The sequence below is a fragment of the Nothobranchius furzeri genome, chromosome 9, assembly GCF_043380555.1.
Source record: "Nothobranchius furzeri strain GRZ-AD chromosome 9, NfurGRZ-RIMD1, whole genome shotgun sequence".
Lineage (NCBI taxonomy): Eukaryota > Metazoa > Chordata > Actinopteri > Cyprinodontiformes > Nothobranchiidae > Nothobranchius > Nothobranchius furzeri.
This window is the reverse complement of record NC_091749.1, coordinates 64,868,830-65,013,008: the sequence shown is the minus strand read 5'-3', so window position 1 is coordinate 65,013,008 and position 144,179 is coordinate 64,868,830. Positions and strand designations below refer to the sequence as shown.

Below are 144,179 nucleotides of genomic sequence, written 5' to 3'. Positions count from 1 at the left end.
AGCAAACGGGAAAACGTGTTGGACTCGGACCGATATTCAGCTAAAGTCTGGTTTGCAAGAATTTGTTACAGATTAATGAGATTTTTAATGAACGTGTTTATGCAAATTATCTGCAGGATTCAGAATTATCTCGGCAGGCCCAGTCAGCTCTGTTTAAACCATTACGAGCCTCGGTTCTGTTCTCTGAACAAGAGTTTAGGACCTTCTGGTCCAGCAGAAACTTTCTTTTGATTGTTGCTGTTGCCTTTTGGGTCTGGATGTTTTTGATGACATCAAGAGTTTTTAAACAAAGACTTAATGAGTCATTCTACTCTGCTTTTTGTTTTTTGTATTGAAAGAACAAGAACACTGCTGACATCAGATAATTGGTTTCCGAGAATTAACTTAATGGCGTTCATAATGACACATTTAGTGGTTTATTTTCAAAATGTGGAATTTGTGTGAGACTTAGACGTCTTCATCTGAATGGGAAGTGAAGTTGGTGTGCACTATTCTCCATGGGGCAGGTCAATCGTCCACCAAAGACTGTGATTGCCTCCTGAGTTACCTGAACAATCAAGAGACTTTTCCTCTGAGGTGTGTCTGTGTGTCTCTGTGTGTGTGTGTGTGTGTGGGGGGGGGGGGGCTCCAAGTGAGATGGAGATGGTAGATTTCCTGTAAAAGCAGGTATATCATATCTGAGATAACAGAGAGGCTGACATTCAGCCTCAGCGGTTGTCAGTCGGACCTAGAGACTTCCTGCTGGTACAGAAAAGGACGCAGGAGAGGAAATCATCTCCATCCTCCATCTGAGTCCTGAGCGACGCGGTCCAAACACACATTTCATTCTGACTCCTCTCCAACAACGCACTTCTCTTTTCTGTCTCCAGAATGAAACACGCAAGGACACAGATGGTCCGTTTGCTGAGAGAAAACACTCTGTTTGAACGCCAGGTGAGAATCTGTGGTTATGTGGAAGAGAGAAAAGTAAGAGAGGGAATAAGAACCTTGACTTGACTGAGCTGGTGGCCTCTGATACAGAAACACACCCCTACTTCTTCTAGCTGCTGTCTGAAATAACCTCAGTCACCTTCAGAGCTTATCTTCATTATAAAATACCAGATTACGCCTGGCTCCAGCACAGACTAAATCTGGCCAATTTATAAAGAACTTTACGCCGAAAATAAAGATAAAGTCAAAACGGAGCCAATTAAATACTCAAGAACGTGTCTCAGAATCAATGTGACAAAAAAAGGGAGTAAAATGGATTGATGGGTTTGTAGAACCTGGTCTTCCCCCATTCCCAAATAAACCAGAACTTAATGATGTTCCAGAAGCAGAACATGAAGCGAAGTCCGTCTGTAGGTAAGATCGTTTGTGAGCTTAAACAGGAGTTTAAATTTACTGTTGACTAAAATTCACATCTGATTTCTGAGCGTTTGGGTTCTGATCCTGGGTTTTCTCCAAAGTTCTTCTACATATTAACTCATTCACTGCCGATGACGACAAAAATCGTCAATAATAATCGTCGTAAATAATCACAAAAAAGTCTGATGTCTCAGACATGTTAGAAGGAAGGTCTCATTTACTTCTCAGCAGGCTGGGGGGTTGCCAGTTTTTCTCCTCTCAAAAAAAAGGGACGTAGTCTTTGTTTATAATCTGTGAGTTTGCAGGTTTGCGAGTCTGCCGTAAAAGCATTTGTAAAATGACACTGACTGACAAAACGTAGCAACGTTTTATCTTAAGACAGTAAACAGGAGCTAGCCAGAAGTCATTTTTTGTACCCCTGAGAAACCATGGCACCTTTTGCTTTAATCTAATATTGGGTAAAGCAGGCTAGAGGCCAACACTGAGCTAACGTTGAGCTAACAATGCTAACAGTGAATTAAGAGCAAGTAGTTAGCTCAAAAATAAATACACAAGCTACGTTTTCAGTTAACAACTCGATGTTACAGTGAAATGTATTTATCTACTTATAAACTTACTGTGTAAGACTCATCTTTGCTCATCCTCTCTTCTGTGTCAGGTTCTGTGGTAGAGCTGAAGCGTAGCGGAGATGGTCTGTGGCCCAGACGCGGAGCCTGAGAACTCGATTCAAAGTCTGGTAGGAACGATGACTGAGTAATGAATGAATGCCGGTGCTTCCGTATATAGTGTCAGCGTGATGACGTCGGCAAGCCACGTTGGTGGCGGGAATGTTGGGAATTGGTGGCGAGAATGCTGGGAAATGTAGTTAGCTGGAGGAGTTCGTGACATTCTGGTGCTGATCCGTAACTGGCAACATCCATGAAACTCACGGAACAAGAACTAATGTCACTTGTTTTGGAAAATGGACTGCATTACCCAAATTTGACCACAGGAAGGCATTCTCACCTAGTGCACCCTTAAAACAAAGAAAGATCAGATTATTTTTAAAAAGCTCAAAGTATTTTTGGAAATTTCAAGCCGACTGGACATTAAAATCCAGCTGAATCATGTCTGCTATTTCACCTTCTATGGCAAACAAGAACCAGTTATCATCTTGGAAAGATACTATGGTATCGGCTAACTGGTTTAAAGCTGCTGACAGGGTGAAGAGTGACTGATCTGTGAAATTATAATCTGGATTAAAGTCAATTAATCTTGACCTTAGATGACCTTTTGCCCCCTTCTGTCTTCGGGTTGTGCAACGCCTTCACCACGCGTCTAAAAACAGCACAAAAGTGCAGGACGGCAACAAGGAAGCGTGGCTACATAATGAAGACATTTCACTTGGAAACACCATTCAAGTTTAATTGAATTCCACAATTATGCACACATGGCCCAGTTTCGCCCAGCGCCGTACATCAGGGGCGGCGGCGTGCACGCTGCATATTCATGAGCAACTTTACCAAACCACAGGGAGACGAAACAATCCATCGTGGACCTGAAAATTAGGTCTCAACAGCTGTATGTGATATAGGCGGGTGTTCTTTGATCGGATGTTTTATAAATAAGAGAAATTAAAGCTGATCTGAGCCGAGGAGGAACCTCCTGATCACGTGAGCTCTGCAGGATGTGAAGATCAAAGATGCTTTGTGGTGAAACAAGCATCGGAGTACGATGTTCGTGTCTGGACTCTAAAACAAATTCCAACGTTACTAATTTGGTGCAAATAACTGAACACAAGAATAAATGTATTCACTGTAACAGAGTTGGAGCAGCAGGTAAAACCAGGTTTCATGAATATAATAGGTGTGTGTGTGTGGGGGGGGGGGTAAATTTATGGATGCATCGCGATTCAAACAAAGGTGATTTTTAAAAATAATTAATTTAGTCATTAATTATTACATAAAATCAGATTTTAAAAAAGGAGTTTTTTATACCTGGTGAGAATTATCTGAGATTTTAACCCAGAAAAATGTCTGCTTATGTATTTATATCATCTACGTGTTTTATTAGTGCTCGTAATGTCATTCTCTTTTATGTTGTGCCAACACAGAGAATCTTCTCCTCTCATCTTAATAGCGCAGACTAAATTTAGACCTCATTCGGCTCGAGAAAATCAATAAATAAAACGGGATCTGTGAGATTTGGCTCCATAATGATCTCACCAGGACTTCGGTGGGAAGGTTTTCACAAACATAAAGTCAGAGATGAGCTGAACTCTGGGTTCTTCAAACAGCTGAACTCAAAAGCATCAAACCAGAAACGTAGAAGCATCTCTACGTAGATGTTCCAGGAATGCCAGAGCACACATCAGTGCTGTTACCTGGGAACGCAGGTATTTAGTATATCACACTGTAAAACAGCTAAAATAGTAATTATAAGAAAGAACAATCAGGAGAAAGTCACTTTCTTCAGGATCGACCTTCTTATTTGTTTTTGTCCCTGGTTTGGTCTGAAAACTCGTCTCTTAACTGGACGTCACTGATTAGTTTTTCTTTTGCTCTGAAATTCTAGAGATCAGGAAATGTTTCTGGTAGCAACCCCCCCCCCACCCCACCCCCTCCAACAGGAAGCAGATTTGGTCTGATTGTAGATGCAGCAGATAGGAGACAACACCAGGGATTTGGGGAATAATTTGTAATTTCTGAAAGACAATTTGCATTATGCCTGTGAAGGTCCTCAGTCGTCCAGGTCATGGTAGTCCAAAGGGCTTCAATTGAAGGCAACTGGACCTCTTTGGTTTCTTTAAAAAGTTTTGCTTCCAATTCAAGAAGCTTTGTCAATTCTGACTAGAATATAGGAGGGTCAAGCTTATAAACTGTAGCTGTCTGTTGTTGCTTAATGAGCAGAAACTACCTATGAAGACCCCTCCTTCCTACCCGCTGAGGAGCCGTTAGCCTCCATTGTGTGGGAATCGTACTGATTAGATGCAGGATTGATGCAAATGTATGGATTTTGTATTTAGAGTCCAAGTCAGCCACATGGAATTCTGTGAAACTTTATTATGATTAATAATAATAATAATAATAATAATGAACTTTTCACGAGAGGATATAACGATGTAGTTCCTACCGTGTGCGAGCAGGGAAAAAACACAAACATTCCAACCTCAACCACGACTTTGGAGTAAACGTGTACATTACTCTCTCTACAGGTATGATTGAATCATGTTGCAAAAAAGAGCTGGTTTGACCTGGAAGAATGTCATTTACAGCCCCTGGTGCAAAAAATACCAACGGTTGATTGTCAGGTTTATGTTTATGTTTATGTATTTAGCAGACGCTTTTGTCCAAAGCGACTTACAAGTGATAATCGGCATTTTGCCCTTGAGGCTAACAACAACAATAACAACAACAAATTGACATCAGTCATGGAGAGGAGGGAACAAGGAGTAGACAGTAGAGAGGGGGGACGGGTGCAGACAAGGTGCTAGTTAAGAAGATGCTCTCTGAAGAGCAGGGTCTTCAGGAGTTTCTTGAAAATTGAAAAGGAAGCCGCAGTTCTGGTAGAGTTAGGAAGGTCATTCCACATTTGTGGAACGATGCATGAGAAGAGTCTGGATTGTCCTGAGCGTGGTGTAGACACTGCTAGCCGACAATCCTGTGATGACCGGAGCGGCCGGGCCGAGACGTAAGCCTTTGCGAGAGGATTCAGGTAGATGGGAGCCGTACCATCTCGGACTTTGTATGCTAGTGTTAGCAATTTGAATTTGATGCGTGAGGTTGGCAGGAGTGGCCTAGCCGTGAGTGCTATTTAAGTAATCTGAGGAAAATTTCTGGATTTTTTAAAAATATATCGCACCGTTTACTTTGCCGGGTTGGAAAAAAAGAATTGCAATGGGAATTCTTTCCAGTGCTGTGCAGCCTTGGCGTGTAGCGCGTCTCTGTCAACTAGTTTTCTTGGCTACACGTATACAGGAATATCTGAAGTGAAATTTTCGGAAAGAGAGGATCGGGTCGTTAATCAGCATGACACTCGTGCCGTGTGATCTGGGCCTACGTATCAGCAGAGACAGCAGAGGGCCGTCAGATGGATTTTCTGAAATTATCAGACAAATGATTTTAATCAGAGTTGAGGTCTTTATTATGGTGGAACCCTGAGCTCATGTCAGCAGCCATGAGAACGAATCCCGTGTGTGTGTTTCTGCCGCTGCTTTCATCGGTCTGATTGTGGGTTTGTGTTGTTGAGCCTCACGTGCGTGGGAGAGCTCGTTTCTGCCATGGCAGCAGAATGATGTTCTATCCACTCACATAGAGCCACCTCACATGTTTCAGCTGCAGAACATCAGAGATCCTGAAGCTCAGAAGCATGAATGTGACATTCCACCCCCGCCACCAGGAACAGCCGTTTCTGCAAGATTTCATGAAAAGAATGTCCAGATTTTTTCCTGTCATCTTCAAATATATATGTAATTTAGTTACGTCAAAGAGCATTTCTGCTCATAACTCTGCATTTATGTTTATTCTGCTGATGCTTCAGATTTTTGTCACCTGCTGTCCTGCACCTTTCTCCTTAAATTGTTCATTGAAGCTACGATAAAATTGAAGAAATTATGAGCTTTGGGTGTTTTTTATTAGTTGCGTTTTACTCAGATCAGCTGTTTTCTCCTAATGGTGGGGTTATCAGCTCAGACAGCACAATTTTAAATAAATTCAGCTGTATTTATTTGCTTTTCAATCCTCTTTTCATCAAATTTCTTGCTTGATAACTTTGTCTTATAATTTCCAATTAGTGTTTGTCTAATTTCACAAATAGGGCAGCGGTAGCTCAACAGGTTGAGCGGGTTGTCCAGTCATAGGAAGGTTGCAGGTTCGATCCTGGCTCCGGACAGAGAATTCTGCTGTTGTGTCCTTGGGCAAGACACTTAACACACGTTGCCTGCTGGTGGTGGTCAGAGGGACCGGTGGCGCCTGTGCTCGGCAGCCTCTTCTCTGTCAGTGCGCCCCAGGGCAGCTGTAGCTACATCGTAGCTCATCACCATCAGTGTGTGTGAATGGATGAACGATACACTGTAGTGTAAAGCGCTTTGGAGTCCTTACTCTGAGAGGCGCTATACAAGTGCGGGTCATTTAACATTTGAATAAAATCACGAGGATGACTTTACGGCGCCTCCTGCAGGCTCGGGGGTGGGGTGTTTAAACAAAGGTGCATTCATTCATCAGGCGCCGCGCTGGATCAAGATATTTGCTCCGTAACAACTAAAGAGGGTGGAGTCAGAAGGAAAAACTGTCACAAATTCAGCTTTTCAAACAATTCAAGGACATTTTCCTGCTTCAGCATTTAGATGTTTTAAAAAGCTCCTTCAAACTTCAGCTGCACCTGTCTCACCCTTCTTAGCACGAGATTAACAAGAGTCTATGCTTGTGGATTTTGTCCTGATTTCCCCTGAACAGGTGGTCAAATCCAGAAGCTTTACATCTAATTAAAGCACAGATTGTGTTTATTATTTGCATATTTTGTGTCTGCAGATCCCGACTTTACACAAACAGAAGACGCTAACGTGTCTCTTTGATTCTGTAAATTCCTGCTCTGTTCTTCTGCTGCTGCAGCTTGAAAACCTGCTTCCTCCCACAGGATCACTGACAGGTCACAGAAACGCTGCTCAGGCTGCGTTAGAAGTGAGTTTCAGCTGAACGCCTGCAAGGTAAAGATCTGAGCAGCGAGCGCGACCAGAGCGTGGCCGAGCGGAGGCAAGCTTGAAACTCTCAGAAGAACAAGATTTTCTCTCTTGGTCACCCCGTTTTTCCTCTGTTCTGCATCAAATCCCCCTGCTTTTGTTCGTCTCTCTGCGTGTTTACTGACTGTTCAGACACGCGGCTTTCACCAGCTGCCCACTTCTTCAGCAGATCATGATGGGTAAACTCAAATAAACTCCACAGAAACGTCCCTCCTCCTCCCACAGGCCAGAAAAGCACCAATCTGCTGTAAAACTCGCTGCTCGTTCATTTTCAGGAAACTTTCACATGAAAAACCCAGAGGGACAAAATGAAGCCCTGACCATTAGTTCGATGATACCTGAAGCCATTTAGAAAAGCACAAGTAGATCATTCATCCCATCAAGTCTACTATTTAACAGCTAGAGAAGATAGCTTGTTATGAATATAATTATCCATTTAACCAGACAGCGGTGTTATGGATCTGGTTTAAAGGGCGAGGGAATCGCTATATTGTGAAGAAATTTAATGGAGGATTTACGTAAGCACACTCTAAATGCAGTTGTTTTGAGTGAAACATCTGGAAGCTGCAGATGTGAACTCACAGCAAAAGGTCAAAAACGTCACTGTTAGCAGAAAAACCCAAATGATCCAGAAAACACACCAGCATCGTCACAGATGAGAAAAGAGGCAGAAACTCTGGAATAAAACCTACAATCGGACCAAATTTCACCCACACTAAACCTAATCCTACACTAGAAATCATTTCTCTTTTAATCTGATTTATGTGCAGCAGATGCCTCCAACATGGCTGAAGCATCAACAGGAGCGACGCGTTTCAGCTACAGAAGGTTCTAGAGGCTTCAGCTATCTGCTCGGGGAGTGGACACGAGCCAGGTGCCAGCCAGCCTGGCTCAGCCGTCTGAAATGAGTCAAAACCTGCACCAGCTGTGGAGCCCCCCAGCAGGAGGGAAAGTCTCGGACCTGCAAACGAAACCTAAAACCAGCGATGGACGCCGCCATTCGTCTCAACCCGACAGTAATCGACACAAAAGGTGCAGAGATCCATCATGTGGTGACAGTTCTCTCTGCCGCTCCTTGTCCTGTCAACTTGAAAAAGTAGAAAGTGTTCAAACACGACATGACCGACACCCCCACCCACCCCCAATCACCCTGACAGATGGCTGCTGGAAAAAATAAACAACAGAGTCGCTGCTGCTGACAGAAAACGCATCTAAAATCAGTGGTGAGCGTCCCACTTCTACTAAACCTGACGGACTTTTAGAGTCTTGTTCATCAGGAAGCTCAAAAACTTCAATCGTCCCAAAAATGACGTTTAAATTGTGAAGAAACTCAAATCAAACCTGTTGGAGTTTTGATGGTTGCAACAGTCTGTTTAATGAAACCAGGAGCAGAACCACAAACGCTGTTAACCATAACAGAGACAGCGCCACCTGGTGGCTGACTTTAGTGTAAGTCCCGCCCCCTCAAGGTAAATGGATACAACATAATCCAATGCAGAGGAGGTGCTTTTCCCAGACGAGTAGGAGGAGCTTACTGCCTCACTACAGAGCACACCGACTAAATGTACAGGTGCAAAAGTTCATTTATGTCAGTATTTCAAATTAAAAGTGAAACTAATCTATGAGATGGCCTCACTACATGCAAATCCAGACATTTGTTATAATTGTGATGATTATGGCTTACAGCTTATGAAAACCTCGCATTCAAAATCTCAAGAATATCATGAAAAGTTCCAGCTAAAGAATCCTAAACACCTGCAAATGGGTCCTGGGCCTTTAGATGGTCTCTCAGTCTAAGCTGAACTACTGATCAAAATTGACTTCTATTTTTAGAGTGTCGCCGGTAAACTGGATCTCGTGGCTTCACAGACAGTGCTCATGAGCTCCTCTAAAGCAGATACGAGCAAAAGTGACACAAACGCCTTCCACTAACCACGAAGCTGATCTTCTACCCTTTTGCTCTTCCTTCTCGTTTGCTTTTATAAAACACTAGAGTCTGAATTTCCTCCTGCTTTAATCCGAGTGGTCGTGGTGAAAAACTCAGAGGGTCGACTTCAGCTGAAGAGTTTCAGCCTGCAGGCGATCAGAGAAACAGAGCAGAAAATGTTCACACAGTAAAACGTGTTCTTCTGCTCTCACGAGTCAGGAATCCGATCATAGACACGTCCCGCATTTCACACCGCATGCTTTTAAAAGCATTTGCACACTCTACTTAACTATAGTAGCAGATTCTATTTAATCATTAGGTTCACCTCCAAAGCTAAAACAACTCCAGAGCTTCTATTTAATAAATAACATATTACAAGGCAACCACCTAAAGTTTTAGTCTAGAAAGCATCTGATGACTTTGTGAGTTTTAAACACAAAGAGATGCTGTAAAACCTTCAAAGAAACTCCTGAAATCAACTTTCTGTCACGTGTGATCTGGGTGCTTCACAAATCAGAACATTTGGAGATGGAACAGAAAACATTTGAGAAATTCCGTTTTCTTAACCCCCCAATTCACATGTGAGTGGTTGGAGCTCATCCCACCGCCTGGCTCTGCAGGCAGGAGGGAAACGGAGCTGGCAGCCAATCACAGCGCTCAAACACACACTCACATCCACGGCCCGAAAGATTCTGAAGGCTCGGCTACGCTCCACCAGCTTGTTCACACGACGCAAGAAGAAACCAAATCAAGCCCGGAAACAGGAGAGAAACGCTGCAGCCTGAACCGCTTTAGCCTGATCCCACACCTCCTCCTCTGATGAGTTCAACCATCATGCATACGGACCGACCCCATCAATCACACCGCCGGTAAATAACCAATAATCAACCAGTAATAAACCAGGAATAAACCTTTCATCAACCAGGAATAAATAGTATTAAACCAGTAATAAGCCAAGAATAAATTTTATCAACCAGTAATAAATGAGTAATAAACCAAGTATAAACCTTTTATCAGCCAATAATAAACCAAGAATGAACCAATAATCAACCATTTATAGACCAATAATAAAGCATGGATAAGCCAAGAATAAACCAAGAATAAACCACTGACAACAGGTGGAGTTAATGATTGATTGTATACAAAGTTTCACATTTGCTTGAATTGAACACAACATTTTTCCTGTTATTGAAAAAATGTGGATTTATGGATAACTGGTATTTATTTGTCTCACTGAGGTTTACAAACATGAACTTTAATCAAATTATTATCTGATCAGTAATTTCTGCACCAAAATTAAAACATTATTCATAAATAAAATTTACAACTCATTACTTTTAAAATACCAAAACATTTTAGTATTGCAAACAAATTATTTTTATAATAAAGAGGAGGAATTTTTGAGTTCATGTCTGAAACAGACTTTTCTTTATGAACGTTTCTTTTCTTTTCTCATTTCTTCTAAAAGACTTTTCTTTGATGATGCCCTTAATCTCATGTCATCGTTTTAAATAAAGTAAAGTAAAAACATTATTAATGCAAAAATCTGCTAAATACCAGAGACTTGTGCAGAATTGTCTGAACTGTGTGTGTTTAGTGTTATTAGTCTGTGTTCTGATCTGGTAAAAGGAATGAGACGAAGCCATTCAGACAAACGGGACTGAGAAAACAGAGATTTGTCATAAAAGACGAGTGAGGAAGAGGAAGGATGAAGGTCCTCACAGCAACAGTAGCAGCAAATGGGAGGTTCTCCTGCTCGCTTTGTGACAAAAAGCCTCTGCAGATGAGCCCTTTCGACACATGCGTTCTTACAAATGGGCCTGCAGCCACGGACAAGCCCATATGTGTCCTCTGTGAAGCACACACACACACACACGCACGCAGGCACACACACACACACACACACACACACACACACACACACACACACACACACTTTGTGCCTATGACTCTTATCAGGTCTAACTCCGAGTAATGAGTCGGACAAATGGATTTATGATGTGAATCATGTCCTCCTGATGCATCGCTACAGTTGGAACAAACCGGACCCTGACTAATAAATTCAGATGAAATCACGTCAGTGGAGATCTATCAGAATATTAGATCCCATCCAAGAGTTGAGTACTGACAGCTGAAACTAATTCATCACTTCATCTGCCAAATGTCAGCGTCTCACTCTGTCACAGAAACCAGCTGTAAATGATCCACATGATTCCTGGGAGGTGAGGAGAGAGATAAAGGGCTCTCTGGGCTGAACTCACTCCGTCTGCAACCCAACACACAGACATTTCCCCAGAAACCTGCTTCTGTGAGCTCACAGTAGCAGATTATTATTCGTCTCAGATTTAGGAGTCACTGTTAGCTGTAACAGGTGACATTTAAGCTCCATGTCTATTCACCTCACTTAGAACAACTGATAGACATACCAATAGATTGTTTTTTAAACATTAAGCTAGAGCTTTAACATGGATCTCAGAGTTAGAAACTCTTCTAACTCAAGATCTTCTTGAGTTCGAAACTTTAGCGGTAATGCTAGCAGTTAGCTTTTTCAGTTCATTGATTGTCAATAAAAAGCACAAAAAAGAAGTTTGCTTTCTTGCTGGCATCATGGCGGAGCCTCGAAGTAAAAAATTACATCGGTATGGAATAAGAGGTGGGTTAATAGTTATTTAGACAATAGGAAACAGTTTGTTCAAATAAATGATGCCAGATCTGAATTGAAAGATATTCGTTATGGAGTGCCACAAGGGTCGGTCCTTGGACCTAAACTGTTCATATTGTTTATTAATGACCTTGTAAATGTATCTCATCTACTTAGTACAGTTTTATTTGCAGACGATAATACATTGTTTTATTCAGGATTAAATATACATGAAGTAACTCAAGTAATAAGCAGTGAACTGATTAAAGTTAAAAAAATGGTTTGATGAAAATAGGCTGTCATTGAACTTGAACAAAACAAACTATACTGTTTAACAACAAAAGAAGCAGTGATGTATCTTTAACGATAGATGGAATGGAAATTCAAAGAGTAAAAGAAACCAAATTTTTTGGGAGTCGTGTTTGATGAGGGTCTCACTTGGAAATCACATATAGGTTATATAAAGGGGAAAGTTGCCAAAGCCATGGCAGTATTATATAGAGTCAAGTTTCTACTACAATGGTCTGGGTTATTAACGTTGTATCACTCACTGATTGAACCATATTTAATTCATTGTTTAGAAATTTGGGGAGCCCAATGCAAAACTTTTACTCAACCTTTGTTCATTTTACAAAAAAGAGCATTGAGGATTATTAATAACAGTAACTATAGAGATCACTCTAATCCATTATTCATTAGATATAAAATATGGAAATGTCCTGACTTGGTAGAGTGGAATATGTTGCAAATAATGTACAGAGCGAATACAAGTAATTTACCAACTAATATTCAGAAAATGTTTCATAAGAGAGTAAGTGGGTACATGTTAAAAGGGACTGATGTCTTTGAAAAACCTAAATTCAGAACCAAAATGAAGGAATGTAATATTTCTGTAAATGGTGTTGTGGAATGCCCTTAACAGAGAAATTAAAGAATCAAACTCACTTGCTATATAAAAAATGTACAAAATCAAATGTATTAAGTAATTATGAAAAGGTAAATTAAAATGTCAATGATTATATATAAAAAGTAGAAAGGGACTGAGGTTACATTGTGTATGTTTTGCAGATTTTTTTTGTAAAAAGGGGCAGAAATTGTAAGATTTTTCTCCTATCTTCTCCTTTTCATTAAATTTTTTTTCAATATGTTTATGTGTACTTTGTGTTTATTTTTATAATTTTGAATGAAATAAAAAAAGTAAAAACAATAAAAATAAAAATTTTAAAATTTAAAAGAGAGTAATGTCTTTGGAGGTGAAACAGAGCTAAAACCAGAGTGAACATCGGCATGGCCGATACACGCTAGTTTAGCGGAGCTAAAGGAGGCTATAAAATTATGGACTGATGGTGACCTGGCTTTGTTGCTACTGGACTTTTAAGCAATAATATTTTTTGTCCAAAATGTGGATCCTTTTACTTCGTGGTTTATGTTAGTATTAGTTGACTCATGTTAGCATTAGCTTGTCGTTAGCACTAGCTATAGCAGGTTGCTGCAGGGTTGTTTATGACTGTTGTAATTCCACTTTTAACCAGTAGGGCAGAGGAGCAGGAAACTGCTCACTGTTACTTTAAATAGGAGGGATGGTGAATAAGTTTAAAATGTATTAAATTAGATTTAACAAAATCTGGGCTAAATCATTTGATCTAAATACCAATAAAACATTTAACCAAGCAGATCACTGCTCTTAATGGGGGTAAAGAGATTAAAACTCAAAGGAATTAAACTAACCCTAACCTGCAGTACTTCAGTCATCCACATGATGTCATGTTTGATCCAGATTCTTTACAGTAGGGGTCACCAACCTGGTGCTAGTGGGCCTTTAGGCCATTTCTCCAAATAGCACAAGTCTAACATAATTAACTAAATGATAAAAACATGTTGCTATTAATCACAAATGCATTCATATAGATTTTTAAACAAGACATTTCTTTAAAAATGTTTATTAAGCATGACATTTTAACTCTGATCTATTCCAGTTCAAAGGTCAGTATTGTATTAACCTGGTAGCCCTTCGTATGGCTCAGTACCCATGAAGTAGCGCTCAGCTTCTCAAAGGTTGATGACCTCTGCCTTACCCCGGTTTCACACTGGAAGCATCAGCGGCGTGAAACGGCAGCGGAACGGTTTACTCGCAAACCTCAAAGCGGTCCTTTTCACACCGAGAGAGTCTTGGCAGCGGCACGGCTTCCTCCCTGTGCCTTTATCTCCTCCCGACTAGATTACTGTAACACACTCTTCACATGTTTTAACAAAAAAGCACTCGAACGTCTTCACTTGGTCCAGAACTCTGCAGCAAGGCTCCTAACCAGAGCAAACAGAAGAGCACACATCACTCCTATTCTAATGCCTGCACTGGGTACCCGTTAACTTCAGAGTTCATTTAAGAATCCTGATTATAACTTTCAATGCTCCACATGGTTAAGCTCCTCCCTATATTACTGAACTGTTAAAGCCTTATGCTCCAACCCGAGCCCTCAGGTCCTCACACCAGAACCTTCTAGAAGTTACAGGGATCAGATATAAAAGTCGAGGTGATTGTTCCTTCCAGACTGTTGCACCCTGGAATGATCTTCATTTATCCCTACGCAGCATTGACAGTCTGGACACTTTTAAAAAACAGCTTAAGATCCTTTTATTTAAAGCTGCTTTTACCTAAATCTTTATTTTTTAACTCTATTTTTTTATCTTTCATCTGTTTATGAATTTGATCATTTTATGACTTTATTTTTTCTGATGTTAATCCATTTCTGTTTTGAGATTATTATGATTTTATGACTTCGTTTTATTTTGTTTTGATCTATGTGAAGCACTTTGTGATTCTATGTCTCTATATAAATAAAGTTTACTTACTCTTCGCTAGACTTGCGAGATTACAAGATTCAGGTCACGGTTTGTTTAAGCAACCCTCCATTAAACCAAAAAGAAGGAAATCAAGTTTGATGTTGCTGGTTGATGTCATATGTGATGTTGCTCCTCTCCACTGCCAGGATTAAAGCCATGACAAACACACTGTTGCACTTCTGGAGCGATGCTGTGAGTAAATATGCTGTTGGGTCACACGTAAGCTTCATATATATGAAATAGAATTGCTGCAGTACTTTTATTTAGAAATTTACCGGTGATTTTACACTGAAACCATGTGTGATTTCCTGTCTAGCCCTATGTTAACTGCGGATCTCCCAGAAGCGGTAGAACCCGATCCTACCTTTAGCGGCGCGGCGTGCCACTCAGACGCACCTGGAAATTGCCGCATCGCTGCTGGTTTGAAACACTCCATAGGCATCGCCTCTCCTCCATTCATTTTCAATGAGACATGCGTGACAAAGCGATAATCGCGGGTCTCCCTCCTACCAAGCGAAACGCAAAAAACGTGCGTGTGAAATTTTGCACTCGTGCACGTGTCGTGCACAGGCGACCCAGCGACGTGATCTCAGAAAGTTGAAACATTTTCAACTTTTCATCGCTGTCGCTCTGACGAGGACCAATCAACGGAGGTTTCATTCACTGACCAATGAGCGGACAGGATGCTCCGTACTCCTCCGAGCAAACATGAAGGAGAAGTTGATTATTATTATGTTTTATAGTAAAATCAGAAGTAAGATTTCCCACAACTAGCAGCACCTTGTGAAACATCATATCTACCACTTTATTAACTCTGAACCGCTTAAATAACTTTAAAGGCCCAATGTGTGATATTTCATCTTATAAGTTATCAAATTTCTTGTATCACATTCTCAAATTTGTTTTTTTTTTAATGATAATTCAAACAAGCATTTATTCTAAGCATTATTATTAGCTTTATATTTTAATATTTTAGACAAAAGAAGCAGACCGGTGCTCCATATGGCATGCGCCATCTTAAAATACAGTGACCTTTTAGGGACATACAACATATTAAGCTTCGCATTTGATGTTTGCGTTTTAAAATGATGTAACCTCAAAGAAACAGCAGGGGGCAGAAGTGCGCCTTGTAAGCATGCAGTCTGACAAAGTAACTAAGAAGAAGAAGAAACTAGCCACACCGTACTTCTAGCGATGGAGGATCACACATATTCTACAAGCAAACTTGAGAAACGGGATAGTTTGAAAGCGCTTGAAAGCGCCGATCTTCTAGACTTTATTGCAGCTCTGCCTCTTCCTCTTGTGCGTGGAACGTTGCGGCTGGTTTGAGCAAATTCGGCTCCTTCATCTTGGGATGCTTGCCCTGCTTCTGTCGCATATCTAACACCTCTGCCTCTCTGTGCGCTGGCACACGTCTGTCCTCTCCCTCTTCCTCTCCCTCTTCCTCGCCCTCTTCCTCTCCCTCGTCCTCTGTCTGTCTTCACTGATGAACCATCGGATGATATCTGACTCTGTTTACGGAGAGAAAACAATTACAGACTACACTACCTTGTATATTTCCAAAATGGCAAATAGAAATATAACATTTCTCAAATAAAATGAACAAAATATTGTCATTTTTTGTAGTCAGAAGTCATCACTAACTAGCTGCCGTTTGCTATTAGCAAACATAACTGACATTAAAAAGTTTTTCTTATTCAAAACCTATTTAGATTAAATTAATAAAATAAGTTAGATGAAAACAACTAACCTGTTCGCTGACTTGAAAGCTGGAATTAGATGATGACATGCTGCCGTTTACAGCAACACGATTTTGTATTGTATTTGTTATATTTGTTAATAAAGTTTTAAATAATGATTAAAAAAACCCTTTTTGATCCTCGGGGGCTCCAATAGCTGCAATACCGACTCTAAACTGCGTGGTGCTAAAGAGTCGGATCTTTTTACTATGATTTCTGTGAATTTCACACACGGGGCCTTTAATTCCCTCCAACCTGACACAGCCAAACAAAACAACGGAAGTTTCGATTTCGCCATGGAACAGAACGCGTAGACGGCTTTGCCGCTGGCTGCTGCCGCGGATCGCCTCCCGTGTGTCAGGTAATAAAAGTGACAGCGACAAATTTCGCTGATCACGGTCGTTTGTCGCCTCCCGTGTGTCGAGCCCATTAGAGGAAAGTACTAATCCTGGTAAGGAAGTAGAGCTCTCACTCACGTAGAAATGTGGGTGTGGTAGATGTGACATGTTTACGGTTAAAGGGTTCAGAGATTAGCTTTAATTTATAAAGTTAAGGATGTTTGTCGACTGTCATGTGATGAACAAGTTGTCTCAGGTAAAGCAGCAAAACAAAACCAAGGCAAACACAATAGACATAAACCTAAAAGTAAAAACAGATAAAGAAACTTCAGTCCTTGTGCCGTTCCGGTGTAGCTGTGTTCATCAGTGACACTTTCTGCTGTTCAGGAGGAGAAACGTAGCCCAGATATCAAAAAATTCCCTCTACGGATGTCGTGTTTCAGCCGAGACCAGAAGGTAGAAGCGTCAAAACCAGGCAAATCTCTGCAGCGGGAAGCAGCTCAGAAGTCCAAGTTTTAGGAGCAAAAGTTCAGCAGATCTTTATGCAAACATTTTAGCTGAAAGTGAAGCTTTTAAGGTGCCACTGCTGATCAGGACATATGTGGTGTGGTCTCGGTGGCTCTAGTCCAGCTGGGATGCGTGGATGACATGACTGAATCACACGTTCACGTTAATTCTCCCACGACTCGTGCTTCTGTTGCGTTTCTGATCATATCCACCAAAAGCGACGTGGCAACACCCAGACGTACCTCAGCTCAATGAATTTTCCCAGTTTGCTTCAGTGACTCATCATGAGGATGAACCACCCCACCCCCCTCACACATTGCTCATGTCTCAGCGGATGTAAGAGGGCCAACACACAGCGGAGTTCCTCCACTTTCAGAGGAGTCTAAATGGAGCGTAACAGGCCATCCTCCTCCTCCTGGTTTCATCTGCTCCGTCACTCCCGCCGTCTCCCCTGATGATCCTCACTTCTCAGCGAATGACTGAAGACTTTTATCCCCCCAGAAGCCGAAGCATGACAATTAATTAACTAAAGTCTTGAAGGCTCGGTCTACTTGTTCTACTTCTGTTTGTGGATTAGAGCTGAACGGGTTTGGAACATTTCCCGAGGCGGTTCTGACCTCTGTGACCAGAGCGTTGGCAACACGACAGACGGAGATATTAAAAGTAAATATAAACATGAGCATGATGCAGCCAGGAGGCTTCTATGTGACTGATGAATCTCACACATGGGTAACGTTCCATAAAGTCAACTCCAACATGTTCAGTTCATGTTTAATGTAAAGGCAACATATTACAGCCACTAAGGGTAGAAGCCTTTGTCAGTTGGCAGATCCTGAGGAGAGCACCAGCTCTGGTAAAGAGGAAGAGCTCTCGCAAACTCAGAAACAGCCGTAGTAGATGTGACACGTTTGGAGTTAAAGGACTGCACCTTTCAAGGTTTCAAATTACGTTTGAATCCGTTTCCTAAAGCCCCGTCAAAGATAAATCTCTCTGCTCGTTTATAAACTCAACAAAAGACGGTAAAAATAAGTTACTGTATATCACTTGGTAAATGGGAAAAATGGTAAATGGTCCATGTTTGTATAACATCTACTTAAGGTTCTACAACCCCCCAAGGCGCTTCACAACACAATCAGTCATCCACCCATTCACGCGCTGGTGGTGATGAGCTACATTGTAGCCACAGCTGCTCTGGGGTGCACTGACCGAGGCGAGGCCTGGCGAACACAGGCGCGACCGGTCCCTCCAATCCAAGGCAAGTTAAGTGTCCTTCCCGAGGACACAACATTTGCTAAATGAGACAATACAATTTAATTTGATTAATACAAAATGATGGAAACTATACAATTATCATTACGTTGCAATACAATGTACTTTAGAGACCGAGTGGAGAAATTCATCTTCCATACTAAGTGCGACTCAGAGTTAGCTAAATAGAACAGCGGTAGCTGTGTTTGTCATCATGATTGTTACAACCCCTGCTAATGGAAGAAAACAAGAACCCATCCTCTTAAGGGACTGCTGTGCCAGTGCAACCAGTTGATTGGCTTCTTCAGATGTTTCTGCCGATGCCCTTCTGCTTTATTATTAGTGTGGCTGTGTGCAGCCTGGACTTTTGATGAGTGGCTGCACCTGTGCAGCCAAAAAAGGCTGCTAAGTGCTAGTTGGAGAGACTCAGGATGATGAGAAGTTGAGGCTGATCAGAGGGAGCACCTCTGGTAGCTCTTGCCTGTGTGGCATTTTTTGGTGAGGCCTTTTAGAGGCTTGGTTTTAATAAAAAAAATACTCCTTAAATATTAACCTTGTGTCCTGACCTCCTCCTTTTGTTGCAGTCCCACGAGTCGGGTTGTAACAAATGGGGGCTCGTCCGGGATAATCTGGACTTTTTGGAGGAGGATGGACCTGGTGTTTTAATTGAGTATAAAGTTTTACATCCTGGCATGTGCTAGTCTCTTAGCAGTTTGTGAAAATGACTTGTGGTGAGCCCATTTATTTGTTTTTCACCTTCAGGAGCTCTATGCTCCAGGTGCGAGAGTGTCAGCCCTGAGACTGGGAGATCGGGGTTCAAATCCTGGTCAGGTCAACCCAAAGACTTTAACAATGGTACCCGATGCCTCCCTGTTTGACACTCAGCTTTAAGGGGTTGGATTGGGGAATTAAACCACCAAATAGTTCCCGAGCGCAGCCAAAGCTACAGCTCACCGCTCCCCACGAGGATGGGTCAGATGTGGAGATGAATTTCACTAGAGTGTGATGAATTAATGGGACTTAACTTTAACCTAAGAGGCTTCTGTGAAGCATGATGAGCTGCTGAATAGGTGAACAAGTGTAAATGGAACATGCTTGATACTGGCCCCTGGGGAAGGGAGCTGGGGATCACTGCTCTAAACCGCTGACATAGTTCATATAAATGAGGAACCTGCTTTTATGTAAATTATTGCCAGGACAAAAGCGTTGTATCCTAAACATTCTTCAGCATCAGGTAACATGTAAACAATTAGGCACAGATTTTGCTCTGTAGGTTGGTGTAGCCATACTCTACTGTAGCCTCAGAAGGTCGTTCACAGCTATACGTTTGTAAGGCAGGCGTAGCACCAGAGATGCAACAAAGAAAACTACAAAGATATGAGATGAGCTATACTTCAATGTGTTTGTAGCCGAGAGTCATTCACAGTTGGTAGGATTAGGATTTTTAAGATAATTCCAGTAATCAGAGATTAAAAATATGAGACTTTGCTGAAATCTCCTCCCTGTCCTTTAAGCAGCTCATTTCAGCTTCGAGTTTGTTGTGACTTTATTCACACAACCTGTTCTATTACCAGCATCTCCTTCTGGTTTTTGATCTAAACTTGATGCAAACACGTACAGAAATGGACAGAAATGACAGAGAAGACTTTTCAAAGCTCTAAAACCAGAAAACAAATTCTGTGTGTTGCAGAAAGAGCAGGCGAAGGCCGTAACCGGGAGGTTTTTAGAGCATAATGGAGGTATTTCTCCTCTTCCCGTGGCTGCTACACTCTGAACCTGTTTTCTGGGAGAGAAGAGTGAAAATTTTTGGTCTGAAATTAGCTGCTACATCCAACAGGAGTGTTTCCAGATAACAGAGTAGGTAGGTCCACTTATGGTGCCAATCAAACCTAAACACACACCAAAAAACAGGCTGGTTCTGTCTGCATCCATCAGATGGAAGGTTTTGATTTTAATGGAGCAGAAAAACACGCAATCACAGATTTTATTTCTTTTTTTTTGGCATGAATTCAAACCACAAAATGGCTGAGAGATCTTCAAATTTCTGCAACATCAACAGGTTTGGATTAAACGGATGAAACAGCAACTTTCCTGAATTTCCTCAAACACACAAACCCTTTTAAACAACTCCAGTCCCACAAATCAAACTCTAGAGGTTGAAACTGCAGGTGAGCTGCTGGAGCGACAGAACATCTGATAACGGAGAGAGAATCCACTCGATCTGTCTGCTGCTGCAGCTTCAGTTCGTATAAACTCATAAAGACTCAGGAGGGAACTCTACTTTTGCTGACTGAGCAGCAGTGGAGGCTGAAACAACGACAAGGACTCTTAACTAAGTTTTAAAAACACTCTGAGCTGCAGGCAGGAGGCTCTAAACAGCTGAAAAACAGCCTGGTGGGAGATGAATCCTTAAAAACCCGTGGTGCCACTGGTGTCCCAGCCCATTTCAACCTTCTGCAAAATTGCTTCTTGAATATAGGAGACAGAATAGAGCCCAATTTTTTCACTACCCAACAAATGCAACGGGGAGTGCACGTTAGTGATTGGTTGGCCCAACAACAGCAGGGGCATCAGAAAAAAGGTCCATCGATCAAGCCCACGCCCCCTAATGTCCTGGCTGAGAACTGCTTGGCAACACTGGCACACCAACGGAGAAGTATAAAGAAAAGCATCTGCATCAGTATGTGTGCGTGGGAGTGTAAAGTCGCTGATGGAATTGTAGCGACATGAATGGCCTCATTTGTGACCCAAAGGTCACACTTCCCCAGCTAGGTCGAGCTGGGTCAAGCTGTACTTCTGTCCACAGATTATCCATCACAGGAGACGTAAAGTCTGCTAAAACCATCTTTAATCTGACTGCATTTTATCTGTCTGCTGTTCTGTCCCAAGATGAAGGACACTCCAAGATTTAAAATAATCATTTTTAACAAATAATTTTCACTGTTTATTACAAGGTTCATAAATAATCATCATGGTTCATTATAAATGTATTTAATTACTGAAATGAATTATTATTCTTCAGTTAATAATAATTATTATTTATGATAATCAGTTATGTTTGATCAGTAACCAGAAGGTCATGTACACTTCTACACACTACGCAGAACTGAATTCAGGTTAAAGGTAACCGCTCTCACATGTCTTTGCTCCATAACCAAAGCTTTCTATCTCTGAGAGGGCGTGTCTTGAGTTTTAATTAAACCAAAAACTCCTCAGTTCAAGTTCAGTTTTGAACCAACCAAAGACTCTCCGTGGCACGAGAGTCCCAGAGGATAAGGGTCGGCCGCCCGAAGCCCCCACCTAAGCTGTTCTGTCACGTCGATAGAATCGCTCCGAGTAAACGCCACCTGCCACCAGCTGACGCAAAACTCCTTCAGAGTTATTGATTTTTTTTTTTTTTTGAGACGCAACCAGTTTCATCAGTCGTTGTGACCCGGAGACATCTCCGGCCCAATTTGGTCACACCAAGGTTCTTCTACCCACCTCGTGCTTGGGGTTCGTCATCCTACCTGACATCTCGGATCCAGAAGGGGTCTCCTAACTGGGTGAGGTAGACACTTTCGACAGATTGCGTCCGATGCTGTTCTCTCTAAGAAACAACTGAGTTAGCCGCAAAACAACGTTTTCACCCAGAACGCATTTCTCTCTCTGATAGGAACCTTCTGAGATGCCATCCACGCATCCAAACACGCATTTCAATTTAGTTTCCATGCAGACACAGGTTGCTTTTAATCCCAAGTTTTAATATCAAAGCTGTTATAAATTGTCATCTTTAAATTATTAGTAATAAATTCTTAACTTTTTAAACCTGACTCTTCGTTGAAATGAAACACAGAGTGGTGTATATTTGGTTATTGAACAAGCAAAGATTCCATTAAGTCTTCTGGTTTAATAAATAAACTTTTGCTATGAATCAAATTTCTTAAATTAAATATTAATCTTTGAATTAAATATAGACCAAGCCAGTTGGAGTATGAACTTCTATCGATTACATAAATATCCGTGGATATCTATGTAAATATAAGCTTCATATGCTAATTAGTTGATCTTTCTCAGAATTTAACAAAGCTGATAGCAAACAGCGTTAATTCTAGTATGTAGATTGTTTACGCTACAGAATAGTATAAGGTAGGTGTGGCAGTGAAATGTCTGGAATGAGCAGTGAGGGCAGTCTGAAAAGGGGTGGAGCTAGAAATATTCCCTACAAGTTGCCTGGGGGTGGGTGGAGTTTAATCAAGTTTATTTTTAGATTTTATTTTATATATTTTGGTTATTTGACTGAATAATTTATATAAATTAGAAAGAAGGGCTGAATCTCTTGATGAAGTAGCAAACCTGTTTTCTGTCTTTGGTGAGATTCCTGATCCAAAAGAAGAAACAATTGTATTAATTGTTTGTGGATTTGATTCCCATCTCTGCACATTTGAATTCTTTTGCAGGTGTGACAACATCTAGCCCTCATCTCAGGAAGAAAATACAGCGTGAATCCTACTTTTCCTGACATGCCTGACCTCTTTTTGTGAAGAAAACAGGGCAGCAGGTTTGCCTTTTTTCCCGCATTCTCCCCTCAAGACACAAACACCACAGGGTCTGGAGAATCAGCGGCTTTTACACGAGTAGTCATTTCCACACACGTGATTTGGTTTTCCTATAAACATCCATAGTGTCTGTTTTAAATGTGAGCAAACCAAATCAGTGCAGAGACTCTAACGTCCTTTTATGAGGGCTCCTTTGTTTAGATGGAGACACAAAAGCTTAAAGTGCTCAATCATTTTGTGAAATCAGGCCTGAGGTTTGTTTTTCCTCGAAGAAGTCGCATCACAGGGCAGGACCGCTCAATTCAAACAGGACATGGATAGTCTATAAATAGATTCTTTAGAATCTATTTCTCCGTTATGTTGTTTTTAAGCTGCCGGTGTCTTCAGGGAGGATTTTCCCAGCCACCGACCCTGCAGTCATTATCCGAGTGGTTCTCCACGCAGAGATTCTTGTTGTGAGTCAGGAAACAAACCCGTGCACATAGCTGTGTTTTCAGGTCGCAGAGGCACCAAGAAAACACAAGAAGAGGCTTCAATAACGGCCGCAGAAAGTAAACCTTTTTGTTTTTATGTGTGAATCTTCCTCTGAGCTGCAATTCAGCAGGTAAGAGAGAATCTGGGAGCAAATCTTCGTCTGGTGGTTATTAAGGAACTGGAATGCCTCGTCTCTGTGTTTGACTGGCGAGGGAGACTCACCTCAGGTTTATAATGTTTATCTCGTCTGCTTCAGAGGATGAATGAAACTCACAGTAAACGGTCCTGTTTCGCACGTCTGATAAGTACTTTACTTATCTGAAAAGATTAAAAGGATAATTTTACAAGTTTTTGTCAACAGTTTTGTCTGATCCAATATGAAACAAGAAATTTAAAAGCAAAAACAACAGATGTGACAGCAGAGCAGATAAAATAAAGTTGTCTAACGTTTAAAATTAATATAACATTTAAAATTAATGAAACCTTTTGTTTGCAGCATTGTAATTGTGAAGAATAGTGCATAATTTTTGAGATTATTCAAATTAGTGTTTGCTTTTTAATCAACACTGATTAAAAAGTTTGTCCTGCTGTGGCTGGCTGTATTCCCGCCTCTCTCACACACACACACACACACACACACACACACACACACACACACACACACACACAGTTTAAACCGTGACGCTACTCTTCCCATGAGGCCGAAGACTCGGTGGATAAAATATGAGGAAGAGCAGAGTTAAATGTTCCATTCTAGTCTAAAAGGCAGAACACGGATGGCGTGTTTGCACATTGTACTGCATCTGCTCATCTGTGCAGGAACCACAACTCCTGACGCGATCTGACGCTAATAATCTGCAGATCTGTGGCTCGGTTTTAACAAAGGGTTAAAAATAGAACTGAATAAGTTATCACACTTTATGCATGCTGCAATTTCAGCCTGTGCTACATCACAAAGGCTTTTATTACATGTGTCCTCACAACACTCTATACAACCCTGATTCCACGTACGTATACCTAAAACCATGCACCCCTGGGAAAATATCTGGAGCTGGGTTCACACCCGACTCTGGACAACATGGCCACCACAGCTAATGGACAGATGTAGTAGAAAAAGGTTTTTGTTACACTTCTACATGAAACTGTGTTGGGGCTAACAATGGCCCTGGAGACCTGATAATTGTCAAATACGACTCATTAATAAAGCCCTACACTGGATAGACCCCCCCCCCCCACCACCACCACCCACACACACACACACACACACACACACACACACACACACACACACACACACACACACACACACACACACACACACACACACACTTAACCGGGACAAGGATATTAAATGAGCTGCGTGCTAATTGGCCGGTAAACCCCAAAGGCTCTAAGACGTAACCTGAAGTCGTTTCCAGTATGAGATGACTCAGTAGGCAAGCCATGGATCTATCTGGCATTCATTCAAAGTCTGGACTTTCCCCTTATCCTGGAACGTTATATGTGTGCTCCAACCTTCTTCGTTGTTGTTTTCCTCTCATCCAACAAAGTCATTAGCGGTAGCCCGGGCTAGCTGTAACAGTACCTCAGGCTAGCCTTAGCTCTAGCTCAGGCTAGCATTAGCACTAGCTTAGGCTAGCATTGCTTTGCAGTCCCGTGGCCAACATTTATAAAATGCTGACGCTAAGGTGGGTTAGGACATCCACATCTACGGAGATGTGTCTAAACTTGTGATGTGTGAAACCAGCCTTTCTCAGAACGAACCGTTTCTCTGTGGCCATTATTACATCAACAGCCACCATAGGACAGCAAGTCAAAGGTGGCCTACATTTTAAATAGGGCCACTTCAATAAACGCAAAAAAAGTTTAGCTCATGGATGCAAAGCAGAGAAATACTGAAACATGCCTTGGAGGAACCTGGACGGGAAAGACAGCTGACCACCAACGTCTCACCTCTCAGAGTTAATTATGAACACAAAGTTTGACTTCATTTGACTTTAGAAACGGATGTTTTTCCCCAAAGTGTCACAAATAAATTCAAACAAATGATTCTGTGCCAAGTTCTCCTTCCCTTTTCCAGCTCCCGAGTAAATTTGGGTGTGAAATTGCTTTTCTTTGGCTCCACAAACCCAGTCTGCAAGTTAACCAGCAGAAAAATCATCAGCTTATTAAACGAAAGCGATCAGGAGCCTTATCTCTCTGGATGTTTTGTTCCCACAACCGGCACCTGCACATCTATTAACCCTCTGGTCCAATCAGATTCCAGCAAGGAAAAAAACACCGATAGCATTTTTAATTATGAAGAGTGGAGAAGACCACTTAATACAATCTGTTAGATTCAAACTCTCATTTCTGACTGAATGCATTAAAACACACCAGAGAACTGCTTCCAGCATGTTTCCAGATGTGAGGACACAATATTCCCATCTGATTCCCTCTCAACATGATTAACACATTCAGCCTGAAAGTCTTGGCTACAAAAAAAACTCAATGACTGTTTTCAACCTCCCAAAATCAGAGATTCTTATCATCATGAGGCTCTAAGAGTGGCTTACCCAACAAAAGCCACATTAAGATGCATCTCAGCACTCAGAACGGGACCGATGGTGACTAATGCAAAAAGCAAACACTAATTAAACGATCTTATCTGACAGTCGGAGCATGTGTAGAGTACAGAGTTCATCTGCATAAATATAGAAATATCAACCCAATGATCTGGAATAAAAACCTGATCTCTGTCTGTCACTCACTCGTCTCCCTGTTAAACCCTGTCAGGAAAGCTCCTTCCTTCACTTTGTTAAACATCTGCACGGGCAGAAAACTCACAAAACTTATTTCCATCACTTCTGTCATGCTTCCCCATCGGAGACGCGTCAGCAGTAATTTCCCTCAGGTTCTTTTACCCTTAAAGGAGTCTGACCTTTCTGCTCCGTGACATTTATCTGCTGTAATCTCCAGCTAAAGGATATAGATGTTGATAAAAACACAAATAGGTCAAAGTTCAGAGTATCAAAGCACCCACAACAAAATATAAAGTAATAAAAGAGAAGCTCGGATGCTACCAACAAAAGCGGCTCCACTGGGACTCCTACAGGGAACAAACACACCGGTTTGTATCTGTTTCAACAGCTTTCAGCCCCAAAGTCGCAGAAAAAAAACCTGCAGCATGAATTTGTTAATGCCTATAAATATACTTTTAAAAGAAAAGGCTCAGTTCAGCTCTTTTATAATGCATGTGTAATACATTCCTGTGAATTCTGACACATAAACCAAAAGGAGGAGCAGATTGGGCTGATAAATATACCACAAATGTACACAGATGACTATTTCAGCAGCCAGAGGTTGGAGCATTGATACACTGATTTCGATTTTGTGAGCCAATATGAATTTCAGATGTTTAAGTCACTCTGTGGTACAGCAACATTCCTCCATATGCTTCTATTTGCAAGCATTTGTGTTCTGACTGACCTCTTGTTTGGACTTCCAGGATCCCACAGCAGCTCTTCTCTGCTTTTACAGCAGCCCTGTCTGTGGAGTAGGGAGGGGTGATATCTTGTCGTTTGCCATATACCGTTGAAAATTCTCCTCACAATAAAACTTTGACTTCTCGCGATAATAACGATAGGTTCCATTGAGGATGCAGTTTTGCGCGCGCCTGGTTCACGAGCAGAGTGAAAACAAGCACGGCGGAAGGCGGAGGCGAAGCTGAGGAGGAGCTTGTTAAACAGCGAGGTGCTACATCAGCAATTTGGAACTCTTTTGGTTACCTAAAAGCAGATGAGGAGCAGACAATGGTGTTATGCAAAGTTTTCAGAAAAACTGTGGCTACGAAGGATGGAAACACATCCAACTTGTTCCACCACCTCAAACATAAACACAAACCAGAGTACGAGGAAAGTCTCAAGACAGAGGCAAAGGAGGCATCAACTACGAGTGGACCGAGGCGGAGTAAGACAACCCCCACGCAGATGAAAATTACCAGCACTTTTGCTAATGCCGCCTCTTACGATAAGAAAAGTAAACGATGGAACGAACTGACGGACGCAGTGGCGTTTTGTTTGACGAAAGATATGTTGCCGTTCCAAACGGTGAAAAAAGAAGGATTCGAGCGAATGATTCGTAAACTGGACCGAAGATACAACATGCCCTTGCGGAAATACTTTTCCAAAACAGCCCTGCCAGCGTTGTACGAAGAGTGCCGCGATAAGATAAAAACATTGCCGTCTACAGTGGATTGTTAGGCTTCAACTGCAGATATGTGGAGTAGCAGAGCGACTGAGCCATCAGCCTTACGGTCCACTTCACTGCAAGTGACTGGAGTTTGAACAGCTGTTGCCTCCAGACAAGTTTCTTTCCAGAGGATCACACCGGGGAAAACATCGCGAGTGGCTCGAAGCAGTTTCTTCAAAAATGGAATTTAAATGCTGGGAACCAAGTGTGCCTAACAATGGACAGTGGGGCCAATATAGTAAAGGCAGTGTAATGAAGTCAATAGAGGGTAAATTGGATTTAATAAATTGCTTAAGAGCCATTTATGTCTATTCTCATTACTTTGTGAACAATAGCTGTAATACTCTATTATTATAGAATATCACCTTGCTTGGTCTTAGGATGATTAATTAGAAGGTTCTAGGACTCTTTTAATTATTAAGGGATCGTCACACTTTGCTTATGATTCAAGAAACAGTCAAGTTTGCAAGCAAAACAAGAATTTATTTTACAAACAATTAAGAATAGACAAATGGTTTAGACTACTGCACTTGTGAGTGGATGGAACTAAAAGATGGGTGTTTGGCATGGACGTAATTTTGGGGGGGGGGGGGGGACAGGGGGGACATGTCCCCCCCACTTTTTCCAAAGTCAAGTTACGACCCCTGCACTTTTTACCATCCAAAAACAATATTACGCTATATTAAATTGACACAGGTTGAGCTCTTGGACCAAGTGGAAAACAACCGTTTGTGTTGAAGTCTGTTTCCCATTAGAACATACTGTAAAGATACAACACCACCCACCCCCACCACCCCCCACCCCCACCCGTCCCCTCCACTTCTAAAGTGAAAATTACATCCATGGTGTCTGGAAACTGTGTGTGTATGAGATGATGAATCAGAATCTCTGTATCTTCAGAGGTGAGTTCTGGATATAAATAATTTTGTATGCAGCTAAGCTATGAGCTATTATTACCAAACTGCATACAGACGCTATCACTGTGTTCTACGTACCCAAGTGAAGACGCCCTTGCGGATCCGAGATGTCAGGGGGTTGGAGACCCCGGGTACAGAAGTCCGTAGACTAACTCCTAGTACAACCAGGTCAGTCCTGGATCGCTCCAGGTAACACAGGACTACATGAACACCAAGTATGGTGACCAAGAAGTTCAGGAACTGATCAACATGGCAACGATTGTTGATCCACACTTCCGCACTCAGTATATGAGCCAAGAAGAGATCCTGGTCATCAAAGCCAGAGTGGTCAGAGAGGTGGAATCCCCTTCTGTCCTGTCAAGGAAAGTTGGCCCTGCCACCCAGGTATTGTCACCTGAATCATCAAAAGAAGCTGAGAATGCATGTAAAAGACAGAAGAAGCGTCTTAGAGGTGTTTTCAAGAAACCAGCTGAGGAGCTGAACACGCTTTCTGAAGCAGAGAAAACTGAGGCTGAATTAAACAGCTACCTGCATGGGCCACTTGCAGATGGTGAAAGCAATCCCCTTGCGTGGTGGAAGGTACATGAGGTGAACTTCCCTAACATCAGTCGTTTAGCCAAAAAGTACTTGTGCATCCCTGCCACTAGTACACCCTCAGAGAGGGTGTTCATCGCTGCTGGAAATGTAGTGACATGCCAAAGGTCTCTTCTGAACCCAGTTACTGTGAATATGCTGGTCTTCTTGACCAGAAATCTTAAGGTGTGAGCCCTGTTCTCTCTTCAAAGCTACCAAATCACACTAGTATGTGTGTTGTACAAGTTGCACTTCAGACGTGTTCGTGTCTGCCTCATTTCTACATTTTACAAGAGTGTATCAGTGTTTACAGTTTAATACATTGTTATTTTTTGTTGATTCATTTGTTATTATTTATTGACATATTTTGCACTATTTTGTAAACTGTCTGAAGACAGCTGGGATATTTACTTTTCAATACAGTGCACTATCTTTATGTATTGTTCCATGGGAAAAGGTGTTGACAACTTAGCTACCTAAGTATTATATTTGCATTCCAACAGTATGTCATTAACATTGTTTCACACTAAAGTTTATACTTTATCAGGTAACATTAACAAGGATATTATGTTATCAGGTTTCACTTACAGTGGTACTCTGTTGTAATTTTGAAACAACTGAAGGCAAGGTTGGAGAAATGCTTTTCTTTTGCTTTTTGTACTATTTTTGCTACTGTTTATGCACAGAGAAAGTACAAATAAATACAAAGGCTGTTTACATTTTAAACTTGTCATTATTTGAACCATTGTGTTATCATCACTGTGTAATATAAATATGTATATATATATTTATTTATTTATACAACAAATCTAGGAAGATGTGTTTTTATATTTATGTATATGTATTATATATAAAAATATATAATATTTATATAAATATATATTATATATAAATATATATATAATATATATTTATATATATATATATATATATATATATATATATATATATGCATACATATACATACATATATATAAAATATATATATATATATAAAATATATATATACATATATATACATATATATATATATATATATATATATATATATATACACATATATATACATATACATATATATACATATATATATATATATATATATATATATATATATATATATATATATATATATATCGTCATTTATCGTTATCTTAATAAATACCTAAAATTGTCATGATAAAAATTTTGGACCATATTGCCCATCCCTACTGTGGAGTGTTCCAATTCAGTGCACTGTTCCTTTAAGAGGATGGTGCAGAGTGCGCTGTTAGCAGTTTGTGGTTTTATGAGACTCTTGGACCCAGCAACAAACATCTCTCGGTTCCTTCAGCACTAAGGACCCACGAGGGATCCGATATAAACATTAGCTCCTCTTGACAGCGGATGGAAGGAGATGTGAAGCCTGTCTCCTCCTCTGTTGTTCAGAGCACCAGCAGCAGAATAATGAGTCCTTCTGATCAGACCGAAGCAGCGACCACCTCCTGATCAATAACCGTCACCGAGCACACCTGAGGGACCGAACAACTGGGTCCCACAGGCCGAAATCCGAGAAGTGTTTATGTTCAATTGTCTGTGTGACACACATTCATAGAAACAGGGATAAAAATGAGTGACAGTGGATGTGTGAGTGTGTGTGTGTGTGTGTGTGTGTGTGTGTGTGTGTGTGTGTGTGTGTGTGTGTGTGTGTGTTTGTGTGGTACTGTATAAACACTCCAGGCTCAGCTCTGGGTGGCCAGAAAATGTGGCTTATTAGAGCTAATTGGATTCTTTAAGGACCTTCGGCTCATTAGGAGGACACTTTCAGAAACCTCAGCTTCTGCAGCCTCTAATCCATCGTCTGAATAAAGCTCACACGTCGGAGTTGTGATGAAATTCTCAGAATCCAGCTGATGGGAATCTCACATTTTTCTATAAATTCTAACTACAATTTTACAAGATTTGTTTTCCAGCTGAGTAGCAGACTTCAGCCTTTATAAATATCTACTCATTTCCCTTTTTCCATAGTTTCTGGTAATCCTCCCGACTGCAACAGCTGGCAGCACAAGCGGAGGATTTAAATCACTCCTAAACGCCCTCGCACAACAGCTTCGCAGGAATATGAAACACTTTTTGTCCATCTTTGTATTTTAACAGAAGCTTTATTATTTCTTTTTACAGAAGCAGCTTTGGTCGATATGACCATTTCCCACCCAGATTAGCCCTGATTGGCCACACCTGGGGATATTTTTGGACTGGAACATTCATCACGGGAAAAATAAAGAGATTAAACTGAATTGAGTGATTTGGACTCAGAGTGAGACCCAGCGTTTGAAGGTGATGCTGCTCCCAGTATAGACCATAATGACTTTTACTCTCTAAACCCTTTTAATGAAACCCCGTATGTTAAATCATTACATAACTAACCTGTTAAGTGTTTTTATTTTATTTCTGCTTTGATTCTGTAATTTTAGAGCTGCTTTGATTATTGTGTTCCACACAAACATTCTTTTATTTGCATCATTATGTTGTATGTTTTAGAATAATAATATAGTTGGTTTCACCTGCAACACAGTAAAGGCACCAGTAGCATCAGAACACACCGAACTACGAATAAAGAGCAAACAGAAGCTGAATTTTAAACCAAATCATTTCTTAAGACTCAAACTGCAACCAAAATGTGTTTTTGTTGTTTCTGAAATATTATTCATAAATAATAAACATTAAATGAGTTAAAGGGATCATCTTGATTTTGATTTTGATATTTTTGTCTTTGTCTTGAGGGTTGGGCATCGTTTGACTTTGAACGATTCCGATTCCTCGTTTCGATTCCGGTTCCCATCGATTCCGATTCTTTCAAGACATGACATGTTTTACATGAGCCAGCTAATCACAGGTCCTGCTTGATGAAATAGTCTTAACTTCAACATGAATTTTAATTCTATGACCAACAACATCACCTTCATTTAGACAAAAACATGTTTTGGAGAAAAAAAGAAAAAGACTTGCAGCACAACCAGTGTGTTTGTTTCTGACCACAACCTAAGTGTGGAAGAAGCCTCTGGGATGAGAGGCTAAATGTCTCCAACATGTCCAGAAACGTCCAGCTGTTTTCAGCTAAAACTCTCAGGTGATCACGTCCAGGATGACCGAGAACTACACCTCCACGCTGCAGCAGCATTCAGTCAGAACAGGAAGTGAAACTTAAGCGTAGCTGCTGTCAGTAACAATCTAACAGATTTTAAACATTAAAACTCTCAAGAGAAATAGTTCAGAAAGGGAATTAAAATGTTCACAACTTTGTGTGTGATTTATTATTATTATTATTATTATTATTATTATTTATTGTGGCAGAAGCTGGTGTGGTCCACCACAGAGAAGCTGCTCTAGCATGATGACTTTAATTACTCTACAGGTTATTGTTCAGCCTTCTGATACACACACACACACACACACACACACACACACACACACACGAGTGTTGGTGAGCAGCTGCGTCTAACTGCTGACGCTCTGTGTGTGTTTTTATTTCTGCAGTGAGACAAACTCACCTCACACCGTCCAGAGTTTGTTCTTTAAAGCTTCTATTAAATCCATCGTGTTGACGTGTTTTAACAAGTTTCCTCTACGCTGAAGGAGCTGATGTTTACATCACGGAGTAAAAGTTCGGCAGACGTGTTTGTTTATATCTGGGTGGGGGGAGGGGGGACGCGTTGCTGCACACAGACAGCTGGTGAGATCAGCTCTGAAAAGTGTTGATCACAATTTGCAGATCACGTTTATTTTTTTACAGAGATCGGCCGCGGATTCCTTTCGGTTGGCATTCCAGGAATCTAAATAAAAAACTTTGAATGAGTCTGGGAAAAACTAACAGTTGGAACAGTCCCAATCGATGCTCAATGCCCAACCCTAGTCTTGATAAGAGCTGTTAGGTCCCTGTATGACCGGTGTCAGAGCTCAGTCCGCATAGCCGGCAGTAAGTCGGACTCGTTCCGGTGAGAGTTGGACTTTACCAAGGCTGCCTTTGTCACAGATTCAATTCATAGGTTTTATGGACAGGATTTCTGCCAAAGTGGCGAGGGGATCCGTTTTAGTGGCCTTAGGATCGCGTCTCTGCTTTTTGCAGATGATGCGGTCCTGTTGGAGTCACCAGGCTGGCTTTTGCTGGAGTGGTTTGCAGCAGAGTGTGAAACAGCTGGGATGAGAATCAGCTCCTATAAATCTGAGACCATGGCCAGAAAAGGGTAGAACGCCTTCTCCGGCTCAGGGATGAGGTCTTGTCTCAAGTCTCTGTTTACAAGCGAGGGAAAGATGGAGCGGGAGGTTGATTTGTGGATTGGTGGAGAGAGCAGAGCACATCTCGGCTAGTAGAAGCTAACAGTTAGTCTGTCCTTACAGGTCTGACTAAAATAACAAAGCAGATCATCCAAAAGTGACCAGTCACCCACATAAGGCTCGGCCCTACTAAATAACAAGGAAAACTGTCCTGATGAAGCACTGTTCACTGGACGAGAACGTATAATAGGAGCTGCAGAGCTAACAACACTACCACGCACAGTAATGCCAAATAGTACAGGCTTGTGGTCTGAAAAGACAGCATCCTGAATACACACGTTGGACACCGTGCATCCAAGAGACAACACAAGCTCCAAAGTGTGACCGCACTCCTGAGTGGCCCCATTTACCCACTGGGTAAAACCAAAAGAGTTCACAAGATCAGTAAAATGAGGATCGATCTGTCATTAGCAACTCTACAACATGGCAGAACTTCACGCTTGTGTCATTTGTGGAAATAAAACATCAACATTGCAAAGCAAATTAAGTCAGTGGTAGAGTCACGTTGCTGCTGGCCAATCAGAGGTGAGATGTCCAAATATCAGGACATCTGGCGCTAAATCCTGCCGTCCTTTGCTCCCCTGTCTCCAGACTAACTTCTACTTGCTGAACCAGGAGCGCCAGAGATTTTTCCTCAAAGCGATCGACTCATAAAACATTTGTTTATCCTAGAGACGGCTACAAATATATTGAAAAACTGTGTGAACTTGGTCATTAAATTCCAGATGTTCTATGGTTCAGAGGCCAGATTAAAGGCGACTGGTCGGCTCAGTTTGTTTTTGCAGCTTTATTCCTGTGTAACTTGTAAAATTTTACAACTTCAAATGGACAATAATTCAATTGACGGTTCAGATCACAACATCAGAGCCATAATTTCCTTGTTTATTTCTTTTTACGTCTTAAAGCAGCTTAAATATTCAGCTTCAACAATAAAGCCTACAGTCAGCATCTCTGGACCTGGGCAGCACCAAAGAACAGACGAACCGCTCTTCCATAAGAAAAAGATGTTCCCTCAGAGTGATGCTATGAATCTTTGATCTTTTTCTAAAATAAAGAGAAGTCCCTCGCAGAGACACAACTGGAACATATAGGAAATTATTAATTCATCCTGTATGAGCTGGAAGTGGGTCAACATTCTCTGTCTCTACTAATGCCCACTAAAGGGTTAAAGATGCAACAGAACCAGCAGTTCCAACTAACTTCAGCTAAAAATGCACTCATTCATTATTGCTGTTATTATTTTAATGAGGCTGTTACTTTTATGTGAAAAGAGCGCGACTCAAACTGACGTTCTTTTGGACCGTAAGCAGCTGAGAGACTTTAAGAAATGTCCTAAAAACCTCTTGTTGCCTCGTTAAAGAAGCAAATCTGTTTGAATTCAGTTATTCAATCACTTGTGAAGCTTAAACATCTGGAAACAACTGGATGCTCAGATGAGTCTTAGTGAAATTCTGCAGCTCTATTAAGTTATGAAAATTAAAGCATTCTACTCGGCTATGAAAGCAATCAAAGGTGTTTTAATGTTGGCTCCAGTTTATGACAGTTAGATTATTTTGATTTACGTTTTATTTTTCAACTTTTATTTCATTTAAAAACATAGTAGCTTTACAAAATAATGAAAAAGAACGAATACAACTTGCAATACTTAAATGAAATGGAGCAGATAGAAGAAAATCTTCTATGTAATCTGCCCGACTCACACCATTAGCAAAAAATTGAAATATTCTCACTAAATCACAAGGATCGTTGCCAAGCAGCTTGCCACTAATTAACCAACAATGCAGTTTCAACACATTAGTTATAAATCATTGCTGATCAATACAGAAAAAAACAAAATTAAATTTAAAAAATACACCCAAGATTACTTTATATGAATCTTTAGCATATAGTTTTTTTTTACATTCTGTTTAAACATTATAATTGATTTGATCTCTTTCATTACGTATTCCAGACTGTTCCATATCCCGACTCCATGGGTGTTTCTCAATGCCAAGGAACCTAGCCTTGATGTCTTGGCCCCGCCCCGGTTGCCTAGGAGATATGTCCTCATGAGCAAGACGTGTTTCAGTGTTCATGTTCTACCGAGGCATGTGTTCTCCGTTTGTTAGCCGTTTAGCTAGCTGAGCAAGGATACACGGAGGTGTCTTGTATCCTAGCCTTGGTCAAAAATTACCCAGAACACATCGCGGTATTTTCAAAAGGATGGCAGATCAGAAGTCAGCAGCTACTTCGGGGGCAAATTTCAACTAAGCCAACTAATTTAAAATGTTTTTTTTTTTATGGTTGGTTAGTTGCTTATTAGTTGCAGCTTCAGTGGCTAGCGGGTAGTAACTCGCTTATATATTTAATTCAATGAATATATACACAATTTAAAAAGTAAAAGGCTCGTTATACATTTATGTTGAAACTAATACGTACAAAATATAATGTTATCTCCCGTGGCACGCAACGTTATGTGACCGCTGTGGAAGCTGCGGTCACGTGATGCAAGTCTGTTCCATTTAACCGCTTTCTTTGACCAAGGAAGGACAGCGTCCTCGCAAGCAAGGCACCTTGCCTCGCAAGACATCGCCTCGCAAGGCCAGGCGCCTTGACATTGAGAAACACCCCAAATACTGAAACACAGCGCTCCAAATTTTTAGTCCTAAATCTAGGTTTTATAAATATCTCATATGCTTTTAAACTGTAGCAACTTTGTCTTTTTTCTAATTTATTTTGAACATTTATTAGTAATGATTTTTTGTGAGCTTTATACGTCAATTTTATAATGCCATGGTCCACTAAATCTGGAAATTTTTAAGCTCTCAACTCAGCAAACAATGGACTGAATGGTGCTCTATAACTACTCTGAGTAATGATTCTTATGGCTCTTTTTTGTTGTAACAAAAGTGATTGTGTATGAGTTTTATATACAGTTCCCCAAAGTTCAATACAATAAGTCATATATGAAGGAATCACATTTTTATTCAGTAGTCAAAGACGTCAAAGACGCTCACTTCCACTTCTTCCTGTTTGCTAAACTCAGCTTGCATTTTTAAATCCAGCACACAAATATGACAGAACAAAGGCAAAACACACAGGTGCGGAATCACACATCAAAACTGTTCCTCCATTAGTCAGTGATGAGCTGCTGTCGGCCATGTTTTTCTTCACGTGATCAAATAGAATCAAGTTTAATCGGTTTGTGTCCACATCGCTAAATGTTAATATAAAAACACATTTATGCTTCTTTACTGCATAAGAGTGATGTCAGCTGCGTTTATGGTGGAAAACTTTGGAAAGTTGATCACAGAACATGCAACACGTTATAGAGGGCCCTGCAGATTGACTTTTCTGTAGGTTTCTGGTCGTCAGCTTAAGCTCTTATTTTGATGAGTCATGCTATAGTATTCCAGGTGTGTTTTCACCTGAAGAGGAGCAACAAATGCAATGTTGATGATGGCTTCAATAGTGATAACAAATGTTGAAAATGTTTAAATGCTGACCTGTTTTTCTCTTTAAAATGTTTTACTAGCTCTTCTTCTGCACTTTTATCTTCTTGTTTGCCATTTAAACCAAAGCGCTCAGCTTGTTCAGCACTTCCCGGCTCTGCCTTCTTGTATTAACATATTTTAAAGGCGTCGTACTTTCATTTAAACAATATATTAGCAGTAGTCTCTAGTAGGAATGAATGCCTTGTAAATTGTACTCAGGGGAACAAAGTGCATTAGTGCTTATTTTCTAGGAGCTACCAGTGACCCACGTCACAGCTGAGTTCAGACGGCAGGGTTTGGCATAGACATGGACACGTAGATGGGTGCTGGAGAACATAGCAGCATTGCCGCCATATTGGATGGGCCTCCTCACTATCCAAGAGTGGGCAACTATGCCTGTTTTTGTACAGCCCACCGTTGCAACAAGCAGCCTGCTGTTGAAAACAGATCATGTGGGATTACTACTGACTTTTCTAGCCTACCTGATGGGATTTTATATTTTAATTTATTTTGTTTAATTATATTTAAATTATAACTATCATCCCATACCATGTGTCCGATTTAGTGAAAAAGCTTGATGTGATTTGTAGTTAGACAAGCGCCTTCCTCAGTAGAAATGAATCCACTGGGGTGAACAGAGACCCATCGGGGAGTCTACATATTTATGTCTGTGGATTTTGGATTCTTGTTTCCCGATATTTGGACATCTCACCTCTGATTGGAGGACAGCAACGTGACTACTACTGACTACCACAAATAACACACCAGGACGAGCTCCTGTCATGTGGTTTTGGTTTTTGCTTCATCAGATTCTAGTCATGACAACAGTCACTTTGGTTTAAACCACTTTTTCTGTTTAATCTTCAGAAGAATTTAGCTAATATTCACTCCTCAACTTCAGCAGGTTTCAGTGCTCAGACTTTGTCTAAGTATATTTTTGTTTCCCTAATTGAGCAGAATAATTCTGCTTTAACATCATCGGCCAGTTGCATAAGGTCAACGTTCTTCTGCAAGGTTCTCAAACTGGGTTTTCTAATGAGGAGGCAGGAAACGTTCCATTTATTGCCTCTTTCCTGGTTTGTTTCCACGTAGATGAGATCGGCTCCACTCCACGGTTTGGTGCACATTCCGAAAGATCCTCTGCAGGCAAACAGTCAACAACTTCATTCAAGCAGCACGAGAGAGCCGTATATTTGAGATTAGATGGATCGAGTTTGACCTAAAACATGGAAATCCTTGTATAGAGAAGAGAATTTATATGTAAAGAAACAGAAAGATCTTGTCTTCTCATTGCATACAACCGTCCATCCGTCAGGTTAAAAAATTCAAGGTCTCTAGTGTGAATTAATGCTCTGAGAGTGGATTTCAGTGGGGGAAAAGCTCTGGCGCTCCTGTTTCTGGGGTTGAAGTTTGTCCCGGAATCTTCTGCTGCCTTTATTAACAAAACTGATAGTAAAAAAACAACAATGATGTGTTCTCTCCACAAACAACGCAGGACCAAATGTGTTCCGCTGTGTTGTGGGGTTGCTATTGGTTAGCTGCGACGATCGACGAAGCCCTCTGCTCGCTCCTTTCCATGAGGAGGGGGTCTCAAACTAAGGGTGACCCTCAGACCCTGGAGGAGGTTCGTTAGCAGGTCCGATTCCAATTCTTATCTGTTACATTTAGATTGCTGCTGGTGACACATTTACATTAGCAGGTTGGTCTTTAGTAGCAGCATGTGTTAGCCTTTAGCTTTGATTACAGCACACTTTACCTGTAGCATCGCTTCAATGAGCCGTGGTAGAATTTGTCTCCATCTAGAACTGCATTAACAGTCGAAGCACTCGAGAATCATTCTAAAGATTCTCAACTGAATTCAGGTCTGGGTTCTGTGGAGGATCCTCCATCATGTCTCATACTCCCTGAGCCTCTGCCATGTTGGACTATACCAGCTGGTTTTGCTAAATCCAGGTGGGAACTTGTCTTTGGACACCGTGTATTATAGTTATCACAATGCATGAAACCGTTGAAGTGGAATAAAGGCTTCTAAAATGATGACGGACGCCAGCGTCTTTATCTTGAACATTTAATGCTAATTTCAGAACGTGAGCAACATCCAAGATCAGCAGTTTCTGAAATACTCAGACCAGCCCGTCGGGCACCAACAATCATGCCACGTTCAAAGTCCCATAAATCATCTTTCTTCAGGATTCTGAAGCTCAGTTTGAACTGCAGCGGATCGTCTTGACCATGTCAACATGCCTAAATGCATTGAGTTGCTACCATGTAATTGGCTGATCAATAATTTGTGTTAACGAGCAGTTGGACAGGTGTACCCAATAAAGTAGTAGTAGTAGTTTTTTAATTTCAAACAAACATGCATTATTTGAAATTTTCATCCTTCTTCTCTGCTTGAAAAGGAGTAGGCTGAAGACGACTTAATGTCCCTACCCCTCTTATACATATCATCCCTTATTTATACTTAATATTAGTATACCAAACTTAACACAAAACCACATTAAAACAACAAATAGTACAGATCACCCACACAACCAAACCATAAAGGAAAAAACAAAAAAACACATATCTTTTGACAATTCATACACAAACTAATTTTTCTTTAGAATAAAGGACAAACAAAATAAATCATCTATTTTCTTCTCTATACTTATTTAGAAAATGCCTTTTAATTTGTTTTAAACAGGTTTATATTTGTACTTACTTTACTTTCTTTTTCTAAGCTGTTCCATAATTTAACCTATTATTGTGATACACATAATTTTTATAGTTGTTCTAACATTATGTATCGTGTGTGTGTGTGTGTGTGTGTGTGTGTGTGTGTGTGTGTGTGTGTGTGTGTGTGTGTGTGTGTGTGTGTGTGTGTGTGTGTGTGTGTGTGTGTGTAATAATATATTTGATATTTTGATACGCTTCAAAATACATATTTTCAGGAGAGGCAACAATGCATTATGGGTACGCCCCCCTCGCACCCTCTGGATGGGACTGAACTGGCCAAGAAGTTTCCTCTGCGGGGCGGCCAGGTTTATCCTCAGAGAGGGGGAGGAGCTAAACATCCAGGAGGAGCTGCTGCCCCTCCACATCAGATGGAACCAGGTGAGGTGGTTCTGGATTTTTCTACTGGAAGTTTTCTCGTACTGCATCAGATCATTCTTCATTGTTTTGCATAATCTTGTGTGATATTTTTCTGTACCTTAGTGTACCATATTCTGTTATGATGTCAAGTATAATTTTATCATTTCAAATTGCAGACGGTTGTTGACTAAAGCAGCAAATATGATTTTCAAAGATCGCTCCTTTCATATTGATCCAGCATAAGGATCCGTGTCGTACGACGGTGGAGCGTTTGGCTCTCACTAAGAAGGTTTTTGGTCCCTCTGAGCAGTTTGCCTCTGAGTGACTGTGTGGGATTTCTCAGAATACTCCGACTTTCTCTAAAAGGAAGAGAGTTCCTTTCGAGGTGGATCCTAAACCTTCCGTCTTAGTAGTGGAACGGGGAAATGGGTTCGGATCTTTCTCAGAGCATCTTTACTTTCTATCCTTTCTGTTAATCTCATAACTGTATTCTCTGTATTCTTTGCCAGATTTGTTCACTTGACACACACACACACACACACACACCTCAGAGTTTTTTCATGTCTGAATTTTATTCTGAAATCAGTCAAACTGTCATCCTCCTAACAGACTTTGCACACTCGTGTCACCCGTGCAAGCAGCCATCTGTGTGGACTAAATGAGTCCAGTTTTAACAGAAACACTGATTGTGTTTATCACACATCCAATGGTTACGACTCGAGAACAGAGAGCCAAATATTAAACAGAAACGGAGGACAACAGGGTGTCCGCGGCGCTGGCGAATCTGTTTCAGCGCCGTCTTTTAGCTGCTGATGAAAACAGTAGGAAGACGAGACAAGTGGAAAAAGTGTCCAATCAATGTCATTCAGAGCGGCAGGGGGACAATCAATGGAGCTGCATGAGATGAACGACACAAATCTACAGAACGCAATATGAACAGATAGAATAAACACTATTCAGCAAATACACGTTCAATCAGGGGCAATCACACGGTTGGTGAGTGGTCGGATGATGCGGCAGAGCGACCGTAACACGAGGCTGGAGCCAGAATAATTCCCATTTATACCAATTTGTTCTGATGGAAGAGAAAATACAAAAGGATCAAACCTCGGCTTCCACTCCGATTCTAAAACCTGATGTTTGACTTTAATCTTCCAGCATCTGTGAGTCACAAGTTAAACCTTTATTAAAGCTCCTGCAGCTGCCAAGAAAACATCAATGTTTTCACACAAACTGAGAAACCTTTGGAGGATCTTTCCATCCTCCCTGAAGCACATGAAGCATCGCAGCAGCCGAACATTCAGCATCAACTCGGATTCCTTCCTCCGGTTCGTCGGGCGCTGCCTTTCTGCTTCAGGGTTACCATTCAGAAATGACTCGCCTGATTCACCAAAGAGGCTGCAGGGACTTCTGCCTATTCACACATCAGATCCAGGTGTTACTGTGGCGAGCACGCTGAGGCCCGGTTCACACAAAGGTGTGGATTTATTGACCTGTTATTGACCCGTCAGCAAGAAAGCTGAATGTCAGTAAAAGAGAGATCCTGCTGAGAGAAATCTTCACTCCTCTCGATGAGCTTTTATTGGATAAAGTGATGAAACCAGATGCAGATGCAATAAAGTAGAGCTTGGAAAATCTTTAAGAATAACTACAAATAATTCATGTTATTGCAATTAGAATGTTTGCATGACAATCTCAAAAAAAATGTCCATGCAGTGAGCTCTGAAGTTGAGTTTTTCTGCAGAGCTCATCCAGAACCAGACCGACAGGAGTCTTAAAGATGACCAGGTCATGTGGGGACCAGGTCTCATCGGGACCAGGTTACATGAGACCAGGTCACATGGGGACCAGGTCTCATGGAGATCAAGTCACATGGCAAGTCACATGGGACCAGGTCTCATGGGGATCAGGTCACATGGGGATCAAGTCACATGGGAATCAAGTTGCATGGGGACCAGTTGGCAGGGGGACCAGGTCGTATCGGAATAAAGTCACATAGAAATCAAGTCACATGGGGACCAGGTCTCGGGATCAAGTCACATGGCCAGTCACATGGGGACCAAGTTGCATGGGGATTAAGTCACATGGGGATCAGGTCACATGGGGATCATGTTGCATTGGAATCAAGTCACATGGGGACCAGTTCACATGGGACCAGTTTGCATTGGGATCAATTCACATGGGAATCAGGTCACATGGGGATTAAGTTATATGGGAATCAAGTTGCATGGGGACCAGGTTGCATGGAGACCAGATCACATGGGGACCAGGTTGTATGGAGACCAGGTCACATGGGACCAGGTCGCATAGGGACCAGGTCGTATGGGGACTAGGCCACATGGGGATCATGTTGCATTGGAATCAAGTCACATGGGGACCAGTTTGCATTGGGATCAATTCACATGGGGACCAGGTCACATGGGGATCAAGTCACATGGGAATCAAGTTGCATGGAGACCAGATCACATGGGGACCAGGTTGCATGGAGACCAGGTCACATGGGACCAGGTCGCATAGGAACCAGGTCACATGGGCACCAGGTTGTACGGGGGACCAGGTCACATGGGACCAGGTCGTATGGGGACTAGGCCACATGGGGATCATGTTGCATTGGAATCAAGTCACATGGGAACCAGTTTGCATTGGGATCAATTCACATGGGAATCAGGTCACATGGGGATCAAGTCACATGGGAATCAAGTTGCATGGGGACCAGTTGGCATGGGGACCAGGTCGTATTGGAATAAAGTCACATTGAAATCAAGTCACATGGGGACCAGGTCTCATGGGGATGAAGTCACATGGGGAGCAAGTTACATGGGAATCAAGTCACATGGGGACCAGGTTGCATGGATACCAGATCACATGGAGACCAGGTCACATAGGAACCAGGTCACATGGGCACCAGGTTGTATGGGGGCCAGGTCACATGGGACCAGGTCGTATGGGGACTAGGCCACATGGGGATCAGGTTGCATTGGGATCAATTCACACGGGAATTAGGTCACATGGGGACCAGTTTGCATTGGGATCAAGTCACATGGGGAACAGGTTGCATGGGGAAGAGAACTTTGAGATTTGCTTGTTTCGTTTTACTCTCGACCCCAACAAGGCCGTCTTACACTTCCCACTTTGATTCAGAAGCAAAACTACGAGGCGTTCCAGACTCCAGCAACAACTCTGCAACTACTTCGACAGGAAATTTCATTAAACATGTTTAAAGATCCAGCAATTTTAGAGGGAAGCCCAGAGACTCAAATTGAGAACATTTCCTATTGAAAAATGTTTTTCTGCAACCCAGAGATACCAGCTTCAGTGCAAGAGTCTTTATGTTTCAGTTGACTGATAACAAGTCCCACAGAGACTTGTGACAACCCGAAAAGCTAAAAGCTAAATGCTAAATGCTAACAGCAGAAAACCTGCTGCTGCCTCTAAATATAAAAACCAAAACAAAATTTTTTTCTTTCAGTTCACAGCAGCAAGAAGAGGAGTTTCCAACATGATGCGTTCAAGTTCCTCCATCAAAAACAGAATCTTTAACACCATGGACCAGGAAAAAAATCTTGGCTTAGTTCTGACTCATACCTTATCTCTGGATGTCTTTTAACTTTCAGACTCATGAATTTAAAGTTAATCAGAAAAGTTCATTATAGGTTTTGAGATGAACCGGTACCGGCGGGTCAGATCTGTGCAAGAATCAGAAACCGGTATCGGCACCCAGAATCAGAATCATGCATCTCAACTGAAAGACCTTTTCTACAAAGCTGTCAGGTTTATGTTATTTTATGTTTTCAGCAGGCGATTTTACATATTTGTTACATTTAGGTGTTTATGAAGTGTTTTTATTTGTTCAAGCCCACTGAGTTTATTCATCTTGTATTAAACTAGTTATGAACATAAACCGGTTTCCAGCTCAGCAGAAGCCACCACTCCCAAAACATTCATCCATTTCTCTCCACCTGCTCAGTTTCAGCAGCACTTTTAGCCATTAAGGGAGCCTACGTACCATTTCAGCCATAACATCCAGAGGAGCAAAGCTCTGAGAAGGAGGAGGTCCCACAGTTTCAGCCCAGCTCCCTGAGAGGGGAGGAAGGAAACAGAAATGTCTACAGTAAATCCACTCTTCTGCATGCTTCTGTGGTGAAATATTAACAACTTAAATATTTTATTCGTACAGTGAAAAGTGCAGCCGGCAAATAAAAAGTATCTCAGCCAAAAGGCTTGTTTTATTCTGCTAAACTTGTTTTATTAACCATTTAAGCAGGTTTTTATCTAACTAGCTTAAACTGCTGACTTATTCATGCATTAAGCTTATGATTATAAAACTAGTTAAACACAAAGCATCAGTATTTACTATCATTACACACACACACACACACACACACACACACACACACACACACACACACACACACACGCACGCACACACACATATACACACACCCCAAGTCTGTGACAGGAAATCTATGAAAGATCTCTGATTCCAGGATCTTGTGGTTGTAATTGTTCTGAGACAAGCACTGTGACTGATTCTCTCCAGAGAGGAAGAACCTCAGAATCTGGATTCGTTTCGAACTTCTAAAAAAAACAAACAAACAAAAAAAAAAGCAGGTCCATAAAAGCTGAATCATTCACAGCAGCGACGATTTAACCAAGAATCTGAGTGAATCCACGATGAGCTTCCTGTACAGTTACAATGTTCAACGCAACCCGATTACATGGTGATCCTGCTGCGTGAGCCACTGCCTGCTCACACAGTCAGACCTTTTAGGAGGAGGAGGAGGAGGAAGAGGCGGAGGAAGAGGAGGAGGAAGGACAAACAAGCAAGCTGCTGAAGATTAAAGATGGAATAAAAATCTGTCAGCTGTTCTGCTCCCCATCTCAAAGCACTGCAGCTGTATTCATACATGAGGTTCAGAGGACGAGTTAAAACAAAAACAAGTACAAGGTGTGTGTGTGTGTGCGTGTGCATGCGTGTGCGTGTGTGTGTGTGTGTGTGTGTGTGTGTGTGTATGGGGGGGTAAACAAAAAATTTGAATACTTCTGCATACTGGGTTGGAAGTAAAACACATCATATCATTTTGTTTAAACTGAAGTGAATACAACAAACCATAGTACTCCCTATCTGTGAAAGGTTAAAGGTCATCCTTCCACATGTCTAAAGCCACAGAGGCACCAGGTTACATGCAGGTCCAGAAGAGAACCGAAGGCATGTCGAATGTCCTCCAGAGCGGAGCAGGACGATATCATGAATGTTTTTAAATATCGATGATGTCCATACAAATCACAAGATGAAAACTAAAGTTTATGTTGATATTAATTTACATCCAGACTTTCTAGTTAGGCGCTGCTCCTGCTATCTGCTGCTTCCCTGATGAGTGTGAGTGTAAGCGATCATCATGTGTATTCTTACACTTCAGGTCGACGTGTTAGCACAGCCTAAACAAACGCTGTTTCACAAAATCCACTGGACTAGTGTTCCACCCTTACCTTCCCACTCAGCTGGGGGTCAGGGTCAAAGGTCATTATTAGATTTTTGGAGTGAGGTTTACTCAGACTGCATCAGCAAGCTAAAAATGATATTTCTGAATGGCTCAGCATCAATCTCAGCTCCAGGATTATGTGGCCATATTTAGAAAACGGAAAAGGGTAGAAGGCCTTCTCCGGGTCAGGGATGAGGTCCTGCCCCAAGTGGAGGAGTTTAAGTATCTCGGGGTCTTGTTCACGAGTGAGGGAAAACTGGAGCGTGAGATCGATAGGCAGATTGGTGCTGCATCTGCAGTGATGCGGGCATTATACCGATCTGTCGTGGTGAAGAGAGAGCTGAGTCAGAAGGTGAAGCTCTCGATTTACCGGTCGATCTACGATCCTACCTTCACCTATGGTCATGAGCTTTGGGTAGTGACAGAAAGAACGAGATCGCGGATACAAGCGGCCGAAATGAGTTTTCTCCGAAGAGTGGCTGGGCTCTCCTTTAGAGATAGGGTGAGAAGCTCGGTCATCCGGGAGGGGCTCGGAGTAGATTCGCTGCTCCTCCACATCGAGAGGAGCCAGTTGAGGTGGCTCGGGCATCTGGTCAGGATGCCTCCTGGACGCCTCCCTGGTGACGTTTTCCGAGCACGTCCAACCGGGAGGAGGCCTAAAGGAAGACCCAGGACACGCTGGAGGGACTATGTGTCTCGGCTGGCCAGGGAACGCCTTGGGATTTCCCCGGAGGAGCTGGCCCAAGTGGCTGGGAAGAGGGAAGTCTGCCCCTGCAACCTGACTCCGGAGAAGCGGATGAAATTGGATGGATGGATGGATGGAAGGATGGAGAAAACAACGTTTTAACAGAAATACACTTTACCAGAACTTCCCAGCATGCAAGTGTCCGACTTCACCGGGCTGGCTGAACAGGCCGTCCTCCGGGCCATTTTCAGGAACTGAACTCCTAACACCCAAAAACATGGCGGAATCCCCCAAAACAACGTAATTTGTGAGGCTTTGTTGTCTCACAGAGCGCTGTAAAAAACCGATGATTGAACGCCCGTTTTACATCAGGCAGCTCCTCTCATCCTCCGAATGGATTAAACTATGTTGTACTTGGACAAAAGAAAACTTTTACTGTTATTAATGTTACACTGGGTACTTTTGGTGCTGATCAGTAACATCGCTCACTGCCGAGGCAGTAGCTATAAGCTGACGTCTGTGTAAAGTCCTCAAAGGGCTGAATTTGTATGGAGACAACCGCTGAGAGGATCCAGGACGTCTTATCTCCCAGTCAATTTCTACTCCTGACAAAGGAAGCATGCCTCTTGACTGAGGGTCTCTTCTGGGCCATTTTCCAATCACTGACACCATTTTGCTCTGAAAACACTGAGCCTTAGAAACGATGCACAGCTTTGCCCTGATCTCTGTCTGACAGTGTTTTTATCAGAAGCTCCAGAAACTTCTCTGCTGCCTTTGGCCCGATCAAAGTCTCAGGTGTGAAGAAAACCAAAAAAAAAAAAGCTGAAAACAAAGTTTTATCTACTTTCTGTTAAAACACGTTTTACTTGTAACTCTATCCAACGATCAAAGCGTCCATTAGAGAACAGAAAACCTCCTGAAGGCTTTTCAAAGTCACGCACCAGGAAACCACCTTTAACAGGTTTAACTGTAAAATGTTAATTCCATCTAATTCTGGCAGCGATGCAGAACATCAAACATCATTTGCATGCTTTCCCACTAATTGGTGTTAAGAACCCTTGTACTGCTAATGAATTGTCTAAAGCATTATTATAGATGGCCATCTACAGCTGAGACCACAGCCTGGATACCGTTGATGAATGGCTTTATCCAATCTTTACCGTGGCAAATCTGCAAAACAAGCAAGCTTTAGTGGATATAAAAAAAATGAAGTGGTTCTCTTGCATTTGTCCAAAAACCTCAGCCATTAGCACAGCTCTGTCCAGAACCAAGGATTGGACCATCCGGTTGTCTGTCTTACTAGACCACCGAACTTCCGTATATACCATGTCCTCCACTCATTACACGCGTGTGCATTTTGCAACAGAACACCACTGGTGTGTGAGGTTCTCCACTCAGTAATGTCAGAGAAGTCCTGCGCTTTGCTAGCAAATTTTTGGTGCAAAACATTTGACTGGTACTCTAAGGCCTATAAGAAACCTCTTCATCCGGATGTGGGACCTGCCATTTTTGGCATCTCAAAGACAGTCAAGAACCTCCCTGCATCTATGCTGGGACCTCTGGAACTGGAAATGGCTGCCGCCAAACGCTTAATTTTTAAAGAATGGAAGTCTTCTACTGCTGCCAGCTTTCAAGGATGGATCGCCGATATGCTGTCCCTGATACAAATGGACAGACTCAGATCCCTGAGAAAGTGTTCAATGAGAATGTTTACCAACACTTGGACTCCATTCCTCACATATTTAGAAGAGATTAAATCTCTGTAGTCTGATGTATTAATTCCTGCATCAATGACCTCTCTCTCCGTCTCTGCTCAGCAGCTTATTATTTGACTGGCATGTGTCTGAGCCACTGTTTGTTTGCTTGTTCACTGGTTTTTTTTGTATGTTATAAGGAAATCCTAAGTAAATAAAATATTTTAAAAAATAATGAATAAAAATACAAATAATGTCAGAGAAGGAGAAACAGCCGGCTGCTACCGCTTCAACTTTAGGACAAACTACCAGAGTCCTAAAAAGAAAAGTGCATTTGAAGTTGTGGGAAACAAAAGATGGTTGGACATAGAAAATGGCGACTGGTGTTTAGTGCTCTCTCGCTTACTCTGGCAATGCTGGTTCCGGAATCAGGTTGCCAGTTTGCTTTGCAGATTTGCATGAAGTAAGAATGACATCCTGTGGTCAAATGTGGGTACTGCAGCCCATGTCTCACAACAAACGAGTGGTTCTCTCTTTCCCGTTCCATGAGTTTCATTGCCACTGCCAGTTATGGGTCAGCGCCAGAAGATTCTAGATGACAAGTGAAGACCAGTCATACACAGAAAGTTGATTAATACATGTCACTGTTATATTGAGTTATTGGTAATTGAAAAATGTTCTTTAGAGCAAACCATTTGTTGCTAATTCACCATTAGCATTGTTAGCTCGATGTTAGCCTCTAGCCTTCCATTCCCTGCTATTAAAGTAAAACAAAAAGATGCCGTGGCTTAATAGGGGTACGAGAAATATCAGGGCTGAACGTTTTACAGGCTAACATTCTGTCCACAACGCTGGAGCTTTTTGACAGCCGTTGTCAAATTACAAATGCCGGTGCTGCAGCGCTAGCTGGAGCAGACTCAACGACCCTGCAGGCTCACGAATTGTTAACAATAACTACATCCCGGCTCAGCTTTTCTAAAAACAGAAAAACTGGCCACCACCCAGCCAGCTGACAAGGAAATCTGTTTGAATGGAACTTTCCTTGCAACATGATTGAGACATTAGACTGTTATGCGATTACTTCACAGTAAAATGATTACATATTGCTCCTTCAATTGTATTCTGCAGAAGAACTGCCATCAAGACCAGAATCATTGCATCTCTATTTAAAAGCAAACAATTAACCCTAAAACGAACAAGCAGTGGGTAAAGGGGAGGCTACAGCAGGGGAAATGTGCTTCTATTCCAGTTCAATTGTTCCTTAATTTACAGCTAAACCTGAACTTGTTTCACTTAAAAACACTGAAGATGTCACAGTTAGACGTTAAAAGATCTGATTGTTAAATTGATGGTTGGAAGCATCCAGATGTGGAGATCAAAGCTGATCTTCCTGGTTCGGTTGTGAGCAGGTTTGTTCTGTTGAATAAGACAGAAACTGTGTAATTACATCACAACTGTTAGCTACAGGAAACAAAGTTTAAAGGTGCAGTGTGTAAGAATATAGTGAGAATTTTACAGTGAGAAAATCTCTAAAGAGTCCAATGTTTCAGTCATTTTGGAAGGAAGGTTATACTGAAACACATTTCACATCCAGCTGGCTGCTGGGTTGTCAGTTTTCTCCTTTCAAAACAAAGGAAGGAGGGACGTACAGTTGTGGTCAGAAGTTTACATACACTTGTAAAAAATATAATATAATGGCTCTACTGAGTGTCCCGTTATTTCTAAAACTCTGATTTTTCTCTGATAGAGTGATTGGAACAGATACTTCTTTGTCACAAAAAACATTCATGAAGTTTGGTTCTTTAATGTCTTTATTATGGTTAACAGAGAAAAGTGATCACATTTGCTGGGTCACAAATATACATACAGCAACATGAACTAGCAATTTTGGTGACTTAGAAACGTGTCAGTGAACTGAGCTTCATAGCATGGCCTCTTAACTTCTTGTGAGTGATTATGAGTGACTACAGCTGTTGACTTCTCTTAGGCCAGGTAAAAAGGGCTCATTGGATACAAACGCCCACAAACGCTACAATGGGAAAGTCAAAGGAGCTCAGCATGGATCTGAAAAAGCGAATTATTGACTTGAACAAGTCAGGAAAGTCACTTGGGGCCATTTCAAAGCAGCTGCAGGTCCCAAGAGCAACAGTGCAAACAATTGTTTGTAAGTATAAGGTGCATGGCACTGTTTCATCACTGCCAAGATCAGGAAGAAAACGCAAGCTATCACCTGCTGCTGAGAGAAAATTGGTCAGGAGGGTAAAGAGTGAACCAAGAATCACCAAAAAGCAGATCTGCCAAGAATTAGAAGCTGCTGGAACACAGGTGTCATTGTCCACAGTCAAACGTGTTTTGCATCTCCATGGACTGAGAGGCTGCCGTGCAAGAAGGAAGCCCTTGCTCCAAAAGCGGCACCTTAAGGCTCGACTGAAGTTTGCTGCTGATCACATGGACAAAGATAAGACCTTCTGGAGGAAAGTTCTGTGGTCAGACGAAACAAAAATCAAGCTTTCTGGCCACAATGCCCAGCAATATGTTTGGAGGAGAAAAGGTGAGGCCTTTAACCCCAAGAACACCATGCCTACAGTCAAGCATGGAGGTGGGAATATTATGCTGTAGGGCTGTTGTGCTGCCAATGGAACTGGTGCTTTACAGAGAGTAAATGGGATAATGAAGAAGGAGGATTACCTTCACATTCTTCAACATAACCTCAAATCATCAGCACGAAGGTTGGGTCTTGGGCGCAGTTGGGTGTTCCAACAGGACAATGACCCCAAACACACATCAAAAGTGGTAAAGGAATGGCTAAATCAGGCTAGAATAAGGGTTTTAGAATGGCCTTCCCAAAGTCCTGACTTAAACCCCATTGAAAACATGTGGACAGTGCTGAAGAAACAAGTCCATGTCAGAAAGCCATCAAATTTAACTGAACTTCACCAATTCTGTCAAGAGGAGTGGTCAAAGATTCAACCAGAAGCTTGCCAGAAGCTTGTGGATGGCTACCAAAAGTGCCTAATTGAAGTGAAACTGGCTAAGGGACATGTAACCAAATATTAGCACTGCTGTATGTATATTTGTGACCCAGCAAATGTGATCACTTTTCTCTGTTAACCCATAATAAAGACATTAAAGAACCAAACTTCATGAATGTTTTTTGTGACAAAGAAGTATCTGTTCCAATCACTCTATCAGAGAAAAATCAGAGTTTTATAAATGACGGGACACTCAGTAGAGCCATTATATTATATTTTTTACAAGTGTATGTAAACTTCTGACCACAACTGTAGCTACTGTTTACCATCAGTGAGTGTGGCGGATGGGGGGGGGGGGGTCTCCTGCGAGCTAATACTGCAGCACCCACAACTGTAATTTGATGACGGCTGGCATAACGCTCCAGTGTTGTTTAAAGTGGTTGCAGTAACCAAGTTTTACCACAGGATTTCTTTTTTTTTACTTCATTTCTACATAATGCACCTTTAACATTTACATAGCGGCCTGAAATAATTAGGGATGCATGCTTTGTTTTTGCAGACATTCTTTTCATGCTAATTTTGATTTCCACAAAACTTCAAGCTTCAGGTGTGGATCAATTTCTGCTCATTTGCTCCCAAAGTTTGAGTCAAAAGTGGAAAAAAAAACTATTTTATGATAAAAACATGAACATGAAATTTATTCAGCAACAATCTGGAAATTTTCCACATCCAGGACTTCAGCAACATTTTCCTTCAGGTCAGAAACTCAAATCCATCAACAAGCTTCGTGTTCCTGGGAGACGTTTAGGGAAACAAAAGAAGCTGATGAAGTCGTCATCATTGTTCCCGTCCTCACCAAAGATGCCACAGATCCCAGTCAGCAGAGCCTATGGGCATGCGGAGAAGTCTCTGCCGAGATTAAAGATCGGCGTTTTCCCTCAACAGACGCCAGTCGCAGCAGGAGGTGACCGGGGAGAGGCTGGGGTGGCAGCTTGTCGTTAACCTCCTTCCTCTCGTCTTCATCTCTTCTTTCTCTCCTCCTCGTTTACTTGCTCTCCTCTTACTGAGCATCGGGGACAACTGGATAAATTAGATCCGGTTTTCCTCAAGTTGGACATTGATTATTTCAGATGACTGACCTCAAGGCTGCGTCCTGCTCAAACACTTCCTGTCTCTTCCTTCCCTGGTTCTCCATCAGAGTGGGGGAAAACCCGGAGCAGGAAAACAACCACTTTCCCGAGGCATCAGCAGGCCTCCTAAATACATCTTTATCCTCATCAGGAAGCGGCAGGATTCACCATCTTCTATCTTAGAAAGCTGCACCCGAGGATGGAAACAGAACCAGCTGATCGGGTCTGAAACAGCTGACCTCTGACCTCGTTCCACATGACCAAACTGATCCTGAATCAGGAGGAAATTGATGCAACCTGAGTGAATATTTCTGATAAGCGACAGCAAGATTGGTCCTCCGGCAGCAGCTGCGCTTCGTTAAACCCTTAAGTATTAATTAAACCGAGTTGGTGAAGGAGTCGGCCCGCCCACGTGTCAGCTTACACCTGACATTTAGGTAAATGTCAGTCCACCAACCCTCATGTCACGGATGAGAGATGCAGCGTCTGAAATTACACAGTTCCATCAAATCCTGGCACCGCCTCGGCCACCAGATCTCACCTGAAATCATTCCTGAAAAGACTCCCATCCTTCCTGGGACCCCGCGCTGTTTCTGTCCTCAGCAGCGCCACAAATTATGATTCCTGGTGGAACATTTTATCATATTGGCTCTAATTCAGGAACTACACACACGAAGTCGCTAAATGAAACATTTTCTGTGGTTTCACAGTAAAATCACTTTGGAAACTAGGAATGCAAGAATCGTGCAGGAAGACTAAAAGGCATTCAGATACACAGAGAACCATTAACGAAGCTGCACTATTTCTGTAACTGAATAATGATTTATTGGAAATGAAACTACAAATTCTTCTAAAGAAAAAGGCACCAGTTTCCTCTGAGTTTTTAAACGAGTGAAGGACAACAAAGGCTGAAGGATCTGATTAACCTCTTTGGTATAAAAAGGCTTACGCTTGATTCTGATGGCGATAAAATGCAAAGTCTCTGCAGCTTCTTTTGTATTTTCATTTATTCTGTCATCATTTTAAAATGATTGATGAGGGGTAATGATTGAATCGTCTCATTTAACTCATAACTTCATGACTTTGGGACAAAACTATTTTAAAGTGTTTTATTTAAATCCTAGCACTATGCCTGCCTAGGTACAGCTCTAAGCAGTTAGTTAGCATCATCGGTATAAATGATAGGTTTAAATGTGAAGCTGAAATGTTTTACTGAACTTTGCTGAAGAAGACAAACTGCCGTCGTGTTGTTTGCTCAGAAAATATGTTTTTGTGAAAAGTCTCTAAAAATCAAAGTAAAAATAACTCGACAAGCCACCAATTATGCTGACAGACGAGCGGCACCAGGTGCTGAGCTCCGGCTGTGACTCACAGTCAGTTTTAGACACAATAAAAATCATTTTACAAACAGAAATCTACAGCTGATCTCTGACTGGAGCTTAAATTCTGCCTCAACAGGCAGAAAGGCGCGAACCGGAGGCCGTCGGGTAAGAGCACCGTCTGCTGAAGGAAGGTGATGAAATGAAGGGGCGACTCCAAACGTGATTTCATAACGAGTCGAATCAAATTTCACCAACTTCAGTTTTGGGTTTGCTAAACTGACAGGTGAACGTGCACCGCTGAGCAGACATGAACAACATTTATAAAGTTCCAGATCCAGAACAGAGTATCTGATCGGATCTGATCCAGGTGTTTGTGATTACCGTGATCAAGTCTGTTCTATCTAACCTCTAATTAACGTTTCCTCTCTGTAATAAAGATGTTAGAGAACAGAGAAGGTCAAAGTTCATGTAGCAGAGGAACCTCCTCATAGAACATTTAAACTTAAATAAAAAGGCGAGAAAGAAGCAATTTTCTTGGGGTGCCCTTGATGGCCTTGTTGCTATACAATGCTTTATTATGTTCAGCTTGGACTTGTTTTTTTTTTTTTAGATGACTTGATTTTAGTTTAAAATCTTTCTTTTACATATTCATTTTAGAGGATCAGCACCTCTAAGTCTGAGACCATGGTTCTCGACCGGAAAAGGGTGGCTTGCCAACTCCGGGTCGGGAGAGAGGTCCTACCTCAAGTGGAGGAGTTTAAGTATCTCGGGGTCTTGTTCACGAGTGAGGGTAGGAGGGATCGGGAGATCGACAGGCGGATTGGTTCAGCGTCTGCAGTGATGCGGACGCTGAGCCGATCTGTCGTGGTGAAGAGGGAGGGTCCGGGTCGCGGGGGCAGCATCCCAACTAGGGAGCTCCAGACCGTCCTCTCCCCGGCCACCTCCACCAGCTCCTCCGGCAGGACCCCAAGGCGTTCCCGGACCAGATTGGAGATGTAACCTCTCCAACGTGTCCTGGGTCGACCCGGGGGCCTCCTGCTGGCAGGACATGCCCGAAACACCTCCCCAGGGAGGCGTCTAGGAGGCATCCTGACCAGATGCCCAAACCACCTCAACTGACTCCTTTCGATCCGGAGGAGCAGCGGTTCTACTCCGAGTCCCTCCCGAATGTCCGAGCTCCTCACCCTATCTCTAAGGCTGAGCCCGGCCACCCTATGGAGGAAACTCATTTCGGCCGCTTGTATCCGCGATCTCATTCTTTCGGTCATTACCCAAAGCTCATGACCATAGGTGAGGATTGGGACGTAGATGGACCGGTAAATCGAGAGCCTGGCTTTCTGGCTCAGCTCCCTCTTCACCACGACAGATCGGCTCAGCGTCTGAACCAATCCTCCTGTCGATCTCCCGATCCCTCCTACCCTCACTCGTGAACAAGACCCCGGGATACTTAAACTCCTCCACTTGAGGTAGGACCTCTCTCCCGACCCGGAGTTGGCAAGCCATCCTTTTCCGGTTGAGAACCAGATTTGGAGGTGCTGATCCTCATCCCAGCCGTTTCACACTCGGCCGCAAACCTTTTTTCTTAAAAAGATTTTTGTCTAAATAAAAATATGTGTAATATGTAAAGGCCAGAGGTCACTACAATACTCAACGTTGAACAGTTACAAATGTGAATCCCTGAGGACATTGTCCTACTTGGTTCAAAATTGTCCTGTGCGAGACGCTCCCACGTCTGCCAGTTTGGCAGGCGTGGCTCAAATATTTTCGCAAACACTGGCTCTGAAATAGAAAGTATGGAGCCGGGACAGATGGTAAAGCAAGACTACGTCCCTCTTTGGCCTTTTTAAAAAGAGGAAACTGGCAACCCCCCAGCCAACTGAGAAGGAAATCTGTTTTATTGTAACCTTCCTTCGAACATGATAGAGATATCAGACAGAATAATTAATACTTATTGTACCTTTAAAGGGGACGTATTTTGTTAAACTCAACTTTTGCATCCGTTTGTGTTGCCATGAAGGTCCCTCTTAACAGTCCAAAACGCAATCCGTTTTATGTCAGTGTTGATCCTGAAACCAACCACTAAACCACTCATTCTGGAGGGTACTGAAACTGTCAAACAGCTGAAATCGCTTAATGTGAGAGGAACTTCATGAACATGTTTGTATAGACCATAAAACTATTACAATTAGAAAAAGTAACAAGATGTCTCATTTAATGTACAATAATAAGAAAGTGTGGGGTAGGGGTAAGTCACGCCTATCTACGACCAGACCATGGGTCCCCAGAAATTAAAAAATGAATGAAAGTCAATGGGGCTATAAAACATATTTTCTAATCCCGTTTGTGAAATTGAAAGAAACATTTTGAGCTAGTGTTCAAATGGCAGCAAAAGCTATTTTAGGTTTTGTGTGAAAAGACTTACCCCCAAATTCCACTACCTCCGCTCCGGCACGAACTCCGCAGCAAAATCGGTCCCGTTGTAGTCAGAGCTGTTCCACTACTGCGGCCGTACTGCGGCTGTGCTGCGGCAGTGCGCCGCCCTCTGTTCCGGCGTCCGGCAAAAATAGAATCAATCCTATTTTTGCCGGACGCCGGAGCACCTCCACAGTCAATGGACAGGAATCACAACCGCCCAACAGGAAAGGGGGCAAGAACAACTTCCGTTATTTCACAATAAATCGATAAACAAAAAGCGTTTTTTGTTTCATATGCACAGGTTTAACAACTTTTAACAACTATCAATGGCGGCTGAACTTTAAATGCACAAAAGTAAGCCATAAATACAGTTTCCACTATCAAAGTAGTCACACTTTGCTGATCCAAACACTGCTGATCTCTCAACACAAATGATGGGCAGATTAAACAGCTCATTTCGATGCTTCTCCCACACAACGGGTGTTTGGATCTAACTTCTGCGTTTATTGCTCGGACTGTATCGCAAGATCTCGAAAATCCCGCGCATGCTTGTTTGCGCACCTCAGGTCTCCGCACCGGAGCGGAGCCGTTGTAGAGCGGGTACCAGTAAAAATTGAGTTCGGAAGCGAGCGGCTGCGGAAGGCGGGGGCGGAGCGGAGGTAGTGGAATTTGGGGGTCATAGACTACAAATGTTCATCTCACCAAATAGACCTCATTTAACCAGACGTTAGTTTAGCGAGCTTCAAATTGTTATTCCAGGATGAGAAAAGGAGCATTAAATGGAGGTTTTAATTACAAATTTATACAAGCTAACAAATCTCAAAGGACGTCATTTATTTTCATTTAAATTAAAAAAACAACACGTGTGATTCAGGGCGTTAAGCTAAGCCACATATGTCAGAGTCAAGGCCAGATGCGGCCCGCGGAGCATTTTTATGTGGCCCGTGAGATAAATATCAAAAATATATTAAAACTGGCCCGCTGGCCGATTTTACTGCAAAGACTTCAACTCCCATGATGCTTTGCGGCGTCAGCACGGAGCTGACGCGCCCCCTCCTTTGTTTTTTCAGCACCTGCTGCCGGTGTCAGCAGCTCCGCTGTCTCGGACAAACTACACTCCTCTCACTCAGTGCCGAGTTCACTCAGCTATTTTCTGACGTTGAAGCCCAGAAACGGAGATTCTAGCCGCTCAGAATGTGTTCACGACTGAAAGAGAACATTTTCCAACTAATGTCCAGACAGAGCTGATATATAACTCCAGTGAGCAGCGACACGCTCAAACCAGCACGGCTCTGTGGTTGTGTTTCCATCCCGACACACAACAACGTGGTCAAGCTGCTCAGACATGTTCAGCAGCACAAACCTATGTGAGCACCTGTTGTCATCTAATGTTGTCGTTATTATGATGAAGATGAACAAAACAACAGGAGTCTCCTCCTCAGCTCAGATCAACCCCATGATGCAGGTATCTGGCTGGAACAGGTGAGCATCACAGAAAACCAGTGGAGCAAACTGAGCTTTAAATATGTTGGTTTTATGCTCTTTTTCTGCTCCAAAACATGAAAGTTAACAGGTGAGATGTTGCATTTTCATTTAAGATAAAATTATATTTTTATTTTGTTGTCGGCCCGTGAGAAAAGATTTAACCTACAGTAAACAGGAAGTGGAAAGGCTACAGATAGATGAATAGAATAGAAAATCCCTTTATTGTTCCTCAGTGGGGAAAGCTATATATGTTGATAAAGAAAATGTGCAAATTTGCCGTCACTTTTTCAAAAATATTAAGTTTGGCCCTCGACTCCGTCCCAGAGTTTCATTTCGGCCCTGTGTGAGTTTGAGTTTGACACCCCTGAGCTAAGCGGTTTAGAAATTTGCTTTTATAGCCCCGTTCACTTGCATTCATTTTTTCATTGTTGGGGACCCATGAGCCTTCTCTTATGCAGCCCCAAAAACTCTGGAACTCTCTGCCCCTCCTTGTGCATCTGGCTCCCTCTGTTATCAGTTTCAAGTCGGCCCTGAAAACGCACTTCTTTAGTATTGCCTTCCCTCCGTGACACTTTTCATGAAAATCTAGCACCGGATTTGATTTTTTAATTGCGTTTTTATGATTCAGTAGCTCACTTTTGGCACCTCGCACCCTCTGGTAGCTTATTTGGTTTTATTTGTTCCATTTGAAATGTTTTTATCATTCGTCGCATTATTTTATTTTTTGATAGTACTGTTAACTGTTCTCCTATTTTATTATTTTTAGTAGGAATTTTTATCTCCGACTATTTATGCTTTGTTCTTATGTATTTTGCCTGTTCTTATTGTGTTTCTTGTTCAAGCATTTGGCTATTTTATGTACAGCACTTTGGTAACAGCATGGCGCTTTATAATGAATAAATATGGTATGGTATGGTATGGTATGGTATGGTATGGCATGGCATGGCATGGTATGGTATGGTATGGTATGGTATGGTATGGCATGGCATGGCATGGTATGGTATGGTATGGTATGGTATGATATGGTATGGTATGGTATGGTATGGTATGGCATGGCATGGCATGGCATGGTATGGTATGGTATGGTATGGTATGGCATGGTATGGTATGGTATGGTATGGTATGGTATGGCATGGTATGGTATGGCATGGTATGGTATGGTATGGTATGGTATGATATGGTATGATATGGTATGGCATGGTATGGAAAGGGAGGAGACTTAGGGTGATTCTCAATGCCAAGGAACCTGGCCTTGATGTCTTGGCCCCGCCCCGGTTGCCTCGGAGATACGTCATAGGGAGCCGCCAAGACGTGTTCCAATGTTCATGTTCTACAGAGGAGTGTGTTCTCCGTTTGTTAGCCGTTTAGCTAGCTGAGCGAGGATACACGGGAGGTGTCTTGTAGCCTAGCCTTGGTCAAAAGTTACCCAGAATACACCGCAGTATTTTTTTTTTAAAAGGATGGCGGCTCAGATGCCGGCAGCAACTTTGGGGACAATTTTCAAGTTTAAAAGTAAGTCACATAATTTTAAATGTTATTTTTAGATCCAAAGAAGTCGTCTATGGTTGGTTAGTTGCTTATTAGTTGTAGCTTCGGTGGCTAGCGGGTAGTAACTCACTTATATTTTTTATTTAATAAATATATACAAAATTTAAAAAGTAAAACGCTACTTATATATTTATACTGAAACTAACACGTACAAAATATAACGTTATCTCCCGTGTCACGTGACCGCTGTGGAAGTCGCGGTCACGTGATTCAAGTCTGTTCCATTTAACTGTTTTCTCTGACCAAGGAAGGACAGTGTCCTCGTAGGTAATTGCGCCTGACCTCGCAAGGCCAAGCGCCTTGACATTGAGAAACACCCTTGGGCTTCCAATAAATGAAGACTGCTCTGCAGGGAGAGGTGGTTATTGGGAGAGAGCAGCTGGGCTGATTAACGGCTGAGAGTTAGGGATGACTGAGGGCAAAAAAGGGGGCAAGGCCGAAACCAGACCAGATAAAACCTCAGGATCTATCTTCACACTAGCTCTGACCTCACATGGGGTCCATCCTCAGATACAAACAGATTTCTTCATTCTGCATTTAATTTTTGTCACTCACCATAAAACTCAAATTATCCCATAAAAGTGTTTAATCTGCAGAGGTTTTTGGGAGCTTTAATGAAACAGCTTTGCATGTTTTATTGTTCTGTTCAGAGATCAAATCGATGCATTTACTTTGGTTTCTGTCCAGTTTCATCTTCAGGGAAAAGAGCAAGAATTCATCATTGTTTCCACCTGCTGGACTCCTGCAGGCAAAAGCGCCTATTCAGCTTCAATCAGCTGGTTCCCTCCCCTGTGTCCCTGCTGGTTGAAACTGCTGCTTCGTTCTTAAAGAACTATCTGTCATCGTTGTTTTTCCTTAAGTCAAGAACTCGGAAATGATTCAGATCCAAACAAGTAAACACGACTTCCTTTCAGAGAGATAAGGATCTTCTGGATGCAGCAGAACACAGAAGTGCTGCAAACTCTGTAAAACAGCCAGAAAGGTGCAGAGATGTTCCACTGAGAAGATGGGTGCTTACCTTGATCGTGGTCCTGCGTCCTGTGAAGCCGGGATCTGTTCCTGCTTCGCTTTTAGGTCCAGTTTGCTCCTAACGCCGTTGCATGTCTCCACCGGTCCGGACGCTCCACGGCCGCTGGGGTTGCTCTGCCTGCCGGGAGGAAACTTCCAGGCAAAGTGCGGCTCTGCGGGGTGCAGGAAGTGAGGAGGAGCAGAGGGAGAACCGAGCAGGAGCGCTTCCAACCCGACCTCCAGGGGAGAAATCCGACCACCGCCGCGCTGAAATTCAATCCGAGGTGACAGCCACTCAGCGCGGCTCCGTCCCCGAGCGATCCGCTAGAACCGGGCCGAGCCTGGAGCTGGAGGGGGAGGTGAAGGGGGGAGGAGGTACGGGGGAAGGAGAGAGAGAGAGAAAGGGGGCGGACATTACAGGAACACCACCAGGCAGGTGGAGATGAGTGGAGATAGCGGGCATCTCTGCCTGCTGTATGGGGCTCCGATTGTAAAGTTACATTAAAACAAATAAAACCAGCTGAGACGTTTACCACTAACACATTAACACACCACTACAAAGTGTAAATGATTAAAGATAACACGGCTAAAAATCTAAGTGTTGAAATCTAAATAAAAAACAAAATGTTTTGTTAAACTGAAAATTCAAACCGGAGCTGAGCTGTGGTGGCCTCATGGAGGGGGCCATCGACTATCACACTGCTGCTAACCACTAAAAACATTCTCCCTCTCCTGATAATAACTTTTTGCTTTCCTTGAAGTTGGATGTGCTACTACTAGTTTACCCGTTTAATTATAGATCCACTAGGATAAATACAATAAAGTTTATCTTTCACCAAATAGAATATTTACTAAGAAATCACAATATAACTATAGACACATTACGTGTGTGTGTGTGTGTGTGTGTGTGTGTGTGTGTGTGTGTGTGTGTGTGTGTGTGTGTGTGTGTGTGTGTGTGTGTCTGCTCTGTCTTCTCGATCCCCAGTGAGTCGTGGAGGATGGCTGCTTATACTGAGCCAGGATCCTCTGGAGGTTTCTTCCTGTTAAAAGGGAGTTTTCCTCTCCACTGTCGCTTTATACTTGCTTAGTATGAGGATTGCATCAAGTCACTGACACTAGTCAGTGACTTGATGCAATTTGCTGGGTTCCTTATATAAGAAACATTATTTCTGATTGGCTTAATGAACTGACCTGAATTGGAATGTTTATTATGTGAAGTGCCTTGAGACGATTCTTGTCGTGATTTGGCGCTATATAAATAAACTTGAATCGAATTGAACTGAATTGAGTTGAGAAAGGCGGCACAGTAAGATAAAAGCGCGGTTAAGATTTCCTGTTTGAGGTCTCAAACCCGATGCTGCATCGCCTCAGAAATCTGTTTAAATTTGAATCATTTATCATTTTACCAACGACCTTCTTCATGTACATTATGAAAAATGTATATTATTAATGATCCTAGGTAATTTGGTGGGTTACCTGTTATTTATAGCAGTTTGATTAGACATAATTATTTAGTTTACAACCTCCATATCTTTACTGGCTGTTAGGTCCTTATATAGAGTCAGAGCTTGGTCTGCCCTTGTTCACAGATTCTGTTCCTAACTTTTATGGAAGCACTTCTAGATGCAGCCAAATTGTTGGTAGGATCCATTTTGATGGCCTGAGGATTGGGTCTGCTTTTTGCAGATGATGTGGTCCTGTTGTCTTCATCAGAACGTGATCAGAATGGGATTTGTCCAGCAATCAGAAGGTTGCATGTTGGATCCCGGCTCTAGACAGAGAATTCTGCTGTTGTGTCTTTGGGCAAGACACTTAACCCAGCTTGCCTGCCTGCTGGTTGTGGTTGGAGGAACTGCTGGTGCCAGTCCAACGAGGAGACCTAAAGGAAGACCCTGGACACGCTGGAGGGACTACGTCTCTCGGCTGGCCTGGGAACGCCTTCGAAGAGCCTCTAGAAAAGCTGGCCCAAGTGGCTGGGGAGAGGGAAGTCTGGGCCTCTCTGCTTAGGCTGCTGCCCCCGAGACCCCGACTCCAGATAAGCCGATGACAATGGATGGATGGAATCTCCACATTAATATTTAGGATACATATTCACATTTAATCAGGGATGCCACTTTTTTCCAAACCGATACCGATACTTGGACCGATACTCGCCGACACCGATTACCAAAACCGGTACTTCTATCACACACAAAAATGCTATGAAATGGAATACAGGTTTTATTTTCTTCTCTGAGGTGGATAAAAAGTAAAATATATGAATAGAAATGATCACAAAACTAAAAGAATTAATGAACAGAAATGACAAGTTACAGTGAAGCCACTTTCAAGCAACTGAATTGGTATCGGTGCATACCTACATTTAACTTTTTATATTTAATTATTTCTCTCTAAATATGTTTAATTCATTTAAAAAATTGGGGATCTCATCCACCCACTTTTTTCACTTTAGAATGTTAGCAAAATAGTTAGAAAGTGGCACACATAGGCTATATTTAGATTTCCAACTTTATATTTATATTTATAGATTTATAATTTGCCACCTCCGGGTCGGGGGAGAGGTCCTACCTCAAGTGGAGGAGTTTAAGTATCTCGGGGTCTTGTTCACGAGTGAGGGTAGGAGGGATCGGGAGATCGACAGGCAGATCGGCTCAGCGTCTGCAGTGATGCGGACGCTGAGCCGATCTGTCGTGGTGAAGAGGGAGCTGAGCCAGAAAGCCAGGCTCTCGATTTACCGGTCGATCTACGTCCCAATCCTCACCTATGGTCATGAGCTTTGGGTAATCACCGAAAGAACGAGATCGCAGATACAAGCGGCCGATATGAGTTTCCTCCGTAGGGTGGCCGGGCTCAGCCTTAGAGATAGGGTGAGGAGCTCAGACATTCGGGAGGGACTCGGAGTAGAACCACTGCTCCTCCGGATCGAAAGGAGTCAGTTGAGGTGGTTTGGGCATCTGGTCAGGATGCCTCCTGGACGCCTCCCTGGGGAGGTGTTTCGGGCATGTCCTGCCAGCAGGAGGCCCCCGGGTCGACCCAGGACACGTTGGAGAGGTTACATCTCCAATCTGGTCCGGGAACACCTTGCGGTCCTACCGGAGGAACTGGTGGAGGTGGCCGGGGAGAGGACGGTCTGGAGCTCCCTAGTTGGGATGCTGCCCCCGCAACCCGGATAAGCGGAGGAAGAAGACGACGACGATTTATAATTTGATTCTAAATATTTAGATGTGACTTTTTTAAACTTGATTCACGGTATCATGTTCTAGAGTGGTGTTAAACATTTGATGATAAACAAGATGAAACAGCTTCTAATCTTTTCATCATGACTTTAGTATCAGTGTTTTATCCTCTCATGCAGCAGCAACCGCAAACATGCAGAAACATCATTTTACACCCGATTTAAAACCTTCTGCATCAGCAGCTGGTTTAAATATTAATACACAACTTCAAGCCAACAAAACTTCATAAATCACTTTGAATCCTAAGTTTATAATAAACTTTTTCAAGTCAGTCACAAACATTTTAAACTTCTCGTCTCTAAAAAAAAACATTCAAAGTTCGTATAGTCACTTTATTTAATAAATGTTGCTTTTTGCTGCTTATTTTACAGAATTGGATGTTTCCCACAATTAATGTTTCCCATCTTGCTGTTCACTATTATCCAAAACTTTATATATGTAATTCTTTGCATTATGAAATTTCCAGAACATTGTTTGATTGTTTTACTAAAAAAACAATAAAGTTTCATTCTGAGTTAATATGCAGCAGCTGAGGATGTCTCCGTCCTTCCCCGAAGTATTTAGTAAAAGTTCTGATTGGTTTTTTTTCTGCTACACTTTGGATGTCTTCTCTCTCCATCCTCAGCTTCTCTTCTCTTATCCTCAGTGTCTCTTCTCTCTCCAACCCCAGTTACTTCTCTCTACATTCCTGCTTTGGGCGATTTCATGGTGCTGTGATTAATAGTCTTTCCACAGAGTTTTAGACCTTCTGATTTTGTCCTTCCAGAGGATTTGGCAGCAAACTTCAGCTGGATCACAGAGCGGAGGTCCTACTCCTACTTTATTGTTTATTCTGGTCTGTATGCTTTAGAGGTCATTGTTAGATCTGAAAATAAACACGTGTTTCAGCTGATTTTCCTATTTCCACTGCAGGAAATTCAGACTTCCGAGTTCAGCCGAAATGGATTTGTACATTTATAAAAGTAAGAGTTAATTGTGGAAAGCCTGAAGCTGCTTTGCTTTTCCCTCTGAACAGTTTGCTTTTCTTTAGTTTCGTTTTCATTTTCCTAAATTCTCTTAATGTTTCACATTTTTTCTAAGAATATTTTCTGCTTCAAAGAGTTTCCGATCACACACACTTCAAACCAGAAATGTAAATGTTTGACAGTGAGTCAGTGGGTCAGCTGCTTATGATGTAACAAATGTGACACAAATAAAAGATACTCAACAGTTTCCTGCTTCTCTGCCCTACTGGTTGAAATGGAATTACAACTTTGGTGAACATTTCTGCTGCAGCCTGCTGTAGCTAGTGCTAACAATGAGCTAAAGCTAACATGAGCCAACTGCTGTTAAAATAAACCACAAGGTAAAAAGATCCACACTGTTGGAAAAAAACATTATTACAAGCCCAGTAGCAACAAAGCCAGGTCACCATTAATCCCTGATTTTGTAGCCTACTTTTGCTCCCTCAAGCTAGTGTAGACCGCACTGATGTTTACTCTGGTTTTAGCTCTTTGCTTTGCCTTAAAGGACATTACTCTCTTACTTTTACTCCCAGGCTCGATGCCAACAAAAACAGCAAACTTCTTTTTCTTGCTGTTGTGCTTTTTGTTGACGATTGGCACACTGAAAATGCTAGCTGCTAGCACTACAGCTAACAGCCAAAACACAGGCTCCACAAAACCATCTTGTGTGGATTTGGTCAGCAGAGAGCTGTAGAGTGGTGTCAAATATGAAACTGGTCAAGTTTCTAATCCAATATTCACTGAGGTCAATGTTAAAGTTCTAGCTTAAAGTTTACTTAACTATCTAGTGTTTTGGGCTAAAGCAGAATCAACACATGGAATAAAGACTCAGAAATGTTCGAGAACAGTAACAAGATGAAGGTGAAGGGTCTGGGTGAATCTCTGCCTCCCCTGAATAATGTTTCTGTGTAATGTAGAGTATGATTCAGTTTACAGAACTGGAGAGAGACTGTTGTTCAGACATGATTTTATTGTGTTTTAATCAGCATAAATAGCATAAACTGAATATATTTTATAAGGTGGTGTTTATTTTCATGTTTAAATCCAGTAAACAGCCGAAAAGACTCAAGCCTACACCAAATCGATGCCATGTGGGGGACAAAGCCAGCTGATATTTGTGTCCCGACCTGCAAACGGAGTACGATAGGCTGACTTATCTACCTGCCCTTTCAGCATCTCCCCTCCCCTCCTCTCATTTCAACTTCACTTCCTCCCGCTGTCCGCGAGTGTCCCAGAAACACTGGAGACGATCGTGCCCCCTGCAAATAAATGGTCATTACCATGACAACGATGATGGAAGCTCGAGCAGGATGATGTTGATCATAGCAACAGTGGCGGGCAGCCAGGCCAACAGCCTGGTTCTACCCAAGGGGTGAGCCGACACGCCGACTCCAGGGTCTCACGTTAGAGTCTGCCTCTTCAGACGTTCACTTCTGGTGTAGACACGAAGACAGCTGCTCAATAAAAAACACATCCTGAGTTACAAATCACAGGAATAAAAGCTGCTGAAATATTCACACTTCAGTTAAACAAGAGGATTTATCTACATCATCTGAAGCCAAACACCTCGTCACTCTGCAGCATCAGAAAGCATCAGAAAGCTTCTCTGTAAGAATGGGGCATGGGTTGTAAAATATCACTTTCAAAGATGAACTGCTATTTATGATACATTTAGCTTTAAAAACATAACTTTTTTACCATCTTAAGCCCAAATATATGAAGTTAAACGTTTTCATCTAAAGAAAGGTTAAATATTAATTATTTCATTTGTAAGAAAGTCCAAATCCTGTTAAATTTAATGATTCAATATTTTCCTAAAAAATGCTTTTCAAACAATATTGGTCGACTCTGACTCTGATTTCATGGAGAAAGATCTATTGTTTTTGTGCATCATCTGGTTCATTTTCCTGAAACATTCATAAACAACTTTTATGAATATTTGATGAGACTTTCCTGTTTTTAGTCCTGCACTTCGGCCAGTTTTTGATGTTTCCTTATGTAATTCAGGTTTTAAAGGGGCGTTATGGAAGTTTGACAGCCAAAACATGTATAGTAAGAATAAATTTCTTCTTCATACATTCTCCTGCAATGTCCTGGTCCTGTAGAATGAGCCCTGGCATTTTTACTGTGATTGCCTGTTTTTCTGTAAAATCACAGAAAAAGAGAGATGCTCGGGTCGAGCAGGCTGCTTCATGCGCGTTCACGCTCAGGCATCGCCCGTAGCGTTTGCTATCAGTAGCTTTAGCAGCAGAGAGTGAGGCAGTGCCACTTTGTCGCTGTTCCTAACGCCTACTAGTGACAAAGCTAGCTACATTTCTGAGGACCCTTAGCTACTTTCTGTAGAACTTTCTTCTAGATATTTCCTGCAAATTAGCAACAAAATAGCCATTTTTGCTCCGAACCATTCTTTGAACGTTGTTTCAGCTGTTATCAAGGATATAAATGTTCCAGATACAAAAGAAGTCACTGGCGCTTTAACTCACCTAGTAAGACGTTGGACTCTTGTGCAGAAGGTCTGGGTTTGATTCTGGGTGTGAAAATAGTTTATTTAGAGTTTATTTTTTACATTAATGGTATATTTTTTTACAGTAAGATGCCTAAATTTTTATTTGAGACTCGCCGAACGGCGTTGAATTCACAGATAAAAAAGATGTGGGTTCAACTTTCATTTTGGAACAATTTTTCAAGCAAGGGAAGGGAATGATCTGAGCATGCAGGAGGGCTGACCCATCTTAAACCTTAGTCGGCTGTGCTGAAGAGAAAGGTACAGAACCACATTATTTAATTAATTAGCTGCGCGTTCTCCTGTCCTCTGTCCTCCGGGCCACACACACACACACACACACACACATACACAAGGGACTGTCTCAGCTGTTATTTTCGTTAAGGAGTGTGCACGTACAGCATGCGCGCCTCATGCACGAGCCTACTATTGAAGCTGCCGTTACGCTTTTGGCCTGAGGGGTCAATCGCGAGCATAAAAATTCAAAACTCCGTAAAGTCCCTTTAAAATAAATTCCCTAGTTTGTTTTTAGGTTGTCTTTGTAAAAGTTCCTCTATGTTAACTGAGTTTTTATAAACACAATCTGCTTCGTGGCTCATTTTATTATCACCCTTTTCTGCAGCTCCAGACGTGAAGTTTTCTGTTGTTTTAGCAGGTTTGATCTTTTCCGCAGAGGAGTCGTTGAACCTTTACTGTCAGATGTCTCAGCCTGTCTTCTGAAAGCTGCAGACTGATGGAAACTTTAAAGAAACTCAGCTAGTTTTCTCTTTGAAGCTCTTTGAAGCCCTCTTGATCTTTATCAACCATCAATCCCTCACCTCCCGGACCGGTAGGGTCACAGGGTGCTGGTGTCCACCTCCAGCAGACATCTGGCAAAAGGTGGGGACACCCTGGACAGGTCACACACTCCCTTACACCTTGGGGGCAATTTAGAGCATTCAATTATCCTAAAATGCATGTTTTTGGTCTGTGCCAGGAAACCGGAGTACCCAGATAAAACCCACGCATGCATGAGGAGAACACGCCAACTCCAAGTAGAATTACTGCAGCTTGGATTTGAACCTGCAACCTTCATGCTGTGCAACAACAGAGCTCCACTGTGCAGCCCTTCCCTTGAGTCAGCAACACTCTCCTCAGGTTCTGGCTTTATGCTAATGAGTGAGATGCTGCAGAGTTGCATGTTTTCAACACCTCTGGTTGAAAATAAAAATAATCCCATAAAAACATCCTGATTATAATAAAAATGCAGATGTGAGCTGATTTGAATGTTTTAATGAGGTTGCTCTATTTGTCTCCTCACCGTTTAATTAAACCATCTTCCACTGAAATCAGCTGAGCTTGTTTATGAAACCTTTAAACCTCCAGAGTGAACTTCGCTCTAAAGGCTGAGGTAGAGATGTTTTATTGAACTTTGTTGGGTGTGTTTTGTTTGAGGGTTTTGGTTGTTTTTTGGGTTTTAAAACCTGCTTTCAAAGCCACAAATATATGAGCGGACATTGTGACACAGCATTAGACCAGAAACTCAGCAGGTTGATTCACTTAACGTTGAGTTTTACAGTGAAATTATCACAAAGCAGTGAAGTCTCAGCCATGTTAGAAGGAAGGTCACACTGAAACAGATTTCCTTCTCAGCCGGCTGGAGGTCGTCAGGTTTTCTCCTTCAAAACAAACCAAAGAGGGACTCCGTTTTGTTTACAATCTGTGAGCCTGTGGGGTTGCCAAGTCTGTGCCAACCAACGCTGCTAAACCAGTATTGGGTTTTTGAAAATAGACTGCAGTACCCAAATTAGACCACAAACCCCTTCTGACCTTAAAGCACCCAGATGGAGTATCAGTGTTAGTACCTTCATCAGAAACCTGCCGTATTGAGCCCTTACCTTGTCTACTGCCCCCTGGTGGAGGATCTACTGTTTTGTTACATAAGCAAGTAAAACGGATGGCTACACAACAGAAATAAGCAATAAGACAATATTTAATTCGGTTTTTAAACTGGATAGTTCCTTTTTATTTAATATTTCTGGTTTTAAAGCTTTAAAATCTTCCTCTGCTCTAAAACTCCCTCACTTGTTTTCTAGTTAGTTGTTACTGGAACCAACTTCTCAGTTTCTGACCTCAAACCCTGAAAGTTGGACCTTCTCGCCCCACATTAGAACTGGATCTCATTAATGGTTTCATTCAGCAGAAGTCTCTGTGGTGGAGCTGCAGAATCAGCTGAAACGTCTCATTAGTGGATGTGTGATTAGACTCCGAGGTTCTCGCACCGTGTTACCAACATCGCTGGTACTCATCATGAGATCGGGTCAGAATTACAAACAGAACCAGATCAGAGGCTAGAGGGAATATTATGAATATTAAAAATCCTTTTTCAGTTCCTGAGAGTGTGCTCTTCCCATAAACTCCCTGATGCTCCTTTTCACTTTGTTTGATCACAGTTTCATCACTCCTGCTGATCAGATCAAAATGATCCAGCTCTCGCGGGTTGTCCTCCAACCAGCTTCACATCCTGCTGCTAAGATCAGCTGGCTTTGGATTTCAGAGCAAAAATGCTTTTCAAAAAGTTTTACAACACTTTTTTAGCTTTTTCCTCAGTTTTTACACCAACAAGCACAGAAATGTATCATTTGTGAGATTTTTGCAAGAAGTTTTTGGATCATTCACAAATCAGCAGCTTTATTCCCCCAGACCTATCTCAGTTCTCATCATGGACCCAACAGGCTGCGGTAAACGCTCCTCAAAGGTTCTGACATCATGGAACAAAAATTTAGAACGTCAGAACCGAGACGGAGAGCGTCTCTACCCACGTGAGCTCCTACTGCGATCCACTGAGCCTGAATGAATAAAACGTTTACCGTTAGTCAGAAAGATGTCGATGCTCCCAGGAAAAGGTCACAACCTGTTGAGATCCTACCAGAACCATCAGTAGAGATGTTCCTCTGCAGCAGAACCATTCAGAACGCTAACTAACCGGTTCTGCAGCGTTTCTCTCCTCGGAACAAAATAGTTCTTTTATCTGAAGGAGAAAGTTCTCCTCCCAGAACGGTCCGGCCCAGTTTGTGATTGTAGGAATGTAAACAAACAGCCATGATCTGGGCGAGAGATGTGAGCAGCTGCTTCTCTCTGAACCAGTTTGTTTACATGTTTATTTGTTTACCTGTGTATGCAGGCAGGAGGTTCTGCTGTGAAGTTTTTGTGTTTGTTGATATTTCTAAGTCTGGATTTTAACCTGTCTCAGCATCATGTGCATCACAGCCTGTCGTTCATTCGTTTTCCTGTAGTTTTGTCAGAATAGACTTAGATGAGTGGAAAATCGTTTCTGAAGGGAAGTCCCATTCAAGCATCATTTCCTGTCTTCATAAGCTGACAGACAGGAAGCTGCTGGATCTTAAATCTGCTGGTTTGTTAAAATAATTTAGAGTTTCAATTCTTTCACATCAAACCCAGACACATCAGAGCTCCAGTAACGACTTTAGTTTGTCTTCTCAGATCTCTACTCTGACCAGATTAACACAGATTGTTGCTGGAGCTCATCCTGATTTCTCTGCAGATGAAAAGCTGTTTGAAATGCATCCCGTCGGCCCAGTTTCCAGCCGCTGATGGGAACCTTTGGGCTTTCGGGGTCAGTCGCAGCGCTGCAGACATTCTGAGTGTTTAAATGAGATAAGTGGTAAATGGCCTGTTCTGTATTTGATCTACTGCCTTCTAGAGTCCTGGAACCCTCCCAAGGTGCTTTACAACACAATCAGTCAAATCACCCATTCAGCCCTGGTGGTGATGAGCTACACTGTAGCCACAGCTGCCCTGGGACGCACTGACAGAGACGAGTCTGCCGTACACAAGCGCCACCGGTCTATCCAACCACCACCAGCAGGTAAAGTGGGTCAAGTGTCTTACCCAAGAACACAACGATAGCGACAGACTGTGTGGGGCTCAAACCGGCAACCTTCCCATTACGGGACGAGCACTTAACTCCTGCGCCACCGTCGCCCACAGAAGAAGATCGTTGGCTTACGACTAAAAATCTGTAAAAATTGATTTTCTATTCATCAGCTGTGAAAATGAGCAGCATTCAAGTTACTTTAGTGTCTCTGACTGGTTGAATAGATTCAATCAAGTTTTCTTACTCAGTGGGAGTCTCACTAAACCGGACCAGAACCCCTGGGGTGAAGGTAGGAGTGCTGATACAGAACCTGTTCTGATCTTAAAGATCATTGGTACCTGTAGCCACATGGATGTAATTTGGGGGTGGGGTGGGGTGGGTGGGTGGGTGGGGGGTGGGCCTCATTTTCCAAAGTCAAGTTTTGACCCTGCACCTTTTACCATCCAAAAACAATATGTAATGATTTAATTACATGTTATTTAATAAGCCATAAGATGTAGGATTCCAATATGAAATCTACCTTATGGATCTGTCTGTAATATTTAAACCAGAAGATTGGAACTTTTTAATGCAGGGATTAGATAACAGCTTCATGTTCACTCAGAGACAACAGAAGAGAGTCAAGTTTAAAAGTTTAAAGATTTATTAAAAACAAATTAAACTAGACTGACTTTAAACACTAAATGTATGGTGTAACTAAGGTGGATGAGACGGAGAATGGTGTGAGGTGTAATGTTGCCCAGAACCAGCAAATCCGAAGAAACGATTAGTTCTGATGGGAACTGAAGGTGATGTCTTCATGTTAAGCTTTGGTTAGGAGATTCATAAACACATTCGACGCCATTTGTCGGTCTACATACCCTGAGCGGAATCTCCGTCTAGATCTGGAGGTGTAAAGGTCCAGCTTGACCTTGTGGAGCCAGAGCCTGTAGAAGCAGCCGCGGCAGCCGACCACCCGTCTTGAGATACTCCCGGGTCAAGTCAATTTTGTTGGCATCTAGTGAGACCCAAACCTGGGTCGTGATGGTTCAGCTTTTATTCTGAAAGGAACCGTTGCAGCGGTTGTTACAGCAACAGATTTTTTCCAGCTCGTCGTTGGTTCTTTCGGTTGAAGAGGAGAGTTATGGATTGGCCACTCCGACACTTCTCTAGAACGCTTTGAACTGGCGTTAAAGATGACATGGGCATAGTTTTATACTTTGGATGTTTTGGTTTATGGTCGAATGAAAAGTTGACAGAGTTACCAAACACCACCAAAACCACGCCTCCGTCAGATCTGGCAGATTCTGATTGGATCAGTAAAGCAATGTGTCGTCTCTTAATGCTTCGTGAGATCAGTCCTGTTGGAACATTTAAAGTCATATTACTCTTCATATTCTCTAGGATTATAATAAAGTAATTAATATTTTGATTTCAGATTGGTCACATCTTATTTATTGACAAACACTTTGTTTGATTAGCTTTATTAAAATAGAGTTCTTTGATTTATTAAAAGGAGAGAGAGTCCATTCTTCATTCTTCTCTTGGAAAGAAGCAGTTTATAACAAATGAATGAGATCTTGAGGCCATATCTCATAAAGACTAGCTCTGTGTCAGAGGAGAGGGGGGAAATGACTTTTGGTGGAAAACAGTCATTTCATTCCGTTACAAATATTACGCTATATTAAATAGACACTGGTTGAGCTCTAGGTTCAAGCGAAAAACAACCGTTTGTGTTTAAGCGCATTTCCCATTAGAACATACTGTATAGATACACCCCCCACCCCCCTGGTTCCTCATGCTGGTTGTGTCCCCCCCACTTCTAAAGTGAAAACTACGTCCATGTGCAGCACAGTCTGGTCCCATGATCATACGTGAACAAAATTCCAGTTTGACAGAAAAACAGGAATTAAGCTCCAAAAATTCACTTTTTTGGTCACAGATTAACGTGGGAACGCCACAGGATCATCGGGTCGCTCTGACAAGTCGTACAGCGGTCGTCTCAAGGCACTTCACACAGTAAACATTCCAATAGAGTTCAGTTCATTCAGCCAATCAGTAAAACGTAAATAAGAGTTTACTCCCCTTTAGGTTCTCGTGTCATCTGGGTTTTAGAAAACTTTGTAGAAATGGAATTAAATGCTGGTTTAGAGTTAGAGGGACTTTACGGAGTTTTGAATTTTATGCTCGCGATTGCCCCCTCAGGCCAAAAGCGTAATGGCAGCTTCAATAGTAGGCTCGTGCACGAGGCGTGCATGCTGTACGTGCACACTCCTTAACGAAAATAACAGCTGAGACAGTCCCTTGTGTGTGTGTGTGTGCGTGCGTGCGTGCGTGCGTGCGTGCGTGCGTGCGTGTGTGTGTGTGTGTGTGTGTGTGTCCCGGAGGACAGAGGGGAGGAGAACGCACAGCTAATTAATTAAATAATTTGGTTCTGTACCTTTCTCTTCAGCACAGCTGACAAAGGTTTATGATGGGTCAGCCCTCCTGCATGCTCAGATCATTCCCTTCCCTTGCTTGAAAAATTGTTCCAAAATGAAAGTTGAACTCACATCATTTTTATCTGTGAATTCAATGCCGTTCGGCGAGTCTCAAATAAAAATTTGGGCATCTTACTGTAAAAAAATATACCATTAATGTAAAAAGAAACTCTAAATAAACTATGTTTGCATCCAGAATCGAACCCGGATCTTCTGCACGTAAGTCTGACGTCTAACTAGGCGAGCTGAAGTGCCAGTGACATCTATTGTATCTGTAACATTTATATCCTTGATGACAGCTGAAACAACGTTCAAAGAACGGTTCGGAGGGCTATGCCTGAGCGTGAACGCGCATGAAGCAGCCTGCTCGACCCGAGCATCTCTCTTTTTCTGTGATTTTACAGAAAAACAGGCAATCACAGTAAAAATGCCAGGGCTCATTCTACAAGAAAAGGGCATTGCAGGAGAATGTATGAAGAAGAAATTTATTCTTTCCATACATGATTTGGCTGTCAAACTTCCATAATGCCCCTTTAAAGTTGACTCAGATATTCAGAACTTGCATTTTATTTAGACTAAAATAGGTTTTTAAAGAAAATAAACTAATTTATTGCTGAATAAGTTTGTGCAACCCATTAAAATTTGCAGCATATTGGAGCTTTTCTTGTTGCAAAACGATGCTTTGACACATGAAAAATATGTGATATAATCAAAGAGGAGGCTGTTGATCCAGAGCTGCTGCACAGATCCGCACACGTCTGTATTTGTTCTCTTTACATTTTGCTTCCAAAATCTTTTTCCTAAATATTCCCTCCGTGGATTTCAGATCCGAGTCCTTCGGTTTAAAAATATCCTGAAGCCTCTGCTGAACACAGACAACAGCAGGAGAAGTCATCTGGGCGAGCTTTATCATGTTAGGTGGAAGGAGATGGGGGGGTCTGGTAGTCAGGGAGGACCTTGTTGCCATGGTAACTAATGAGCTACACAGAGAGATGGGTCATACATGTAGCAGACGATGCAATGATGCAGGGCCGTTTCTGAGCAGAACACAGATTCTCAGCGTTTTCTCAGATTGATGCCGGTGTGTTGACACAACCGGATGTCAGGTGAGCTGACTCACCTGGGTCAACAGCTTTTAATCAAAAAGGAGGTGAAGAAGCCATAGGAAGGAGAAAAAGACAGAGATGGAGAGTCAGGGGAACTCTGACCAGCTATCAAAAGAGTGACGAGCGAGGTGTCTGTCAGGACACGTCTGTGGAAACCCAATTCCAGAGGCGACGAAAGGCAGTCGAAAAGCTGAGAACGGAGCAAAGCCGGGTCACACACCCAGGATGGATCTACCCCTAGTCTCGTCCTACACTCACAACCGCCGCCGCAGCACCATCAGCACAGGAGCCACAGACCTAATTGAAAAGTGGGACATTTTTTAGGCCACAGTGAAAAAAACTGGAGGCTAAAACAGGAAGAGGAGGCGAGAGCAGCGATGCAGTAAAGTCCTGCAGAGTCCAAACAAAAACACCTATTCAGGTGTGAAGTGAGGGTACACGATAGGGTCTGTAGCTTCATCATCTAAATCATCTGCAGATTTAAATTTAATTTGACTGAAAAACGGAAAAATGTATCGAGAAACTAGACGAAACCAGAGGACATTTAAAGGGTGATAATGCAGCTGCCCAAAGCGAAACATCTGAACTGAAACTGAATCTCAACATTTGATAAACAGGGTAAGAAGTGTGGAAAAAAGATGAAGGGAAATGTTAAACCTGCTGCCGGTGTCTCATCAGTGTCACGTGGAAACCACCAGCATCTTTTCAAAGGCTCCTCCCCTAAGCCACACCTCCAGGATAAAAGAGACTGCGCGTAACGGATGTCGTCAAATAAATAAATAAAGACATAACGTTACCTTACGCTTTGTTGGCCCCGTTTTCTGGTATAATTCCTAATGTAACACACCTACATAACTAGGGTCGGGAATAGAAAACAGGTTCTTAGTGAGAGCCAGAGTTCAAGTTCAATTCCTAGGAATCGTTCGCCACTTTTCCAAATGATTCCGCTCATTAATTCCAGTCGGTGCGAATGACGTCACCACGCACGTTGCGTAGCTTACGGAACCAGGAAAAATGGCGTCTAAGTGGCACAAACGCTTAAAAGTTTGATATATTTTACAAGAAAGCACGACAACAGGGTAACTTGCAATAATTGCAAAGTAGATATTACATCAAATGAGGAAGCATGAATATACAAAAGTCTTTGGGCACAAAAAACGTGCTAATTGTAAGTTATTGCCGCGTTTGGACCCGCTCCGGACGAGTGAATATCAGCACACCATCAGTGGTGACGTTCACACGTCCTCTCCTGTTAATACTGCAGTTAACTAATCAACTAACACTGCCCATCATGTTAGCGTCATGTACCTTATATATGAACCTCCACACTAGCAGACTCCAGCGACAAAGGTCTGACCTGTGCTGAGATTCTACCCACTCTACAAAAGCTACAGCAACACAGCACCAAACAAGAAGATGACTCCGCCTTCACAGGGAGCACAAAGCAGAACATTTGGAAACATAACTCCAACTGATACAGGTACATTTGGTTATTTATCATAAAGAAACTGACAGTTATTTTGCAGGAGCCGTGTGCTGTTAGATTTTGGCCACTGGTTTAACTACTCTGGAATGGACAAGAAATTGGATCTGTAACAGAATGAAATGACTGTTTTTTCCCCTCCTCTGCACAGGACTAGTCTGCATGAGATATGGCCTCAAGGTCTCATGCATTTGCTTCTAACCTGCTTATTTTCAGCTCAACAGAAGAACGAAGAATGAACTCTTTTCTTTTAATTAATCAAAGAACTCTATTTTAATAAAGCTAATCCATCAAAGTGTTAGTCAATGAATAAGATGTGATCGATCTGTGAAATCAAAATATTAATTACTTTATTATAATCCTATGGAATATATTAAGTAATATGACTTTAAATGTTCCAACAGGACTAATTTCACGTAGCGTTAAAAGACATGACACATTACTTTCACTGATCCAATCAGAATCTGAATGATCTGACGGAGGCGTGGTTTTGATGGTGTTTGGTAAAACCTGTTAACTTTTCATTCGACCATAAACCAAAACATCCGAAGGATAAAACTATGCCCACATCATCTCTAACGCCAGTTCAAAGCGTTCCAGAGAAAGCTTCAGAGTGGCCAATCCGTAACTCTCCTCTTTAGCCACGAGAACAACGACAAGCTGGAAAATTTGTTTTTGTTCCAACTGCTGCAACGGTTCCTTTCAGAATAAAAGCTGAACCATCAAGACCCAGGTTCAGGTCTCACCAGATGCCAACAAATTGTCGTGACCTGGACTGGTCTGGTCGGAAACCGCTGCTTTTCCTACCGGCTCGGTTCCAAGAAAGGTCAAGCTGGACCTCGACATTCCTGATCTAACGAGGACTTCCACCAAGGGTAGGTAGACCGGCAAATGGTGTCTCATGTGTTTATGAACCTCCTAATCAAAGCTTAACACGAAGACATCACCTTCAGTTCCTGTCAGAACTAATCACTTCTTCGTATTTGCTGGTTCTGATTAACATCACACGTCATCCATTCACCGTCTCATTCGCCTTAGTTACACCAAACATTTGGTGTTTAAAGTCAGTCTAGTTTAATTTGTTAGTAATAAAATTCTTAACTTTTAAACTTGACTCTCTCTCTTCTGTGTCTCTGAGTGAATACGAAGTGGTTATCTAATCCCTGCATTAAAAAGTTCCAATCTTCTGGTTTAAATCATTTCACAGATCCATAAGCTTGATTTCATATTTCCTATGGAATCAAACACCTTATGGCTTATTAAATAACCTGTAATTTAAATAATTACAGATCGATAGACAGAATCAACAATGCCACTGGTACTGATAAAAACTTATCAATGCCCACCCCTATACGTAACAGGCTTGGCCTCCTCAGGGTCCGGTTCCGGTTCCCTGGACTCTGGGACCTAGATCAGAGATCCGGGGGGGGGGGGGGGGGTTTTACCACACTGGAAAACCCTTTCACTTTTTCTGCTAAGTCTACATTACTGCTTAATAATTTAGTATGCTAGCTAATATTGCTAGCCTGATTCTGACTTTGCTTCCTGTTCGGTTGCTGGGGTATGAAGGGGGGTGGGGTCAGAGGACAGCCTGACAGATGGAACAGGACAGGGTTCAACAGAATGAGACGTTTACAACAGTTTGATTAGGTTTTCCCAAGATTGTATGTTTCAGAGGTCATTCCAATTATTCCTTTTCTTATTAAGGCATTTAATGAAATGGTTACCAGGTGAAGAGCATTTCAAGCAATATAGGAACAAATTCTCTGGGAAAAATACCTTTAAAGACTTACTGAAGACGTTAACTTATTTATTTTACAGAAAAGAGCTCTGACAGTCATCAATTATAGTGGCTGTAGAGATCCATCGAACCCATTGTTTAGTAAATATAAATTACTGAAATTTTGTGATTTAAAAGACTGGAAAATCTTACAAACCATGTATAAAACCAATTTAGGTACTCTGCCAACAAACATTCAGGGGATATTTGAAAAGAGAACTAGTAATGACATGCTAAAAGAAACTGATGTGTTTTCAAAACCTAGATTTAGAACTAAACTTAAGGAGTGGAATACATCTGTAAATGGTGTTAAATTATGGAAAAACCTTAAAAGGGAAATCGAAAAAAACTGTCATTTAATATATTCAAAAAATGTACCAAATTGTGTACTAATTATGAAAATGTAAATTAAATCAATGATCATGATCGCATTGGAATTTAGCACAGGAAAAAGTTTAAAATGAATCTGTATGTCTGACAAATGGTAATTGTATGTAAATTGATTATTTCTACTGGAAAAGGGGGCAGAAATTATGAGATGTTTTTCTTCATTCTGCTCCTTTTCGTTCAAATTAGATTTTTTGTTATGTATTTCTTGTTTATATGTTTTATTTGTTTTTATTCTGAATGAAATAAACGAAAACAAAAAATAAATAAATAAAAATAATGTCTTAATAAAATACAAATTGAAAACATTAAGTTAAATATTGTTTGACCCATTTATTTTTAACAGTTTTCATCGCCTTGAACACTGCTGCTTACCACTTAAACATTCTCCCTCTCCCGAAAATAACACTTTACTTTCTTTGACATTGAATGTGCTACTACTAGTTTACCCGTTTAATTATAGATTCAATAGGATAAATACAATAAAGTTTATCTCTCACCAAATAGAATATTTACTAACAAATCACAATGTAACCATAGAAATATTACTTGGTATATGTTTGTTTGTGTGTGTGTGTGTGTGCGTGCGCTCTGTCTCCTCGATCCCCAGTGAGTCATGGCGGATGGCTGCTTATACTGAGCCAGGATCCTCTGGAGGTTTCTTCCTGTTAAAAGGGAGTTTTCCTCTCCACTGTCGCTACATGCTTGCTTTATATGAGGACTGCTGTAAAGACTCTGACACTAGTCAGTGACTTGATGCAACCTGCTGGGTTCCATACGTAGGAAACTTTTTACTGATTGGCTGAACTGCATTGGAATTTTGACTATGTGAAGAGCCTTGAGACGACTCTTGTCGTGATTTGGTGCTATATACTGTAAATAAACTGAATTGATCATGAAATTCTAAAAGTACTATCCAAATTTGTCACATTTGTTCAATGTTTCAGCCTTGTTTTTAAGCAGCAGCAGCCTTTATAAATGAAACAATGGAGGACTAAATACACATCCTTGTGCATCACCACAGAAAAGCAAAGTGCTGTTTTTCAAATCAAATAATTGATGCACGTGTATAATCTGATCTTTTTCTCCATCCATCAGAGCTCCAGGATCAAACGCCTGCCTCCTCGTGGCGAGGACTACTGAGGTTATAATGAGACGACAGATAATGTGATCTCATTTGACTCCCTGGACCGCTCCAGACCCGTTAGTGATGATTTAACAGCTTCCAAAGAAGAATCAGCCTGAAATGTTTCTGCAGACTCAGAAGCAGCAGGTTTATCTTGTGCTCTCCTTCCTAACTCAAACCCTGTGGTGTTATTTTTACAGATGTGTAAAGACGATCATTTGCAAGTCAAGCACATCTTGTAAGTGTGGCCTTGTTTTCTGTTCTTCATCTTTTCCACCTCAGAGTGTGTTTGAATCCAAGCCGTTTCCCACGCTCTCCTCCTCTGGAGCTGAAAACAAGTGGGTCACCTCCACCAACGATCAGAGAACTGATCCCAGATGTAGATTCCCGAGCCACAATCCAGGGAATCCAAACCGAGCGGACTTCAGGTCAGTGTGAAATGCTGCCGCTTGGGTTTTTAAATGTGGATGATTCATCTCCATCAGCAGTGAAAGTCCTGGGCTGTGTGGTCATCTTACATAAAGACTCTTACAGAACTGAGGTAACAGGAGCCATCGGCCTTCAGCATGAAGACAAAGACAGGGAATTATCCTCTGCTGTCCATGTGAGATGGTTTAGAACATTAAAGCAAATTTCCAACTCTCATCACATAGCCTTCATCTCCAACAGGACTTCATGCAGTCTCAGAAAACTACAGTCTTCATGAATATTCACGATTCTGAAGACTAGAAATTATAAACAACTAAATAAAACCGAATGGGTTAAATTTATCAGCAGGAGTAGAGAATCCAGCTCTCATTCAATCATCTCACAGGTCACATCAGAAAGCAGAGCCACTGGATTTACTCCTGAGTCAATGCCGCCCTCTAGTGGCCACATGCGCACATTACTTCTAAACAACATCCTGTCAGACGGGCTCCCACTACTCATGTTCTTATTTATGCTCATTTTTCCTGTTTCTTGGTCTTAAACTATAAAAGAAAAACATAAACCAGCTCAGACGAGCAGGAGTGAAATCATTTGAATTATTTTGGCCTAAAAGTGCTTCTTGTTGTGAACAGAAGTGGAAACTCTGGTCTCAAAAAGGCCCGGTTGGGACCCCTTACGAGGTGGGGCCCTGACCCTGCTGTTGTGACTTAAACCCTGTTTTCACTTTATAAACAAACTAATACATGTAATGGTAAATAAATATGACGCATGCAGTGAAGAAGACTCCCGTTTATTTGATTCACCTGTCTGAGACCTCCACCCCCGACTCAGTATTGCACAGTTTAACCTCGTGTCATCGATCAAAAACAGAGGCTATGGAGAAAACATTTTTTTCAGTAGTTTGACTTCTTTCATAAATACATTTGGTTCTTCATTTCCAATCATCGTTTGTACAACTGATGACAGCAGCGAAAAGGAAACGCAGCTTTTCAAAATAAAACTGGATCAGTTAACGAGATGGGAAGCCTCAGACGTACGCTGATACCGTTACTATTACCATCTTAAAAACAAACAAAAAACTCATTAACTGATACGGTTTTATAAAACTGTTGCTTCGTATTTTACATTTTACATTAGTGGACAATCCAGGAGGAAATGTACAGTCGTCCAACATCAGAAAGGCTTATTTACATACAGACATCATGTACAGCTGATCCACATAAATAATCATAAATACGGTTTGTGCTGAAATAGCACTCTGATACAGTTAGGGTCACGTCATCATCGTCTCCTCCCTCTGGGGGGGAGTTGGAGCCAAAGACCGAGCAGCTTTGGTGTTAAAGGGAGCGGGGTGGTGCCTCCTGACTTCAGCCACGTTTCAGTGCATAGTTTGAACTCAGCATTATGATTATGTGCAACTCATGACTTCAGGCAGGTGAGTGAAGCAGCAGGTGTTCCGGATGCTCGTGAAGGCAGCGCAGACGGAACCCTGAGTTGTTTATGGCTCTCTGCGCTTTCGGGTTCCGCCCAGGGTTCTGGTCTCATCTTACGACATAAAGCTGATCTGGAGCCAGCAGAGGAGTCCTCCGTGTTCTCCTCTAAACCGAAAGGTGCTTTAAGGCTTGTTTTACAGATAGCAGGAACGGAACGAAACGCCGTTCCTCCTCACAGGTAGTGTTCGCGTCCAGCTGCTGCTGGTTCTAGTGTTTCGTCAAACTACAAATAAAAACATTTCTAACTGTCGGTCGGACTGAAGGAGTCCGCTACAGCGCACCGGTGAGGCACATGAGCACGAGCACGTGGATCATTAGCAGGTATGCCAGGAAGATGTATCGAGAGCGAGCGCGACTTGTCAGAAGTCTAGAGAAGTAGAGGCTCCGCCCCCTGAGCCACCGACGACATGCCACCATGCCACCTTTCACCTGGAGGAGAGGCAGACAAACTGCATGTGAGGTGGAGGTGGAAGCGCCCCCCCGGTGGCCGGCTCCCGTACGCGGTTCTGCTTACCTTCCGGGTGATCAGCGGCTGATTTGGGTTCAGACTCAGAGCCTCCCACTCCTCCTCCGTCTCCATCTGGACGCTGAAATCCTTCTGAACATCTTTGGATTTGATGCTGAATCACAGAAACACATTTTAAGAGCTCAGAACCGAGTTTCTCGGCGCCGAGGTTTCGGTAAACTTCTCACCTCTTGGATCTGTCCTCGGAGAGACGAAGCGCCTCCTCTGCCGTTTCTCTCCTCGTTCTTTCGTCGGCTAGAATCAGCTCCACCTCGAGCAACCTTCAACACAAAACATGCTTCGGTCATTTCACCATTTCCTCTCAGAGAGCGTGTCGAGGCGGGCCAACAGAACCATCGGGTCACCTTTCTCTGAGCTGAGTGGCTTCAGAAGGTTCACTCATCATGGATTCGTTGCTCCTCTCCTGAGGAGCTCCTGGAGCGACTTCAGTGAACGTCGAGCCCTGATGGGATAGACGGGTGTTTAATGCTCAGCAGGTGGTTTGGAAGAATCAGCATCTGCTTTGGATCCACTACCTGAACCTGGCCTTGGACCTGACTTTCCAGCCAGTGGCAGCGGTTCTGAGTGTCTCTGAGTGTTTGAGAAACGGCTCTGAGCTGAGACGTAACAGCTGACTTCTCCTCCACCGCCTGCTGCAGCTGGAGAGAAGAGCAGGACATCAGATGCCTGGGTTCTTTACACCAACTCTCACTCGGCTGTTTCCTACTTTGGTGTCGAGCTGCTGGAAGTACCGGTCCCGTTGTTGGATCTCATAAATGCAGCGCTGCAGATCTCTGTGAAGCTGCATCCTCTCAGCCTGCAACTGACTCACCACCTCCTCATGTGAACTCCGACCTGCCAAAGCAGCAGCTTCCAGCTGGAATAAACAATAAACGATGTCACTTAGTTTCAGCTCAAACGTGGTTTTAGTACTGGCTTTAAACTGGATTAGAGGGGTAAACCCGACCGGATCAGGGGTGTAAACCAAAATGGATTAGGGGTTTAACCCTCTTATTACCAACCTGTCGCCGCAGATGGGATTGGACATGCACACTTCTCATTACCATAATTCCTGAACCCTTCACGATATCATTAAAATTCTAAAAGTGCTGAAAAGATTTTAAATGGGGCTTTTCGTGCATTTACAATACATTACGGTAGCCACCGGGATTCCCGGTCTTGAGCTCAACAAATCACAAGACAGATTCAGAAAATACCAACGGTTCCTAAAAGTACATAAAAGCAGCTTTCCATCTATAGCATGAAGCAATCAGTTATGGAAAATATTGTTACGAGGGGAGATCCTGCTGTACAGCGCAGCGCCGCAGTGAAGGCGGATAACGGAACAGGGAAGCTAATTAGCATAAAAAGCCGGCATGAAATTATGGAAATGCCTCAAAGAAAATCAACACGATCTATTAGGTGTCCCAGAAGGCTTATATCTGAAGACAGTGACCACGAAGAAGGACAGGTCTCCGGTGAACCAGGGTATGAATGTTTGTTCGGTCTTTTTATTTTTTTATTTGAACAACCCTCAACTATTTGCTAAAATAAATAAAAACATCTGAAAGTTTACAAAAATAAATGGTCTTAAAAACTGCTAAAAAAAGATACCAAGGTTCAAACTTTTTAAAGAATAGATGCATTACGGTTCAAAGTTTTAATTGTTTGCCCAGTAATTTAGAAGTTCCTGTTCAGTAATAAATATAAAAAATTTCAAATCCGTTTTTTAAAGGCTTTAATAGAAATAAATTCTAAATACAAACCACACACTGAAAGCTGAAGTTGTTCTGAAAAAAGGAGAAGAGTTACACACACTTTGCACTTTCAGGTTATTAAACCGGATTAGATCAGGTTATTAAACTGGATCGGGTCAGGTTATTAAACCGGACCTAGTTATTAAACCGGACCGGATCAGGTTATTAAACTGGATCGGGTCAGGTTATTAAACCGGACCTAGTTATTAAACCGGACCAGGTTATTAAACTGGATCGGGTCAGGTTATTAAACCGGACCGGATCTGGTTATTAAACCGAACCGGACCGGATCAGGTTAGTAAACTGGATCGGGTCAGGTTATTAAACCGAACCGGACCGGATCAGGTTATTAAACTGGATCGGGTCAGGTTATTAAACCGAACCGGACCGGATCAGGTTATTAAACTGGATCGGGTCAGGTTATTAAACCGGACTGGATCAGGTTATTAAACTGGACCGGATCTGGTTATTAAACTGGACTAGATCAGGTTATTGAACCAGATTAGATCTGGTTATTAAACCGAACCGGCCCGGATCAGGTTATTAAACTGGATCGGGTCAGGTTATTAAACCGAACCGGACCGGATCAGGTTATTAAACTGGATCGGGTCAGGTTATTAAACCAGACTGGATCAGGTTATTAAGCTGGACCGGATCTGGTTATTAAACTGGACTAGATCAGGTAATTAAACTGGACTAGATATCTGGTTATTAAACTGGACTAGATCAGGTTATTAAACCAGATTAGATCAGGTTATTAAACCAGATTAGATCAGGTTAAACCGGATTAGATCAGGTTATTAAACCGGACTAGATCAGGTTATTAAACCAGAACCTGGCAATGATGTTCAGATGAAAGCCAACTCACTTTAACTGGCAGCAGCTCCTTCCTGTCAGCTTCAGACCTAGAGAAATTATAAGCATCATTATGACATCACAATCATACATCATTACTGTTACACAATGATGAGAAACATAAAAGGTGGAACTCTAAAAAGACGAGGTGAAGCACCCAGACCGTTTATAAGAAGCACCTCACAGGAAGTTCTACCTGTTGAACCCATGGTCCAGTTTGTTTTACCTCTGATCTGTGGATCCATCCTGAGTTTCACCGCCTGCCTGCTGCAGCTCAGTGGCTGTTTCTCTCTTAACCTGCAGCCATAAAAACAAACTCAGATTATGTATTTATTTATTTATTTATTTATTACCTAGGTAAACAACGGAACATGAAGTCAGACACCAGAACATTCCAAGCAAACGAAGCAGCATGCAGCCATGCTTTTTGCAGAAACAATCACCATCAGACCCAAACAAAGCCCAGGACTCACCGACTCGTCTGCCGGACTCTCCGGGGTTCTGACGGACCCTCGGTTTGGGTTTAGGTCTGGGCCGGACGCCCGTCTGGCTCCAGCCAGCTTGTCCATCAGCCGGTCGCGGTCGTTCTGCAGGCTAGCCATGGATCTGGAGAATGCTGACAGTTGCCGGCTGAAGGTGTCGTTTTCCAGAACCACCTGCTTCAGGTTCCGCTCTTTCTCTGACAGCTCCTTCGACACCTCATCTAGCAGCTTGCTCAGCTCCGTTTCTGGATCTTTGCTCTCCACAGCCTTTAGTCTTTGGACGAGGACGTCTCTGTCCTTGGCCACCATGGCCAGGTCTGAAGACGTGTCCTGCAGACTGCGCTCCACCTTGTTCAGGGCCGCCCGGGACCGCTGGAGGTCCTCGTCATACCTGCTCCTGAGGACCTTGAAGTCCTCGATGAGCTGGTCCCGGTCGTCCTGCAGGGCTGCCATGGCTTTGCAGAGTGACTCGTTCTGAGCTCTGAGGTCTTTAGTCTGTGACCTGGTCTCTGACAGCTGCTGCTCCAGGTCCAGCAGCTCCTTGGCGAGCTCCGCCACCCTCCGCTCCGCCGTTTCTTTCTCATTTCTCATCAGCGCTGCCTCTCGCTCAAACGCATCCAGCTCACTGTTGTACCGGTCATCAGCTTCTGACAGCTTTTTATCGGTTTCACCTTCCAGCAGCTTCATCTTGTCCTGGAGCTCGTTGATGGAGGCTTTCTGGGAGAGGAGCTTCTGCTGGAGGAGGTTAGATTCAGACGCTTTGGCCTGAACGGCTTCCTGTAGGTCAGCGATGACCCTGCTCTCATTCGTTGAGGCTCTTTGCTCCTTCTGGGTTAAAACTTCTGCTTCCAGTTTGGACTTCTGAGCTTTCAGTTGGGAATTCTCTGCTTTCATTTGATCGGATGATTCTTCCTTCTCCTGGAGCTCCATCTGAAACCTTCTGATCTGCCTCTCAGCTGCAGCCTTCTGGTTTTCCAGGGTTCTGATGGTGTCCTGCTGCTTCTGAAGCAGAACCTTCAGCTGGTTGTCTTTAAGGGACAGCACCTGATTTAAATCCTCCCTGTAGCGCACCAGCTGAGCCCGGAGCATGGCGTTCTCAGAGTTCAGGTCATCCATCTGATGCAGCAGCTTTCTGATCTCCTGTTTGAAGCCTTTACTTCCACCTCCTTCTCCGCCAGCGGAGCCATCTTTGTGATTCAGCCGTAACTGGCTCTTTGCTTCCAGGATCCTGTTTTCGGATGTCAGACGCTCCCGTTCGCTCTGCAGAGACGCCATAGAATTCTTGAACGACTCCATCTTCGCCTCCATCTGCTCCTTCTCCTGGACGGACCTGCTCAGCTGATGCTGCAGATTTTTGACCTTAGCCTCCAGCGCCCTCGTCTCTTTGTCTGCCTTTTCCCGTTGGTGGCGTGAAGACGTCAGCCTGTCCTCGTAAACAGACGCTTGGCTTCTATAATTTGCCTGGAGCTGCTCCAGATACCCCGACATCTGGCCGTCCTTACAGGAGAGCAAGGATGAGATCTCGGCGTCTTTGTTCTGAAGGAGTGTTTTCAGCTGGAGGGAGATTCCCTCCTGCTTCTGGAAGTCAGCCTGGATCGCATCACGTTGACTCTGTAAGAGATGCAGCTGAGCTTCTGCGTCCGCGTTGATCTTCTCTGCCTGCTGGAGGTCAAGCTGCAGCTGAGAGATCCGGTCCTCCGAGTCAGCGAGCTGACGATTCAGAGCATTTTTTTCCTGGTCAACTCTCTCCACTCGAGCACTAAGTTCCTTCACCTGGACCGACAGAAGCTCCGTGTTCTCACTCAGCTCGGCGTTGGTGGCGCTCATGATGAACGTCTGCCTCTGATGGGCGGCAGCAGCGACAGAGTACTCGTTTAGCGTCCTCTCTAGTCTCGATTTGGCCACTCGCAGCTCGTTGACCTCCTGATCTTTTCTCCTCATGTCGTCCAGGAACCTGGTGATCCTTGAGCCTTGTTCTAGCAGCTGCTTGTCCTTCTCGTTAAGGCTCCGTTGGTACAGCTCATCCCACAGTCTGGAGGCATCGGCTCCGTGAGGAGTTGAAGACAACGCAGACAGCTTGGCTTCGGACGTCTCAGCTGATCTTCTCAGAGCGTTAATCTGAAGGTTTTTAGAGTCCAGCTGCTGCGTCAGCTCGTCCAGTTTCTGATGTTCTCTCTGGTTTAGACTCTTCAGCTCCTCCAGTTGTTGCTGTAGCTGATTCTGCGTGTAGGAGATGGTTTCAGGAACTCTTTCAGGAACTCTTTCAGAAGATTCCGATTTCCCCATTTGTTTGTTGCGCTGCGACACTCGAGAAGCCAGCTGGTCTCGCTCTGACTCGACACTCGTCATCTTCTCTGCGGCCTCCTGGAGGAGCTTCCTGAGCCTGATCAACTCCTCCACCACCTGTTCATGCCTCTCCTCTGACACAAACATCTTCTGAGAGCTCCTCTTCAGCTCCTTGTCCAGATGTTCACATGCCGACTGCGAGCGCTTCAACCCGCCCTCCAGATCTAGAATCACCTCCTGGTACCTGATGCAGTTCTGCTGCAGCTGGTTGATCTCCTGGTGTTTCTCCTTCAGAAGCTCCTGCAGCTCTCTCTTTGCATTCTTTGAGCCTTCGTTTCCTCTCTGGACGCTCTTGAGTTTGTCCTCAAACTCCCTCACCAACTTCAGCTGCTCCTGCTCCTTCTCTCTGCAGATCCGGTTGCTCGTCTCTTTACCCGCTTCGAGCTGCGCCGCCAGCTGAGCGTTCTGAGTCTGGAGAACGCTCACGGACTCGGTCAACTCATCAATTGTTTCTGAATTCTTCAGGATGAGCGTTTCTAAATATTCCTTTTCATTTTTCACCTTGTCTGAGGCCTCCTGGGTGTTCTCCAGCTCCTCCTGGAGGAGGGACTTGTCGTCCTCCAGGATTCTGACCTTCTCGTTCAGGTTGATGGCCTCCTGGCTGTGCTTGTTGATGATGTCCTTTAGCTCTCTGATGGCGGCGTCCTTCGATCCCAGCTGCAGCTCGTGATCATTGTGAATCTGGTTGATCCTCTCACACAGATCCGACTTGTCCTTCTGTAACAAGCCGTTTATTTCCAGCTGGGAGCTCAGTTCTGTTTTCTGGGCTTGGATCTGAGCAGTCAGCGAGTTGTTCAAACTGAGAGCTTCATCCAGCTTCAGCTGCATGTTGTTTGAATATTGGTTTGACTCCGAGTGTTTCTCTTCCAAAGCACAGCGAGCTGATTCCAGTTCTCCAAACAGCCGTCCGTTTTCTGCACGGATTTCGGCAAGTTTTCCTCTCAGATCCTCTAAGGAGTCTCCTAGACGGGAAATCTCCTCCTCCAGCTGCAGGTTTTTAGTTCTTATTTCACTCGTTTGCGTTTTGTGGTTTCCCTCCAGCTCTACGAGGTCTCCCCTGAGTTTCTGATTCTCTTCCTCCAGCTCTTCCACCTTCTGTCGTTTCTCTTTGGTAAATTTGTGCATCCTCTCTTTGACCCTTGCGTTTTCCTCCTCTGCCTCCCGGGCTCGCTGCTCCAGAACCTCCGCCTGGTTCTCATGGTCGTGTATTTTGTGGAGGAGCTCCTGCCGCTCCCGTTTGGCTCCTTCTAACAGCTGCCTCATCTTGTCCATTTCACTGCTGACGTTTTCGTAGGCCTGCAGCAGACACTCGTACTCCTGTTTCAGTTCGGCGTGTTTGGACTTCCACTTGGACAGCTCCTCGGCCTGAGAGTCTTTGAGGGACTCGAGTTGACAGGAGAAGGCCTGCTTCTGCTGAGTGATGCTCTCTATGGTCAGCTTCAGGCTGTCGCAGGCGGCAGACAAGCTGCGGTTCTCGCTCAGGATCCGATCAGCCTCCGAGCTCAGCCCGTCTCTCTCTCTGATGGCGGAGGACACAGAACTTTCCAGGTCCAGATTCTGCTGTTTCAACTTCACCACAGCTGATCTCAGATCAGAACACTCCGCTTCCTTAGCTTCCTGTTTAGCGGAAAGCTTTTCCACGTCCTCCTTCAGCGAGGAATTCTCCTTCATGAGTTCTTTCCTGGAAACTAAAGAAGCCTGGAGCTTCCGGGTGAGTATTTTGGTTTGGTTTTCCTGATCTTTGGTCTTGCGGTTTTCTTCTGCTGATTTCTGCAGACCTTCAGCTTCAGTTCTCATCTTCTCAACAGTCATTTGATGCGTTTTCATTTGCTGCTGTAGCTGAACCTCAAGTGAAGTGATTAGTTGATCTTTTTCAGAAACTTGAGCCTGAGAAACTAACAAAGCTTCATTTTTCTCCCTCAGCTCCACCTCTAGAACTTCAGCAGACCTGCAGGAGGCAGCGCCTTGGCTCCCGTCCGCCTGGTTGCTGAAGGTTTCGGGTTTCTGCTGTTTTAGTGAACTCATTTCATCCTGAAGCTGACCAGTGACTTCATCTTTCTCCTGTTTTGACAGATCCAGTTGATTCTGTGTTTCAGAACATTTCAGCAGAGCTTCATGTTTGTCGTCAGCACGCTGCCGCTTGGGTGAATGATCAGAAGAATTCTCTGAAACTTTCAGCAGATGACTTTGATCCAGAGCGTCTCTTTTTTGTAATAAAACTTGAAACTTTTCCTCATTCAGGTGTTTTTGTTGCTCCAGCTCCGCCTCTAGAGCAGCGTTTCTGTTCGATAAGGCCCGGTTCTCCTGCTCAGTTGACTTTATTGCTTCCTGATATTTCTCCATCTCCTCTGTTCTCCGTTCCACCTCCGTCTGAACCTTCTCCAGGTCATGCTGCGCATTCTGCAGGGCCGATTCCAAAACAGCTTTCCTCCGTTGGATAGCCCTCAAAGCCTCGTCTTTCTGGGACATTTCCAGAGAAATGCTGTGAAATCTGGACCTGCTGGCTTCCAGCTCCGTTTCCAGGCGCATCCTTGCATCCTGTAGGGATTCATCTCTCTCCACAACGAGCCGTTTTAAAGTGTTCAGCTCTTCCAGGTAAGACGTGGACGTTTTGTGGAGGTGGTCCAGCTCCTGGAGCTTCTTGTCAAGGTTCAGCTGGAGTGATTCCAGCTCCTCCTTTTGCTGACGATGTTGCTCAAAAAGCGCATTGTGCTCATCTTTGACATCAGAAAGTTCTTGAGTTAACTTCTTCTCATTCTCTTGAGCTTTCTTCATGGTTTCTTTGCGAGCGAGCAGAGCAGCCTGGGCCTTCTTCTGCAGAGCCGTTTTCTCTAACGTCATCTGCGTCAGCCGCTTTTCTAAATCCGCCAGGGCAGAAGCTTTGTCCGTCAGCTCATCTTTACACATCCTGATCTCATTCTGGAGGTCTTCTAGCTTCTGAATCAGACTGTTTCTGTCTTGTTGGAACTCCTCTTCTCTGTTTGAAGCTCTGGACTCCAGCTGCTCAATGACCAAGTCCTTCTCCTTCAAAACAGTTTGCAGGACTTCTTTGTCAGACTGTAAATGTTCTACCATCTTCTTGTGTTCTGCTTTGATCTCCAGTATCTCCTCCTCCTTGTGGATGATCCTGGTTTCTAGAAGAGAAACTGTTACTTTATACGTTTGTGCAGCAGCTTGAGCCTGACTTGTCGTTTCAACCAGCTGTTCCTGTAGATCTGGCGTGTTGTTGTTTACGTTCTCTTCTTTGTGCTTTTCATATTCCTCGATTCTTTTCAGTAGATCTTTCCTCACGACGAGAGCAGCTTGAAGCTTCTTCTTCATCACGTCCTTTTCTTTAGAAACAACGATGAGCTCCTTCTGCAGATCCTCCTTCTCTTTAATCAGCTCTGATGTCCTGCTCTTGATTTCAGAAAGTTCTTCTAGCTCCTGTGAAACTTCCTCGTGCCTCCTCTCTGAGGTCTGAAGAGCTTGTTGCGTCTCCTCCAGCTGTTGAAGAACCTCCTGGAGCCTCCTCTCTGAGGTCTGAAGAGCTTGTTGCGTCTCCTCCAGCTGCTGTGAAACTTCCTCGTGCCTCCTCTCTGAGGTCTGAAGAGCTTGTTGCATCTCCTCCAGCTGTTGAAGAACCTCCTGGAGCCTCCTCTCTGAGGTCTGAAGAGCCTGTTGCATCTCCTCCAGCTGCTGTGAAACTTCCTCGTGCCTCCCCTCTGAGGTCTGAAGAGCTTGTTGCGTCTCCTCCAGCTGTTGAAGAACCTCCTGGAGCCTCCTCTCTGAGGTCTGAAGAGTTTGTTGCGTCTCCTCCAGCTGCTGTGAAACTTCCTCGTGCCTCCCCTCTGAGGTCTGAAGAGCTTGTTGCGTCTCCTCCAGCTGTTGAAGAACCTCCTGGAGCCTCCTCTCTGAGGTCTGAAGAGCCTGTTGCGTCTCCTCCAGCTGCCCTGTCAGAGACCGATTCTCCTCGACAAGCTTCATCCTCTCGTTGGAGGCGGACTCCATGACCTGGGTGATGGATGCATCTTTGTCCTTTAACTGCTGACTGAGGCCTGACAGTAAATCCTTCTGCTGACTGATCTGAACACCCATGCAGCTCATTTGTTCCTCGTTTGCTCTCAGCTCAGACTCCAACGAGGAGAACCTGTCAGAAGCGTGTTTCACCTTCTCCACTTGTGCCTCCAGCTGAGTCTGTAACATCTGAGCCTTTTCCTCTCTGTTCCTCTCTTCCTGCAGCTGTGCGGCGGTTTGATCCAGCTCCCTTCTCAGAGCGCTGATCTCAGCCTGATGTCTGTCTTCTAGCTGCTTCAGCAGGTCCTGTAAAGAAGATTCTTCCCGGTTTGAAACAGCAGCTATATCTTTCACGACTAGTTTTCGAAGGTGATCTTCCACAGATCTAAAAGTGCGCTGAAGGCTCTTGTTCTCTTTCTCTTTATCCTGAATGGACTCTAAAACCTTCTGAAGTTGGAGTCTGGACGCCGACGCCTCTGACTCTTTGGCGCTCAGCTGATCAGAACCCCGACGGAAGTTAGCAGAAGCTTCTGCTAACTTCTCCTGCAGGCTGTCTAAGTCCTGCTTCAAAGCAATTACTTTAACATCTTTAGATTTCATTTCATTTTCAAGTCTTATTAACTGCTCTGAGAGCAGACTCTTGTCCTGCTTCTCCCTGTCCAGAACCAACAGCCACTCTCTCTCTGAATCCTGCAGAACCTGCTCTACACTTTGAACGTTTTCTTTAAAGCGAGACAGCTCTTCGTCTCTGGCACTAACCTGGGCTTGAAGGCTCTGCTTGTCGGACTCGGTTTTCTCCAGCTGACTCTGCAGCTCCGCCCAGACCTGGTGGTGTTTCTGCTCCAGCTCCTCCTTTTCAGACAGAAGCTTCCTAACTTCTGTTTGTAAGCGCGAGTTCTCCTCGCCGACAGCAGCGTGCAGCTGAAGGTTCTCCTCCTTCAGGGTTTTGTTCTGCTCCTCCACTTTCTGCAGTTCTGAGATCAGCTGCGCCGCCTGCTTGGCCTGAGCGCCGTACTGATTATTTATTGCATGAAGAGCCATTTCTCTCTGCTCCAGGTTTTCCATCAGCGCGTTCATCTGAGCTACAACCTGGAGGTGCTGGGATTTGAGTCTTTCTATCTCAAAGGTCAGCTGACTCACACTGGCCTGGTGAGAAGCTAAAGCTTCGTCTTTTTCTTTAGACAGATTAAAGTTTGAGGTTTCAGATTTTTGCAGCTGGTCTCTGATCAGGGACACCTCGCGTCTTAATGTTTCCATCGCAGTTTTTGCCTTCTGCTGTTCGTTGCCGGACTCCTCTAATCGAGCCTGGAGACCGAAGACCTCGCCGGTTTTATCAGACAGATGTTTCCTCACAGCCTGTAGCTCCTCTAAGTTACCTGTGAACTTTTCCTGCAGGTTGTTGAAGGCACTTTGCGTCTCGTCTGAGGACTTCTTCAGGTTTTGGGACTCGGAGGACAGAAGCTGGATGTGACTCTGCAGCTGGGATACCAACTCTGTGCTCTCCATGAACTGAGCCTTGAAGAGCGAAGCCTCGTCTGCTCGTCTCTGAACGTCCTCCAGAAACTTGGAGCGCTCCAGAAGAGCAGTTTCTGCTTCTCTTGATGCCGATCGGAGACTTTCTGCTTCTCGGATCTGCTCCTGGAGGGAGCTGCTTAGCTTTGTGACAGATTCTTTCAGGCTTTCGCACTCGGCCTCTTTGGTTTTCAGAAGAGAGCTGAGGTTTTCGACAGCAGCAGAAGAGTGGCTCTGATGTTCCTGGTTCTTCTCCAGACTGGTTTTCAGCTCACATGACTCTGAGGTCAGACGGTCAACCTGACCTCTGAGCTGACCGTTCGAGTCTTGGAGCTCAGAAACTTGCTTCTGTAAGCCAAGTTTGTAGTCTGTGCTCCGTTTGAGCTGCTCTTCTTGCTCAGAGACCTGACTGCTGAGCTGCTGGATCAAACCCTCCTGTGTCCGCAGGATGTCCTCTTTCTCCTGGACCCCCGACTTTAGAGTCTCTGACTCAGAACGAGTGGATCTGAGTTCTCCTTCCTTCTCAGACACTTCTGCTCTGAGACGGGTGATGAGCTCCTGGGAGTCAGAGAATTCCTTTATGGTTTTCTGAAGTTCAGATTTGAGTTTGGTGTTCTGATCCTTCAGAGCCTGGATGTTGTCTTCTAAATCAATCTTCTCTGCCTTCTTCTGCTGCTCGTCGCGAATCAGCTGCTGGTTTTCTGAGGCGAGTTTCTGCTCCAAAGCCTTCAAACGTGTGATCTCAGCCTCCATCTCTGCAGCGCTCTGATTCATGACCCCGAGCTGACCACTGAGGGAGAAAACAGACTCGTTTCGTTTATTCAGCTCATCTCTAACGCTCCGACACTCGCTGTTGACTCCCTCTAAAGCCTGTTCTTTTTCCTCCAGCTGCTGTGTTGCCTCTGAAACATATTGTCTAAGTGACTCCACCTCCTCCTGCAGCTTTGACACCAGGTTCTTCTGAAGCAGGAGCTCATTTTGATCAAATCGACTCTCTTCTGCTTTCTGTTGGAGCATGGTGTCCTTCTCCACCAGCCCTGCCTTCAGAACCGACCCCTGCTCCTGAAGCATGGATATGGTCTCCTGGAGTTGGACTATTTGGGTTTGCTGAGCCTCCAGCTGTGACTTCTGCTCCGAGACCATGTTGTCCTTGTCGTTTAGGGTCACGCTGAGCTGACCAACCTGCACTGTGAGGTTATTCATCTGCTCACTCAAACTCAGAAGGAGTTCCTCTTTCTCCCTCAGACTGCTGGACAAAAGAAAACACTCGTTTGTCTTTTCAAGCAGACGTGCAGAGTTGGACTCCAGGTTTTCCTGCAGAAGCTTCTTCAGCTCCCCCGTTGCCATTGAGAGCTCCTCTTTTTCCTTCAACAGGGCTTCGATTGTCCTCTGGTTTTCTGAAATATGGATTTGAAGCCTAGATGTTTTTTCTTGCAGTGAACATCTCTCTGCTGTGAGCTCAGAGCAGGATGTAGTTATCTGCTTCAACTCTTCCTGTAATCTTTGATTTTCCTCCGTCTGTCCGCTAATCTGGACACTTAAACTTGATTTCTGTTCAAGAGACGCTCCGAGCTGCTCCGAGAGCTCGGAGATGGTTTGTGTTTTCCGAGAAAGCTCCTTTTGTTTCTGCTCACAGGCATCCTGAAGTTGTCGGTTTTCCTCTGAGAGAGTTTGGAAGTTGCAGTTAAAATGATCCAGCTCTGCTTTTCTAACCTCAGCCTCACACTGGAGCGTCCCGATCTGCTCGTTCAGAGCCTTCAGCGCCTCGTTTCTCTCATTCAGCTGAACTTTAGATGTTTGACTCATCTCTTTAAGTTCTCGTCTCAGCTCCGAGAGCTCCTCCTGAAGCGCTTCTGCTTCACATTTGAGATCAGATTTGAGCTTTTTCTCAACTCTGATCTGTTCCTGTAAACTCTGGACTTCTTCTTTCTTCTGCTTCAGCATCTCGTCCCTTTCCACCAAACCAGATCTCAGACTGGATTCTTGCTGCCGAAGCAGCGATAATGTTTCCTCCAGCTGCGTCTGTTGATGCTGGTGACTTTTCACTAGTGTCTGAAGATCTTCAGCTGCTCGCTCCTTTTCTGCCAAGTCCAGCTGCAGCTGCTCCAGCTGAAAAGTCAGACCCTGGACTTGTTCCTGCTTTCGAACCGCCTCCTCCTCTTTATCCCTGAGCGACTGGCTAAGTCGACTACACTCGTTGGTTTTTTCCAGCAAGATCTCCGAGTTTGAGAGAGAGCTTTGCTCGATCACTCGGTTCAACTCCTCCTTTGCTCCTCGAAGCTCCTGAATAGTTTTGAGATTTTCAGAAAGTTGTGTTTCAGATGCAGATACTTTTGTTTTCAGAGATTCAACTTCAGCGGTAACCTGGGAGACGTTCTGAAGATGTTGGGTTCTTTCTAGCTGAAGATTCTCTCTCTGCTCCGTGAGAACCTGAACTTGATTCTCCAGACTGACATTCAGCTGAAGAGCAGATGCTACCTTCTCACTCAGCTCCTTCACCTGATGCTTCTGCAGCTCCAGCTCCTCATTTAGAACTATAAGCTTCTCTTCCTGCTGCTGCTTATCACTTTCTGCGCTTTTTAGGAGACTCTCCAGTTTGGAGACATTCTCTGACTTGGTTTGAAGTTCACTGGTTAACCTCTGATTTTCTGAATCTATGGTTTTCAGATTTTGATCAAACTTCTGCCTCCCATCCTCCATCTGTTCTCCGGCTACCTTTAACTGGTTTTCCAGAGATACCACAGCTTCCAGCTTCTCCTGCACGGTGTTCCTGAGCTGCTCTTCGTTCTGCGCGTGCTCCTCTAGTTTTTTGGACAAAGTCTGAACTTCCTTGCTGTATTTTTCTACTTGAGCTAAAAAAATATTTTGTTCTTCCTTGAAGGATTTAAGCTCCTTTTCATGCGTTTCTTCTCGGCCCAGCAGCCGTGCCGCAGATGCTTCAGACTCCTGCAGCTTTTGGGCCGAAAGCACCAGCTGCTCCTTCAGAGACGAGACGTGCGTTTCACACTCAGAGAGCTGCTCATGATGGCTCACAGTCTGTTTCTGGATCTCTTCTCGTAGCTGCTGGATCACTCTCTTATCGTCTCCAACTTTTTTGATCAGATGTTTCACCTCCGCGACTTTAGACTCTCGCTCCTCTTTGGTTTTCTCCACCTCCATCTCAGCTTCCTGGAGTTTCCCCACCAGTTCTGTGATCCTGCTGTTTAGGACTTGTTGGTCTGCACTCTGTGAGTCACTGATTACAGCCAACTCCCGTTCGGCTTTCCTCAGAGCCGCCTCCACCTGGATCAAGCTCTGCTCCTTCAGCTTCATCTCCTCCTTTAAAACAACAACCTGTTCGGCGTACTCCTCCAGGTTCCCCGTCAGGTTTATGATCTCTTTGTCCTTTTCTGTGACAACTTCTTTCAGAATATCAATTTGCCGCTCGCAGCTTTGAAGGTCGTGGATGAGCTGAGCCCGCTCCTCCAGGTGAGAGGTGTTTAGCTTGTCGAGCTCCTCGTTCATCTGATCCAGCTCTGATTGTAACGTTTCTATGGTAACATCCTGCTTCTGTGCCTGAAAATGAAAAGGCAACATGTAAAAATTACACCCAAGATGACTTTTTATCATCAAAAGAAAGGAATGGACGCAGGAAGGATGACGGGCGAAGCCACACCTTCTCCTTCAGCACGTTCAGCTTCTGCGTGAGATCTAAGACTTCTGCTGTCAGGTCAGAACATCGTTTCTCAGAGCTGCTGCACCTCTTAGTGACATTATCCAGCTGAAAAACCAAAGAAGCAAAACTGTAAAACCTAAAAGGTCCTGATTTATCCCTCTGGAAACAGAAAGGAGGGCATGGACTCGTACGTTGTGCTCCGTCTGAAGCAGCTTCTCAGACACGTCTTTGACCTGGATCTCCTTCTCACTCAGCATCTCTCGGAGATGACTGATGAGCTCCAACTTCTCAGATGTTTTGGCCAACGCCGTCTCCTTCTCATTTAGGGAACTTTCCAGGCTCTCCTGAGTGTCAGTCAGACTGCAGAGGAAAAAGAGACAAATAAAATTAATCCTAAAATATTAGTTTTGTTTTTATTTATAGATCACAGATAAAATTTGTGCTCAAACACAAACAAAAACAGATTGATTCAAAAATTGAAAAAAAAATTTTTCAAAAATTCTAAATTTTTGAATCAGAAAATCTTTTAAAGACAGTTTTCTACAGTTGAGCAACATCAGGATCTCCTCCAGATCTTGATGGCTGTCCCACACATATTAGATGCTTCTCTGCTCCAACACACCTGATTTGAATCACTGAGGATTCTGTAGAACTCGGAGAACAGGTAATTGAACCATTGATATGTGTGCGATAGAGGCCCTCAAGAACCGGAGTTTGACACCCCTGGTGGAGATATAGTAAAACCAGGAGGGAGCCCAAACCAGAGCCTTGCGGTACTCCACACAGCAGATCAGTGTTGTGACCTGAATCCTGGATTCTTGTTGTATTCTGTATGGAAGAATTACCCTCTGAGCTGCTCGTTGAGGCTGCTAACCAGCAGCTGGTGCTTCTCAGCATCTCTGCTCTGCTGACTCCGAACACTGGAGAGCTGACTCTGTAGCTTCTCTGTCTCGTTCTGCAGAGGATGAAAACAAGAAAAATGACGATACCTCACATGATTAAAATGACGAATGAACGTCGAGCTGCACACAAACAGCAGATCAGCCAAAAAAACTGTGTAAACATGTCTGATATTCTCAAAATTCTAACTTTTATTTAACTTAAAAGGAGACACTAATATACGAGAAAGACTCATTACATGCAAAGCCAGATCCTTAAAGTCTTTATTTGTTATAACCGTGATGATTGTGGCTTACAGCTTATGGAAACCCCAAATTCAAAACCTCAGACAATTATAATAACATCAAGAGGTTCAATATCCTAGACTCAAATGTCACACTCTAATCAGCTAATGAATCCAAAACACCTGTAAAGGGTTCCTGAGCCGGTCCCTCAGTCTAAACTGATTTACTGAAATAAATAGACTTTTGCACCATATTGTCATTTTTCCAGTCTCACCTGTACATCTCCACTAGAGCTGGGTGATATGGCCACAAATCAATATCACAATATATTGAGCAGTTCACCTCAATAATAATAATTAATTACGATAACTTAATTTGACATGATAAATTAATAAATGATAACTTCCTGTACAGCGGCAGTTGTACAGGGAGAAGTGGTGGTGGTTAGGCCTGGGACGATAACAAATTTTGCTGGACGATATATTGTCCAACAAATTATTGACGATAAACTATATTATTGTCGACATCACCGAGACCAAAATAACCACTTATGTAATGCTAATATATCATAATAAAACAAGCAAACCCTTTAAAATGCAACAATTAAACCTTTATTTAACATTGGAATGTCCAGAACCAGAACTTCTAAATAAATAAATGAAATAAACAAAAAATAAATAAGGACTTTCACTCTCTGTTAGAAAATATTGCATCAAAAACAATGAATTAGACCCCGTCTCTCCAAAGCAATAAATGCAATGGCCTATCCAGGGTCAACAACCAAAAATGCACTTCAATAATGATAATAAATCAGAATGATAGAGTCGTACATTTCTTACCTCCATGTGTTGCGGTTGGAAAAATTATTGAGTTCATTTTCATTTATCGTACGATTAATTGATTTAATGATTATCGTCCAAGCCCAAGCGGTGGTAGATTTGGTTGAGGAGAAGCCCTTTCCCACAAAAACCATTCAACAACTATATGGATACATTCGGTCGTTTCCGTCAGACACTACCCGCTGCTCCCTCCCACCACTTCAACACTTGAATCGACCTCCATTTCCTCACCGACTTTCCCTTCTTGTTACAGACCAGATGGGGCAGAGTCACGTGACCACACAAATTTACGGGACTCTACCCCATCCAGTTGGTAGCAGCATGTTAAAGGAATGTTAGAATTTACAAACATCTTTACATTTTTTTCTTTCATATTGCTAACATGGGCAAATTGTTGTCGCCAACAGAGACACATTTCAGTATCTTGGGTTGTATCACCCACCTCAAACCTCAACGTTTTACACAAATTAACCCCCCCCCCCCCATTTGCTGGTAGTGGTCGGCCAATATATTAAATTTTTTTTTATCGGCCGAAATTAATTTTAAAGGCTGATAAAATAAATAAATAAATCAGGCACCTGTGTGGCCAACTGCTGCCACTACTAGACTGAAGAAATGACCCCCAAAACACTTTTTTTAATGTTTAGAGTTTGTTTTCTATTTGAAGTTCAATAAATATTAAGCGATTTATTGACTTGTTTAATTTATATTGCACACAGTGAGTGTTCAGTTGTCTTTCACAGCCAATGTGCTGCTAAAACGTATATATATATATATATATATATATATATATATATATATATATATATATATATATATAGTAATCGGCTTTATATATCGGCCATCGGCAACAAAATTATTTAAAAATCAGTATTGGCCTTAAAAAAATAATATCGGTCGGCCTCTTTTTACTGGTACAGTGTTCTTTGAATGAGATAAAACGCAACAGAAGCAAATTAAATGACATGTTAAAAATGGCCCCACAGGCCAGAGAAGGTTGAGTCTGACCCGCTCTAAGCTAACCCATGGGTCCATGCTCTAACACAGCTAGACTGATTCAACACCAAAGAATTAAATCTCATAACTCCCCCCCGCGATATGTTCGTGAGCTGTTAGAAAGTCCGGGAACATGTTTGATTTGTGAGTCAACAACAGAACTTCACTAATGTCCAGAGTTAGAGAAGCACATCACACAGTTAGCCACCACCGCCAGAGCTGACCTCCAGCGCACACAGATTCAACCCAACACACCTGAGGGACCCAACATGGCAGCTCATCCTCATCTACATCAAACGTCACCTGTGTTAGGAGGTTCACGGGGAAACATGCAGTTCACTCATCATTTAATCAGATTTATGCCGATCTGAGTGAACGCTTCTCATTTTGAGTTTACCTGCAAGGCTTCTATTCGGGCCTGGAGCTGCAGTCGGTCCTCCAGGTCTTGGCAGCGCTCCTCCAGGATCAGGATGTGCTCCTGCAGCTGGTTTCTTTCCAGCTCAAGCTCCTCCACGACGGACCGGAGGCCGTCTGGAATCACCAGGAGAAAGAAGAAGTATTGGTACAGAGAAAATTAAGGCCAAAAGGGCAGAGTTAACTGTTACAACTTAAATATTAAAGTTAGCATCTCTGCTACGGCAAGATTACAGAAATCTGAATAATAAATGAAAAGACCATAAAAAACATCCCAAAAATACATCAGGTCACAACACAAATCCAGAAACTGGGACATATAGTTAGTTTTCCTCGTTTTTGGAGCTAATCTGATGTATTCTTCTGGTTAAACATAAAGACGCTGCTAAAAACACCAAGGTGAGAAAAAACGAGGAAAAACAAGAATAAATCATGCAAACAAACTTACCACAAACTGACGGCATCTTCCCACCCACATTTACACGAGATCTCCCACAAACAAACAGAACCCAGCCCAGCCAGCATGCACGCATCATGGAAAATAAATCAGTGGTACAACAAGCCACAGACGACCAGCTCCCATTAGGCCAGTTCCCCCAGTGAGATTACAGAGTGGGTTTTAGTGGATGGGCTGGTTGTTGAATATGAAAACAGAATGACACAGAACAGGAATCCCAGAGGGATGTACTACGGAGTGAGACCGATGCTGGGAAATAAAACGGCCGTGACTTTTTATCAAGGAAAATTACAATAACGATGAACTAACAGAAGGGGTGGAGACACCAGAGGACACGCTTCAGAGTTCTGTTATCTTGACCAGCATGTCAATACTCGTGACCTCTAGTGACCTCTCGTAACAAGACTACAGAGGGAGAACTCTGATGAGTCGTAGTACACCCTTCAAGTCTTACTAGAAGCCATTTTTAAAAAACAACACAGCCAACACTGAGTTATGGTGTTATGGAGAAAATAATAATAAACCAAGGACAACTGAAGTTTCCCAAATGGATGCGCAGGTGACCAAGTGCATGCCGAGGAAAACCATCTAGCGGGTATCACACCTGTGTCAGGAGTACTGTACTCGGGCCACCAACCTCCCATGTTCTCTCCCTCCATTGGGGTGGTGCTCGCCGAGGTGCTCTGCGGGTCCTGGAAGGAGCTCTGAGCGTCAAACTCAAAATCCTCCTGCAACAAGATGAGAATGTATGTAGGGATGGGTGGAGAAAGACAGACATGTTGTGGTATTGATGGTTTGTTCTAAAGCTAATTTCTCAGAGCCATTTCATACAGTACAGAGGAGGCGGGGCTTAAAACAAAACACAATTACTGTCACAATGTAAAAATAAAACGTACTTTTCAAAAATGATGCACCCTTTTGTTTCTTGTGCAGTTCTACAGATCAGTTACTGATGTGGTGCAGATGTAGCCTGGCAAGCCATCGTGTAGTCTGGCGGCAACTTAATAAAACGAGTTGTTGGGCAGAACCAATGGTAGTCTTTCGAACTACCTCCACACGCAATTGAACAGTGACAGGAGAAATCAGAACAACGAAAAAAGTAATGCATTCATCGCCATGGCAATCTGTCTATGGGGCAGTCCACAATACGTCCCGATCAGGTTTCTTTGCCCTCGAGTCCGAGTCATTTGATTTTGAGAATCTGCCGACACTGAGTCCCGATCCGATACTTAAAAAAAAGAAAGAAAAGGAAGAAACAGTTCCAGAATGTTCCTTATTTTTTATTTAATTACCATTTTATTTAAATTTTTAACAACAGATCACTTCTGTGAGGTAGCTTGAACAACCAAGTAATAAATAACATAAATTCTTCAAGGTTGGACGTTATTGCAAATATAAAAAGTCTAATATAAAAACAGATAGCACTTCAACTTAAAATACCTGGCAGGGGTCTATTTTGACTCGGACCCCAAAATGCTTAGATACGTCCCTGGGCATGGGACTGAGTTTTGAAGATGATCTGAATTGTATCAACTATATAAATACTACATGCTGGTAAGTTATTGCTTTATACAAGTACAAACGTGTAGTGGGCTAAATCTACCTACATTTTATTTTTTTACGACCTTTGTTTTGTTTTCTTGGTTTTTATTTTCCTGTCTTCCTGTCCTGTCTGTCTCTGATCTTCCTGCATCTCCCTGTCCTCCAGAAAAACTCCTGCCTGCTTCCTTCTTTTTCACCTCACAACTAACTTTTTAACTAGCAGATCAAATCGATCTATCGACCGCAAAAAAGCGGAGTGTGCGCTGCGCTGCGCCAGTGACGAGCGCTGCAGCGGGGGCAGCGCCAGCGCACCCACACGTCATGCTCAAATACAGACAGAACTTACCAGAGAGAACATGAACGGACACAAATGACTGTGTGTTAATTATGTATTTTTTTGGTGACGCCACTTAGAAACTTAGAAAATGTTACTGTGGCCGTGTGCAGAACGCAGCTGGAGTTCATGAATAATCAGCGGTCAGCCTGCCGCTCTCTGCATGCTCAGAAGAATCCCCGCTACGCTGAGTCCACATAAATAATATAATATAGGTAGAAACTGGATCTCTTTTGTGCTCCTTCTGGGTGTGGAAGTTACGGGCATCAGGGGAGCCTGACAACCTTTAAGGAGAACCAAGTTGCTCTCCTGTAATTTGAACCCAGTATCCGAGTCCGGATCGGGGCTTGGTTCGGGAAGTAAAGCCAGAGTCCCGATCAGTCTGAAACCACGTGATCGGGACATCCCTAAATACACCAATGAAGAAAAGGAAGCAAAACCGTCCTTTTAAGTTGCTTAATCTGCTAATCTCTCCAAGAAAGGCCCAAGTCTACATCATCCATAATTGATGCTGAAGAGCACCACTCCAGAGTCCACGCCATCTTTGTAGTTTTTTTTTCATTGCACCTCTAGTGTTAAGGCCACCCAATAAACATAGAATACTGTGATTAGCCAGACTTAAACTTATTCTAACTTGTGGGCAGCAGTAGCTCAGGAGGTAGAGCGGATTGTCCGGAAATTAGAAGGTTGTAGGTTCAATCCTGGCTCCCGCTAGATAATGTTGCTGTTGTGCCCTTGGGCAAGACACTTAACCCACCTTGCCTGCTGGTGGTGGTCGGAGGGACCAGTGGCACCAGTGCTCGGCAGCCTCGCTTCTATCAGCGCGCCCCATGACAGCTGTAGCTACAATGTAGCTCATCATCACCAGCAGGTGAATGACTGTGTTGTGATTGTGAAGCACCTTGGAGGGCTGTAGGACCCTAAGAAGGCACTATACAAATACAGCGATGCATTTATCATTTATTCAGGCCCATGGTGGACTTGCTGAGGCTACAATGGTTCATGGCTGCACCGACCTGTAGAGTATAATGTTTTTGCTACTGATACAGTTTGCCTAGCTTTCTAGGCCAGTGCTGATGACTCGCTGCTCTGTAAACCCAAACATTAGCCTCATGTTTCATGATTTAGTTTAGAAACAGTGTTGCTTTTTAAACATCAGCAGCTGGTGTTTATAAATCCTAGTTGTGTGCAACTTTCATTCATAGCTAACGAATATCGATCAGAAATCAGAGCGTTCACAAGCCAGGACCGTTTGATTAAAATGTTGTTTATTAATCTGATATCTGACATAACATATTCTGATAGCAGAATAACGAGACAACCCCTGTGATCTATGGAGATAAACTGTCTCCCTACACCGTGATCCTCCGAATCCAGCTGTAACTTAGTTGCTGTTTAGCAACCAATTATGATGAAACTTAAAATGTTCCAGTGGATATATAGGTCACTAAAGCAATTTGGATCATTTTATACCTGAACAAGGTATAATTTTTATTATTTGATCCAAACCTATTTGGAATAATTTATTGAGTTTTTATTTATTAATCAAGAACGGTTGATGTAACTCAGACCCATCCACCTACCTGCAGGCTTCGCTGGGCCGGAGCCGCCAGCTTCTTGACCCCGAGTCGGCCGAGCCCCCGCGACTGAGCCAGCTCCTCCTCCAACTCCCGCTGCCGAGTGGCCAGTGCTGGATCGGAGCAGCCAGGAAAGAACCAGTCATCCTCAATCAGTTTTGTGCCACAGGGAAAGTGGGAGGTTTGGTTGAGAGTGTGTTTATGGATGGGAAGTGAAAATCAAGGATGGGAAGATGGAGAGATGGAAGTTGTTGAAAGAGATGAAGGAGAGCTTTGATGTAGATGGTGCTGGTGGAAGTTTGAAAACCACAAATATACTTAGCAACATATAAAATGTGTTGATGCAAGAGAGGAGACGGGAGACAGAGGAGAGGAGGACAGAGATCACTCTAGGCAGGTATTTGCATAACGTGTGTGGACCTGAGCAACACTTCTGAAGCAACATTCTGGTCAAGGCCATGCACACCTCATCTGCACAGCAAAGGAAAACAGGATTCAGACATGTGGGAGACAGGAAGTGGCAGTGGGTGGAGGGGGGGGGACGTCCATTTTTATGGGTCACATTTAAAGCCAATGTTTCATCTTCGTGTCTTCGAGAGCAGACGGTGTGGAGAAACATCACAGACACAGATCTGAGTGGACTTGTCTGGCTTTTCATTTAGCAGCACAAGGGTAAAGCAGAGGGAAGTCCGAACTGATCAGAACACGACATGTTCCCATCAATTTTGTGACAACAGGTGGATTGTTTTAATTTTTATGGGAGGGAATGGGAGGGGGAGGGGCATCTAAAAGCAGAGGCTGTGGCAGAGAAGAAGGTGAGTGAAGCAGCAGCATGTTAGCAAGAAAACCGACTCAGAGCTACACGAACCCATCTGACTGGCTGCTAAAGCACACACATCTGCAGCCAGATCAGCGTTTGACCAACACAGATCATGAAGTCATTAATAGGTTTAAAACAAATAGGAAAACCCCAAAGAAAAGTCTGAGTTTTTACAGCTTTTGTGCACAAAAATCTCACTTCTACATTCACATAAGAAATAAAGACGAAAAGAAGAAATATGAACATTCATTTCACTCTCCTCTAAATATTCACTAACATGTATTAAATCTGACCAACACTTTGGATTTGTTATTTTATTTAGTTTGTTGTCAGCCAACAACACAATGGGGTAAAACCATTAAAATAACTTTACATGCTGCAACTCAGACACTAAAACAAAGAACCTGACGGTGCAAAAGGCTTAGAAGGAGCTTGGTTTTTAGTCCTTTTCCCAGAGTTAGTGGCGCACAGTTTGCCCCTTCAGTCACAAAGAGTTTAGTTGAGGCAGACACCAGAGTTTGATTTCTGCAGCAAGATGTGCAGCAAATTCAGAGACATAAAGAGGAAAAGACAGAACTGAAGGACAGAAGACAAGTAAAGGGTAAAGTTGTATGTAAACATAACGGAGGGGAGGAGTAACAAAACGCCAGACTCTCGGGTGCATCTCGTCGCTGCACTGCCTGCAGTTGGCCCAGCAGACACAGTTCAGGGGAACTGCGGCCAGTGCAGCGAAACGCCAGCTGCACCAGAGCTTCAGGGGAGCCTGCATGCACAAAACTGATGGGAAACTGTTCTGTGAGGCTGCTCCCATCCCTGGAGCAGGGGCTGGAGAGAGAGAGTCGGGAGGGGGGCGGAGGTCCACGAGATGGGAGGCAGCACAGAGTAAACAAAATCTCCCACATGACAACGATGATGGCAGGTAAAAACAAAGAAAAAGAAAAGTGATGTTCAGTCAGACAACAGAAGACATGATGGAATTTCCACAGGTTTGATGCAGCTGATGCAAGGTGCTAGTTTAGGTTTCTTAAGGGGAAATTTTATTTTGAAGTTATTCGTCTACGGCAGGGGTGTTCAAGTCCGGGCCTGGAGGGCCGGTAGCCAGCACGTTTTAGTTTTAACTCTTGCTTCAATACTCTGTTTAACCAAATGAGTCGTTCGAGGACTCATTCTCATTTACGACGAAGATCTGACCAAAAGGCAGCAGCAGACACGTAGTTAGCTTTACCCCAAAGAAAAACAGATAGGACAAAAACATACAAGATAAAAATAACAGGAAAACAGTTACACATAAAGACAAAGGACTGTTCTCATTTACAATAAGTACAAGCAATCAAAACAGACTTCAAACAGTCTTTAAGCACTCAGAAGCACACTGATCAGAAACTATTGATTGAAGGTAGATAATGGAATGTAGGTAGTGAGCTTTTGTGATTTTTGCAGCTCATTCCAGTCATTGGGAGCAGCAAACTGGAATAAGGAGCGGCCAAAGGAGGTGCGAGTTTTGGGAATAACACCAGATTTCAATCAGCAGTGATTAACAGGCTTCTGCAGAGCCTGATGAGCTGCTGCACACGTGATTCAACCACTGAACCACTACAACGTGCCGGATACTGGCTCTCCAGGCCTGGAATTGAATACCCCTGATCTACAGTAAGGACCCGACCTGCTGATGATGTCACTCAAAGTAGGCGGAGTCGCTAAAAACAGGATGTTGTCCTCTGACCAGAGCGATGCTTGCGACTAGACAAAAACGCTAACTAATTAGCTACATTTCCTGACATTTAAAACACCAAATGTGTTACAAAATTATTTGACCTGTTATTAAACCTCAGTTATTAAGCATGAGACCATTTCTTTAGTTTATGATGTTTGTTTTAATAAAACAACGTCTGAATTACTGCGGTGCTGCGGCACCGCTCCACCCGACCAGGAAATCATTACAGGAGATACGGGGAACCAAATATCACCTCAACGAAACAAACCAGGAGAACCTGCAGACTTAAATATCCTAAAATATTGATTAATAAATTTGAAACTGTCTTAATAAAAGTCATTCTTATAATAATAAACATAAAGTGATGTTTTTGGGTCGTTGAACGTGATAAAATAGTTTTATTCTCTGTGTTTTTAAAGCCAAAGACTGTGACTATAGATGACGGCTTTCACATTATAATAATCTACTTTATTCTGATTCTACAGAGTAAAGCTAACTGAGCAGATTAGGTGTGCATGAGGTGAGTAGAACCTTCATCCTGATTGAACGGTTCATTTAGAATCTAAACATCACATTAAAAATACTCTAAACCAGGGGTCGGCAACCCGCGGCTCTTCCATCCATCTGATGCGGCTCTCTGTGCTTGTAAAATAATGAATGGATATTTAAATAAAACGCATTATATTTTACTGCATTAATTTTACATCTGTATGCTAATTCTAAATGTAAAGATTGTCTGTGTAAACCTGAACAGTTCCAACCCGGTCTGACTGTGAGACCGGGTTGACGGGTCACGCTTGTGACCGTATATAGGCGCTTATGAGCTGAAGAGGATGTGAGATTCTGGGATTCTCCTCAGACGGCTCATGGATGTGTCGCCACACTGGAGACAGGAACAAGCGCTATTCAGCCAAAGTTTCATAATCAGGGAACATTTTCTAAGTGACAAGTCTCTCTGAGAGACAGGGTTTGGAAAACGCTCGCTTCAGTCGGAGGAATCTTCCTGCATGCGCTCTGGTTCTGCGACGTGCTCCAAGCCCCTCTCCACATCTTCAGCTCGCTGTGCACCGTACGTACGCGCTGACAGCGAGCTGCGCTGAGCAGTGTCCAGCTCAGATCTTCAGATGGAAATCTTTTCTTGAGTGATTTAGCTACATCTGTGATGTGCATAACGAATAAAATGTCAGTTCGTCTGCATGCGTCGGGGTAATTCTTTCTATTCTTTCTCCGTCAAAATAAACGGCCACATACGGGAACTGTCCGGTCAACACAACACAAGCCCTGCTTTTAACTGTTTTGTTTTCCTGTGAAAATTGTTGCAAAGAGATATAATTTAACTTGATTAACACCAGAGCCAGGCGCACTGCGCTGTTGTCTCCGTCACTGTAAATGAGGGGAAAACAAAATGATCGGATGCTTTTCTGACCTTCCCCACCTACAAAGTTTAATTACAACAATCAAACGTGACAGAGCCTGGATTTGTATTCTGAACAGTCTAAACATGTTTTAAAAAGAAACGTATGACAAAAGTGGCACCTGCTCAGTAAAACCACCAACAGGGTGAAAAATATAAAACTATTGTCGGCAGAGACGGGCTACAACTTCTGGATCCATTTTATATAAATCGTTTTATTGATTATCGTCTTATGAAAGATAACTTTGACGTACACGAGTGACCGGTACTGGCTGCTGTCACCTGTTGTGAGCAGCTCTCTGCTGTCTGAGGGTAGGCCCCGCCCACAACGCCGCGGCTGCTGTGGCTCCCAGTGTTTTCTTTACTGTGGGAAATGGGTAATAATGGCTCTTTGATGGGAACAGGTTGCCGACCCCTGCTCTAAACTCTATTATTTCCTCTCTAATAAACCATCAGCCTCACATTTGCTCCACACAGAGTCTCAGCATCACCCTCCTCCAGCTACAGCCTTACCCTCTCGTTCCTCCTCCAGGTGGCTGATCCGGAGGGTCATGGCCGCCTTCTCCTCCCGGGCCCGGTCCCTGGTGCTGACCGCCTCGGCCACCATCTCCTGCCACTCCAGAACCTTGCTCTGGGTGTCATCAGCACTGCCGGACTCGCTGGCCTGTGGCGGGGGGAGCAGACAGTCAGCATCTTCTGCGTTTGTGCTAAATGAGGTGAAGTGAGGAGGACCCAGACACCTGAGAAGCTGCTCTCTTGGTGAACTGTTCCAGCTCCGCCTGCAGTGTCCTCTGCTGCTCCTCGTATAAAACCAGCTTCGCCTCCAGCATGTCTAGCAGAAAACACCCAAATATGGTCGATACAACGAGGTCACATAGGCGCTCCTTTAATGAGAAGTTTGATTTTAGTACCCGATTTTGCTTTCAGCTCCTCGTACTGCTCCACCTTCCACTGGTTTTCCTCCCTCTCCTCCTCCAGAGCCGTGATCCGACTCCGCAGCGCCGTCAGCTCAGGAGGTGCAGCTCCGGACTTAAGGGCAAAAAAACGATGATGTTTACATGATGAAATACTTTCATAAGTCAGCGTGACAAACCCAGCAGCGTCTCACTTCAACAGGTCATTTATTACAACGTTCTACAAAGAACGCCAGTAGATCTCGTACGGTGTAGACATCTCACCTGGCTTTTCTTCAGCTCCTCCTCCAGTTGTCTGATTCGAGATTTTGACCAAGCTTTTATTTTTAGGAACTTGGCCTCTGACCTGCTGGCTTCTTCGATTTTTTGTTTAGTTTGAGCTGAAAGAAAATTAGAAAAAAGTGATTAAATGATGATAAATAACTGGTTATAGAAAAAATTATTTGCGAATTTGAAAAATCAAAACATTTCTGAGAAACAGCAAACCTTCCAGCTCAGCGATCCTCTGGGTGGAGGCTGGATCACCACCTCCTGAGACCTCCTCGCTGACAGACACCGATGTTAACGAGGTTCTCCTCAGCTCCTCCAGTTGCCCCAGCAGGTCTTGCTGGATTTGCTCCACCTGTGCCTGATGCTGCTCCGTCATCCTCTGCACCTCCATCTGATGCTTCTCCATCAGGTCGCGGACTTGCGCTCGCATCACATGCTTCTCTGCCTCCATCTTGGATTCTAGGTTCTCTCGTTCTACTTTTAGCCGACGTAGGTGCTCTGTGAGCTCCTGTGAGGAGGGAAGAGAACAGATTTGAGACAAAAGAACATCTGACCTCCATGATCAGAGGCTAAACGGCACAGAAGATAAATAAACGGTTTCCCGTACTTGTTGAGCAGCTCAATGGCACTAAACAACTTTCAACCCTGTTTGGGGGACAGACAAACTCATAAAGGTTGCCCTCTAGCGGCTAGTTTCAATCCAGGTTTTAAGTCCCACCCCCTCAGAGTGAGTGAATAACTCAAATGATGATCATTTGGCTAAAGTATTTAGCTGTAATTAGCTATTTAATGCTCGAATCACCTGTTGGATCAGGTAAGATGTGGATTAAAGGTTTGAAGCTAATATAAAGACGCTAAGAGAAGTTTACAATGGAACCTTTGTAACAAAGAGATGAACCTGAAGTCAATCTGGAAGATCTTTTTTTAGGTATTTTATGTTGGTTTGTGGATGTAAGACTAGTGGCCCCAACTATTTTACTGGAGGAAACAAGGCCACGGTTAGGGATGCTGTCCATGGCAGGCACCGATGACCCTAAAGCCGCAGCTCCGGTCGACCGTCTCAACGATGTCCCCCACCCCCCACCCCCGGAACGCGTTTGAAGTTCTGTCGGAGGTGGGAATTGAAGCTCCTTCTACCAGAAGATCAGCAGTTCAGTGCGTAAGCACAAACCACAGTCAGGACCCCACACACAGGCGGAGGGAGAATACCCTTTCGTTCACCGGGGTAAACCCCAACATGCAGACACCGAGATGGGGGACAACTAGTCTAGAATTGAAGAACTACCAGAGTGATCTGGTTTTAATGCTCTCATGTTATGATTGTGTAGCCAACCAGAGGTTGACAAGTTTGAGGATTTTACCAAGAATCTCAGAAACACGCCTTCTTTGATCCAGAGGCTCTGATCTGGGGCAAAGGCTAATTACGCATCATGGACTTAACTTTACCTTACTTTGTTCTTCTGTGAGCAAGGACTTAGATAGAAGGGGTGCTCTGTGAGGGACATTGGAAAGAACAGGACGTCAATGTTATGATTTCGTTATCTCTGTCAGAGCTGCAGGCTCTGAGCTCCAGCTGGTGTGAGGAAGGCAGGCTGATTCAAAGGGAACACTAGTATGCCCCCACCCCTGCTCAGCACCTCTCAGTGGGGGACATTGCAGAGTGTTAGATTGCCCAGCCCCTCTCAAGAAAGCTGGTTCCGGAGCCAGAGCCATGCGTCGAGGTGAGTCCGACTATATCTAGCCGGGACCTCTCAACCTCTCACACCAACTCAGGCACCTTCCCCACCAGAGAGGAGACATTCCACGTGTCGACAGCCGGCTTTTGTAGCCGAGGAACAGACCGTCAAGGTTACCAACCATCTCACACCGCACACAACCCCTTTGACCCCTCCCACGAGTGGTGAGTCTGTGGGAAGAGGAACCCACATCTCCTCTCCAGGCTTCGTGGGTGAAAGCCAGCCCACCGGGCGGATAGGGATGTGAATAACAACGTAGCTCCTAGGAACATTGGGAAACTCAAACCCCTCCACAAGGTGGCAGCTCAGGGACAGGTTATTGAAGCCATCTGTTGAAAAATTCTGTAATTTTAATATATCTCACAGGGTTAGAAAAAAAATCACAAGTCTTATTTAACTGCTGTGGCCCCAGTTAATGTCTTCTTCTGTTCCCTGTAGCTGTTCTGTTTACGTTTCTGGACTTCTGCACCTTTTGGATCAGAGGTGAAACAGAACAGACGCCTCTGCCTTTAAAACAAAACTGAGGACGATCAAATGAAGGTTTCGAAAGGGTGGCTGCTGACCATGATCTGCTGGTCCCTTCCATCCACCTCCTGCTGCAGAACGTCGATGACCTGCGTTTTACCCAGCAGCACCTCCTCCTTCTCATGAAGCTTCTGCTTTAGAGCCTTTAGAAGCTGAGGAGGAAAACGTGACATCAGACAAACTTTGCAGCTTGCTCCAGTTTTTCTGATGAGAGTCGTCCTCACCTGCTCCAGGTCTGCGCTGGCATCCGACTTGGCTGCTAGCTTAAAGAGCTCCTGTTCGTGCATCTGGTTGACCTCCATCAGCTGATTATCCTTCTGAAGGATGATGTCTTTGAAAGTCTGGATCTACACAAAACATCACGAGACATGAGTGCTATTTTAGTTTCTTCGTGAGGGTCACCCCTGTAGAAGATGTAGAAACCTACGTTCTGCTTGTACATGTTCTCCTTCTGGCTGTACTGCTGCCTCTCAGAGGCCAGCAGGTCTTTGAGGCTGTCCGTCTGCTCCTGCAGCAGACTGTACCGTTCTTCTGTTTCTCCAACTTTCTTGGTCAGACTCTGCAGCAACACCTGGAGCTCCGGCACCTCTCCGCTGTCCTCAACCCCCTGCGTCTGCTGTGGAGCATGTGTGATGAGAGGACCTCCAGCCAATCCAGTCTGCAGGTGGACAATGTAGGCCTCTTTCTCTGCCAGCCTCTTGTCCTTCTCTGTCAGCATGGTGTCGATCTCCTCGCCACGCCGGCGCTGGAGATCCAACTCTCTCCTCTAAAAAATGAATAGAAGAAACTGTTTAAACTGCAGCTCAAAAGCTCCGCACTCTGTGTTTTTCTGTTTGAAGGGAATTAAGACATCCAGCTGCTGTTTTGTGAACAAACTCAAAGTTTAGCTGTTAGAGGGCGGATGTGTTAGAGAGATGGAATGCAGGGAAATAAAGCTACTGAAGAACAAACTTTCAGGAGAGAAATCACACATGAATCCCTTTTTCTGTTCCACAGAAATCCTCCAGAGTATTACCAGGAACACGTTTCACCTTTTCCTCCAGTTCCTGGTCTCTTTGTGTGAGCTGATGCTCAAGTTCCTCAACTTTCTTCTTCAGTAAGACGATCTTTCCCCGACTTGCATGATCTCCGTCTGACGAACCCTGAAGGAAATATCAAGTTTAGTCCAAACTAATTCTGCAGCTTTTCCACCCTCTGGTGGTTTCAATGAGACCCAGTGATGGTGAGCTCCGTCTCAGATGGACTCGAACCTTCTTGCTGTGTGTCGGCGTTCCGGGGTCTCCCTGCAGTTTCTTCAGCTCCTCCACCTGAGACGTCAGCGATGCTACTTTGGCCTTGTTTTGGAGGCGCAGCTTGGAAAGCTTGGCTTCACAGGCCTCCTTTTCCACCTGAAACACAACCAAATGTTCCTCACATTAAAATTGGTGCAAAGGCACTATATTAATGAGTGTGAAGAATATTTAAGGTTTGTCACCCATCCAGCTCCAAATAAACTTTAGTAGGTTCAGAAGAAGGCCAGTGGACTTTTACATCATTGAAGTTGTTCTGCTTCTCAGATCAAACTGAAAAATGTGTTTAAACCAGAAGTCTCAAACCTCTGACCCACATGTCTGAGATATTTCTCTGCGCCAGTGGGTGATTAGGCTTCAGCTGAAGCTCCTCTACCACTGAACCAGGAGAGTTGGAGAAGGGAAACCTCTAAAACATGCAGGATAACTGCAGAGAGCTTCATCAAACGCAATCTAGTTCTTATTTAATCCCTGAAGCTTTCATTCTAATCCCCCCATTGTTTTATGCTAATCCAATCTAAACATCTCCCACCTGGGCCAGGTAAAGGAAGACCCTAACCGCCTTCAGAAGGTAGGATTGAAGGAGTGAATTGTGAGTTTGCTCACTTTAACAAGTTCTCACTGCAGTTTAAACACGTTTCAGCCTGAGGTGATGAAGATCTACAGGAATAACGAAGCCTAGCTGAGGACCTACCATACCAATTTATTTATAAAGCCCCATTTCAAAATAGCATGGCAGCTAACCACAGTGCTGTACATAAAAGAGCCAAATGCTTGAACAAATCAACAAAACACAATGAAAGCACGAAAATCAGGTAAAATACATAAAAACATAGCATAAATAATCAAGGATAAAAATTCCTACTAAAAACAATAGAAGAAGAGAACAGTTAACAGCACTATCAAAAACAATGCGACGAATGATAAAAACCATTTGAAATGGCATAAATAAAACCAAAAAAGCTACAAGATGGTGCGAGGTGTGAAAAGTGAGCTACTGAATCGTAAAAACTAAATTAAAGGGACTTTACGGAGTTTTGAATTTTTATGCTCGTGATTGCCCCCTCAGGCCAAAAGCGTAACGGCAGCTTCAATAGTAGGCTCGTGCACGAGGCGCACATGCTGTACGTGCACACTCCTTAACGAAAATAACAGCTGAGACAGTCCCGTGTGTGTGTGTGTGTGTGTGTGTGTGGCCCGGAAGACAGAGGACAGGAGAACGTGCAGCTAATTAATTAAATAATTTGGTTCTGTACCTTTCTCTTCAGCACAGCCGACAAAGGTTTAAGATGGGTCAGTCCTCCTGCATGCTCAGATCATTCCCTTCCCTTGCTTGAAAAATTGTTCCAAAATGAAAGTTGAACCCACATCTTTTTTATCTGTGAATTCAATGCCGTTTGGCGAGTCTCAAATAAAAATTTGGGCATCTTACTGTAAAAAAATATACCATTAATGTAAAAAAGAAACTCTAAATAAACTATATTCACATCCAGAATCAAACCCAGGTCTTCTGCACGAGAGTCCGACGTCTAACTAAGTGAGCTAAAGCTCTAGTGACGTCTTTTGTATCTGTAACATTTATATCCTTGATGACAGCTGAAACAACGTTCAAAGAACGGTACGGAGCGAAAATGGCTATTTTGTTGCTAATTTGCAGGAAATATCTAGAAGAAAGTTCTACAGAAAGTAGCTAAGGGTCCTCAGAAATGTAGCTAGCTTCGTCACTAGGCGTTAGGAACAGCGACAAAGTCGCTGAGTTGGCACTAACTCTCTCTCTGCTGCTAAAGCTACGGATAGCAAATGCTACGGGCTATGCCTGAGCGTGAACGCGCATGAAGCAGCCTGCTCGACCCGAGCATCTCTCTTTTTCTGAGATTTTACAGAAAAACAGGCAATCACAGTAAAAATGCCAGGGCTCATTCTACAGGACCAGGGCATTGCAGGAGAATGTATGAAGAAGAAATTTATTATTTCTATACATGTTTTGGCTGTCAAACTTCCATAATGCCCCTTTAAGAAAAATAAACCCGGTGCTGGATTTTCATGTAAAGTGTCACAGAGGGAAGGCAATACTGAAAAAGTATTCCAATCATCTCTCTGTGCCCTCCTTTCGTCTCAGCACCATGGGGAGTAGAGCCCTCAGCTGCACCGCTCCCAAACTCTGGAACTCCCTTCCCCCTCTCATCAAGAACATTAACCTCCTGGCTGTTCCTCGAACCAGACTGAAAACCAAAGGGGACAGGGCCTTTCAGACTATTGCACCCAGACTTTGGAACAGTCTGCCTTCAAATCTACGTCTCTCTAACACTGTAGAGGTCTTTAAAAATCATCTAAAAACTCACCTTTTCTTCCAGGCGTTCCCTCCCTAAATGTTTCAGAATGATGGCTTTGTTCGGGTTCACACCTTCACTTTGTTTATACTCATGATTTTATTTTCTACGTTTATCACTGCTGTTGTTTTTCTGATGTTTTTATTGGTTAGAGGTATTTGCCCTGATCTTTATCATGTTGTACAGCGCTGTGTGATTTATATCTGAGAAAGGTGCTATATAAATAAAATTTTACTTACTTACTTACTTACTCATTCACAGAATTCAAAAAACAACTCAAAACTCACCTCTTCATAACCTCATTTCAGCTTTGAATTTTAGAGTGCCTTGTTTGTTCATGTTTACGTATGTTTACTTACTGAATTACTTGTGTTTTTATTCTGTAGTGTCCTTGAGTGACCAGAAAGGCGCTTTTAAATAAAATGTATTACTATTATTACTATTATTATTATTATTATTAAGTGTGTTTTACGGGCCGACCTGAATCTGCTGACAGAGGGAGCCAAACACACGTGGAGGGGCAGCGTGTTCCAGAGTTTTGGGGCTGCTAGGACCTCTGTGCTCTAGATGAAGGAGAACCTTCTTCAGCATAAAGACAAAACATCAGCACCATCAGGTGAAGTGTGCTGATAAAATGTAAAGAGATTAAACCATAAAGAGGGCATGGGTGAGACGAACTGTTTCCTGTTGGTTTTTGTCTCTGACGAAGTCAAACGTTACCTGGATCGAGTTCTTATCTCACGTTCTTGTCTTCCTGACTGTACGCTGGACTTTGACTTGAGGGTTTAACAGTTAACAAGATTGTGAACGACCTCAGCCGGGTTTCTGGTTCATTCAGACTCACCGCGTGAAGCAGCTAAAATCACACAGACAGAAAACCTCTGGTTTGTTCAAGAACATCTCAGGGTCAAATTAAGATGGAGCAGAAAGGATCTGACATGAGAAGCAGTTGGTGGGCCCCAGCAGGTCCCTGAGGTCCTGGGATCAGGTCCTGCTGACGCCAGACGCTTCTGGACCAGAGATCTGTCGACTGTGGTTTCTTTAAAAACACATCTTTGTAAATTTGTTTTTGATTCAAACTTGTCAATAAAGTCTCTTGTGAGTATTTTAGTGTTGAGCACTTAGTGATTTTTAAACCTTGAGGTGTTCAAGAGTCGGCCTGCAGAGCAGGAGCTACTGGTTGCTCCACGCTCCAAATATGGGGGGGGGGGGGTACCCTTTTAGTCACCAGGGTAAATAGACCTGGGGGGGTGTAAAACATACTTCCTGTTAATCAACCTCTAACACTTCAGGTGGAACGTGAGTCTGATTTTGTTTTATTGCTGATTTTTTTGTTTTTTAATTTTTTAGTATTTCATTCTTTTTATTTTACTTTATTGTTTCTTGCGTTCAGTATTCACCTTCAGCTGGTCATCTTTGGAGCGAAGGGCTGCTTCTTTTTCCCGGATCATCTCCTTCAGCTGAGCAACGAGATGCTCGGTTTGGGTCAGCCTTTCGGCCATCTCCTCCACAGGAACATCTCCACCTCCAGCGGCACCGCCGTCGGGGGAGCCCGGGCTCTGAGGAGAAATAATACTGAACAATCAGACCAACGCACCACTGGTTCTCATTAAGTCACGCGTTTGCACACTCAGAGTGACACTAATCGCAACACTGATTGTGTTATTTTGTTGTCACATGATGGAAGAAGTGGAGTCTGACAAAATCATTCAAACAATCCCAGAGGGTCTGGTCCATACTGACATGACTGCATCATACAGTTCCATTCAGCAGCTGTGTCACGTCTCAGTTTGAACTTCAGCAGGTCGTCTAGAATAAACGCTGCCCTCTGATTGGCTGATTAGATATTTGTTAACGAATGATGAAATGTGTGTCCCTAATAAAATGGCTGGTAAGTTAAAGGGACAGCCAAAACATGTATAGAAATAATAAATGTCTTCTTCATACATTCTCCTGCAATGCCCTGGTCCTGCAGAATGAGCCCTGGCATTTTTACTGTGATTGCCTGTTTTTCTGTAAAATCACAGAAAAAGAGAGATGCTCGGGTCGAGCAGGCTGCTTCATGCGCGTTCACGCTCAGGCATAGCCCTCCGAACCGTTCTCTGAACGTTGTTTCAGCTGTGATCAAGGATACAAATGTTACAGATACAATGGACGTCATTGGCGCTTCAGCTCGCCTAGTAAGACGTCAGACTTACGTGCAGAAGATCCGGGTTTGATTCTGGATGCGAACATAGTTTATTTAGAGTTTCTTTTTATGTGAGTTCAACTTTCATTTTGGAACAATTTTTCAAGCAAGGGAAGGGAATGATCTGAGCATGCAGGAGGACTGACCCATCATAAACCTTTGTCGGCTGTGCTGAAGAGAAAGGTACAGAACCAAATTATTTAATTAATTAGCTGCATGTTCTCCTGTCCTCCGGGCCACACACACACACACAGGACTGTCTCAGCTGTTATTTTCCTTAAGGAGTGTGCACGTACAGCATGCGCGCCTCGTGCACGAGCCTACTATTGAAGCTGCCATAACGCTTTTGGCCTGAGGGGGCAATCTTCGAGCATAAAAATTCAAAACTCCGTAAAGTCCCTTTAAAGTTCAATTATAATGCTAATTTTAAAAAAAGGTAAATGCGATATTAAGGAGACTCCAGTGCAGCAGCGTTAACAAGTTCTAATTTGGTCCAAACTAACAGATAAAAGAAAATCTGCTGATGTTTATTAAGTATTTAAATCCTAATGAGAGCAGAGATGAGACAACAAAGAGGAAGAGGATGGAGAGGCTTCATCCTCACAGAAAGTAGGAGCTCAGATTGTCTCCATGAAATGCCCCGACTCAGCAGTTTAACTAAATCCAGTTTATCTGGACATGAAGCACGAAACTAAGCTTCCAGTGAAAAACCTGCAGAGCTGAACAGAAGAGATTGAAGAACAACAAACACTCAGATCAAAAACGGCAAAAATTAGTCAATTATTCAGACACTTTAGTTTCAGCGCAGACGGGTTTCCTTGAGTTACTGTCACTGAAATGCCGCGACTCCACTGACCTCTGACCTGAAACTGTTCCCGAGTACTTACTCCAGAACCGGGATCTCCCTCTTCGCCGGAAAACCACTTCAGCATGGTTACGTCTGGATCTGGAATTTTCAAAAGTGACATCATAAATAAAGAAGAAAGTCTCAGTAAATCAGACTCAAACACAGATGATTGATTTCTGCTGTTAAAACTTAAATCTGGATCAGAACACAACCTATAAATAATTCCTCAGTGTTCCCAGCAGTTCAGGCTGCAAAGATTTAGTGTCATCGCATCAAAAATGTTGCAAAAAAGCTAATAGATATAAACTTGTAAATAGGAATCAGATGGACCCCCACCTGCCCTAAAAGCACAGACAGTTTAGGTTTCAGCAGCTGACAGAACCATGATTACAGAAGAAACTGGACAGAATATTTACTGATAATATAAACACTGTTTTTATAACTCAAGCAGCTCTTTAATCCACAGGAGATGCTAAAGTATTCAGCAGCTGGCCTTTAGATAAGACTAAACACAAATCTGTGGTTTAGGAAAATTCCTTTTCTCTCCGACTTGCTCCACAGCTGACCCTCTTGGGCTCCTGTAGTTCAGCCCCCCTTCTTCCACAGACACAATCTGGCAAAGGGTAAGTTAATAACTGCCTTGAGCAGGACCTTAAATATGGTAAATACATAGTGACAACTAATTTGTCTAATTTATACATTTAATTCAAGTCTGATGCAAAGATGAAATTTTTATAGGAAAATTCAGTCTGCAGAAGAAAAGTTAGTCACGGAGTAGAGTAGGTGTTACTGTCGGAGTCTGTATCTGTGTGTAAAACACAGAAAATAAACCATTCAAAACTGTAACATTGAATTTGTTCAAATGTTCAACACTTCAGATGCCTTTATCAGTCCCTGAAGGAGTGTCACTTTGTTTAATTGTTCAAATTAGAGGAAAGAAAATAATTTGCACCCTTCTGTATGTGGTCTGGACACCAGGGGTCTCATTTATCAAACATTGCGTAGAATCCTTACTAAAACCGTACTTGAGCTCAGCAAAAAAAATGTACTTACACCAAGCAGGTTTGTGATCTATCAAACATGGAGTACGCAGAGCTGCACGCAATCTCCGCTTCATAAATCAGAAACTATCTAGAATGTTTCTCAGCTGCATTTTAGTCACATCCCGCCCTCACCACGCCCACTTACTGCCATAAATGGTCAATGCAAAGTGCCTTGTGGATCTCATGCAGATGTCACACAGTGGAATGTGTGTTTTTCTGTTGCTTTAAATTCTTTTATTAATTGTTGGAATTTCTTAACAGTTTTGTATTATTGCATGATTTTGTCGTGTGTTGTTGGTTTTATGGGCCTGTTTAGTTTATATTGTTTTTGCCACTGTTGACATGACAGTCACCTGAAGAGGTGGGCGTGACTGGGAGAGCGCACCAGGTGCGCATAGTTAGCGGGCTGATAAAGGGACGAAGCTGCAGAACTGCAGGAGGAGAGAGGAAAAAGAGACCAACGAAACCCGAAGGCAGAGGGACTGGACTAATAGGTGGACGTAGCACGGAACGCGTTGGATCGCAGGAGGACCGGTTCATCCCTGGCGTGCAGCGACAACGAGTGGGAGCAACGCCTTTGAATGACAGCAGGGCAGAGGTTGGACCTCTGCCTGCATCCGTGAGTAAACGGCTTCCTCTGTTGTATGCTGGGTGACGCGCCATATGGGCCGATCCTACGAGAAAGAGATTGTACTGCGCCAGTACAGACAAAAGTTCTGCCCCAGTGTTCTGTCCTTGTCAGGGAAGAGCGGCGAGAGCCCCCGGGAGAGCACGCCTGAGACGAGTGATTGCTGAGAGCGACCAGAGACTGGAGTCGGACGCTGAAGCCGGGACGCCGCCTTTCCCATCCTGTTCGTGACGTTGTGGATCTGGGAGGAGCCCAACTATCTTTTGGGATCTTTTTGAAGAACGTTTTAAACTGTTTTTATGGACTCAAACTCTTAGTTGTATATTTTTAGACGGGCTTTTATTTAGTTAATAAAAGGGGTTGCAGGCAAACTTCTGCTCTCTGGTGTCTCTGTCCCTCTGGTTTTGCACCCTCGCTCCCCACCTGTGTCGTTGTGAACCCCTGTGTGACGCTGGAGCTTTGCCGCTCCGGCGTTGTCTAGGTTACACATATACATAAGCCGGCTGTTGCAGCGCTCCGCCAATTACATGGCGACCGTAGATCAAGGCAGATCAAGGAAGTGCAATTTCACAGAAGCAGAAGTTGAGGTACCTGTGGGTGAGGTGGAAAAATGAAAGGAAGTGCTTTTGCAAAACGAATAAGAGAAAATCCACGGAGTGGCACAGCGTTGCTGAAGCCGTCAATGTTGTGAGTTCTTCAGAGAGATCTGTGGCGGGTATAAAAAAAATGGTCCGATTGGGATTCGATCCCCAGACTCCCGGGTGAGAGTCACGCGCGCTAACCAGTCAGCCAAACAGCGATCTCCCTTGTCCAAGTAGCCAGGGTGCATGATCAATCGGGTCACAGTGACAGGACACACACTGTCACAGACGCATGACATTCTGTCTCAATCTGTCCCCCTGCTGATATTCTGCATTCCGTATTCTGCGCTTCAGCCTGTGTGTGTGTGCACGCGTATGTGTGTGTGTGTACGCGTGTGCGCGCATGTGTGTGTGCACGCGAGTGTGTGTGAGTGTGCAAGCATGTGCGTGTGTGTGTGTGTGTGCATGTGGGGGGTCCTTTTCTGTGTGAAAACGAAGCGGTACAAGTGGTAATGCTGCAGGATTTCATAAGTTTATCCTTCTCAGCAGCAGCACTGCAGGTGCTCTCCATGTCCAAAATGTGTGTAAGCCAGGTCCTAAGTCATCTTAAAGTTGCGCACATTTTTCCGCTAAGTTTTCTTTCATAAATCCCAAAGTTTGCGTGGAAAGTTGCTTACGCAGTTTTCCGGCCCTGTTTTGTGCGTAAGCAAGCTTGATAAATGAGGCCCCTGGTTTCTGAGGCTCTGAGGGACTGGACCCATAATCTGATCAGAACCAGAATAGGATTAAAACCTGGAGCACCAATGTGAATATAAACCCACTTAGTGTGTCAAAGGCAACACTAGTCTTTACAGCCTGGTCCTGTGTTGCTTGTTCCCTCATTAAAACATTTACAACCACTCTGGAGAATCAGATTATTGACTAAGGAATTGAAGTTTCAGGTCTTTTCAGCCAGCCTGAAAAATCCAGCCGGAGTGGTGAGTCATGTGAGGAAGGGCCGAGGAATCAGCCACTAGTCTGCTTAAGCTGTTTCGGGTAAACAAAGTAGATGTGGAGTTTTTTTTTTAATCAAACAAATGAAATAGTATTTTTAATAACAAAGGTTTTTGCTCAGCCAAATAAAGAAATGGATCTGTATTTGCTCAATCAGAAATCAAAACAACAACCCGTCAGCAATGCTGCAGCACCTCAGTCTGCTGAAAACCCAAAGACTTTGTTATGAAGCATAAAAGTCATAAAAATCTTCACAGACCTGTTTCACGTGTAGCAGCTGATGGAAGGATGGAGTCGGTTTTTATTTCTGTTATAAATGTCCAACTGGACTGAGATTTGAACCCTCGGCTGATCCGTCTTTCCTCAGTAAAACTCAGAAAACCTTTAGCTGTGTGGTTCTCTACCCGACAGGTTCACATCATCAGTGACAAGAAATGCAAAGTTTTTCTTCAGCATACATAATTGTTTAAGAACTTTTTAGGTCTTGTTTCAGGTTTTAAAGATTTGTTAAAGACACGACTTTTAAACCATCTTCTACTGTGGACATTTTTTTATTCCTTTGTGTCTTCTTTTGTTCTATTGTTAAATTTTTTTAGACACTGCATAGCATTCAGAGATAACTCATTTATCGCAGGAAGCTCTTTAAAAAACTTGCTGGTACTAAACATGCTTGAAAAGCAGTAAAAAGCAGCAAGTGTTTCCATTGATGTTCACATATTTGGTCACTTCTATTACACGTCAGTGTGACCAAGAACTTTCACACCTATGCTATAAAAGATGTACTTATGAGATAAATCCTGCTTTCAGTCAGATTGTGTCATCTTTAGTATTTGTCACAGATTGAAGTAAACAAGCATTACAAATTATGTATTTGTGGCATGTTGCTGGCAGCAAAGGGCACAATACACAAATTACTTGTTTGAATTACCAAACAAACAACAATATAAACTTGGGATGAGTATTGGTGAAATCCTGGCGATACGAAACGTATCACAATACAGGGGAGCCAATACGACATATCAAGATATATTGTGATACACTGAGCCAGAAGATATTAGCAATTTTTTACACTGAATCTATTGTGGGAAAATTCAGTAAACAGTCCAAACTTATACATAACATGTTTAACATGAGGTATCTGAACCATAATAGAGGGATTTATATTTCAATGGTGGAAACAAAACCCATTTCACGCTGCTGCCAACTAGCAGTTGGTCTACGAATATCACCAAAAGAAAAAAAAAATACACAAATGTTTGCATGTAAATTCTTCCAAAAATTTGATACACGACTATTGAATATGATAATATAGCAGGAAAATATATCACAATATATGGCCATATTGATATTTTCTTGCATCCCTAATGTAAACAAACTGGGCACAAAGACAGCAAAGAAAAACTCTAGAAAGTCAGAAGAAATACTGATCCAAGGACACTTAAAGAGACAACGTGTAGTTTTTACCATTCATTTCTAGAGATATCCATCAAAATGTTGTTGAAAATTATTGAAATGATGCCCAGTTGTTGAAAAATATTGGCGACTTCATAACATATAACCATAAAAGTCAAGTCTAAAATACATGGGAGCGGGTCTAAGTCTCTGGGCGACGCCATATTAGATGCCATGTTTCCTTCTACTGGAGCCCGTGAGGACAAAATTTATTTACTGATTTGTAACAAACGGTTACAAAACTTTCATCATCCTTAAATGTTGCTTTACACTTTTACCTCTTCATTTGTTGCCAGCACCCCCGGACTTTCGCATGGGCTTACCTGGGCTACAGCCCTGGGCCCCTGCGTGCTGGAGGCCCCGCCCTCGGTCCAAAAAGCATTTTTATTTTTGTATGTAATTCTCTAACAAGATGCTACCATTTAGCTGAGAAGCACTGGGATTTGTTTTGGCAAACATCTGTCATGACTGCTTATAAATGGTCCAAGTTTTCTCACACTTCTTACATCACGGCGGGCGTTTGCAGCCTGACACCCCCCCGTGTGCGGCGGCGCCGAGTCGGCACCTGCTGAGACCACGTCCAACAACACGAATCATCTTTTCCTGTCAGTGAGTGATTGTGGAAAATTGGCGGCTGAATCCGCGGCGGATGTTCCGGCAGCAGAGACGCTCGACCTGGAGGCATCTGAGACCACCACGTCCTCCATGGATTATCTTTTCCCATCGGAGAGTGATTGTGGAAAACTGGCGACCGAAAGTGTGTCTGGGCCACGGATTGAAACTTTGGATGAACCTTGTTACAGTACGGATCCAGCTTGCTGGGGAAAATGTGATGCATCTGTGCGTGCCTACTGGGCTGAGCGAGGACCGCAGAGCTGCCAACACATGCACGTAAATTTTAAAGCGTCCGAACGAGCGTACAAACAGCAGAAGCGGTTCTTCTCCAGCCTGCACTTTAAACGCAGACTCGCCAATGGTGAGTATGTCCAAAGACAGTGGCTGCTTTACTCTCCATCTACCGGAGCTGTGTTTTGTTTTGCATGCTGCATTTTCAGTGATGCTAAAAGCAAATCGTGCTTTGAAACTGGTTTCAGTGACTGGAAACATGCCACAAACCGGATGAAAGAGCATGAAAATTGAACATCACAGAAAATCGATGCTAACATATATCACATTTGGGTGGCTGCTTGAAGGATAGATAGAGAGCTGGAAAAACAATTTTAATCTGAGAGTGCATATTGGACTGAAGTTTTGAGAAGAATTGTGTCTGTTGTGAAGTTTTTGGCACAGAGAGGACTTGCTCTTAGAGGATCTAGCCATGTTTTTGGCAGGACTGATAATGGTAATTACCTGGGCATTCTGGAGTTAATCAGCGAGTTTGATCCCTTTTTGAAGTCTCACATAGAGAAATATGGAAATGCAGGTGCAGGGACACCTTCATATCTTTCTTCTAAAATATGTTAAGAGTTTGTTCAACTGATGGGTGATCGTGTTCTGTCTGAAATAGTTGGTGAAGTAAACATGGCCAAATACTATTCGATCTCTGCTGACTCCACCACACCAGATGTTTCCCACCTTGATCAGTTAACATTTATTCTGAGATATGTGTCACCTGAAGGGAACTCCCAGGAACGCTTTCTTAAATTTCTTCCCATAGAGAGCCATACAGCTTTGAGCACAGTCTTCTATCTTAGTGGCAGATAAGTGTGCTTTTGCCTTTTGTTTATTTTTGTTAAAGTTATTTATTTGACAGCAAAAGCAGAATTTGAATTGTATTAAAATGTTCAATGTGTAAATGACTACCTAATGTTAGGTTATTGATTCACACAGCTTTTAGAAGCCAAAGTTGAAATAATGTTTTCTTTCTATAAAATGCAAATCTATTCATTCAAGGATTATTGTAGTGTGTGTGAATTGGTTTATTAAAGATGTGTGATCTAAAAAAAAGTTTCAATTTGTAGTCCTTAAAATAATATAGTAAAATTATAAGTGTGTGTGTGTGTGTGCGCGCGTGCGTGCGTCTATGCAGCAATTTTGAAAAAAGGGGCCACCTAAATTGACTGAAGCCCATGGGCCCACATCATCCTAAATCCGGCCCTGGTTGCCAGTGATGAAAGGGAGTCTCACGTGGTTTTGCTAAAGTTTGCACTCCCCAGGGCTATTTGACCCTAATGAGTGGTGAGGTCTTACTCCAACACAAAAATACTGCTTGCTTGCAACGATTTAGGTATCTTCTGCCCCCATCACCAGGAAAAATACACACTGTCACTTTAAAAGATTACAGGAAAACCTAGCTGCTTAGGGTCAATAACTTGTTTTTCTTCAACTGTCTCTCAAGTTTATTTTGCATAATGCACAATAATATTTTTTAACTTTTCAACATTCCTTCAAGCTACATTTAAATTAGCCCTAAACAATCCCTGGTGTAAAGGAGCTGAGGCCCGGTGACCCAGTGAGTCAGGCTGCATGATCAGCGACATCCATTCACTCTGCTGAGGTCCAGCCCACAGCTAGCAGGCAGAAACATTCAGGTCAGACTGGTTCTCACGCATACAACGGGTTACATACAGTCTGGTATGCAACTGTGACACACAACATCAAAGATTATTTTACAGTGTATTAAGAGCAACAAGACGCTTAATTCCTGAACGGGTTTATGACTTTAATTAAAATGTGTTGATTCCAGATGAATAAAATAACATTAAGGGACATGGCACAAACAAACCCAAGCCCATGTGGAACACACACTGACTGTGAAAATGGACCTTTCAGGATCCCTAAAGGCCACAGTGTCCTGCAGCCACTAGCTAACTTAGCTAGCACTTAACTGCTTCTCGTCGCTCTGTCGTCGCACAAGAGTCGCTAAACGTTATTTTAAAAACTTACCAGACTTAGAAGTTCATGAGGAATTCACCCAAAACGCCTCTTTGTGGAGAAAATCTAGTAAAGTCACATTTTATTTCATTAGGGCAAAGAAATACCGAACGGGAAAGAGATGGTTGGTCACATTTGTCAACAGACTGAGTCTGACAGCGCATGCGCAGTTGTGGAACAAAGGCGGAAGTCTGAAAAGAAGCTAAAAACTAAATTGATTAATCAACCTTGTTAATAAGGTTTATGTAATCTTTAACTCATGTAGATATAGTACAACGACATAATCTTAAACCAGATAATAGTCTGCGTCTTCCTTATTAAGTTGTCCAGCGAAAACGCATCAAAGATAAAGTAATTGACAAGAAAAGCACCATTTGGCCATTTCCGGTTTTGATTCAAAGCTCCTCATATTTATTTATTTATTTATTTATTTGTTTATTTATTTATTTATTTGTTGTTTTTGTTTAACGTGTCTTGGCTTATTTAAATAATGTTGCGGAGAATTTTACAGAGAATGTCAAAAGGAACAGTTATCAAGTTTGTTTTTGTAGAGTCCTGAATAAAGAAGGCTTGACTTAACTGTAGCGGGTAGTTTTTAATCTTGTAAAGCGCTTTGAGCTGAGCTGTACTGTAAAAACACTTCATTAATAAAGTTTTTATTGATTTTTGAAAATCCTGGTTGTGAATGTTCATAGCAAACTTAGTAATAATTAATAATAAAGGCTCATTCAAATTCTGCCCTTTGAAAGGCTTTTTAATCAATGTTCTTCAGCACCTCAAGCGTTTTAACTTTTTTTTAAATTCACCTGCGTTTGATATTTTCAAATATGCTCAAAATTAGCTATTTAATTTTTTCCGGATAACTGGAAAAAATAACGTAAATATTACATAAATAATTTACTGGATCCTATTCACCTGTTAAAATTTTTTAAATAAATAAATATACATAAATAAACAGAAAATAAAGCTGCAGCTACTGCTTTAAACGTTTTGTGTCTTTAAAAGTGGGCGACGTGTTAGAAGTGATAGGTGACTTTATCCATTGATTAATTAATTAATTAATTAATTAATTATTTTTTTTATTCATTTAATTAATTTAAACAAATCTGGAAAAGTAACTCGTGAAGATTGTTTTTCAGGATTTTCTTCCATCTGCATGTTTTCGAAGACGAATGCTGCTGAGGTAGCTGCATCCCGGTAATTATTCCTCATAATAAAAAATAAAATGTTCCTGGTAGTCACTCTGCTGCGTGTGCGGCACCAGGGAGCGGATGCACCGATTCTCAGGTGTGGTGTTGGGTTCGGAATGGGTCTCGTCTGTGCTCAGCCAGCTGATGAAAGAGGAAGAAATTGAGGGGCTGAAAATGATCCGACGCTGGAGGAGCGAAAACAGGTCGGAAACAGAACATTGTTCTGCCCCTAAATGTAGGTAAATCATTAAACAACCGCCAAAGCATTTGGCCATGTTTGTACCGGAGAAAATAGATGTGGATCAAAGTCAAAAGGCCAAGAAAACAGTTGACAACTCTTAATATAAAAGAAAGAACAATGAGACATTCATAGGCTACTAAATAGCTTCAGATTAAGATAAAAAACCTAAATAATCCTCATGAGAAATTCAGCTCATCATCAAAAAGAAAAACTGTTTCAAGAAAAACCGAATAAAGATATAACCAATAAAACAATATAGGAAACATTTGACAAAAGGGGGAAGTCTGGAAATATATCAGCAATATTTAAATTATTATATTATGTGCATTCCGAGGAGGAACCAGAGCTGGGAGGCCTGGGGATGGACTGTCCGATCTCGGGGGCAGAAGTTGCTGAGGTAGTCAAACAACTACACAGCGGCGGAGCCCCGGGGGCGGATGAGGTTCGTCCTGGGTATCTCAAGGCTATGGATGTTGTAGGGCTGTCATGGTTGACACGTCTCTACAACATTGCGTGGTCATCGGGGGCAGTTCCTAGGGAGTGGCAGACCGGGGTGGTGGTCCCCATCTTTAAGAAGGGTGACCTGAGGGTGTGTTCCAACTATAGGGGGATCACACTCCTCAGCCTCCCTGGAAAGGTCTACTCCAAGGTACTGGAGAGGAGGGTCCGATCGATAGTTGAATCTCAGATTGAGGAGGAGCAATGTGGTTTTCGTCCTGGCCGTGGAACTGTGGACCAGCTCTATACCCTTGCAAGGGTGATGGAGGGGGCATGGGAGTTTGCCCAACCAATCCACATGTGCTTTGTGGATTTGGAGAAGGCTTATGACCGTGTCCCCAGGGGCACCCTGTGGGGGACGCTCCAGGAGTATGGGGTGGGTGGCTTTCTGTTAAGGGCCATTCAGTCCCTTTACCAGAGCAGCGTGAGTTTGGTCCGCATAGCCGGTAGTAAGTCGGACCTGTTCCCAGTGAGGGTTGGACTCCGCCAGGGCTGCCCTTTGTCACCGGTTCTGTTCATCACTTTTATGGACAGAATTTCTAGACGCAGCCGTGGTGTGGAGTGTGTCGAGTTTGGTGGCAGGAGAATCTCGTCTCTGCTTTTTGCGGATGATGTGATCCTCCTAGCTTCATCCAGCTCTGACCTTCAGCTCTTGCTGGGTAGGTTCGTGGCCGAATGTGAAGCGGCTGGGATGAGGATCAGCACCTCCAAATCTGAGACCATGGTTCTCGACCGGAAAAGGGTGGCTTGCCAACTCCGGGTTGGGAGAGAGGTCCTACCTCAAGTGGAGGAGTTTAAGTATCTCGGGGTCTTGTTCACGAGTGAGGGTAGGAGGGATCGGGAGATCGACAGGCGGATTGGTTCGGCGTCTGCAGTGATGCGGACGCTGAGCCGATCTGTCGTGGGGAAGAGGGAGCTGAGCCAGAAAGCCAGGCTCTCGATTGTACCGGTCGATCTACGTCCCAATCCTCACCTATGGTCATGAGCTTTGGGTAATGACCGAAAGAACGAGATCGCGGATACAAGCGGCCGAAATGAGTTTCCTCCGTAGGGTGGCCGGGCTCAGCCTTAGAGATAGGGTGAGGAGCTCGGACATTCGGGAGGGACTCGGAGTAGAACCGCTCCTCCTCCGGATCGAAAGGAGCCAGTTGAGGTGGTTTGGGCATCTGGTCAGGATGCCTCCTGGACGCCTCCCCGGGGAGGTGTTTGGGGCATGTCCTGCCGGCAGGAGGCCCCCGGGTCGACCCAGGACACGTTGGAGAGGTTACATCTCCAATCTGGTCCGGGAACGCCTTGGGGTCCTGCCGGAGGAGCTGGTGGACAAGGCCGGGGAGAGGACGGCCTGGAGCTCCCTAGTTGGGATGCTGCCCCCGCGACCCGGACCCGGATAAGCGGAGGAAGACGAGACGAGACGATTATGTGGTCCATGTGCTGATTTTTCAGTTGCGTTCCCTCTTTATCCGTATTCCTGTTTCCCCTACTCTCCAGCAGGAGTTTAAAACTTGCATTGCAGATAACAGATTTTTTTTAATCCTTCACAATAAGAGTCTAAAACTTGTTAATTACACCATTACCTGCTCCTCTACAATACTCTGAACATGAAATGTTTAAAAATATATAATTTATTCTGCTTTCAATTCTGAGTAAATGTGTGTAGCTGTAGCTGGACTCCCTGGACCTGGTGGATTGTTTTCTATTTTCTAGTTCTGATACATAAATGTAAGTCCGCTGTGAGGATCTGGTTCCCCCCTTCTATCATATTTGTTGGATTTATGAACGGAGCTCACAAGTCTGCTTTTTAGTGAAAGTCAGTGATCGTGTATGCTTCCAGTTCCCAATAACCTGCAGACTTTGGATTGAATTTCACTGTTTTATAAGTTTTTACATAAGTAAAAATAAAAGCAGCAAGCTGGGAGATAAAATTCTACTTTAGGATTTCAGTTGAGATGTGAAAAATACATTTTTATTATCTATCTCCCATTTTACTGATGTGTTTTAATCTTTTGAAGCATTTAACTATGCTTAGATTTCTAACATGTTTTTGTTTTTTATGCAAACTTTACAGAATTTGAAGCCGAGTCAGGAGGAGCAGCAGAAGAGCAGCAGAGTGGAAGCAAAGCATCGCCACAAGGTGTTTGTGAAGATGAGATCTCCCAGACATATGCTAGAGTTTAGATTTGCTGATGGGACTGGAGCAGTATCTGCATTCCTCCGTATGATGCACAGTCAGATTCCTTGTGACAAGGTTGTTCAGCAGAAAGCTGAGAGGGAGATGAAGATGTTGCAGGGAATGGAGGTAGAGATGGAGAGACTGTAGGCACTACACAAATGAAGAGGAAGGAGGAGCAGCAGAAGCAGGTGGAGACATTTGCACTACAAGGGCTGGACGAAGTGTGCAAAATATCAGGGGTAAATGGCCTGTATTTGATATGGCGCCTTCTAGAGTCCTGGAACAGCTCAAGGCACTTTACAGCACAATCAGTCATTCACCCATTCACACACACATTCACACACTGGTGGGGATGAGCTACAATGTAACTAAAGATGCCCTGGGGGCACACTGACAGAGGCGAGGCTGCCGAGCACTGGTGCCACCGGTCCCTCCGACCACCAGCAGGCAACGTGGGTTAAGTGTCTTGCCCAAGGACACAACGACAGCGACCGACTGAGCGGGGCTCGAACTTGCAACCTTCCAATTACGGGGCGAGCGCTTAACTCCTGTGCCACCGTCAATGTAACTGTTTACTCTTTTTGAATGTCAGATTTATTATTGCAATCAGGAAACAGGTCACCCTCTAAATGATGAAACATTAATGCATAAAAATGTTTTTTAGACATTCAGAAAGTGTTTAGATCTGAAACTTTTGCTAAATGATCAGATTTCTGATTTATTAGACTTTCACAAATCAGTGTCTGCAAAAAGCATTTGCCTTGTCCACTCATGTAAGGTTGGAGCAAGGAGGTAGAGGTCCATTAAAGGTGTGGATTATTCGTTTAATCAATACATCTGCAGTGAGATCTAGGAATGAATGCCTTGCAGGCAATGCTCAGGAACCAAAAAGCCCACAAACCCCCATCTTTCTTTTTCTACAGTCACTGGTTTACAGGAGTCTGTGACATCACAGCTGAGCTTCAGAGGCAGGTTTTGGTTTTGGAGTCTTATTTCCTGATATTTGTTCATCTGCGCAAAGACGCCAATGAGTTTGTCGTCTGTTATTGCAAAATGCTCAGCCTCAAAGAGAAGCTCGTTCAGCAGAGGAGGCAGAGGCAGGAGCAAAGGAAGCAGCTGAAGAAAGCTGCAAGTTTTGGAGGAGCAAAAAAAAAAACCTGCCGTGGCTGCAGAGAACCAACAAACTGGCTGAGCTGGAGCTGAAAAAGGTTCAGTCTGAGACGCTGTAATGGTACGAGACCTCCTGAAAACACAGAGAAGATTCTGCATGATGTTTCCTGTTCTTCTGCAGGAAACGACGTGGACTGCATCCAGGCAATGGAAGCAGACAGAGCAGAGGGACTGAGCAGGATTAGGTTTTCAATCCAAAGCATTTATGAAATGTGCTGTCACACAATCACAGATCCGAACGTCGACACCGACCCACAGCCGGAGGAGGTGTGCCTTCACAGAAATCATGCAGAGCAAGAGCAAAGATCAGAGTTACGTTTTAATTTCTCCTCCTCAGATAAAAACGTTTCTTCAGGATGAATGTGACATCGTGAAACATCAACAGAAAGGCCTCCAGTCCACACGATCAACCTTCATATAAGTGAGCTGCTGTACATCTTCCCAAGGGCGTCACTTTGTTTTCAGAATTGCTGGGGACAATAACCATACACTTGAGTGGGGTTTAAAAATTGCTGGGGACAATAAAGTAGGCTAGCACAGGGGTCGGCAATCCGCGGCTTTGGAGCCGCATGCGGCTCTTCCATCCATCTGTGCTTGTAAAATAATGAATTGATATTTAAATAAAAAGCTTTATATTTTACTGCATTAATTTTACATCTGTATGCCAATTCTAAATGTAAAGATTGTCTGCGTAAACCTGAACAGCTCCAACCCGGTCTTACTGTGAGACCGGGTTGACGGGTCACGCTTGTGCGTAATTATATGTGCTTCCTGAGCTGACGAGGTGTGAGATTCTGGGCTTCTCCTCAGACGGCTCCTGGATGTGTCGCCACATTGGAGACAGGAACAAGCACTATTCAGCCAAAGTTTCATAATCAGGGAACATTTTCTAAGTGACAAGTCTCGCTTCAGTCGGAGGAATCTTCCCGCATGCGCTCATGGTTCTGCGACGCGCTCCAAGCCCCTCTCCACATCTTCAGCTTGCTGTGGACCTTATGTAGTGCACGCTGACAGCGAGCTGCGCTGAGCAATGTCCAGCTCAGATATTCAGATGGGAATCTTTTCTTGAGTGATTTAGCTACGTCTGCGATTTAAGTGGAATAAAATGTCAGTTCGTCTGAATGCGTCGGGGTAATTCTTTCTATTCTTTCTCCGTCAAAATAAACGGTCAAATAAGGGAACTGTCCGGTCAACACAACACAAGCCCTGCTTTTAACTGTTCTGTTTTCTTGTGAAAATTGTTGCAAAGAGATAAAATTAAACTTGATTAACACCAGAGCCAGGCGCACTGCGCCGTTATCTCCGTCTCTGTAAATGAGGGAAAAACAAAATGATCAGATCCTTTTCTGACCTTCCCCAGTTTAAACTGTTCAGAATACAAATCCAGGCTCTGTCTCGTTAGATTGGTGCAACTACTGAATGAAACTACATTAAACCGTGTTGAAAAAGAAAAGGATCCGATTAAATCGTTTCCCCCTCATTTACAGTCACGAACTACAGCTTATACGCGTGGCTCTGGGGTTAATCAAGTTTAGTTGTTTCTCTTTGCAACAATCTTCACAGGAAGGCATAACAGTTGAATGGCAGGTTACAGATATTTACATTTGACTTTTATTTTGACGGATAAACTCAAGGATGTTGGTTGTTTTGAAAGAATTACCCCGACGCGTACTGATGCACACCCAGATGAGCTGCTTTAATCGTTACGCACATCGCGGAGGTAACTAAATCCATCAAGAAATGATTCCCATCAGAACATCAGAGCTTTATACTGGACACTGTGTCTGTTCAGCGCGGCTCGGAGCGCCCATGGTGGACAGTGGGCTGAAAATCTGTAGAGGGGTTCGCAGCGCAGCGCAGAACCACGGTGCATGCGATAAGATTGCCTCCCACTGAAGCGGTCTGGAAACCCGGTCCGTCACGTCCTGTCCTGTCTACTCTTAGGTTTTGTCTGTGTCTCCGTTGATTACTCCCACCTGCCTCTTGTTTCCCAATCACCTTAGCTCCCGGTCCTCCTGTATTTAAACCCCATCTGTTTTGTGTCCTTTGTGGAGTCATTGCTTCAGTGTCCAGCGTGTCTCTTCAATAAACCTATGTTAAATGGACTCACCTGTTCACCTTCTTCCTCCCTGCGCTTGGATCCTCCTCTGATCACCACCTCGCTGCCCGGCACGCTCTTGACACGGTCTCTCAGAGGGATGTGTCACTTGGAAAAATGTTCTTTTTATGAAATTATGAAACTTTAGCTGAACAGCGCTTGTTCCCGTCTCTAATATGGAGACGCATGACGCATCCAGTCTGAGGCAGAATAGCCTCTTCAGCTCAGAAAGCACCTGTAGAAACATTTGATCACGCACAAAGTTTATGTGGAGCAGAAGCGGCCGGGCCACAGCAGGTGGAATGTTCCTAGCCTACATGAAGTGAAACTGTTTAATTGTAACATTAATATGTTACTGGACACACTGGTCTGGTTGGTTAGACCAGTGTTTGAAGTGGAACACACACACACACACCTACACACACACACACACACACACACACACACACACACACACCAATTAAAATAATGCTGATAGCGTGGACTAGAAGACAGGTGATGGTTTACGTATTTAAATGATGATCAGGCTGCTGTAAAATGTAATCTCCATCCACATCCAGACACAATTATCCTCTATTCTTTCTCTATTTGCTCTGCTCTTGTCTGGGCTGACGTAGCTGACGGTGCGCGCGGTGCGCCTAACTAGCGGCTGATGCACATTTTACGCATTTGGAGAGGTGGGCTGGATGCTTTGCTTTTACTGGAAGATGGTCCACTTAACGCACGGGTGTAGACTACATATTAATGACAAATGAATGAAAATTAGATTGGGAGTTTTTACTTCATATTTTATAAATAAAAATGACGGGGGAACACATTTATGACGTCTTTTTAAACGAAATTTTCTAGCACGACCTGCCTGCTTCACTTAAGTCACTGCTTATTAAGGTCCGTCCAGAATTACCGTGGGAAATGGGTAATAATGGCTCTTTGATGGGAACAGGTTGCCGACCCCTGGTATAAGATCTGAGCTGGTAAAACAAAAATCCTCATCAGCAGGCTTTTTTGAAAGTGGGGGGGACACAGCTGCCAATCACAAATTTCCCCGGCGTCCCCGGTTAAAGTGACGCCTATGCATCTTCCTGTTTTATTTGTCTTATTTTAATTAAATCAGCATTCCTAAAAGTAGTTTTATTATTATTATTATTATTATTATTATTATTATTATTATTAATGTTCATATTTAAAGCTTCAGCAGTTTCAACACTCAGACCACGTATATGATGAGAAATGGGGTTTATCTCATTTGAACGAGAATCGTAAATAAATAAATAAATAAGGACGTGTTTCTCTGCGTTAATCTGGAGCCAGCTGGTGGCTACCCACCAGGGTGATGACCCTAACTGATGTTTCTCTCTCAGCTTGACCTTTGACCTCATAATCCATTGCCTAACAGAATCAAATACATGAACTCTACAAAAACCTGCACATTTTTATTTAAACCTCAACACAAACAAGTTCAAACCAAACTAATGGCTTTAAAAAAGCTGTCAGAGTTTTAATAATGAAGTGGGACTCAAGAGTAATTAGTGGGAAGCTAAAGCATGTCACGCCGACCACTAAAGAGATTTAAACACTAAGAATAGTTAGCCGGGGTAAATCCATACAGCAGCTCCGGGTCAGAGCAGGTGAGAGCACCTGCTGGTTCTGGCTTTTATCTGCCGAACATTAATTTTAGCTCAAAGGTTTCAGGCGGACGCAAGACGCGTTAAAACAACACGACAATATTTCAGATTATTCCATTTATTTTCAACACAACTGGAGACGAGAAGTTTTAAAACATCCAAACTGTGTTGTTCGTCGTCATCACCAGTTTTTTTTTTACAGCTGTTTTCTTTTTCAGTCACACAAAACATGCTTCGGGTGGTTTTTAAACAGGCAACAAGTGATAAAAATATAAGAGCTGTAAGTCACAAACATTTGGATTCACAGGATCTCAGTTTTTATCTGAATCTAAATAGAAAAACACCCATTTCATTCATCAGGTCCACCTGCGTTCAGGAATTTATTTTAAATCCTTCTTTTTAATGAAGCTGATTTTAGCACGTTTTATGATTGTAATGCACATCTGAAAGGAGCTTACACTAAGCTGCCAGAGGTAAGAGATTGTGATTTGGCTTCTGGATCGCTGCAACAGTCTTCACACTGAGCCATTTTAAAATAAAATAGTCAGATAAAAAAACAAAATAAAGACTCCTGAGGAGCTGCTTCAGGTAGAGACGACATTTCCCGAGCTCTAGTTGATCACAGATCCGGTCAGAAGGGAAAGCAGGTGTGGAGTGTTTGTTGATGTCGGTGCAGCTGAGGTAGCAGGTGCAGGAGGGAACCAGAGAGGAGTTCTGGGTTGGTCTCCTCTCAATGGGACACAGACAACCTCCAGAGGAAGGCGACTAGGAGCGGGGATCACCACCTCAACAGGAGGAGCAGTCATAGTACTCCTGCTGAGGAGATGAGGTTCTTCTTGGACAGTGAGGCGGAACATCAGCGGTTGTCCATCAGGACTTCTTATTATGATGACTGATGAACCAGTTAGTGGGAGCAATGTCCAGCCTGAGCTGCTCCATGAGCCACGGGTCCTTTTCTGCTCCCTCGATGAATTCCTCCAGACAAATCTCACCTGGAAAATGCAAAGGCAGCTGATGATGAATCATGTTTTAGGGGAGATACACTCTTCCATTCTGCAAACTCTGATTTCACGTAAAAGTTTTAATCCCTGTGGCTGCATCAGCTGCTGCACAGAAAACAAACGAGAAAAATGCATCGTTAGAGTGTAAAAACCCGTTGGAGATGCGGAATCTCAAAAGACGTTGACTAAAAATTAAAGATACTCAAAAATTCATGCCTCCAATTGTGACACAGCAAAATAAATCACAAAAACCACAAAAAGTCAAGAATAATGTTGTGAAACCACAACCACATCCGCATAAAATCCGCAATTTGTTGTCTCTAAATGAGAGTATTTGATTTTTACAAACAAGATCAACAAAAATAAGCATTAACGATCTTTTTTATGGAAAAAAATAAAAGGAAATTCAACAATGAATCAAGACTATAAAGAAATATTGTGACAATTTTCCTCCCTCCTCTGTTTGTGTGTTTTAGGTCTGTTTCTATCTGAGCTGAAGCTGCTGGCGAGGATCTAGAGACACAAAAGTGTGAGGAAATGTGCACATTTTCAGGTGGAATCTAACCGAGTTGGTGTGAATGACACGTCTGCTACAAGGCTTAAAAGATTTACGAGTCATTCGGGGTCTGTGTTGTGTTGAACTGCAACAGCAACGCACATCCAGTCAGATAAAGTCTTCCTTTAGTCTCAATATGTTTGTAATTTATTCAGATTTTTGTGTCACCAGCTTCTCCCACATTTCTAACTCAGAAACAAAAGCAAGAGGAGTCCCCGACAGCCAGAGGAGAGGCTTTTTGACTCATTATGGGCGTTTGTTTGATCTTTCAGAGCGTGAAACAGCAGAAACAGCAGGATGAGTGAAAACGTTCCCCATAATGAACTTACTGTCGTGGTTTTTGTCCGCCAGCTCAAATATTCGGTTACAGATGCCGTCGACGTTTTCTGCATCTTGCGAAGCGTTTTGTCTCTTTATCTTTGTGATGATCTGGAAAAAACAGATTTTTTTTATTCAACTTATGAGTTTTAGTTTCAGATGTTTAGTAAAAGTTTGTTTTAAATGAAGCTCCGTCATGTTTGTAGTTTCTAGGTGTTTTGTGGGACCAGATAGGCAGAAGAAAGTTATTTTATTCTAAAATGTCTTTTTGTTATTAACCCTTTGATGCATGAATTATGAAATCTTCAACCATGATTTTTTAAACAATTTTTTTCATTCATGTTTAGGTGTGAATGGAACAAATTTCAACAAATATTTGTTGTAACATTTTGTTAATTTACAAATAATTTATTACATGTCCACCTCAGTGGACAGCGTGCATTCTGAACATGAAATATGTTGGCTTGACTTACTGAAGTCCAAATGGAGGGGCTCAAATGCAATAAAGTCTTCAACAGCTGTGCTTAATAGCAAAAATAAATAAATAAATAACAATTTTGAGTACTTGTCCACTGTAGTGACCATTATGCATCAAACGGTTAAATACCGTTTGCAGGTTGGATAAAGAGAAAAAAACCAGCTGTTGCAGAAAAATGAAAATGCATGACTCCACACACGTGCAAGGCACCTGACTGATCATCCTTGTGACGTGCATGGGAAATCGATTATAATAGTGCTGCGATTGCTATAGTTTATAATGTTCTTGGTAATATCCTTATATCAGGGCTGCCAACTAAACCAGCTACTCAGATGGTTAGCGAACATGAGAGCTTATAGCGTCTATTTGCAGGTTTTCGATGACCGTGTCAGGAACTGCTTCTCAGCCGCTGCCATGTTGTGTCTCATTAGTGTTAATTTACTTCACCCGCCCCTCCTTACCCTACCCACCTGTTACCCTGATTAACCTGGTATATTTAAACCCTGGTATATTTATACACTGTGATTGTTGTTGGTGTGTCTGTTTTTTTCTCTGTTCAGTTTCCCTCCCCATTCCTGCTCAAGTCCTGACTTGTTGATTTTAAAATAAACTATTTAAAAACTTGCCCGTCTGCCTCTTGGAAAGTCCTCATTCACCTGAGTTTGGGTCTGAAACACACCTCATGCATGACAATTTGCTGATTTAAATTTTTTATATGACTATTTGCACTGTTCATGTTTTTTGTTCTAATAAACCTGAGGTGGGGCATTGTAAAGTTCCAATATTGTCTAAGTTCATTTATTTGAATGTCCAGATCCAGTCTGTATCTTCTTACATACTGAAGTTGGTACAGTTTACCACAGTTTACCACAAACAGTTTACCACATGTGAGAATAGTTTACTACAAGTGAGGACAGTTTACTACAAGTGAGAATAGTTTACTACAAGTGAGGACAGTTTATTACAAGTGAGGACAGTTTACTACAAGTGAGAACAGTTTACTACAAGTGAGGACAGTTTACTACAAGTGAGGACAGTTTACTACAAGTGAGAACAGTTTACTACATGTGACGACAGTTTACTACATGTGAGAATAGTTTACTACATGTGAGGACAGTTTACTACAAGTGAGAACAGTTTACTACATGTGAGGACAGTTTACTACAAGTGAGAACAGTTTACTACACGAGAGAACAGTTTACTACAAGTGAGAATAGTTTACTACAAGTGAGGACAGTTTACTACAAGTGAGGACAGTTTACTACAAGTGAGAACAGTTTACTACATGTGAGAATAGTTTACTACATGTGGGGACAGTTTACTACAAGTGAGAACAGTTTACTACAAGTGAGAACAGTTAACTACATGTGAGAACAGTTTACTACATGTGAGGACAGTTTACTACATGTGAGAATAGTTTACTACATGTGGGGACAGTTTACTACATGTGAGAATAGTTTACTACATGTGGGGACAGTTTACTACAAGTGAGAACAGTTTATTACAAGTGAGGACAGTTTACTACAAGTGAGAACAGTTTACTACATGTGAGAACAGTTTACTACATGTGAGAATAGTTTACTACATGTGGGGACAGTTTACTACAAGTGAGAACAGTTTACTACAAGTGAGAACAGTTTACTACATGTGAGAACAGTTTACTACATGTGAGGACAGTTTACTACAAGTGAGAACAGTTTATTACAAGTGAGGACAGTTTACTACAAGTGAGAACAGTTTACTACAAGTGAGGACAGTTTACTACAAGTGAGAACAGTTTACTACAAGTGAGAACAGTTTACTACATGTGAGAACAGTTTACTACATGTGAGGACAGTTTACTACAAGTGAGAACAGTTTACTACAAGTGAGAACAGTTTACTACATGTGAGAACAGTTTACTACATGTGAGGACAGTTTACTACAAGTGAGAACAGTTTATTACAAGTGAGGACAGTTTACTACAAGTGAGAACAGTTGACTACAAGTGAGGACAGTTTACTACAAGTGAGAACAGTTTACTACATGTGAGAACAGTTTACTACATGTGAGGACAGTTTACTACAAGTGAGAACAGTTTATTACAAGTGAGGACAGTTTACTACAAGTGAGAACAGTTTACTACATGTGAGAACAGTTTACTACATGTGAGAATAGTTTACTACAAGTGAGAACAGTTTACTACATGTGAGAACAGTTTACTACATGTGAGGACAGTTTACTACAAGTGAGAACAGTTTATTACAAGTGAGGACAGTTTACTACAAGTGAGAACAGTTGACTACAAGTGAGGACAGTTTACTACAAGTGAGAACAGTTTACTACATGTGAGAACAGTTTACTACATGTGAGGACAGTTTACTACAAGTGAGAACAGTTTATTACAAGTGAGGACAGTTTACTACAAGTGAGAACAGTTTACTACATGTGAGAACAGTTTACTACATGTGAGAATAGTTTACTACATGTGGGGACAGTTTACTACAAGTGAGAACAGTTTACTACAAGTGAGAACAGTTTACTACATGTGAGAACAGTTTACTACATGTGAGGACAGTTTACTACAAGTGAGAACAGTTTATTACAGGTGAGGACAGTTTACTACAAGTGAGAACAGTTTACTACATGTGAGAACAGTTTACTACAAGTGAGAACAGTTTATTACAAGTGAGGACAGCTTACTACAAGTGAGAAAAGTTTACTACAAGTGAGAACAGTTTACTACAAGTGATAACAGTTTACTACAAGTGAGAACAGTTTATTACAAGTGAGGACAGTTTACTACAAGTGAGAACAGTTTACTACATGTGAGGACAGTTTACTACAAGTGAGAACAGTTTATTACAAGTGAGGACAGTTTACTACAAGTGAGAACAGTTTACTACATGTGAGGACAGTTTACTACATGTGAGAACAGTTTACTACAAGTGAGAACAGTTTATTACAAGTGAGGACAGTTTACTACAAGTGAGAACAGTTTACTACAAGTGAGAACAGTTTACTACAAGTGAGAACAGTTTATTACAAGTGAGGACAGTTTACTACAAGTGAGGACAGTATACCACATGTGAGAATAGTTTACTACAAGTGAGGACAGTTTACTACAAGTGAGGACAGTTTACTACAAGTGAGAACGGTTTACTACATGTGAGAACAGTTTACTACATGTGAGGACAGTTTACTACAAGTGAGAACAGTTTACTACATGTGAGAACAGTTTACTACATGTGAGAATAGTTTACTACATGTGGGGACAGTTTACTACAAGTGAGAACAGTTTACTACAAGTGAGAACAGTTTACTACATGTGAGAACAGTTTACTACATGTGAGGACAGTTTACTACAAGTGAGAACAGTTTATTACAAGTGAGGACAGTTTACTACAAGTGAGAACAGTTTACTACAAGTGAGAACAGTTTACTACAAGTGAGAACAGTTTATTACAAGTGAGGACAGCTTACTACAAGTGAGAAAAGTTTACTACAAGTGAGAACAGTTTACTACAAGTGATAACAGTTTACTACAAGTGAGAACAGTTTATTACAAGTGAGGACAGTTTACTACAAGTGAGAACAGTTTACTACATGTGAGGACAGTTTACTACAAGTGAGAACAGTTTATTACAAGTGAGGACAGTTTACTACAAGTGAGAACAGTTTACTACATGTGAGGACAGTTTACTACATGTGAGAACAGTTTACTACAAGTGAGAACAGTTTATTACAAGTGAGGACAGTTTACTACAAGTGAGAACAGTTTACTACAAGTGAGAACAGTTTACTACAAGTGAGAACAGTTTATTACAAGTGAGGACAGTTTACTACAAGTGAGGACAGTATACCACATGTGAGAATAGTTTACTACAAGTGAGGACAGTTTACTACAAGTGAGGACAGTTTACTACAAGTGAGAACGGTTTACTACATGTGAGGACAGTTTACTACATGTGAGAATAGTTTACTACATGTGAGGACAATTTACTACAAGTGAGAACAGTTTACTACAAGAGAGAACAGTTTACTACAAGTGAGAACAGTTTACTACAAGAGAGAACAGTTTACTACAAGTGAGAACAGTTTACTACATGTGAGAACAGTTTACTACATGTGAGGACAGTTTACCACATGTGAGAATAGTTTACTACAAGTGAGAACAGTTTACTACAAGTGAGGACAGTTTACTACATGTGAGAATAGTTTACTACATGTGGGGACAGTTTACTACAAGTGAGAACAGTTTACTACAAGTGAGAACAGTTTACTACATGTGAGAACAGTTTACTACATGTGAGGACAGTTGACTACAAGTGAGAACAGTTTACTACATGTGAGGACAGTTGACTACAAGTGAGAACAGTTTACTACATGTGAGAACAGTTTACTACATGTGAGAACAGTTTACTACAAGTGAGAACAGTTTACTACATGTGAGAACAGTTTACTACATGTGAGAACAGTTTACTACAAGTGAGAACAGTTTACTACATGTGAGAACAGTTTACTACAAGTGAGAACAGTTTACTACATGTGAGAACAGTTTACTACATGTGAGAACAGTTTACTACAAGTGAGAACAGTTTACTACATGTGAGAACAGTTTACTACATGTGAGGACAGTTGACTACAAGTGAGAACAGTTTACTACATGTGAGGACAGTTGACTACAAGTGAGAACAGTTTACTACAAGTGAGAACAGTTTACTACATGTGAGAACAGTTTACTACAAGTGAGAACAGTTTACTACATGTGAGAACAGTTTACTACATGTGAGGACAGTTGACTACAAGTGAGAACAGTTTACTACATGTGAGGACAGTTGACTACAAGTGAGAACAGTTTACTACAAGTGAGAACAGTTTACTACATGTGAGGACAGTTGACTACAAGTGAGAACAGTTTACTACATGTGAGGACAGTTGACTACAAGTGAGAACAGTTTACTACATGTGAGAACAGTTTACTACATGTGAGAACAGTTTACTACAAGTGAGAACAGTTTACTACATGTGAGGACAGTTTACTACAAGTGAGAACAGTTTACTACATGTGAGGACAGTTGACTACAAGTGAGAACAGTTTACTACATGTGAGAACAGTTTACTACAAGTGAGAACAGTTTACTACATGTGAGGACAGTTTACTACATGTGAGGACATTTTACTACATGTGAGAACAGTGTACTACAAATGAGAACAGTTTACTACATGTGAGAACAGTTTACTACAAGTGAGAACAGTTTACTACATGTGAGGACAGTTGACTACAAGTGAGAACAGTTTACTACATGTGAGAACAGTTTACTACAAGTGAGAACAGTTTACTACATGTGAGGACAGTTTACTACAAGTAAGAACAGTTTACTACATGTGAGAACAGTTTACTACAAGTGAGATCAGTTTACTACATGTTAGAACAGTTTGCTACAAGTGAGATCAGTTTACTACATGTAAGGACATTTCACTACATGTGAGAACAGTTTACTACAAGTAAGAACAGTTTACTACATGTTAGAACAGTTTACTACAAGTGAGATCAGTTTACTACAAGTAAGAACAGTTTACTACATGTGAGAACACTTTACTACATGTGAGAACAGTTTACTACATGTTAGAACAGTTTACTACAAGTGAGATCAGTTTACTACATGTGAGGACATGTTACTACATGTGAGGACATTTTACTACATGTGAGAACAGATTACTACATGTGAGAACAGTTTACCACATGTTAGAACAGTTTACTACATGTGAGGACATTTTACTACATGTGAGAACAGTGTACTACAAGTGAGAACAGTTTACTACATGTGAGAACAGTTTACCACGTGTGAGGACAGTTTACTACATGTGAGGACATTTTACTACATGTGAGAACAGTGTACTACAAGTGAGAACAGTTTACTACATGTGAGAACAGTTTACTACATGTGAGAACAGTTTACCACATGTGAGGACAGTTTACTACAAGTGAGAACAGTTTTCTACATGTGAGTAGTATATTGCAGTTTATTTTTAGAGATTGTACTGTACCTAATTTGGTATATTTGTTTGTTTGATGATGCATAACAACCCAGGATTTTATTGATTTTGACCCAGCATTTGGGTTGAATACATTTATACTTATAGTTGGAACAACTCAGGATTTTAGTAGATCTGACCCAGCGTTTGGGTTTTATGTTTTAACTCAGCAGTTGGGTTAAATGGACCAACCCATCTTGCTGGGTCAAAACAAGTCCTGCTGGGCTGGTGCTGTAATGACCCAGCGGATGAGTTATCAAACAGCCCAGGCTGGGTTATTTCTGACCAACAGTTTTTAGTGACTGTTTAGAGATTACAAATGTTTCATGACCTTTCGCCCCTGGCTCATTGTAGCTATCTGTTAGCTAGTCTGGTTAATCAAAACTAATCTCTGTTTCCCCAGATGGAGGCTGTTCATATAGCTTCATACAAGAAGTAATTATTATTGACCTATTCTCTGAGCGGTGACTAAGCGATGACCTCATCACCATCTTCCCTGTCCTTACAGGTGAATCCTGATTTGAGTCCCGTTTTAGATCCATAGAAAACCTTTAGATCATACCCCCACATCAAAATATCAGGTGTTTGTCTCTTTTCTAAAGGTTTTCTGCTAAATTTCAGTAAATGGTACAATAATATTGAATTTACATGTTTGGATTTTACACATAAATGCTTCAAAACTCTAAATTTTGGGGGAATAACATTACAGGGAACATATAATTTGTTTTCTTTGTTAGTAGAAGAATAAAAATGAAACATTAGGCATCTTTACCTGATGTTTTTCTTGTCAGAAGGAGAAATGACCATAAAGAGGTCAGAGATCATTTTTATAACAGTGAGGTTATTTTTCACAGCTGTAGGGGGCGCTCAAGAACACAACGCTGTCAAGCTCCAGGCTAGTTTTACTACATTGAATTTTAAAATGTCCATAAAATTATATTATTTTTCTTATTCTAACGTGTTAAATGCTTCTTTCAGGTTTCTGGGAACACCAAACCAACAGAAAGTAATCTGATTACTCAGGTTCTCTTCTGTTGAAAACCAGAACCACTTATTCTCTGAATCCTCTAAATTATGCCTTAAAGCCAAAACAGCCGAATAAAGGAAACATCCGAGTTGAAGACAAAAACCATTCCACGTTAGAAGTGTTTGTAAATCAGCTACAGTACTCACGCTGACAACATGTTTGACCTCCTGTTTGGTCAGGGATCCGTTTCCGTCCTTGTCGTAAACTTTAAAAGACCATTTCAGTTTGTCGATGAGTTTCCCGCGAAAAATGAGATTGACAGCCGCCACAAACTCCATGAAATCTAGTTGACCATCCTGAAAGGAAACACATGGATTAGGATGAACATCTGAATGGAAAACTATGCAAACCCATCTGAAGACTCTGTTACCTTGTTCGTATCGAAGGATCGGAAGACGATTTCGGCGTACGCCAACTCCTCCTCGGCTGATTTGCTGTTTACTCCAAAGAACTTCTTGAATTCGTGCAGGTGCAGATTTCCACTCGGACACTCGCTTGTAAACTTACGATAAAGTTCCTGAATGCTTTCTGAAGTCACTTCTGTTCCTGCGGTGCCCTGAGTTTGACCCATAATGTCAAACATCATTGGGCAGGAGCAACGCCGTGCTGAAGTCACAAACCCATCGCTGGTACTTCCTCCAGCAGATGGAACAATCACAAGAACTGTAGCCAAACAAATCCTGTCAACGTTTCACATCATACAAAGAAAACCACTTCCCTCACAGATTTCCAAACCCATCAGAGCGTTCCCTCATGGTAAACTGACGGTAATGAGTCCCACTCGCCTTGGTAGTACAGAGCTAATCTTCTGGCTCCTGACAGCAGAGAAAAGCAGATTTCACTCCTCAGACCAAAGAGATTAAGGGGCTGAATGCATCAAAGCATAAGCGTGCTCTGAGGGGAAGTGTTGATCCAGGGAAGCTGGCTGGGAAACGGGTTTCTCAGACTGATCTACCAGATGACATGAGTTGGGATTCCCGATCTAATAAGGTTCTGATCCAAACACAAACCAACAGGAGGGAAGGTGGAACTGTTACAAGGCTTTGTGTTTTTATTTGTCACATTTATCCGTGTTTATTGTTGTAGAGCGTGAGTGAAGGACGCAGAGGGGTCAGACCTGAAGGGTTGGACACCACTGGTTTGGCGACGGTAGCACAGGAGCAAGGTGCTCGCCCCGTAATCGGAAGGTTGCAGGTTCGAGCCCTCCTCAGTTTGTCTCTGTCATTGTGTCCTTGGGCAAGACACTTAACCCCCATT

The 144,179-nt window shown here is 42.9% G+C and overlaps 3 protein-coding genes across 10 annotated transcripts in view; all 3 read right to left on the bottom strand.

Annotated features, from left to right (window-relative positions):
• Positions 1–60,022, bottom strand: part of LOC107381573 (SH3 and multiple ankyrin repeat domains protein 2) — a 269,418-nt gene extending 209,396 nt beyond the window's left edge. The window contains exons 1-2 of one of the 3 annotated variants that reach the window (XM_070555052.1): positions 59,651–60,022; positions 43,905–43,975 (exon numbers count right to left, since the gene is read on the bottom strand). In XM_070555052.1, coding sequence (XP_070411153.1) covers positions 43,905–43,916 — 12 coding nt within the window. In that variant the 5' untranslated portion in view covers positions 43,917–43,975; positions 59,651–60,022. The remainder of the gene's footprint in view (positions 1–43,904; positions 43,976–59,650) is intronic. The other 2 variants (XM_070555053.1, XM_070555054.1) reach the window with 2 other exon arrangements.
• Positions 60,023–80,585: 20,563 nt separating this feature from the next.
• Positions 80,586–124,685, bottom strand: LOC107381617 (golgin subfamily B member 1). 6 transcript variants are annotated; one of them, XM_070555044.1, is made up of 29 exons: positions 124,545–124,685; positions 117,002–117,060; positions 115,327–115,485; positions 111,558–111,695; positions 111,339–111,449; positions 110,735–111,073; positions 110,532–110,654; positions 110,346–110,459; positions 108,263–108,554; positions 108,041–108,156; positions 107,774–107,891; positions 107,603–107,694; positions 107,376–107,526; positions 102,921–103,027; positions 100,066–100,189; positions 98,988–99,121; positions 98,846–98,893; positions 96,477–96,586; positions 95,823–95,991; positions 95,632–95,736; positions 84,114–95,531; positions 83,867–83,937; positions 83,654–83,690; positions 81,756–81,905; positions 81,565–81,687; positions 81,394–81,491; positions 81,217–81,309; positions 81,038–81,143; positions 80,586–80,952 (listed from the first exon to the last, which is right to left on the bottom strand). In XM_070555044.1, exons 2-29 carry the CDS (start codon positions 117,044–117,046, stop codon positions 80,794–80,796), a joined length of 14,850 nt encoding a protein of 4,949 aa, XP_070411145.1. In that variant the 5' UTR covers positions 117,047–117,060; positions 124,545–124,685; the 3' UTR covers positions 80,586–80,793. The 6 variants fall into 6 exon arrangements, with proteins under 6 accessions (XP_070411145.1, XP_070411143.1, XP_070411144.1 ...); XM_070555042.1 differs by lacking the exon at positions 124,545–124,685 and having other exon boundaries at positions 117,002–117,298; XM_070555043.1 differs by lacking the exon at positions 124,545–124,685 and having other exon boundaries at positions 100,099–100,189; positions 117,002–117,298.
• An 8,985-nt stretch (positions 124,686–133,670) lies between these two features.
• LOC107381614 (guanylyl cyclase-activating protein 2) lies at positions 133,671–143,736 on the bottom strand. The gene is made up of 4 exons (XM_015953371.3): positions 143,293–143,736; positions 143,069–143,218; positions 135,411–135,510; positions 133,671–134,516 (listed from the first exon to the last, which is right to left on the bottom strand). Exons 1-4 carry the CDS (start codon positions 143,506–143,508, stop codon positions 134,395–134,397), a joined length of 588 nt encoding a protein of 195 aa, XP_015808857.3. The 5' UTR covers positions 143,509–143,736; the 3' UTR covers positions 133,671–134,394.
• Positions 143,737–144,179: the final 443 nt, after the last annotated feature.

Coding starts and splice junctions, on each gene's coding strand:
- LOC107381614 (XM_015953371.3), bottom strand. CDS start 143,508: ATGATGTTTGACATTATGGGTCAAACTCAGGGCACCGCAGGAACAGAA. Junction 143,219..143,292: donor GATCCTTCGATACGAACAAG/GTAACAGAGTCT, acceptor GTTTCCTTTCAG/GATGGTCAACTAGATTTCAT. Junction 135,511..143,068: donor AGGTCAAACATGTTGTCAGC/GTGAGTACTGTA, acceptor TGTTTTTTCCAG/ATCATCACAAAGATAAAGAG.
- LOC107381617 (XM_070555042.1), bottom strand. CDS start 117,085: ATGATGTCACTTTTGAAAATTCCAGATCCAGACGTAACCATGCTGAAG. Junction 108,157..108,262: donor GAGGATCGCTGAGCTGGAAG/GTTTGCTGTTTC, acceptor ATTTTCTTTCAG/CTCAAACTAAACAAAAAATC. Junction 107,527..107,602: donor CCAAGAGAGCAGCTTCTCAG/GTGTCTGGGTCC, acceptor CCCCCGCCACAG/GCCAGCGAGTCCGGCAGTGC.